The sequence below is a fragment of the Pomacea canaliculata genome, linkage group LG14 (genome assembly GCF_003073045.1).
Source record: "Pomacea canaliculata isolate SZHN2017 linkage group LG14, ASM307304v1, whole genome shotgun sequence".
In the NCBI taxonomy this organism is placed as follows: Eukaryota; Metazoa; Mollusca; class Gastropoda; order Architaenioglossa; family Ampullariidae; genus Pomacea; species Pomacea canaliculata.
The window spans coordinates 14697265-14841443 of NC_037603.1; the positions used below are offsets into that span (position 1 = coordinate 14697265).

A 144179-nucleotide genomic window follows, 5' to 3' on the forward strand; every position below is an offset into this window, starting at 1 on the left:
TCGCTCACATTCTCCATAATGGGAAACATTGGCTGAGGGAGAGGGGTTGGGGGATGTGGGGGAATGAGAGTATGGCAAGATGAGGGAATGCAGAAGAGTACTCTTAGCTCCGAGGACGTCTGCTTCCAGAAAATTCTACCAAATACCGAACAGAGCTACAGACGGTGTGGTTAAATCCTTCAAGACACTCGAGCTTAGCCTGCTTGCAAGGGATTTGGGAGCACTTTGGCCCGGGAGCTATCGGAGGAGGAGGATGTCTTAGCATGATGACATTATACATACTTGTACACGATGAGATTAGGATGATGGCATGCTAATATGAATAGCCTAAATGTGGTGACATGCTGACACACACACACACCAACCAAACAAACAAACAAACAAACAAACAAACAAACAAACAAACAAACAAACAACCAACAAACAAACCAACCAACAACCAACCAACCAACCAACCAACCAACCAACAACAACCAAACAACAAACAACAACAACAACAACAACAACAACAACAACAACAACAACAACAACAACAACAACAACAACAACAACAACAACAACAACAACAACAACAACAGGATGATGACAAATAGGTGACAGATTGACTGGCGCTTCTCTCTGTCGGAAAATATTCATTTTTTAAAATGTCTTGCCTTCAACCTAACTCTTTCTCATTTTCAGACCTCCGTTGTCAAAATTGTTTAATTTATTTGTAGCTGTGTTATGTGATTTACGGATGTTTCTACTCGACCGAGACACACTGTACGACAGGCAAGCAAATGATGCGTGAAAACAGACGACATCAAGCAGTGAAACAACAGAAGCAGAAGCCGTTGTCTTTATAACACACATTAATATCGCCTCCATATGCATCAGTAATTCTCAGAAAACTGCATTAACTATATTGAAAGCTTGAAATAAGCAGAAAAAATAAGCACACATTCACGCATTTGTTTTTCTCGTAGCTACGTGTACAGACAAGCGGACACCCTAGCGGTGAGAAGACGATGAGCAGATGGCCCATCCTCACAGAAAGCTCCCCCTTACCCACTAGGTAAGCACAGTCTTTAACACCTCGATCCCCAACGACCGAAGCATCACGAGACCTGTAGCTGTACCCTGCACGTGGGATAATAATTCTCCAGCACAGCTGCCATGCTCCTGAAGACATCTTTAAAGACCTACTGGTGATGTTTCATGCTCAAAAGACTCCTTCCTTATAACTTATTAAAACTTATTAATGTCTCAGCATGAAATGAAAAAAAACACAAAAAAAAACCCAACCCAAAAAAAAAAAACAACCAACCAACAACCAACAACCAACCAAACAACAAAACAACCACACCAACAACAACAAACAAAACAAACAAACAAACAAACAAACAAACAAACAAACAAACAAACAAACAAACAAACAAACAAACAAAAACAACAAACGTTCAAGTCTGTTCAAGTCTCTGGGCCCGAAGCCGTTTGTGACGTCACTACCGGTGGCATCATGGCTGACCACAGGCTTTGCAGAAATTTCAATTCAGTAAAAAGAAGTTACTGACACAAGCCAATCCTGGACTTTGCATAGAAAAAAATGAACTTTTAAAAATTAATTTTTTCTGATATTTTAAAATTTAAAAAAATCTTGCGTGACAGCTACATCTGGAGAAGGCTCGATAGGCAGTGCTGTAAGTAAAGAGAAATAAGAAAACTTAAAGGAAATGGAAACATTTTTCGCATCCACCCTTTTTCTCGAGTTTTTTAGTTCACCATCTTTTCGATAAAATTGCAAAGTTTTAATCGATAGTCTTCTCAGCATCTGTCATTGGCATCTTTATTTGAACGCATGCTGTAGAATGAAACCAAAGAAGTCATCCGACTTAACAGAAAAAAAGTTTACAAACTGTTCGTTAGTTAAGTGCTTGTTCTGTTCCTGTTGGAGAGATTTGCCGAAGCAGAATTTGAAAGGGAAGAAAAGAAGAAGACGAAGGAAGAAGGAAGGTACAAGAAATACAGAACAGAATAGAGAAAACAATAAGGTAGAAAGAAACGAAAGAAAGAATGGAAAGAAAGAGAAATGGACAGAGAGAAATCAACAATGGAAAGAGAAAGTAACAATGGAAATAGGGAAAGAAAGAAACGAAGAAAAAAAAGAAAATAATAAAATCAGGAAATTGAGACAAAAAGAAACGGAACAAAGGTAGGAACAAAAGAAAATAAACGTTGAAACAAGAGAGATCATTAAACAAAAAATGAAGAAAAGGGTCTGATGACAGCGACGACAAATTCAGAGGAGAAGAAGGAAGAGATTTGAAAGTGGTGAGAAGGTTAAGGGAAAGAGCAATGAGAGAAGAATGTCGGAAATGTCATTTGGAGATGAAAGCTGAAAACATGTTGCAAACAAACAATGTTAGGTTGTTTGTGTGTTATTCATCATTTGGATAGAGAATCCTCTTAAACATATTTTTAATCCTGAGTCTTTAGTAACTGTTCTTAATCCTCATACTTTTGGAAGATGTTCCAAATACTTAGATTATAGAAGATGCACGGGATATTTTTAAAAAAGTTCGGACAATCGGTGGTAGCCGAGAATGTCAGTGAAAGTCTTGGTTTGCGAACGAACTTTCGAAGCTTGTCACCTTTAATAATCGTTAACTTCAAAAAATCTGAGAAACACTTTGGTCAAGTGTCTACCCAAGATTTAGTCATAGAAACGAGGGAAGCCTCCTGGCAAAGGACATAAAATAATTTGAAATTGAATAAACATGGTTTATTGCAAAATAAATTAGTGTACGAGTGCTTTCAAGCAAGAGACACACACACTAACCTCCCCCTCCACACGATCGCGCGCGTGCAAACACACACACGAACGGAAAAGGTCGTCTACTCGACTTCAATAGCCCGCAGCAGAAAGACAAATTACATTCCCCGATGGAGGCTTTTACTGGCCACCCACTAGGTACAAATGGGCTCGTTAGCGGCTCCATCCATTCTGCACGCAAGGAGCTTTCAGGTCTGCGCATGACCGGAACTTTGCGTGCGACGTGAGCGACAGGAGGCGCATCGTTAGTGACCAGTGGGTCTGGAGGACTAACCTTGTCTACTCCCCAAGCGGGTGGTTCAAATTGCATTTCTTGGACTCCGGGACAGAGTTTAGACAGCGAATCAAAGCTTGATGGACTTGAGGTAGTGGCACTTGACGAGTTCGTGAAAACCATCTTTTGGTCGTAGCCGGCAAATCCATGTTACAAGATGGAGGAAATTCAGAGTCCCCGAGGAAGCTGCGACAACAGCATCTCTGATTTATCTGTATTTTTCTTTGGGTTGAGGTAATTACAAATTCGGACTAATTTTTCTTTCTGTGTACCTCGTTAGAGGCAAGTTGTGAGTGGATTAGTGTTGACTAGGTCATCGCCCCCTTCTGATGATGACACTTGGTGATTTAATTGTGATCAAGTGTGATTCGATTTAACATTTCTGTTTCAGTGACTTGCAGACAGACTAGAGCAAACGAGAAAACAGTTGGTCAAACTATCCATCAGGTATGTCCATACAGCACAAACACACACTAAACCAAAGTATTTCATTTATAAAGGGCATCAAAAGGTTTCTTATCCTTCTCCTTTCTTCCGCTAATTAATTGCTACTTCCCTACTCCTCTTCCTTTGCAAAATCACGATACTCTCAGTCCTTGTTACTTGGTTCCTCTTTGTATTTTCTGTCTTCTATTTGTCATCAGTATAATTGTTTGATCTTCCATCGTTCCTAATTTATGTTGTTTGTTTGTCTGCTTCTCGTATATTGTCCATGTCTTGTTTTTTCTTCTTACGAGCATGCTCCTTACGAGTGTGAGTATGCGTTACACAAACCTTGCGCTTACTGTTGTTGTTGTTATTATTATTATTATTATTGTTATTATTATTATTATTATTATTATTATTAAGTCAGCAGAACAGAGGATGCAGCAGGGACTAGATACACAAAGCACACGTGTACATGTATGGACGAAAGTGGCATCTCTCTATCTCTCTCTATCTCTCTCTCTCACACATTAACCCCATAATATTTCTATCCAACCGCGACTAAGTCGAAAACCCGCTACGAATTCCAAGAGAATTCTGCTTTATCTGTAGTCAGGAAAAGTCAAGAAGTGAAGGAGAACTCGTCTGTTATTCCTCCTTGCCCCGGCTGTCCTAGCTGCATTGTTCGTTCTCTCGTTTTGCCATGGCAAATTACCGCAAATTGCCCGAGACTGATTTTGTGTTCAGGCGAATGTCAGAGCTCGTTACAAGGGCTATTAAATGATGGCCAAAATCCAGATAATGAAAAGCATGCGAGCCTCGGAACTGTGCAGTGCTCAGCAAAAACAAAAGGGCGACCACCTCGGGTAAGTGTTGGAAGGCGGTGGGTTATCTATCCTGATCGGGTCCACGTTATAAGGCTATGGCGCCATTTGCTGAGCTGTGCATCATTTACTCAGACGAGGAAATCTTTGACTTATCGACTCCAGCAAGAGAAAAGACAAGGTGAATCCTTCGATGCTAATGTGAAAACTTTTTAAAACATTTTTTTTTGTTTACCCTGAGAACCATTCTTCAAAACACAACTGACATATTTCATCCCTTGACTTTATTTCAACCAACTTCTTTAATCTGTTTTTGTTCCGGGTTTTAGCTCTCAAGAGCTTCTGCTAAGACGATGGCTTATTTTCTAAATTTAGCAGTCTTTGTGTGTTTTGGAGTGAAGACTGGCGCCATCTTTTTTCCTCCACTTTACATATCTTTCCTAACTGATGACAACCCCTCCCTGCACACAGTATGAGTTCACGAAACATTGTAGCAATGACTAATTTGAAGAATGCATTATGTTTTTAAAAAGAAATATATAATTTTTATATACAAATATTTCTTTATATAATTTTTCCCCTGACCGACTTTACACTCGTGTTTTGTTCTCAGGGGTTGAAGTGATGTGTTAAAAGCTGGAGTGTCACGAGTTAAAGTGGTTTATGTTTGATGTCAATAGGAACCACCCAGGGAAATCCATGTGGCAGACATTTACGATCACTGGTTTTGGAAATACGATACAAGTGGGATCAGCATGGCGACTAACTTTAATTAGAGCTATTTTGATGATATATGAAAAATAAACGAAAGCGGCACACACACACACACACTCGTTTGTACACACGTGAGCTCGGATACAGATATATATATATACACACACACTACTCACACTATTCTGAAAATGTATGATACTACTTGAAGATTCTGACCCATTGCGTATAAAAAGTAGGTTTGACAATAATTAACCCGAGTTTTAAGCCCTGAGGTGTCTAAAAGAAGTGGTTGGCCAAGTGATCTGGAAGACAGCAGAATGTACAAGTGAAATGGGAACTAAAAAAAAACAAAAAACAACAAAAACCAAAAAACAAAAACGAAAAAAAAACAACAACAACAACAACAACAAAAACCCCAACAAAAAACAGCAAACAAACAAACAAAAAAAAAAAAAAAAAAGAAGAAAAAATTCAATGAAATCTGTCCAGTATCCTGTACATAAAACTCCATCGTCGACACCACAAGAACCGTCATCGGATTGGTCGGACTGCATTGACTTATAAAGAACAGATTGGATGGATAAACACATTTATTTGCATAATTCAGGTTTCACCTCAAAACAACTTGTTTGTCATCCATAAACTGTTGTTTATCAGGTAAAACATATTTTAAAAATTCTTAAACACAAGTCTATCGCTGTGTCCAGAGAACCAGTTGGACATCAAGCTACGAGAGGTGCCAGCCACTCACAATATTATTTCAAACTCCAAATACCCAGCAGTTTCAGATCACGTGATTTTCAGTGTTTAATCTTGATTTTAGGGTCACTCTTTTTCACCAATCTGCAGCTGGCAATCCAGTCCCAATCCACCTGAGGCCGACTGTGTTACAGACACAGAGCGAGGCCAGACTGTGTTAGCAGATAAGTAGCAGGACGGTCTGTCGTTACAAAGACCTTCTGTCTATATTTTAAACTGTTTTGACAACGGAAACGGTTTCAAAATGATTTTCTTGGTGTTCGGTAGCAGGATCACTATTGTATTTCTGTATCTTTTTTTTGAGCTCCAGTTTCATTTACGGTGCTTTTTAAAAGTTAGTGAGCAAAAATTGTTTGTGAACGCCAGAGAAAGTCTCTTGAAAATAATAATCTGGACAGTTTCAAATATTCAAAGTTTTGGAACTCATACTTCCTATTACTATATTTGAATTTCTACCTTAATGATGGCACACATTGGAGCTTCGTACTCCGTCTGTAGCAAATCCTCATCAGTACTGAAAGGGTCAGTGCTGACCAGCAACTCATATTTTTAAATGGTCGACGTAGCAACAGGGTGAAAGGTCATGCTTTGCAGGAAGGTTTCTTCACCCCTGGTGAGTACCATGCTGGGACCGCTTGCAGCTGTCTGCCTGCCTCCGTCCCTGCTCCATCATACTTCCTCTTACAACCTATACTTCATGGTAATTGGCTGAATATTTATCGATTCATATACTGGATCGGGAAATCAAATTAGGTGAAGGAAAAAGATTTCGGGGCCTGAATTTCGCTTGTCAAGTCTCCCTGTCTCCCCGTGTGAGATTGGATTAGGCCTTGGTTCTCGCTTGGACCTAAACACATTTAGCTGAAAGCTTCGATATTGCTAATGCAATGAGGTACGCTTTCGCGTCTGCTTCTGCGTCAGGCTTCGGCTTGCAAGATACTTAGAGTTCTCTTTTCTTTCTGGTAGACGGAACTGGCTTTTGTGTGAATAATGGCGATGCGGAGGGTTTACAAGGCAAATTAGACTTAACTGAAATATCAGCTCACGTCATCAACGTGTCAACAAGAAAATCAAGTCGTCTTCACTTTCTGACCATGAAAAAAAGTAGACTGTTGACTTCAAAGATAATGGAGAACGACATCAAGGACAAAATAGATAAAGTAGACATCAAGGATGAGGGAACCTGACATCAAGAACAATATAGACTGCTGAAATCAAAAGATGCTGACATCGAGGATAACGCGGGTTGACCGCAAGGACAATGTGGAGTGCTGACAAGTCAACAGAGAAATTTTTGACATCAAGGATAATATTTAAGAACTGTCAACACCACTTTGCACTGGCTGGAAAAAATGTTAGCAGGCTTCTCCTTCTAGATGAAAGATTAAGGGAACTCATAGAAATTTTCCAGTTGTTTAAGATGCTTGCTATACAGAGATTAGGTCTCAAAGCCACACAGGGAAGTAAATAGATGAGCTTTGTATACTTTCAGTTTCATGAAAGATTGATGCTGTTCTGACTGAGCATCTTGCTGCGCAGTTCTAGAAGGCTTGTGACAGCATACAGCTTAAACAAAACTGGGGCAAAAATACGTCCCTGTTTCACGCCGTTCGTGATGGCGAATGTTTCGGAGAAGTCATTATTGCAGATGATCTGACCTGTCATGCCATCTTGGAGCAGCTGTATCATCTTTACAAACTTTGGTGGACAGCAATATTTTGCCACCATAACTCAGAGGCCCTTTTCGATGACAGTGTCAAAGGCCTTAGTCAGGTTTATGAAGACGGCATATAAGTCTTCGTTTCGTTAGTACATTTCTCCTGCACCTAGGCGCAACAATATAACCAGCTGTTCATAAACAGTAGTTCGAACTGGAGGAAACAGTACAGAAAAATCGTAAAGCTGATCCTGACATTTTCATCTACTGAATTGCTGACAAAGAAGTAAACCAAAATTAAAACTAACGATGCATGTTACAAGATTTTCTTAAGTTTCCACCACCATTTTTAGTGAATGAAATCACCCACTTGTATTAAAATGTCTGAAGAACACACGCATTTTCTTTATTGTGAGCCGACTAACACAGTAGTATGCATACAAAACCAAGCATCATCCAAGGACAAGCCATGAACACAAGTAAAAGCTTTATCAATAGCTGCGCAACTGTAATGTCAACATAAAGCTTTAAGCGAGAACGTCACGTGACCTGGCAATTTTGCACGGCGTTTAATGTCATCGCTTGCCTCGGAAGAAGCTCGGCATGACCACGCTGGGAAAAATATATTTGCCATCAATCTTCTGCTGTTTTCTGAATGGCCAGGTACCGCTTCGTCATCGCACAGAGCCCCCTGGCGACCAGAGTCGATCAGGAGTGAGAACTCTATTTATTTTTTCGTCTCGTGCGAGGCCTGGCCCTGGAGGCAATTCCATTTTCTCAGTGCCTCGTGTATGTAAGATGAACTTCATCTGCGAGACAAACACAGCGAAACGCAAGAAGGAACTGAAGGCAAATTACACATTGTTTGTTTTAAACTTTGCATGGCTCTGCGCGAAAACGATAAAGTTCCGAGATGAAGGCTAAAACTGAAACCTGTCAAATGTCTTTGTTATGAGAAAACAGAATGAAATTTTGTGACGGATGCGCGCGCGCACAAAAATTATGCCAACACAACACAAGGAACAAGCAGTTCTTTTGAAACTAAAGAAGTAAATATAAAAAGAAATTAAATTGATAGAGACATTAAATAGATAAATAAATACATTTTATAGGGACCTATCGATTCGACTATTTGCTGATTCTACCTCTGCCCTCAGTCGATTCGACCAGTCCATAGTAGATTGGACCACTGGCTATCGTCGATTCATCAGAGCATTAGAAATGCGATGTCTCAACCACAAAAGAAATGGAAGTCAATTTAGTCTTGTTTATCTGCACTGGCTGACCTGTGTTTGTTGATATTTGTCGCTTTCCTCGCATGTGTGTGCGCGTGCGTTTGCGTCGTTAATATAAATCAGTCATCACTCTTTACTTTGTTCCGCGGTAGTTTGAAAGTTTGTCCTCCTTTATATTGGAAAGTAGCTTGCTTGAAGCACATTTCAACACCAGCAATACTGGGTTGTAAACCTGACTTCAAACGATGTAAAAATCGTTATGCTCAGAGTCCAGTCCGCTCACGTATTCGTGTGAACCCGACTTTCTCTTGTTTGTGCGGCTCCCCCTGTTCCTTCTGATCGTTCGTGTGTCCTTTCGACCACGGGTAACTACTATTAATAGTACTTTCTGCAATCGTTGGTCGAATTGACTGCTGGCTTTGGTCGAATGGTCTCTTAGCGGTGGTTAAATTGACTGGTGAGCGGTCGAATCGGTATAGATGGTCGAATCGAACGATGACCAATTAATAAGCAAATAATCGGTTAAATAACAGAAAAAAAGAAAGACACACCTTCAAAAAAACCAAAAAACAAAAAAAAAAAAAAAACAAAAAAAAACCCCCACAAAAAACCACAAACAAACAACAAAAACCAACCAAACAAAAAAAAACAAATTAAAAAAAAACACAAAAAAGCAAAAAAACAAAAAAACAAAAAAGAAAAAAAAAACAACAAAAAACAAAAAACAAACAAACCAACGAACAAAAAACAACAACAAACAAAACAACCACCAACAACAAAACAAAACTCCTAAAAAACCCCAGAGAGTTGGAGCCAAACGAAGGCCATGACCATCAGATGGCCAACGAGTTAAGACAGTGAAGTGTTAGACAAAAGGTCATGTGATCAGTCCTAGAAGCCACGCGCCACCTGTCAAGCATAAATACAGTTTACATCATTAACAAAATATCTTTTTTTCTGACGCCATAGGTTCGTCTTCCAATTTTCCAGGGCTTTTCTTTTTGCGCTTCCTTACTGGTGTCACGATTGTTTGTTTAGCCTTTACGTGCCTATACCACTCAGTCACCGGCAGCACGTGGGCCACGGAAATCATTTCTATAAATTGTTTGATGTTTTTTTTTTAGTTTGACCTTTGAGAGGAAACTAAGGTTCATGGTTCTCCGTTCATCTTTTAGTGCAGACTCAGAACTTTGTTATTGCAGCAGGTCGTAATTGGGGGTGGGAGAGGTAGTCTAAACAGTATTCCTGGAAATAGGAACTGGTATCCTATAGAAGCTCCGGTGGTCTCAACAAAGTTTCTGGAAATAGCAATGGGTACACCTGTAAATTAATACAAGCTGCAACTACAAACAGACAAACATACTTTGAAGTGCAGAAGCATGGAATAAGATTCGACGAATATTCAGGACACACATACAAACGCACGTACGCTAATCATGTTTATACCAGTACTTTTTATGTTTAGTGCAGCAAGGGACTGGATGAGGAGACAGGTAACCGGAGAGCGACCACTCGGCACTTTAACCGGCAGTGACGTCAGTGGGAGATAAAATGGAGCCTCGTGGGGGATGTTGGTTTGCGATGCAGCAGCGCTGGGACACGCGAGGACAGTCTGCGAGACAGGCGAATCAACACCAGGGGGCGCTGGGACGGAAGAGAGCCAGGACCTGTCCTGTGAAGCTGACTTCCCGCCATCAAAATCAAACAGATTGAGTCGTGGACTTGTGAGAACTGCTTGCAACCATCACGCAAGCCGCGGACACTGCACGTGCAAGATAAGGATGGGGCAACTACACACCCACACAGCAACCACACAACACCCACACAATACCCATATAACACCCACATAACACCCACATAACACCCACATAACACCCACACAACAACACATCAACAGTCATACCACATGAACGGATGGATCCTGGCTGTGTCAAAGGTCACGTCTGGGTACAACCCCCCGCACGCCCTTTATTCTATGTGCATATCTAATAAACAAATCAATGAAAAAAATACATAAACAACAAAACCTAAGATTTATAACAGATGCATGCAAAAATTAAGACACATAAAGAAAGAGTGGAAGACAAGTCGGCTGCATGAAACAAAAAATGATGAAAAAAATCTTTCAATGAGGCGAGAATGAAAAAGATATGGAAAGGAAAAAAAATTAAAAAATCCCCAACCACTACTCAAAGAAGAGGAGAAAAAAGAGCGTAGATACCAAGGGAGACATAAAAATACCTAAAATATCAACCATCGAGCATGCAGTGGAAATAAGGAACAAAAATATGAAAACGAAAATAAAATCAGACTTTAAAAATATTATTTTTATCTGGCAAAGTTTAAACTAAAAAAAAAAGTCAGTGACCCAGTTGACGAGAAAGAAAAAAAAATAAATAAAAATTTAGAAATCAGGCAACATGCTCGAAAAGTTGTGTGTAGCTAAAGAAAATCGAGAATTGGTTTAAAAGAAAACATTATTCGTTGAGCCGGCACACACTGCCAGTTAATGTAAGGTTCAGCGAGATGACAAATTATAACAAGACTCCTTCTGATGGCAAGACTAATTCAGGAAAAAGTTTTGAGTGAGAAAATTTAATTTAATAAGCTCAATTACAAAAGTGATACGAACGTCCATGGGATGTAAGACATTTTCCGGATTCCTTCATCCTCACTCAGTCCAAGACTGTGATTCACAACAAGAAGATTTTAAAAGAGTGTGTTATCCACCATGTAATCTTTAAAAATAATTACAAAAACAAAACGAAAGCCACTAGAAAAAGGTTTTCCTGGCACGCTGATAAAAGATAATGACAAAACGAACTTTTTGCCAGCAGAAGAAAATTGAAGTTTATGAAAGAACCCATCCCTCTAGGCAGGAAGGCATGTCTTTTCTTTAAACCTCGAGAAAGATTATAGTGCTTATTATGCTCAGGAGCGGTAAGAACCCTGATTATAGAATAAGGAGTTGGTTTTGAAAAAAAAAAAAATTAAGGCGCCTGTGTCGCTTTTTACCCCTTTCTTAAGTTCGGTCTGTTTTTAAGCCATCTTAGCCCCGATCCTTAAGATTCTCTTATTGAACAAAGGAAAGATATAAAATGAATTTTGGATCGAGGAGGACAGCCAGAGGGATGAAAGACTGTCCGACAGAACCAGCTAGTACGAATGTTCGTAATTTTCGTCCATACATATATCTGGGACCCTTTCCCTCTCGAGTTTTTATAGACTGGTCACATGATGTCTCATGCAGCTGGGCCCAGCGCATCCTATCATGGTCAACGTCGGTTAGTAAAATATTTTTAAAAAATTGAATATGGACGGAAGAATTTTTTTTATGCTTTGTATACATCCTATATACAATCCTGCACTAATTACGGAGGAGAGATATGTGTGTATATGATTGTATAATTTTATTAACATCTTCAAGTGTCTATAAAAAAAATTGTAACAGCTAAATATAGAAGCAATCAAGAGAGAAAAACAATCCTTTCAAACAGAAGATTTGGTGGTCAGAGTTTTAGGGTTTGAAATGTGCTTACACGCAACATGTGTTCCCTGCCTTTAATTGCATCGAGCAGCGCCCTGGGGGTGTCAGGTACGGGTAGGCGGTGCATTTCTCACCTGGAGCATCGGAGGAGTGACAGACGGAGAGCATTAAGCTAATTATTCCCTGTGTAGTTTCCGCTTCTCCTCCCGGTCCCGTCTCATGTTGTCTGATGGGTGCTTCACTACTCAGCTTCACCCTCGTGCAAAGCAGACGCACTCGCAGAAGCCTCCACTTGGAAACAAGAGAATGAGAGAAAGAAAGAAAGAAAGAAAGAAAGAAAGAAAGAAAGAAAGAAAGAAAGAAAGAAAGAAAGAAAAAGAAGAGACAGAGAGAGAGAAGCAGAGAGACAAACAGAGAAACAAAGATAGAAACAAAGATAGAAAGAAAGACAAAGAGAGAGGGTGAAGATATCGGTGTAAGCTAATAATGACGTGGAAGGGATGGGAGAGAAATTAACCGGAAGAACAGCTCAACTCAAAGCTCCGGGGTTATTTGTTGGTTTAACCGTTTGTCTGCCAGTTCGTCATTTTCTTTCTCTCTGTACACGACTGGTTTTCTGTCCTGTTTATTTTCTTCTTTTATACATTCCTTTGCTGCCTGTCTGTCTGCCTAAAGATGACTTTGAGTTTTGTTTCCACCATCAGTCACGCATTTATCGACTCTGCTTTTAACCAATGCGAAAATTTAATTAAAAAAAGATTCTTTGATTTACTGTCTGGGTTTGAAAGGATTACACAGGTACGGTCTGTGGAGTCATTAGTTTCACAGTCAATGGCGGGTACGCACGGTACCCAGAGCTGTGTGGCTGTCTACCTGGCTTCGCTCTCGTGCAGGTGTGTTGCCCATTCCAAGGTTCTGGGACCGAACAGCCTGACAAACACACCTGCAGCCGTCTGTATTTACACAAACTGAAATCAGAGCCAACTTGTTTAATAAGTGATTAAAAAAGATTGGTTTTTGAAACTCAAATAATTGTATAATTAGACACACACACACAGACTAGGAGGGAAGGAGAGAGAGAGAGAGAGCTCAAACTCTTGTTGATCAAGCCTCAATAGTGTTATGTTAGCCCTGACTGCCTTTTAATGGAGCAAACAAAAATAAAGAATTATAATGAAAATAAATTTACATTGTTAGTACTCTACACATTCGCAAAAATACGACAATAACAATATCAATAATAATAGTAATAATAACGATCGTCATTATCATTTAAGCAACAGCTTTAATTCAAATTGTTTCGCCAAATTATTTGTTAGTGAATAAAGTTTAATAAAGTGGCATTATCACAGTTCATGTAGCAATATTAACACATAATCACACATTCAAGTAAGAAGTAAAATCTCAAAGGTATAAAATGTATCTCTGAGAAACAAGTACCGATCTTTTTGTGTACTCATACACACAAATATCACACACTCATGCACTGCACACAAACGCAGACGGTTAGTCAAAAAATAAAATAATAAAATAAATAAAACAAAACAAAATAAAATAAAATAAAATATAAAATAAAATAAAAAAAAGACATTGCCAATCTGTAGCTGGCCTGTCCGCACTGACAGACAAACACGTATATATGCGTTTAATTAATTTTTAATTATGTACACGCATGCGCAGACAAGTATATAGGACGCATGCACGCGTGGAATGGCATGCGCACACGTGCGTTACCGACATCCAGACAAACGTTCTCTCTCCAGGCAATAACACAAGAAGCTTCGAAGAAAGAGACTTTCAGCCAAACTACCCAGGATGCATTGTGCCGAGGCTTTTCTCATCACAGGAAGAACCGATGATAACCGTTATAAACCGCAGGCTACACCAACATAACAAATCAGAGTCTACATCTCGCCGACGCATCACTGATCATTGCCACTTTCACGCACCACAAGCGCTCGTCACGTGAACCAATCACCGGCTGGGGTCAAAAAGATGCTGGGGGTCGGTGGTACGGTACGGTTCCCGAGATTCTCGCGAGAAAGTTTTCCGTTTTTCGTCTCCCTCGCATCCGGTTACTAACCGTACCCGACACTTTCCTCTCCTTGGTGATGAGGATCCAAATTCTTGCCTCGTGGCACTGGGAGTACCTGCAGCACGAGGTCAAAGGTCGTCGAAAAAGATTTCTGCACTTTAGTTGTTACTTTTGTGTGTGTTTGTGTGTGTGGTCCATTTGTCATGCAAAAAAGTCTACTAATTTGCATTAACCACTGAGCTAATATTACAGACATATCCGCTGTTGTTTCAGAAGCAAATGAAGTTTATAAACACCAATCCCCATCTCCCCACAAACCGTGTTCATCTCTGGCTATGAAAGCGAGGCTTTCCCATTGCTGCAGGAGCAATTCTTAAAACTTCTCAAAAACCAAGAAAATCCTCATTGATTCAAAATATTCTCCACAGCCGTTTGTTCCGTTAATTCTCGATGGACAAAACGTTGAGCAGGTTGAGGTCATCAAGTGCCTTCATGTCCACTTCATCTCGAGGCTGTCTTTCCCAGACCACGCTGACTGTTTATGCAAGAAAGCCCCGGGCAGACTGTATTTGCTTAGCAAAGCTGTGTTCGTTTCCCGTCAAGACCAGGACTGAAGATGCTGGAAGTTTGCTTTGTCCAAGCTTTGCCTTGTCACAGTGAGCACAAGGATGTACTGAACACTTATATTCTGTAAAATAACTCATACACAAAATAAACATAACAAAGAACAAATTTGTAATAAAATTAAATAGTTTAATATAGTATAAAAATAACATTTTAAATTATAATTCTTTTACAAATGTTTGATTGAGCAAATAATCCTACTTAGTAGTTTGCATTACAGAGAGGTTAACTTTTTTGCCTTAATGACCTGTATAGGACTGGGTTAGGGTTAGCTATCTCTAGGGTTAGCTATTCTACCTCAAAACTGCAGTAAATACTGGGAGATGCGATGTCGGTTCGTCCACGAATTGCAGAATCCAGGAGGCAAGGGGATGACATCTGGTCTCCATGAACACACAGTCGTTGGGTTGTTTGTAAAGGTGCGGACACACGAGAAGCAAAAAGCGGCTTCGCAAGCTTGGCTTTCGAAGCAGCGCTTTTCCGAGCCCGCTAGCGGGCTGCTTGATAAGCCGGCTTTGGGGGGGCCGCTGGTCACACACACGAACGCTGTTTCGGTCTTAAATTGTTTGTGCCTATATTTAGGCCGTCTCGAGTCCCATAGCTCGCTATGGGAGTTAATTAATTTGAACAAATGAACGGTCTGGTCCTCGCTGAGGTTCGCCAGAGGCCCTGTTGCTTTCACAGCCATGTGGAAACGCGTGGAAAAGTAGAACAGGTTCTAAAGCGCGAAGCGGGCCGCAAGCTAAAGCCAAGCAGGCTTACGAAGCCGCTTTGGGGATAGTTTGCAGTGCTGGTCACACGGCAAGCAGGAAAAGCAGGCTTGCTTCGGAAAAGTTTCGCGCTTTTTGCTTCTCGTGTGTCCGCCGCTTAACCGATATTGCAAGAAAAAGCATCGATGAAAACGCTGATGACTCGTAATGCATGTAATAACAGAGATGATTGTAGAGAAGATAATATAAAAATACACATTAGAAGAATGAGTGCCCGAGGGGAACATAAACACAAACAGAAAAAAAAATCTTTTGTCAAAAAAGACAATTTTTAAGATGATGAACAAATGCAGACAGCGCGCATACACGTGGCAGGGTTAATGCACAGATGCCCGGATCTTGAAAGCTCTCGCTTAAAAAACGAATATATTTGTCATTAAGCTTTGCAGGTGCAATATTTTGTCATGTATAAGCTTTGTAGACGGGGTTATGTGAATACAAATGTAGACAACAGAGTGCACAGGCGGGCCATTCATCCCCTGTCCCTCTCATCCCCTCTCCACAAAATTGCGAGAGTAGTATTCATGCGAACATAATTTGTTCCTTTCTGTAGAGAATGTGCTTGAAAAGAACAAATCAATTGATGAAATTAGAAAGAATTGCTATACCCTGCTAAAGGACAAGCAAAAACAAAGCAAAAACAAAGCAAAAACAAAGCAAAAAAAAAAAAATTTGGAATGATGTATTGGAAAATTTATCCTGTGAAAATATTGCTAATGAAAATGGGCATGGGGATCACAGGAACTATTATTCATAGAAAAAACTGATTTAATTCAACATTTATTTTTAGAATATTCTAGAATCTCCCAGGTACACTAACGTAAATATCAATTTAAAAAGAAAAAAAAAGTAAAATTAATGGTGAAAAGGGTCACAAGCTAGCGAGGATAACAAAGTACACAGCTTATTTAGGAAAAAAATATGCATAAGTAAAATAAAAATAAGAAAGACAATTATCTTGATTGCTATGTCTGAAAAGGATTTTTTTTTCGTAAAAGATTAGGAATTTTTAAAGTTTAGAAAGTTTTAAAAGTGGTTTTAGTGTTCAGCAGATTCAGGTATGAACATTTTACACACAGAATACAAGAAATGGATTAAAGGAGAGAAAAGCATTTAGACAAAAGATGTACTGAGTCAGAGTTTTTTTTCGGAGACAAAAGAAAAATAACTTGAAAAGGTAAAATGTTTTCCTCTGAAAACTGAAATGGCCTCGCGATGAGAAGATATTAGGCTGAAGTAAAGGAAATGGAAAAAATATTCTTTTAGCTCTCTCTCTTTCTCTCTCTCTCCAGGCCCGGTTCTACCTATTAGGCGAACTAGGCAATCGCCTAGGGCGCAGCGACCGAGGGGGGCGGAAAAAATGGCCTGCTTTTTTTTTTTTTTTTTTTTCTTTCATCAATAATTTTAGGGAAAAATGTCATTTTCACAAAATGATATTAGCAGGACACTTTCCTCTGCTTGTAGACTGACCACCACGCTAGTTTCTCAGTACATGTATGACAGGAAAACCCATTATCGCATTATCCCAGGGCGCACCTGCAGTGACCACAGCTAACCGGCAGGCAAGTAGAGGGCGGCAGAGGGGCGGGGAAGGGCGGCGTTGGTGGAAGGCAAAGGTGGAAGGCACCTTTTCCTCTGCTTGTAAGTTGACTTCACCACCGAGTTTCTCAGTTCATGTAGTGATGTAGTACAGCAAAACCCATTATTACAGGGCGCACTTGAAGTGACCAGCTAACCAGCGGGGAAGAAGGGGGCGGAGAATAGACAGCGAAGGGGCGGGTTGGTGGATGGTCAGTGCGGACCCCTAGGATGGAGTGGACCACATTCCACTAATTCCAAGCTCACCTTTCTTTCTTCTATCTTACTATTGAAGAGGTTCCACACTTATGCATTGAAAACACTGCAGCTGAGATCAGGGACAACAACACTGACTTGAGTTTGTTACGTGAGTTTCTCTGTGCTTATGACAACTGTTTTATGCTCAATATTGATTACACTTACGAACTTTCAACCCCAAGGAACTTAGCTAATGTCACCAAGGCGTTCTTAGTTAATAAGAGTATTAAAGTCTTTAGCAGACAAACATCAAGGTAGAGCCATTTGAAGTTTATAGCATATCTATTTACTGACACTGATGGCCTATAGTCTTGTACTTACTGTTGTGACTCATGGTCGTGAATATTTAACTTTCTTATTAATTATTAAATTTCTGTTCAATTGGTGTAGTACGCTTAATTTACTTGTCAAATTGTAATGTTTATTTTTATTATCTAAGAGTGCATCTGTTTGTCTACAGTTTGAATGGCTAGCTTGTTGTTATGCTCCATTGACAGAATATTTGAAATTGGTTATTAAGAGATAATGCGTACTAAGACCTACAGTCTATATACTTCTCTTGTTTTCACCTAACCCTATGCTGGACACCACGCAGTGTTGATCACTGGACTGTGTTTGGGGAGCTGCCCTGACACCATGATTTACAACTTTGCATTGTTAGTGTCCAGAAGACTCTCTCTTGACAGACTCTCTCATTGCCCGCCCACCTGTGAGGTGTGACTTTGGATGGGAACAAAGTAGCTGCTATCAGGGTGGTCTAGAGGCTGGAAGCTGTGATCAGCTTGAGTTTTAGACCACACAGCAAAATAAGACCAGAGCAAGGTGCTACACATTTCTTGTCTCCATCAGTGTGCACTCCATAAAACCTTTTACAGAGTGTTTGAAATCCCCTACTCATAAGTGTAGGTCTGATTTGGGAGGCATGCAAGTATCCATATGTGTTTGATGCTAGCCTGCAATTGAAAAACAGACGTACTCTTTCTTGACAAAAAGTAGTTCTTACTTATAAGTTATTAATCAAATCTGACAGCAAATTCTCGAAAAAGATTTAATTTTAGTAAGCCATTCTTTGACACTTCTGGGTTCTAATGCCTCTGGTCGTAATGAGTTCTTGTAGAAAACCACTTTTCTACTATTTTTAAGCAGCAAACATGTAGACAGTTCGGTTTTACTTGTTAGTTCATCTGTAAGATGAGAAAGAAGAGAACGATTGAAAGCATTTGGAGGTGCTATAGGTGGACAGGCCCACAGGTAGCGATAAATCTGTCACAGTTAATGACCAGTCGGATCAGACTAGAAGACTGGACAAAGAAGGTGGTGCGATGTCACTTGATAGTTGTCCGTGAGAGAAGAAAGAAGAGAGAAAGATTGAAAGGACCTCAGCGGGGTGGTGGAGAAGGGTAGAGATAAATCTCTACCACTGTAAAGAAAGTCAGATCACATTACCAGGGCTGGACAGCCAGAGACTGGGGAAGAGGTAGTTTGAACTTTGAACTTAAAACCCACTGGACGATGTGAAAACCTTTTCTGAGCGGCTGCAGACATCTCGTGCTGCTGTTTGAATTGACTTTGTAATCGTCTGTTTGGGTCCTTGGAGCTATCATCCTTCCACAGCTGAGTCAGTAAAGGTTGTGAACTGCATTTAGCCGTGCCAGACTGAACAGTGCTACTGTCCTACAGCCACTTCATGAGAGTTTGTAAAGATAAGTTCGCATGAATTTTATACACTGTGACATAGCTGTATATATTTTATTAACACGATTTATGTCCTTCATTAATTTCATTTCCTTATTTCTTATAGTGCTTATTTTGATTGTGTGGATGCAACGGGATGCGATATCGGTGGTGTAACTTTATACAAAACTTTTCATTGCACTAACGGGTCCGTGACAGTCTGGTGGTCTTTAGCACATCACAATCGCGTTGAGTTCTGAGACAGACCGCCGCAACCATTACTGGTGATACTTAAGCCTAGCTTTCTTGTTTGAACTGCGTCCATTGAAGACAGATTTAAACAGATTCAGGAGCACAGTGCATTATTTGGATTTCTTTATGATATCCAAAGCATTTCTGAAAAACCAACGAAGGACATTCTACTATCTTGTGAGGTCTTGGCAAAGGCACTAATGCACAGAGACAGCAAAGACATTGAAGTGGAGGAACTCTGTTCTGAATGACAGGTTGTGGCTAGAAGACTTCCCAAGCCTAAAATGAACCCCAAAGAAGTCTTAACATTCATAATCCAACATAAGCTATTTGATATTGTGCCGAATGTTGTAGTGTCTCTCAGAATTTTATTGACCCTTCCAATTTCTGTTGCCAGTGCAGAACGAAGTTTCTCAAAATTAAAATTAATTAAAAACTATATGAGATCAACAATGTTGCAAGAGAGACTGACTGGGCTGGCCACCATGTCTATTGAGCATGACTTTGGCAAATGCACTCAATCTGAAGAACTGATAACTCGTTTTGCTCAACAAAAAAAAGGAAAGTGAGGTTTTAAGCATCAATTTCATGAATAGGACTAAATAAATTGCAAAACAAATGATATAACATGGTTCACTTTTTTGAGGGGGGGGGGCGCAGAATTTTTCTTTCGCCTAGGGCGCAACACAGCCTAGCGCCGGCCCTGTCTCTCTCTCTCACACACACACACACGCACCCGAGTTTCAGAGGCAATAAAATGACAGAAAATGGGGTATTCTGTTTAATACTCCATTAATTATACATCAGTCATACAGTACATTGCTTGGCAATGATTCAACATTTTTCACTGATAACCAGCCTCGTCGTGGTCATTGTTGACAAAACGTTTTGTCAGACCACATGACAAACATGCTGACATTTTTTCCCTCGTCACCCGGTATTGAATAATCGTTTCCCTCCAGCCACCCGACATCCCGAAACAAATGACCAACTTGCTCTCTGTTCTGTTACAACCTTCCTCTCTCTCTCTGACTGTTTTTCCTGTGCATGATTGATGAACAAACATCGGATGCTTGCTTCTCTTTAGGGAATTAAACTCTGGGAACGATGTTTAACACTGTGAGTTCAGCGACTGGTCATAGTAATGGTGCTTAGCAACACTGTTTGGTGCCAGCCAACCTCCTGAAAGGTTTGGCCACCCGGTCCAGCAGCTCAAAGACCATGGAAGACACTCTTGGACCAGGACATCGATTGGGCATTGAATGACAAATCACTATTTCTCCGACAGAGATTTACTCACCCAATATTGTGACTAGCAAACCCACAACCATAGACTGAGTGAGTGAGCTGTGCTCACCTGCCGAACACCATGCTTTCTGGCTCGACAGTGTTAAAAAATAAATGTTTTAGCTAAATGAATCTCTTTGACTATCCACACGTATCTCCATAACTACCCGGCATATTGTGCACCTGGTCTCAAGAGGCTTCTGGGAATTAATTTGAACAACAGGACAAGATGGAGGCTTTTAAAGCGGTTGCTAGGGAAACTGAAATGTCGAGCGCTTGCGTCAGAATTTTATTTACTTTCGGCATTTAATTACTTGGAACTATTTTTTACTTATTTTAATTATTTATAATCTGTCAGTCATGAAGACAGTAGAAATGTCTTGCTAGAAATAGAATGCAAAATTTGGATTAGATAAAAATAATGAACAGAGATGTCACTTTTTAACAAATTAAGGGGAACTTTTAGGCAATTTTTTTAAATTTTCAGATTGAAGAGACTCAAAATTTGATTATTTTCAATCTGTTATTATTTTATTTCATAACTCTGTCTTCTCATTTGTTTTATCAACGATAATCCTCATGTTTGAAAAAATCGCTTACAGCATGATTATTATTTGCTTACACCCACTAACCCGAGGTTACACGATGTGTCTACACATCTACTGACTACACCGTTACTATGGTTACAATCCTTATTAATCTTTGAGGTACATGTTTTGGAGTCCACAGATAAATACGGGTGGAGATGATGAGCTACCATTTACAAGCCACTGATTTCTCCCGCTATAGTGTTTTCTTTATCCCTAGGTGAACTCTGGTTTTGAACCATCATGCCTCTTACATTTGCTTCCCAGAATTCTCTTTTTCGCTCAACTGCTCCGTGAGAAGTTACTTGCTAACTCCAGCAGCTGATTAAACATGAATGGATCCTTCATAGCACCCGCAACACTGACATGAATCTTGCTCATGATTGGCTTTCAGGAAAAATGTTAATGTTTATTTTTCGCAGCTATTTCCAGTTGCTTTTTGTAAAAAAGCTAAATGAGCTTTAAAATGGGGATAGAGTGAAGGTGGTAAGAGCAGTGAAAAGAGAGAGTGTGAGTGAAAGGGAAAGGATGGAAATTGTCTTTTATGCCGAGCTAGGAACTAAGGCAACGCATCCAGGCCTGTAAGCAGATGCCACATTCACAGAAAAACAGGTTGCCTGAGACGAGATGTGAACCCAGGACAACCAATCCTAACTGTATTCATGACAGACGCTAACCGTTGCGTTAATGGACCCCTCGAGAGAGAAACAGAGTGAATGAGTATGTGAGTGAAAATTTGAGAATAGGTGATAAAGTAAGTGAGAGAAAATATTTATAATATTGTGTGTGTGTCATATGTGTATATGTTTAATCTATGAGAGACAGAATGAATGAGAATGAGAGTGAGAAAGAGTGAGAGTAAATCCTCCTCCTCCTCCTCCTCATCATCATCATCATCATCACGACCGTCAACACTCACTTCCCTACACTCTCTACCCCAGCCGCCATTATTCCATCACCGACGACCAGCAGCTACAGAATCACAGACGACTGACTTTCTATCGACCATCCTCACCTGATAACACATACAACACCTCCATCCTCTCGCCCTCCTCCCCGACAACCGCCGACGGCAGCGGCGGTCAACGTGCGTGCGATCATCAGCAAGATTGCACACCTCCACTCTCGCGAGCAGCGCCATCTGGCAGGCAGCAGGACGGACAGGGGAGTGAACCCTTCTCACGACCAACAGTATTGACTCAAGGCGTCCCCATCCACAGCACTTCTCTTCTTCGTCGCAACCAGAGGACGGAGGGAAAAGGGAAGTGGAGCATTGGGAGATGGGGGATTGTGGATGAGGGATGGAGATGGGGGATAGTGGATGAGGGATGGAGGTAGGGGAGGTAATGGAACACGTGCCGTTTCCTTCCCTGTGCTTACCTGCCCCTGAACGATCGTCTTTTCATTTTACGCCAGCCATTCAGTTAAAACAACATCCCGGCAGGTGAGTTTTTATGCCTCCTCTAGGCTGGAGGTACGGTGAAATAGTGTTTTCTTTAGACACGAATACGAATGGAGGGAGAGGAATCGTTTTCAACTGTTTTACCGCTCCTAGAAAAATTCGATTTGGGAGATGTTTGCAGAGCGATGTCGGCTGTCGTACTTGGAGTTTTGATATTTAGGAACTGAGTGAGGAAAGCATGAGTTACAGGTTCGCATTTTGCGATCATTGATGCTATTTTCGTGTTTGGTCACCGTGCCTCTGACAATCTTCATTTCCTTTCTAGAAACGCGATTTTGTGGATTCGTCTGATAATGGCAGACTCCGAGTGATCTTGGTTCCAATCACATGTTTGGTCTGGTGACCTCACTTCCTATGGAAGTTATCCCAGGTGCTACATAAAGTATTGCTGACAGGAATACATCACACCGAGGATACGGTTATACCTGGACTGTATTTCATTTATGACAACACTGGATAATCATACTCATACCTACTCGCTGGCGTCACGTGATTAATGACCACATTACACGAGACGGAAAGAACAACTTCAGAATGCCACTTTGTTAATGGACGGTGGGCTTCTCGCTTGTAAATTTATGTGAAGAATTTTTTTCCATTAATTATTTTTCCCAAAATAAATGAACTACGTTGGAAAGTGTTTCCAGACTAGACATACCATTTTTTCGAATTTTCTTGAATTTGCTGTTTTGGTTTTTCTAGTATGACGGTTGGAGATAAACACAATTATTTCATAATAGTGAAAATAATAAAAATACTACTACTAATAATAATAATGAAAATAATGAAAATGAAAATAATAAAAAAATGATAATAATGATGATGATGATGATAATAATAATAATAAATATAAAAAAGTAAAAAAATATTAATAACAATAAAAAATAATAAAATAATAATAATGAAAAATATGATGATAATGATGATGATAATAATAATAATAATAATAAATAATAATAATAATAATAATAATAATAATAATAATAAATAATAATATAATAATAATAATAATAATAATAATAATCAAAAAATAATAAAATAATAAGAAATAATAATAAAGTATGCTACAGTGAATACGAAGACTCGACTTCCTGAAATGTGTTGGCTCAGATGCTCGGCTCATGCATCCTGTCAAAACAATCAGCCTCAATTACCTGCAGAATCACCAGGGTTTGCTTACTCACCTGCTGCCAAAACACGTGTTTCGCTGCTGATATCTCGGTCGATAGAAAAACATCCCCAGCTACCCCAGATGTTAACATCCACGCCACCTGTAGATGCACAACCTATCTCCATTTCCGTTTGATATGCAATTAATGAGCTGTTCTTGAAACAAGCTACAGTTCCCTGACCACAGTTGCCTTGTTAATTGCTGGCTGGCCCTCGCTAATTGCTGTCATGCGAGCAGGCGTGCAGACCAACGCAGGTAAGTATATTGATGGAAGGTGGGTAAGAAAAAGGTGATTTTGAGTGCGATTTGCAGGTGCAGCACCCGCCATGTTACAAGATATTTTTCTCTAAGTGGGGAGAGGGAGACGATAATGGACTGGGGAGGGAGAGGAGGGGAAGGTATTTGAATGTTTATGAGAAAAATGTGGAAGAAGATCGGAGCGGCTGTGCGTGATGTTTATGATGAAGGCAATGGCTTAGTTACAGCAGCAGGGAATCAAATAACAGAGCCAGCTTTTAAGGCCAGACGAGAGAAAAGGTCGGAAAGAACGATCAGCAGAAAAAAAAAAGAAACTCGAGATGACAGTGTGCATGCTGGGATGGTTTCATATGCATGTATGCAAGTACGTACGTGGTGTATACATGTGTGTGTGTGTGACAATCTACAAAGTGTGTAACTTCAAAAAGCTTCATTTCATAGAAAAATTCTGCTAAACCAATAATTTATTTCTTGTTTACCTCCTGCACTTAAATCACAAGTCATGCAAGCTTCAGAAACAGAAAAACAAACATTAACTAACTACACGATGAAGACTTTTTAAATCCTCCCTTCGCCTTTATGATCCTTATAAAATTAATCAAATATAACACCACGAAATGTAACCCTGTCAGAAATAAATACTCCTTTTGTTTCATTTTAGACACAAATAATTTCATCCTTTAAAAAATTCTGTCTCTTAAAGTCTTTGCTTTGCTTTGAAGTCGCAGTACAGAACGCCTCTTTCATCTCTGTCCTTTTCTTTTTCTTCTTTTTCTTCCGTGCGTTGATTCAGTTAATTTGTTCTGATGTTTCATACAATAAAAGCTGAGGTGGTTGTTATTTTGAAGAAAACCCTCCCACTGTTTGGTAAAGATGCTTTTTGCTGATTACGATGCCAATAACCATGAATTTTAGAAATAAAGATTGTAAACATTTCTGGCAGAAAAATGGAGCGATCGGAGTTTCTGTAGCCACGAGAGTGATCGTCACTGATAATGTGATGTAAATGACTGATGTGTCCAACTGATTGTCGCCATTGGATAACACACCATCAGAGATTATAGTGTCTAAAATAATGGAAGGACAGGAAACCTTTGTACTTGAAATATTTACAAAGTGGAACTGATTCGAAAGACAGTCGAAAAGAAACAACAAAAACCGGATTAATGTTTGGGAAGTTAGTGAAGTGATAATTGCGACAATCTTAGGGGAGATAAATTCTCAAATACTGATGTTTATAGTTTATAAGCGCCGATACAAGGTGTGGAAATCCAGCAACACACACACAGAGACACACACAGAGAGAGAGAGAGAGACACACACACAGACACACCTACGCACACGCGCACACACACATGCACACACAAAAATAAGATATGCTCAGTGTTTACAAAAATATCACATGTTTATTCCCGATTGCCAACGACAATCCAAATGATTTGACAAGCCACAAACTAAGCAAGACACTCACTTCTGGACAAGTGAAATGCAGAATATCTAATAACAATGAGAGATGATTTCCGACAGGGAGAGTAGGAATAGTCAATTGTTTTTATCAAGTAAGTCCTAGCATTTTCTCTCTTATAAAATGTACTGAATATTACAAAAAAAAACCAACTTGAATATAATTTTTTTTCTTGACGAAATTAAGAGAAATGTTTCGAAATGTCTTCAATTTTGAAACCCTCTCCATTCCAAAATTATTTTGAGCAGGAGGCGATTCTTTTCACATTTCTAAACTGAAACGTTGAACTGCAGGGAATTTAAAATATTAGAATGAGAATACAAGAAAATTATAACAGCCGTTTACATTCAAAAATAGGTAGAATGACGAATCAGTTCTGATTAAAGAAGATAGTTGATCACAATTCGCAGAAGTACATTAAAATTCACCAAATAGCAAGACAATGATCTATAAGCACCGCCATGCTCTGTCTTTATTCCTCCTCACGTCCTCCTTCCTTCCACTAATGCAGTAAAAATAGATGAGGACGTATCCAGGTTCTTATACCAACGACCTTTGTCTAGCCACAGCCACATAAACAAATGTACGAGCAGGTGAAAACGATCGGAGGAAAAATAAATCTTACCTGCGCTCACTTTTAGTCTCATCAGTCTTTGCTCGGACTATCTGAATACGTCAGTACTACACTTTCTCTGCCTCCCCGCAGGGTATAAAAATATATGTTCCTCGTGAAGCAGATGTGGAATCTACTATATCATTTTGACAGGTAGAAGTAAGTTGCACGCAGGATGGGAAAAAAGTTATCTTATTGTTCTACATTTTTCTCTGTCCTTTTTTTTCCCCTTAGTAATGCTAGGAATTCAAAGATACAATATAAGCCAATCGCAAATATATTTTTAAATAATAATAATAATAATAATAATAATACACATTATTGACTTTGCAATATATTATTATAAAAATTTTGGCTGAACTTACATCAGTCGCGTGCAATGAAAAAAGCAAGAATGAAAATTTTTTTTTCGAAACCTCTTGTCTAAAGTCCCTTCTTTACTTTTGTACAATTTTTGAGACACATCCTTAAGTCTATTTTTCTTTAAAAAAATCAGTTGGACATACACGTTTCAGACAGTTCCAGACACTGTTGTCTCGTCGAACCTTCACAACAATAACTTGATGGGAATGGAAAGAGTTTTGCTATATTTTTACCTGCAGTACCCTCAATTTCGGACTAACAGAAGGTCCAGAACAAACGGTTGAAAATAATGGAGCAAATGGCAGTAAAGAAGATCACAAGAGCTTCCACACATCACTCGACAACAGGATGACTTTCACACGGTATGGTAGATTGAAATGGTCAACAATCACAAACAATCAGACAAAGCCTGCATCACTTCGGGGATGCACTCTTTCTCAGCCCTGCACTAGCACACAGAGCTCTCCCGCGAAGCATGTATCACAAGTTCCAATGTAAATATTAATCATCATTCAAAGAATCATCTTACTCTATATGTAATAGGACTGGCACTTTAAAAATGTGACAAACAATCGGGGTTTGAAAATACAAAACTTCAGCGTACACAGAGCGGAACATCGTTCTCCAATGAAGCAAATCAAACGCAAGAAAGCAGCAAGAAAATATGTGAAGTCAACGAAAAAAAAAAAAAAAATGAAAAAAAGAGAAATGAAGATAGATTAGTTCCTTTCCTACCAACACAATCTGTATCCTAGAACACACGAAGGACCCAAAGAATTTTTTTTCACTGACAGGCAAGGTAAATCGAAATTGTATTTCTAGAAGCAGCTGATAATGAATGCACCAAGGTAAAATTCTGTAAAATATATCACCCAACAGGACAGCAGCTGTGGACTGGTAAGTGGCACAAAACAAAGAAAAACTCCACTACAAAGAAAAGGAAATCCCACAATTCTGTTCGAAACACTGTACGCACGATATCGAAAAACAAATCTGACATCTATACTGGCTTTTCAAACGATGACATCTCATAACTTTGGTCATTTAATATGAAGCGTTTGGGGGGTTAAAAAAAACCCAGACAACATTTCGATACACAAATCTTTCAAAAACAAAACTGTGTAATTAAAACAGTGAGAATCGGATTTTGTTGCAGGCACGCATGAGCGAACAAACATACATACACATCCACAAGCGCTAGTGATGCTCACGTGCTTGACACTAAGTAGTCGCCAGGTCACACAGGTCACACTCTGCAAGCATTTATGAAGGGATGTTCCTTTGAGATCGCACAAAGAATTCCATGACTGTGGTTATCTGGTGTAACCACTCATCCGAAACTAAGGGATGGATGCTGGCTGGCTCTGCCGGAAGCCTACCAGCCGCCATATTGGAACTCGTAAGGCGATGCTGTCTCAGGATTTGGAATGGCCTGTCGCTGTATTATGGTATTTTTCCGCAATGTTATACTTCATGATGATATTATGAGTGGCAGAATGACTAAATGTTGGCTTCACAAACCTTTAAATGCAGATGCAGGAACAACAATATTCCTTATGTCAGTAGGGAAATAAGACGAGAGATATTTGTCAGAGCAAATAGAAGAAATAAGAAAGAAAAAGGAGGTATCCTAGAATGTCCCACAAATAGCATAAAAAATGGACAGATGGCGCCACCAAACAGAGAGCAGGATGCAACCAATGTCGGTGACAGTGACTGAAATTTTTTAGTCATCTTCAAAAATCGCACGATCTGTGGAAAAACTGCTAAAATTTTTTTCTCTTCATGACAATGCAGTCGCGTGCCTAAGAATCACTAAAATCCGCAGACTGAAACCTTATGAAAAAGAAAATTATTTTTGGCTTTTTGTTTCAAAACTAATTCTTTGAGCAAATTAATTTCGGCCTCTTGTTCACTCCCTTGTCTTACAGTCATTTTTCATCGCTTTCAGTTTATTTCAAATAATAAGTTTTTTTTCTCCCAGGAGCTATCTTTCGTCAAGAAAATAACAATTCTGGCTTAAAATTTCCACCTTTTTGGTAATATATTTCAATAAACTTTAAAGCTGGATAATTTTCGTATGATAACGTAAACAAAAAATTTATAATTTTTAAAAATTTAAATAATAAAGAACGTTAAAAAGCATGTCTAGGTCAGTGAACTGCTCATTGATATACACTGTACGTCTTGAAATTATCTCTGATTTGAGTTCTTACAGGCCCTGTTGTTCTTTTCTTGGGGAAAAAAATTTGACAACAATAAAAAGACAGCAATAAATCTATTTAAGAATATTTATGGTAAAAATTCTTCAAAAATACTTAATTATTTATATCCTGGCTTAAAAAAGACTGTCGAAAAGGGCTTTTGCACGTGACAAACGGAAGGGAGGCACAGGTAGAGTAAAAAAACCAGGTGTATTGCTGAACGGGATTTATTTGGAGAAAATATGTCACAGGCTAAGAGGAGGAATCAGCGCGTGACAATCACGTGACAGGATGAGTGACGTGGATTCACGAGAGTGTGTCGAGCGTTCATCGCGAAAGTAGATCAGTTTTTCAAGATGGAGATACCATTTACCAGTTGTTGGTACAGGGGGGCGAATACTTATATTATCGAAGCACAGGCACATGATGTTGATGATAGGAAAGAAAAAAAAAAATCTTGGATTTTCCACTTAATCAGCCCCACATATTGCAAGTACACAGGATGGCAAAGCTGCATAAGTTTGTGGCAAACCAAGAATATTTCCTTTTTTTTTCAAAATAGTTATTGATAGTTGAGTTTCTTTTTCATAAAAATCTTACGGAATTGATAGAACATTCATGAATTCTTTTCAAGTAAAACAATAAACATTTTAGATCACCCTTCATCTCGCATCTCGTAAACAAACAAAATTAACTCACGGCACGATTCAGGTAAACAAACTTACAAAAAAATGTTGTACAGGAGAAATGGTTTTAAAAAAAACTGGCTGTGACTTCATCAACGATGACAGTCACTGGCGATGTGTATTTTTTCAACATGGAAAGAGACTGTTCGCACTTTCAACCCTGGACACCATCTGGCAGAGCAAACATGGATCGGGAAGTCTTTATTTTTCGGGATTCCATGTTCTCAGGGATGCAAGGTTCGTGACTGAAGTGTATTGGAACGAGACAAGTTTTTTCATTTTCAAAAAACACATTTCAATATACGTCACACTGAGACCACACCAACATGTGCTCGTGTCCGGTGAGCGTGCAGTTGCAGGAGCAAGAGTTTTTTTCTGCTAGGACCAAACAGCAGAAGCATTCATCACATCATCGTCATCATCATCATCATCAATGGTGCGTTTAAATTGTAACATCAATTGACTGGCGCAGCAAGTTATTGTTGGTTTGGATCATTTTGTCGGAAATCCACTCAGCTTTTTGGCATTCATTTTTTTGTTAAGAACTGACCTTTGATTTGACATGCACAGCAGACTGTCCCTGCACGTGCACCTAGTTCCCTGAAAAGCACGTGCGACAAACACACTTCACTGGCACATGCGTAGTGTCCTCGAGACGCACGCTGCGAGACTTTGCGAGACTTTGCGAGACGCAGACCGAGCACAGGGACACGGGCCATCCGACAGGTAAGAAAGACACTCTAGGTGTGTTTCGACAGACAGAAACCACACACATAGGTGGTGCTGGAAACAGCGCGTTCCACGCAACCAAAGGTTTACAACACAAGTGCAGGAGTCAGTCCTGTGGAAATTCGCAGACAGAGAGAGACAGACGCGTGCACTGGAGTTTTGGGACACATTTTTTTTCTGACCAAGCGTCCAGCACTCATGGTTGTCAGTGTTGTTAGTGATGAACATGTCCTCGGTTCTTTGAGGAGTGTTTACGATGATCCAGTTTCATCAATAAGAAGGACCTGTGGAAGTGATTTTCATTGGGTTGGATTTTTGTCCAGGAACACTCCACCGTGATGTCACTTTTGTTTTTCGTCCAAAAGATTACAGGATGGAGTTTAGGAAAGGTCATAAGTCGAGCCTAAAGGTCACGAGGTCACTTTCGACAGATCTTCCGAATTCAAGCACAGTTGTTTCCTTTTTTGCCAAAAGTCAGAGACTCCAGCAGAAGAACAATAATAGAAGCGATAACTCCGTCATCGTAATTTCTGGCTCATGAAGAACACAGTGATAAAAATGATGAAATGAGCCAATTGTTTTGCTAATAAACGCACGCGCACGCATGCACATCAAACACACACACACATCCACACTAATTATTTCATATCTTCTATATCCACTCTATAATTCATACTCATTCTTACATAACATTGGCAGATAGCAACTTTCTCCCTCGTAAATTCAGAGATGATAAGACCTTATATTGCTGGATCTTTTGGCATGCATCTCTCTCTCTCACATCCACGACAGCGCACTCCAAATCCATACTAATGATTGTTCTCTTTTTCCCCCACACGAGTCTGAAGTCACACTGTTCCTTTTGTCCAAAACATTTTTTTCCATTGTAGAGTCTCCATTTAGACAACAAATACTCAGTCCCTTGTCCTAACCTCATTTCCGTGACAAAGTTCTCATAACTAGATCTTGAAAAGGCCAAAGTAGTTTGACTTGGGGTCTCTGGCCACCATGGAGAGGTTGGACACCTTGACGAACACTTCATCGCCTTGACGCAGGTCGAAGATGGCTCCCAGGTAGCTCGTGTACTCCCCGAAGGACTTGTTGGGGCCCCAGCATTTGGTGATAGAGTTCTGGATCAGCTTCTCCTCTCCTCCGTTAGGGTAGATGATGTTGTATCTGTAGAGGTAGTGGGAGAGGCTGGGGGACTCGGTGGTGATGCCCTGGGGGTTGCTGCCGTGCACGCTAAGGTACTCTAGGAAAGAGATCTGACTGTACACGTAATATTTTCCGTTTTCTGGGACAACAATGCGGCCGTGACGATAGGTCACGTGGTTGGTGAAGGCCAGGTCCTCTTCATGGATCCATTTAGCAACTGGAAACTGGCGGCCAGGCACTGGTAAACAGAGAAAGGACATCGAATGTGAGGTACAAACAGCAGAACATGTGACAGGTACAACCTGATGAACAGGTGAGGCATTGGTGTGTAGAATGTATGACAATAGTTTGTATTATTATATTTTTGGATATGACTTTTCTCTCTGTCTCCTATCTTTATTATATTTTAATGAAACATCACTAGTCCTAAACTAATTACAGTGGAACCTCGGTTAGCGAACGCCTCGGATAGCGAATTTTTCGGTTAACGAACAAAAATTTCGCTAAAAATTTGTCTCGGATAGCGAACAAAATTTCGGATAACGAACAAAAATTTCGTTAAAAATTTGTCTCCGATAGCGAACAAAATTTCGGATAACGAACAGCCACGTGAACCACACGTGACCGACCAGCATGCCATCATTCGCGCTCGAGACAGTTACGATCAGTCGTTCCTTACCTGTGCGCATCCTTCTTATTTAGTGATTGTTGTGCTTTATTTTAATAAGACAATCCTCAATCATGGCTCCAAAAAAGATTAAGAGCAATTAATAGTAGTGAGGTAATGGCAAGGACGCGGCCAACAAATGAATTGAAAAAGGAAATGATTTCAAAGTATGAAGGTGGCATGCGTCTGTCGGATATGTGATGTCGTCTTACCGAAGAGTTTTACAAAAAAAGGCAGAAGAAGCAGACACTGGACAAGTTTTTTTCTTCAACCTCAAAGCTACAGAAAAGGGAAGTCACCCCCTATTTTATACTGTCACGTGTGCTCATGGAGAGGGGAATCAAAGCAGTAATTCCACCCCTTCCTCCCCACACCTGTTTCCAACCACGCCGTCAAAACGGCAAGTTTTCTGTTTAAATGCTTTCGTTAATGTTTTTATGTTTATTTAACTCCATTTATATTGCATTATAACTGTTCTCATTAAAACAAATACCTATATATATATATACAGCCTGTAACTTTCAAATAGCGAGTCAACAGGGGCTGGGAACCAATTAAATCTATTTCCTTTATTTCTTATGGAAAAAATTGTTTCGGATAACGAACATTTCGGTTAACGAACAGCTTTCCAGAACGGATTAAGTTCGTTAACCGAGGTTCCACTGTATTGACTTTCTGGTTACAATTTGCAAAGACAATGTGCGTGGAGAGACTAATTTAATTTTAAAAGAAGATTCCATACTGTTTTTCTTTTCGTTTAATTACATGATAGATTACATGACCCATATATATATATAAGACGCTGATAGCATTCGCTTTCTCGTTAAGAGATGAACAAGGGCGTTAACGCATCAAAGGGAGCTCACCTTGGTTCTGATCCTGGCGTTGAGGGTAGCCCATCAGGTGGGCGGCCGGCTTAGACTCGGCGCTGCTCTCGGATGGCGATGTGTGGGGCCGCATCTTGATGTTTCCTGCAAACAAAGGCCAAACAACGGTCAGGATAGACTACAGGGCTACTGCGTTACAAAATCTCAATTAAAGAAAAAAATCCCTAAAATTGTTTGGTATCCAGTCCACGTTTATGTACCTCAAGCGACTGAATACACAAGGCAGTGCAGGGGTATGTTGATATTTAAAACATACTTTTTCACCAACAATAATAAGAAGAAAGAAGGGAAGGGATCGGAGGAAAAAAAAGAAGAAGGAAAACAAAAGAAAGACTCAGTTGTTAGTCTCAACATCGGAGAACGAAACAAAAGAAGGCGGAGGGTAACGCTGGAGAGGGGGCTAGCAATCGTCACAGAGAAGGTGCAGGCTCGGGCTTGCTGGATCACGTGACCCACCCATCCTCTCTCCCTCCATGACACACCGATCGACCTCCCTATCCCCCTTCCACTTCCCCCCTGTACAAGGCTGCTTAACCCTACTTTGCTACGTCCCCGACACGTCAGAACCACGTAGCCGCGGCACGCCGTGCACAGCTAAACGCAAGGGCAGCGCGGTCGGCGACGAAATCCCTGGGTCTGGAACCGCCACTTTTGTCTTCTCACACAATCAGGCCAGAAGGCAGGGATTGTCTGCCCACTGCCCGCCGACAGGGGTTTTTTTCAGCATGGCTTGGCGCTCGGTGCTGCGGTCACATAAATAGATTTGCGAGCGAGGGGCTAAGCGGTGCAAACATCCAGACCATCACGCCAGGCGTGATAAGCTGTATGATGCCCACTTAAAACTTGCTCACCCACTCCCACACCATCCCCCTAATCCTCCAACCTTTGCACGAAAAGATCATCATCATCGTCATCATCATCAACATCCTCCTCCTCCTCTTCCTCCTCCTCATCATCATTGCAACGTGTCGCGGTATTCTGATTGTCAAGAAGCTATAAGAATGTAGTCACGTGGCAGGGTATAGTGTACACTCGGGGTTTACTCCCAGGCAGACGACAAACACCAGATGAGGCCAGGCCAAGAACGTGTCTATTTTCTGTTCATCTTCATGACAGATGGAACTGTGGGTAGCGAGGGCACGCATGAAAAACTAGAGCCACCAGCTTGCCAAAGAAAATATCTAGGTTATTTCTTTTCATACCATCACTGACATCATCAGTGCTCTCGTACACTCATACTCTTTCATTTGATTTATTAGGTGAGTATAGAAAGCAGGGAGGTGCTGAAGAGTAGGGGTTGGAGAATTGGTGTTCTAGCCATCAAAGAAAAAACAGAAATCCGGTAAACATTGCCACACGCAGAGAAAGAATAACAAGTCTTAGATGAGATTTGAACCCAGTCTTCACTGTATTGGTGACAGATATTAACCGTCGGGCCAACAGATCTCCTGGAGGAGCTGAAGAATCAGTTTAGAACCCTAAACCACGTGATAAAAATCTTCGTGGTAGTGCATATTTCAATTTAAGTTTTAATGGTTTACACTGGCAGCCAAGAACTAGACATTCAAACTTATTTTTAATTTTTCAAAGCGCTCGATAAATCTTTTCAGCAGAAAATGCATATTGGTAAACAACTGCGGTTTACAAACAATCCCCAACAAAAGATAATTGCATGAACTGTTTAAAAAGGAATAATTATCTGTTCCTCATTAAAGCGTTGAGGTCAGTTATTGTTTGTCGATTAATACTAATGAGTCTACATATGAGAACGCGACACGTGAGAAAGACCTTTCCCAATAATGACGAGCCACTCATTAAAACTGATGTGCACGTAGCTTAGAGTTCTCTCCCATCTCACTTTCCTTTCAATTTGAAAAAAGACACTCGTTAACCACTTTCCTGCCTAGGGCTGCTGGGAAGAACTCCACTCTGCGAACGGATGTGAAACCTCTAAGGTTTCTTGGTAAAGACGACAACGAAACTGAAGATTCGCAGTTCCGTTTCTGTGCCGGTCGTTAACACAGATCCCAGTGATCTTTCCGCCCCCTCCATCGCATGTTTTTCAAGCTTTAGGAACCCCAGAGGCTATAACGGTTGTCTACATTCATAAAGGCCGTCTGCTTGTACAAGTTGAACGGCTTTTAAAGTTGCTGCTGTTTTGTTGGCTCATGAATTCCAAGTATTTCCATTGAAAACGTCAGGACGCTCCAGACGCCACGTTTATGAAGTCACGTGGGTTTAGATGATTCATCTAAATGAGATTGCACGTGGTGGACTAAGTAAACAAGTCGTGAAGATGGTAGATACTCAACTAGATACTCAAATAAAGCAAACAAAGTCCCTGCATCCTGACATGATTAACCTGTCCCGCAGCATCACGTGATGGGAGGGTTTACAGCACAACGGATGTGTCTATCCTCACAGCCTCCCTAGAGCTCGACACCTAACGCCTTCTGACGACCACAACAATATTTTTCTTCTTCAAATGTTATTGCGACTTCATCGTCCTTAGAGGGGAAAAGAGAATGGTACAATTTTCTTGCCGTTTCTGACGATGTTTTCACACACAATAGCCAACAGCGTTTGGACACTTCCCAGACTCAGAATAATGACTAGTTTGCTTCTGACATCCGGCTATATTGTCGTCAACAACGAAACACAGCGTGTGTCAATGGGATTTCTTTCTCTACAACGCTTGACAAGCCCGGACCAAAGGCTTGACATTAAAGACTTCTAATAGCCTGCCAGATTCCCAGCTGTGCAACACGAGACTGGAAATGTTCGGCAAGCCTCTCAGAACCAGACCGACAGCATGTCTTTGATGCTGCCTCAGGAGCAAGGTTATTTTGGTCTTGGTGTGGGCGCCGAGAGAGGGAAGGAAAAGAAACAAAATGTCTGACTACGTTGTGGTGCACGGGACTGTGACAAAGTGAATTTATATAGCGCTTTACCCCACCATCAAAGGCTTTCTCAAAGTCGTTACAAAATTATGATAATGGTCTCAAAACAAACAGTTCCTTGTGTTATTATGTTAAAATTACATCAGAATATCGATGCACTGACTACATCTCAGTACTACTACTACTACCAAAATATGCATTTCTAGTTTTCTCTTCTTCTTTGACTGTCTTTTGACTTGAAGCTATGATTTGTAGTTATAATCGTATCAGTGGTAATGGAAGTGTTTGCATCCCCCCAAAAAAGACTTTATTCAAAAAGATGTAAATCAAAATGTGAGAAACCGAAAAGAATACTTTCAAAGAAGAAGGCGCAGCTCAGTACAAACATTTCCTAATGACAAAAACAAGAAGTCAGCCCCTTGCTGCACTTTTGAGCGTAGTCTTAAGCGATTCTTAAGCGTCTGAAGTGCTGCAGACATGGAACTTGTTTCGCAGCATGTTCCGTTAACCACCCCTTCTGTTTGAAAAAGCAGTTACTCCGAGTGAGACTGCACAGCCCCATAACACAAAACAATGGAGGTAAGTTTTTGTTTGAGGGAAAAAGAATTCCGGCAAGTACATGACGCCATACTTGATGTCTCAGCCTGCGGGCATCCCTCCATTGCTAGTCTCAGGTGTGAACTTAAGACAGAGAGCTCACATGAGTGCAGCTATTCGTTTCTGTCGCCGAGGCGATAAAGATGAGAGACGATGATGTAAAACTCGTGTCACAAAGACATTTACATCCAGACTTTACGAGAGCCGACTTCTGTTTCAATTCGCGTTTTTGGCAGGGTAACAACAGCCATGCAGGAACGCATGGGAGAGAAAGAAAGATATAAAGAAGAAACGAAGACAAAGAGGTGAAGAGAAAGAGAGAGAGGACATGAACAATGATTTATTGATACATGGAGACAGGCTGTTATCAAAAAAGAGAACCAGAAGGTTAAAGGGAAATGCTAACACCAGTGGATTAAAATTAAGCCTCAAATTTTGAATGTGAAGGTGTGTGTGTGCGCGAGCTTGAGAGAGATATTACTGTTACCGGAGAATAATTGTAAACAGAATATTTTCCGTGTCTTCTTTCTTAACCAACCCAACCGAACCATAATGACCCATCGTCCTATGAGAAAAACATACCAGGCTCCTGGCAGCAAAGGGAAATTACTTCGTGGTGTAAGCACATCAGATTACATAAAAACATGCCACAGAGCTATAAATATATATTGAGAAAAATGTGAATGTCGAGCGTAATAGAATAAAAGTAAATAAATAAGACCGGATTTCAAGGGAGGGAAGTTCTGAGGAGGGCTAGGAAAGGGGAGAGCACAAGAACGTATGAAGACAACAGGTAAAGGTCAGGCAAGGGAGACCATCAGACGCTGTTTAGGAGGCTTTGCCAGACCTCGTGACAAGCAATCGATGAAGAAAACAAGTCAGTTAGTCGTCGTGCGTTCTCTCGTCTGTCATCGCGTGACGTCTCATATTGGAACAGGAGAAGAAAAGAAGTCAGCCTAGATTACATGACCTTTTGACCACTTTGAAGTTTTTTTCTGGAAAATTACAAAAGCGAACAAAACTACCAAGATAGCAGGCTTCCCATTATCATCATCTTCCATAAAAGTACGCAATAAAATGTGTGTGTGTGAGAGAGAGAGATGAAGGTGGGGAGAGAGAATAAGAGAGACAGGAGAGAGGAGAGTTGTCGCTGTCGCACAGCAAGAGATAAAATGACCAAAATAAAATTTCTTAACATCCAGCTCCAAGGTCTGGCTCTGTCATAATTCTCCATATTTATCTGTGCATCAAAAATATTTGATGATGTAGCTCGAGAGTCATTTTTGCATCTTGCTACTCTTACGAGCTTGATAGACCAGAAAGCGAAAAAAGTTTTTAAAAAATAGACTTGCAGATTTTCTTGGCATCTACAAAAATACAGGTTATTTTTTCTTTAATGAGACAGACATACTTTTTGTTCCAAGAGATAATGAGTACTTGTAGTAACATCGGCATCAGACCTAGGTTATTTCGGGATGCTCGAAGACGAGTCGATAGACATTACCAAAAGGTCCCTCCCTTGGCTCTGAAAGGTCTACAAGAGTACTTTTTTATTTTTAAAACCACTAGCTTGACTTTCAAGATAGTATTGAGTAAAATCAGGTTGAATCCTGCTCCGTTCTCAAAATACAAGATGAGGCAGACACCGTGACTCCACAGAATTCTCTGGAAACATCGTATGATCCCAGGTCTTGACAAGGCTCAAGGCAAGCGTGTCCATGAGTATACCTGATATTTTCTGTGAATAATTATTTTAGAAGGCTTGTATCTCGATAAAGCTAGGCTGTCGTTTACAAAAATGTTGTAAAGTAATATTTTGTACTGCACTCAACCCAGTCAATCGAAAACAAAATCTTGCAGTGTTAATCACCAAAGGGTGCAGAGTACACAAACTTTAGGAAAACGTTTTTCGTTTTCTAGTTCTTTTGATGAATAACGGGTCAAAATAGCGAAAAAAGATTTGTCTTTCATGCGTGGTTAAGCTTTTCAAGTCCTGTGAGGTAGTTTTGGCACTTCACGTCTTGGTCTTAAACAGAGGCCATGACCTGGGATAGGGTAGAGAGGATAGACAGAGGAGAAAGAGTTGCAGAAGCTAGAGAACTCCATCCTGGCGATCATGCGGAGAGGAAGCCGAACCCTAACAGAAGCAGCAGTCCGTGACAAGAGTTCAGTTCAGCAGAGTTTAGTCGTGCATTGCCATGCTGCCATCTTGACGTGTACTCAGCATCTTTGGTAGATTCCGTTTGAACGCATCATTACAACCTCGGCAGGGCCTCGCGACGCGGAAGGTTTCGCCGCCTGATGCCGCGCTGCAGCTGCTGCGTTACTCTGTCAGCTCGTTGCAAGATGAAGATGCGTGGAAGACAGCGGGGAGAGCGCAGGGGTGTTGGGGAAAGGGGTGGGGCGGGCTGGGGTGGGTGGGAAGAGCGCCAGGTTGTCAGGCACAGACAGGTGTTGTTCTTGTAAACACGGGCAGTGATAAGAGTCTTTGGTTTCTCCCGCCGCCAGTTCGGGCTGGGGGTGCTCAAACAGGTGAGACAGGTAGACTATGATGACGATATATTAACGTCAATGTGATCTACTTTGTGTATGAATATGTATTTAAGTGTATGTGTGTATGTGCGGGTTTAAGACAGAGGGAATAAATAAGGAGTAAAATCATTTTAGACTCGTAGATAGTAATTGCCGAACCATAAGTGCTGGGCAACTTAAAAAAACAACAAGCAAACCAAAAAAGCAAACAAAAACAAACAAACAAAAAAACCAAAAACCCCTCCCCCCAAAAATCCAAGCAACAGAAAAAAAAAAAAAAAAAAAATAAAAGAAAAAAAAAAGAAGAAAAAAAAACAAACAACAAAAAAGCAACAGAAAATAAAATTTTAAAAACCCAAGAAACCAACCAAAATGCAAACAACAGCAAAAAATAATAAAAAAGACCCAAACAAACGAAGCGCGTTTGTTATGGCTCAGAAAACGTTTGTCATGGTTAATAATAAAAATGGAAAGAAGGAAAAAAAATGGACGCATGATCATGTCAAAAAAAAGAAAAAAAATTGAAAAAAATATGCAGAGCTGTCAGTAACGTTTGCTTCCCCCTACTAGTTCTAAAGAAAGAGAATGTCGAGGAACAGATGGAAGGAAAATTGGGGAAAATAACTGAGGAAACGAATATCCACACACAGAGAGACAAAGCAGGAGCAGAGAAAGCAAACGCGCGCGAGAGAGACCACGTGTGTGCCCGCCAGAAGATGAAAGATTTCCCTCAAATAGAAAGCAAGCAGCCATGGGGTGTACTCGCTGGTTGGTAGCAGATACCACAACTCACTTCTTCATCCGCAACACGATCATACCACTGGCATTTGCACGTGCCCGTCGCCGACGTGGGAGGCTGTGATTCAGACCTCGGTGGAGGTTCAGTTCAAAGACCCTGTAGGGCCAACGAACGTGCCTGCACGCCAGGAAGACATCCACGCTCTTCAGGACGAGATGGCGCGCGAGGCTGGGCCTCACCATGGCAACCACTTGTGGGCAAGTTTCTGCATGGGCAACAATCCACTGAGGTGAAACCTCGCGTCGCCTCTTTTCATGCTTGCTTTCCCAAGGGCACGCAGTTACCATGGGAACCGCGAAAGAGTGGCAAGGTTTGGCATATGTGAACAACATATGAGTTTCTCTTTTTTTTTCTTATATTCTATAAGCAGCGCTGTGTCTGAAGCTGCTTAGTTTTGTATCACACGAAGTCCCATCTCTCTACAGCAGACAAACAAGGGACGGAAAGAAAGATAATATAAGAAATTCTCTGTTCTACAGACGTGGTCCTGCCTCTTCATAAACCACTTGGCCCCGCGGCTGCCAGGTATACACAGGTACACAGCCTCTTGCGAAAAGCTCAACACAAAGGTCCCGCTTGGCGCTTCCTGAACCAAACCCTTCTCTCCTTTTGTGCCTGATAACCTCTCTTTGCCTGCAGGTAAGATGGCATTCTTGTCACAGGTGTGCTACAGAGGTCGAAGCCGTTTTTCTCACCACCGGAAAGCGCGCATCCTGCGGAAGATACAAGCCGTGTTTTGATTGGCTTGTTCTGGATGAACGGAGGCTTGACTTTTTCCCAGCAACACGCTTCCTGTTTCCTTTCCGATGTCTCTCTGAAAACACTGCTCGTCAGCTGCAGTGGAAAGAGTCGAGAATAGTCTTTGAAGATGGTGGCAGGAGGAAGGATAGCGGCAAAATAATGGCAGAGCTGGTTATAAAGAAACAAGCACACAAAACAGGAAACACCATATCTGGAATCTATGGTAATCAGAATATCTTCTAATGGAATCATAGAAGGAGAAAGAGGAATAAGCCAAATAAAAGAAGGTGTAATCTCCTCCAGGTTTTTTTTTCTGCGCACGTTACACACGCAAGGTGTATGTGTCTACATCTTGGTGCGTGTTGAGTCCAAACAATATATTCTCCAGCAATCCTCTATATCTTATTGCGAGATGCACTGTGAATTCAATATATGTGTTTCCAGAAAGATCTATCTATAGACGAAAATGGTGAGAGGAAGAGGCAGAGACTTGAACGAAAAACCTGTAGCAACCAGGGATAAATAATATATAATGTTTATGAAACAGGTCAGTGTTGAGAAGTAATTTTTTTTTACAATATCTGATAGAAAAAGATACACATGTCTTGTTTATGAACACACAGCGACTTTTCCCAGCAAAAAACCCGGCAAAGCTGATAAACTTTTCACATTTCCCCTGCGTAAATGAGACGCCAACCGTCGTGACCTGGGTCAGACTAAAAATAGATCCTTACAAGGACCGCTTTGAATTGGATCACGTGGTACGTGCAAGCTGGAAATCCTGCAGTGAATGGAACTCCCTCAGCCTGAACTTCCTGGAGTCTAGGAATATATTCCAAGCACACAGAGGTCACAGAATAGACGTGGAGTTATCTGATCGTTCTGGGAGTTATCGTCCTTGTTGTTGTGGTGTTTGCAAGACTGTTTCAGCGGTACACACACCTCCCACCAACATGACAAGACACACTTGTGTCTTCTAAAAGCAAAGCCATGTCACAGAAGCCTGATGTTTAGATGATATCGCCAAAGTGCCGGTGTGTGTTTCAATTACACTGCAAACAGAATATCTTTCTGTTTATGACCCCATCTCGCGAAATAATTTTTAAAACTTTGAAACAAGCTTTTTTTTTGTTGGATAATTGACGATAACTATATCTCCTTGTCCAAGAAAATAAGAAGGGTAGAAATTACTGGGGTGACTGGGAGAAGAGTGGACTGAAGAGGTAGAGGAGAAATAAAACATTGTCAACACCATTTATGAAAGGAAAAACTCTTGTTTTATCATTATTGTATAAAGGTTCCTGTGTTGATACACCAGTAACTGTATTTATGGACAAGATTTTGCTAACTGCCACGGTCACCCTAACATGTAGTATGTCAACACAGTCAACATGCAGTGTGTATATGTTTTCCAGCACTTACATATCTTCACATCTACATATGTCAAGTGCCAGCACAAAACTATGTAAATTATCTGTATTTCAAACCGTCCTGAAAATAATCAGCATTACATCTAGCTGTACTTTAAGTAAATAATAATAATAATAATAAAAAAAAATAATAATAAAAATAAAAAAATAAAAAATTTGTAAAGCACGGACTCTCACTTCTAAGAAGTATGCTCTAATAATAAATAAATAAATAATAATAATAATACTTTATGCAGACCATTGGTATGTCAAATTACGCATCAGCTTATCCAAGCAACTGTCTCCAGCCAGTATCATCAATCCCAACAAAATAAAGTCTAAAAATAGACTACACCATAGCAGCTGCAAAATATTTCTGTCTTTCCAAGGACGCATGGAACAAAAAATATCGTCACGATAATGACGCAAAATTAAAAAAAGATAAAAGATAAAAAGGGGTAACGACGTCAAAGGAAAAAATGACGTCATTGGTGTGATTCTTCGTGCACCGGAAGTTCTCGCAATGGGCGTCATTTACTGGAAAGGTCAAGTGTAACGTTCCACGCACACGCAAACAAAAACTAGACAGCGACGCCTTGCCTCTCCCTTCAGGTGTGGGTTGCCGCGACGGAAGTACTTTGTTCTGCGGAGCTGCTGTCCAGTGTGGTTGTCAAGGCAACACGAACACACGTTGTGAATAGACAGCTAAGGTTCGAAGTCCTGGATTCTTTCCGTGAGAAGCGCACAAAAAGCTTGGCTTTCATCCCGGGTGTGGAGTACCCCGGTGTTTCCATGATGTTTATTTTAAGTCTCGGCTGACTGAGCGCTAAAATGTCGCGCGAATAGGATTGTGGGAAAGATAAAGAATATGATAATGATGAAGTGTTTTTTTTTACACGAGGACAACAAGGTTTTGTAATCTTTGAGATCTTAAAAGCACTTGCTTTCACAGCTAAGATGCCTCAATTTAAAGCTATTTCTTGACAGACCTGCTAAAACGTTGACCTATTAAGTATAGATGGGGTCAAAGTACCTTGGAGTTAAATCCTGTTTACACAAATTCCTAAATTTAGCACACGACCGGTACGAAACTCATAAAATTTTCATTAAAGTGGACATGCAAGCTTTCAAGAAAAAATCTGTTAAAATAAGATTAAGTTTATAAACAAATTAAAGTAGCAATTAAACGTAACATGTATTAGTGTCAACAGTGTCCAAACATACTGAGAAGTGTTTACACCCTGGTCTTTTTTGTAGATTGTGATAAGAAATATTTAATTTGTTTTCTTTGGTAAAAAAAGAAGAAACGAAAAGAGATCAAAAAGAGAAAAAAAAAATCAAAAAGAAAAATGAATCGATTCACTGCTCCAGGCTCTCAAGAATCCTCCATATTTAACACCAATCCCGAGACAGCAGACTGGGCTAAACAATCCAAAACACTGCTTGAATCTATTTTCTTAAGTTACTTCCTCTTCATTTCCGTTCCTGACATGATCCACGTGGGGGCTGACGGCCCAGGCTGCTGCACTCCTTCATTCGCTGTAGCAATTTCCGCCGCGGCCTCTCGCCTGGAACTGGTGTGCGGAGTGCGGGGTCACGAGTTTGACGAGCAGTTAAAAAGATACCACAGGGGCGGGTCAGAGGTAATGGGAAGTCTGATGAGGGCAACGCGTGGCGCCAAATAGCCAATGACCATCGACAGGACCTCAGACTGGAAGAAGCGGCCTCGTTAGTTAGCTACGGTCAGGGTTTGCCTCGTCCGGCCTCCATCTTGTAGATGTTGTTACATTTTCTTTTGTTTAAATGTTAGAGGACGACCTCTTTCTTTACCTTCTGCAGTTAAATAGTTCGAGGTTATAAAAAGGACATGCCATGGATTTGCAGAACCTCTGTACCCCTTGACACTCTAAATATTTCAATCATAAGAACTTCTCTGTTACCAAGGAGCAACAATATGTCTGAATATCTCGTAGAAACACTAATACACATTAATACACATTAATACTTTTGTGATGATAACAGAAAAAGTGTCCAAGAATGAGTACGTTCGGTTGAGTCTACATCCAATTCATCTGTAACCCAAGAAACCACAGTTTCTCGCGATATCGGTTCGAGGGTTGAAGGGAAAGAGTGAGGTTCGCGAAACCATTTTATCCCGAAAAAAAAAGATTCAACATGGGGACGGAAGTAAATAATAATCCTTCAGATGTAAGCTTTTGCTAAAAGAAAAAGTTTGAAATGCTAACAGGAAACACCGAGTCGATTTTCTCAAGAAAAGAGCAGATAAACACGGCGAAATAAATAATCTCCCCTTCTTACAGCATCCATCTTTTAGCATCCACTTTAATCAAACACGGGGAAGGGAAGAAGAGGCAAGGAAAAAAAAAGGGGGTAAACCAAACTTACTTGTAGCCAAGCGATCTAATGCCAGTCTTGTGTAAGAAACCTGAATTGCATAACAACAATTGCACACGGACCAGGGTAATTGGCGAAGGGCTCTTCCACCGCTCAAGGGGAAATGACGTAATCATGTTACAGGATTTGCATTACAAACGGCAGCCTTTCTCTCGTTGTCGTCTCGGAGTTCCACGATAAATTCTCGTTTTGGTTTCCCTCGCTAGAAAATTAATCACCGCAGGTTTAGCCAAGAGGTGGGGAAGGGACGCACAAGTGTTGAGCGGAGAGTGTAGTCAGCCATCATGCTTAGCTGCAGAGATGTTTACAAGATGGAAGAATGATGGAGATCATGTGTTGCATTCTCCTAAAAAAATTACATGTGGATTAGAGATACATTATTTGCATATTAGAAACAGACCGATGAAAATATTTGTCTAACTTGTCTAGCAGGGCTATGATTTCTCTCTCCTTTGTCTACTTTCCTGGACAGAGGGTTAAGTTCAAGATATCATACCCCGATAGAATTAAGGGCAATTAATTAACAGTAAGTGGGTTATTATCTACAGATGGCGTGTGAAATAGATAGTCTATGCACCTACCTTTTAACCTTCCACAATTAATCAGATCATCACGGGAATCGAACCACTGACCTGTTTAAAAATCTTTTTACCTTTCTATAGCATTATTCTTAGCAAAAAGGTAACTCCACCAAAGATCCATCATCCACATGGTTGGAAACAGAGCAGGTTTGATCCTGTATAGTCAGAAGACAGTGTTTGAATCCCATCAATACCTCAAACCTTCACAAACAAAATGGCAATGTTGTGTCCCTGCAGTAACTAAATTAACCTGGAAACTTTCGGCACAAATCCTATCTCAGACCGAGACCGTAAAGCTGTGATTACCCTTTAGAACACCACTTTCAGCTATTTATGCATTGCGGACATCGAAGTCAGTAAAGGACCGAGTCTCGACAAGCTAGTAACGCGCGATTAACTCCTTAGGGTCGTAGTTCCACTGCTGTAGTCGTCGTCGAGGTTGAAACCAGTGAAAGTGTCTCGAGATGTGGTCGATGCACAATTGACTATTGAAGGTCGTGGTTTGAGTGATTCATGCACTACAGAAGTCGAAGCCGGTAACAGCAGGGACTCGACATCTAGTTAACGTGCGATTAACTTCTAAAGGGTCCTTCTTCCAGCTCTTCATGGAGGTCAGAGCCAGTAACGGTACAGTCTCTAAAACCGCTCGACGAGAGTCGAACACGCGAAGTGATGACATGGGAGCATAAAACAAACCTCTGTAGACTCCCATTGACCACCACGCCACCACACGCAAAGTCTTCAAAGCTGTTCCCCAAAGACCGACCATCGACTAGACCCAATACTTACAAAAGTAAATTTTTGTGGGGGAGAATAAAATCATGGTGTAATGAATGTTTATGGATCAGGTACCTCTTCCAAAAATCCTTTCTTCCCTCAACCGCCCCGATTCAGGGGAAAGGGAAATAAAAAATAGCTGCAAAAAATATAGTATCTGACAGAATCGCAAAAATCGAACCCCTTTGATTAGCTTCTTCAGTTTCATCGCGACAGGCAACGCTCGTTCGCAGTAACCGTGCTATTCCAGAGGTAATTACCGTGGTCGTTTGCTTGACAGCAATTTCCCGTTAGAATCTCTCGTCATTTTACAAGCGCCATTAACTCCCACGAAAATTGGTTCAATATTTTACTAAACGGCAGGCTGGGCTCTGGCCACCAACTGTCTGACAGCCTCTCTCTCTCTGGCTTCCTCTAGCACAGGCCATGGCAGAAATCTCGGTGGTGGGCACAGAATGGCCTTTGCTCTACCCTCTTGCCGGAAGAGACACAGTGGAGTTCAACCAATGGAAGCTACGCACGACATCGCATTGGAAGCTGCTCGTGGGCGTCGTGCTGGTTAGTATGTTCTCAAATACTTGAGGAAAAAAAAAATTAGGCCTTACGATCGAATAAGAGAAGGTAGAAACAATTGCACAAAAAAGCATCTGCAAATCAAATAACCCGGATGTCGGACTACACAGCAGGAAAGAGAGAAAGTGCAGAACATGATAGAAGCTTCTTTCGTTTACTTAAAAAAACCTGGTAGAGCCAGGAGATTGTGATGAGTTCTAAGAATAATTGTCTTATACCTTATTATTTTTATTATATTATTTTTTTATTATTATAATATATTTATAAGTAAATATATGAATAAACTAATGAACACCAGCTCTCTTTATCTCCTATGTGTATAATAACTATAAGTAATAATAATAATAATAATAATAATAATAATAATAATAATAAAAAAAATATAAGTATAATAACTCAAGTGTCATTCTTACTGAAAGCACATTAATACCACCAAGAACTGTCTGAGAAAACAAAACGTTTTTGTTTATTAACGATGAAGAGAAAAATAAGATGACAGATAAGAAGGGATAGAGTGCGAGATGGATTTTGTGGGAATGGGTGGACAGTCGGTGAGTAAAAGTTGGCGATAAAATAGATATAAGAAAATGATGAAAATGCTCAAAGTTGTGGGGTTTGAGACGATGGAGGAGGACGAGACCTCTCACAGTCCCCAACCACCACCTTTCCTTGGGTCACCATCTTTCTCTCTCTGGCCGTCGACACGAGCGAAGTGAAGAACGATCTGCGACTGGGCTGGAACGTGGCCCGCACGAACCGCAGGGCTTCCATTAGAACGCGCCACTGGAACCGGAACAATAAATACGGGCGGTTGCCGTGGCAACCAGACTTCCCACTTTCCTGTCGCCTATTACTGAGTCCAGAGACCAGGCGGTGGGGGTGGGGGGAGCAGCATTCAAGTTACTCCCTTACCTTTGTAATCTCTGTTGTTTTATTTTTAAAAAAAAAGACGCGATAAAGCACTAGGGGAGGCTATCGGAGTACTGAAGGACGCAGGAGGTGTTCTACCTGTTTACCTGATCTTGGTTGGATGTGGAGGACAAAGGAAAGATGCTGTATCAGTCACGTGCAACACACACACACAAACACATTCACTACACCCACAATCTATGGTCACACATGCAGATATTTTCTAGCAAACAATCACTGATGTGTTAATAAATTATTTTTTAATTTTAGTTTGTTTCAGTGTCAAATAGTTTTGTAAACAAATATTCTCTACTTATTCCTTCTTTCTTTCCAGTGTAAAGTGGCTCTTTCATTATGTAGTCAAAACTCATTCTGTATGCGCAAGAGGAGACTTCATCCCGCCAAGATATGCAGGCCAGGCTCTTGGTATTTAGTCCGCCCCACTGAATCATTTCACCAGCAACGGAGAAGTTGCTGTCAGTGCTATGAAAGACGGCAGTAAATCCACTTCAGAGATCTTTTGCCGAATAAGTTTACCGAAAGACCGCTACAACATTTTCCGATAGAACAGCCACAGTATCGACCTGTCGGCAGGCGAGGCAAAGTGCTTTCTTTCTTTCTTTCTTTTTTTCTTTCTATTTTTCCTTGTCTTGGAACTCAAGAGAACAATTCAACTCGTGTTCAGGCGGGCTTCTCCCTCGTCTTGAGGAACCCATATCCTGGCACGGTCTCCGTCTGCAGGAACCCATATCCTGACGCACTCACCGTCTGGGCCATTCGTCAGCAATCTGTTCGAGGACCCTCATCAGTTCTCACCAGCCGAGCGCAAGAAATACAACTCATTAGGTGTCCACATGGGACTTCATTAAATGAAGGACACACCTTCCTCTGAAGGTTGTAAACATTTTTCTTCTCAGCCACTCGGGAGGGTGGGTCGGATGACATCCTGTGGCAGCTGGTACAATGACTTTGGTAAGGAGACAGATTCCGTTCGTGACTAACAGCTGCAGGTATAATTTATATCTATACAACTATTGTGAGCGAGTGGGGGATGTAAAAGATACCTTAACTCTTAGCCACTCGAAATGTCACTCAGAAACAGCAGCAGTGTGACCTTTATTGTATAAAATATTTTCTTGATATCTTAGGCTCATTGCCAAGTCGTGAGATTGCAATCAAAGCATCTTCATTGATTAGTTGGCTGTTGACCGGCTGTGTGGATGGATACGTACTTTCTTCGTGACTTCTCAATATTAAGAAAATAGTGATTGAAGGGGATGAACTCTGTTTACTGGAAAAATCATCGACGTCCAAGCTCCGTGAACAGAGTTTGTCCCCGAAAAGAGAGTTGAACCCTAGGATCTTAAAATTCTCACTGCACTAATGGCAAGCACTCAAACACTTCGCCAGTGAGGTGTCTAGTTAGTGTAGACAAAGACCTTCATCCCAAGACCTTTAGATGAAAGATGGCTTCTTTGAGGCGATAATGTGATGCTTGTTGTGTAGACAATAGGTGTCTAGAGGTTACTTAGGACCGGTCATCTCTTGCAAGCCTCACCAACCTTTAAGAAATATTTTAGCCACGCCGGTCGCACCTGGTTGAAGCTTCCATTTATTTTCACTTTTTAACACAGGAAAGAGCTTTCTCTTTCTAATTAACACAAGTGTTTCTTCTTGCGATGACCCGTAAATGAACTTAAAAAAAGATGTATGAGAATGTTTAGCGCTCTTGACTTTTTTACTTCGCACTTTTTTAAAGTAATTAACCTAGCTTGTACTATTTCTGCCAAAACCTGTAAAGAAAATTTGTTTATATATGTAGGACTTACATGCTGCTGTCAGTAGTTTATTCAATGTATTTTGTTTAACGTTTTGTCAAACTTTGGGTAACGGTAGTGGTTTGTTGTTGTTTGTTATTATTATTATTGCAATATTTCACATGTGGAAACAAATAGGAAAAAATTCTAAATCTTACTGCCTTAATTTTCAGGGTGGTTTGTAAGCAAGGTAGCCGCTCATATCGTGAAAAAAGCTTTAAAAAATAGAATTTTCCATTCATCCTTTTCGATTCACTTAAGCGCGAACGTGCATCGTCATGCAAAACGCATCTGATGAGAGCAAAAAGCATAAAAATGCTAAAGTTGTTTAAAAAAAAACTAAAATCGCCTTCAACTTTGTTGAATTATCCTTCTAAAATATTGCTCATGATATTAGGGAAGGCTTTTGAAATAAGGAATATTTATTAAACGAGCTTTTTGCCGCAAAGAGAATATGCACAAAAATTATACTTTTCAAAAGCCTCTTTGCTAAAGTCTTTTTTTTTATTTCAAAGTTTAATTTTAAAGTTTTTCCACAGCAAACATCTTTGCAGCAAAGAACGACTAAGTCCTGTGTATAAACATCTTGAAACCGATGAAGCTGAATGGATGCGAAAACTTTGGAAACTAGCAAAATCCTGATGAAAACTACTCACTATGAGGAATGTTAGACCTCAACTGATCACTCATATATGTGAATGCATAGCCCTATAAACGACTTTCTTCTGACTATCGCAGGTCCACAGATACTTTGGCAAACCTTCATGCACTGCAACAGTTGTCACGTGATGCATTGTAAAAATGTTTTCCTTCGCACTATCCGGAAATAGAGCGATTGCAAAGCACCCGTCACATATATTGTCATTAGGAAAATGCAAAGCTAATGCTAAGAACGAAAACAAAATAAGCTGCCCATAAATGAAGGCATTTTCCGAAAAAGCACCAAAGTTTGCAGGCTATAAAAGGATTAGAAAAGTGGTAATGGAGTTTCAGGGATACCTCCATCTTTATTTTAAACCGGAAATCAGCAGCTTTCTGCTAATTCTGACAACTGGGTTGGTTACACTCAGATTCAAAAATATTATTCCATATTTTTATGATTATTTTCTTCCCCTTCCACATAAAAGTTTATAGCCGCTGGCTGTTAGGATCAACAATTTTCGAGGAAACTCACATAAAGTTATGGACAGCCGACACTTACAGTTTATTGTGTGGGACAAATGTAGATAAAATAAATCATAAAGCTAAAACGACAAAAGATTTCTATCGAAGAGTATGTATTTACAAAAAATATTTTCAGCTTAGAGGAAACGGAATGTGTTGGTGAAATGACGACTACCGATTTATATTCCTAAGACAAATAAAATTCTGAATTTGTTCATTTGTTTTTCTTTGAAAACTTGCATCATTTTTTTCAATCTTGAATTTTTTATGTTTAGCTTGGTATTGTTGAAATGCGGGAATCCAGATTACATTATGAGATTTCACTCTATGTACATATCATCATCATGATTGGTTGACCCGAACACGTTTGTTGTCGTCTTTCATCACGTGGTTTCTTGTTTTCGTCAAGGCAAAGTCAAAAGAATAAAACACACTCTAGCTAGTGGAAGGACGAACTATTCCTCAGAGTTCTGGCCTTAATTACGGACTGGTTGTCTGTGTGTAGTCATGCGAAGACCTCACTCTGGCATCGTGACAGATGAAACACGTCCTCGTCGAATTGCGGAGAACCGTCTTCGAGCGAACTGCCGAGTGCATTAAAAGTCGCGCAGAATGAAATCGTCCCCACAGGACAGACAAAAGGGAGAGAGATTGAAAATTTTAACGGGTTTGGCCCAGACGCAATAACTGTAACTGAACTTCAAACGTGATGGCATTGGTCTTCTCTGGAAACGATGACTGGCAGAAAAGCTTCAGACCTGTCAGTGTGCGACATACCTTTTCAGTGCCAAGTGACAAAGCTCAAACGGCATTTGAGATTGATTGTCTGAGAGCTTTTTAACAAATCGATGGAAAGAAATGTAACATTAGAATCCACAGAAATAAAACTAAACAAATCCCTGACTCTAGAGGACATAGGACTAAGCCTGTCTTAAGAATAGAGTAAAATTAAACCCTGACAACAATGGATGACTTAGACAAGGTTCAACCGCAGTCTGTCCGACATTTCCACGAACAACAACGTATAATCCCACCGTCCATCTTTAATTCTTCCCCGATGGACCCAGAAATCTGAAAGATGGAGAAGGGCTCTCTGACGATGTTCTTGGATGTCTCTAACCGAGTGTTTTAGTACAAGGGTGGTGCGAGTCCTAATGTGAGACCCTCCACCCACGTCGTCCCGGAGGTGCTGGAGGTGTGTCGCGGAGGAATTCTGCGAGCGCCCCCCAGGCTCACGTCGGCACCATTGCTTTATTACAGAAAATCAATGGAGGCCTCGCAGCAGCAAGACTCAGACCCTGCCAGTGCCAGTAATCGTCTGCACGGATCGCCTCTCCAATCTGCTAGCAAGAGACTCAACCTTCTGGAATCAGAGAGATGGGCTCTTAAACACCTGCCTAATGGCTTTTTGCCTTCACAGGTTGGCAACGCTTGTGCATATGTGCGTACACGTGTCAGTGAGTGCGTGTGTGTCAGGGGTCACAGGTGTGGGATTCATAACTCACTACCGTACTGCTGTGAAACAATTTTTTTCCAAACTACAAATTAAAGAAGAAGCAGAAAAAAAGAAGACAGTAGGTATTAGCAAAATGAGAAAACCTCCTCTTAAAGCCAATGCTACCCAGAACAGAGAATTTTCTGTTTTTTTTTTTTCTTTAAAATTTATTTGTCTTTTATCTGGATCCTTGCAAAGTTCGTCTCAATTTTTCTTTGTTTTGTCTTGAAATGGAACTGGTCCGACACCGACTGTCTCTCAAGCAGACTTTACCGTGTACGAGCGTTTTGCGTCGGGAAGTCGATTCTAGTCAATAGTTAGTCTGGGAACATCTTCGTCTTCATCATCATCAGTCCCAGCCAATCGGAAAACCAGCTTCTCTCACATGCACGTACAAACAACGAGCGAGTCTATTTTTGTCCCCTTAACCCCGAGGACTGGAAACTATGGCATCCGTTCGACCTCATCTTTTCTCTTCCCACCATCCGCGCGCTTCTTGACAGGAATCATCCTGACCTCCCCAACTCCTTTGCTCCCTCCAGACAGCAGGGGTCACTTCCGCCATTAGCACTATTTTTATTCTTTTTTTTTCTTTATTGTTCAGATAAAAACTCACACCCGAATGGGTCGAATAGAACAAGAACCCTTCACTGTCACGTCTTCATTTTCTGTCCTGATACTAACTCACTAGAAAGACATAGAAACCTTCTGGAAGGCAAGGGAACAGTGGGGATAGTGGATGGGGACATTCCTGTAGGGTGGTGGTAGGGTTGGGAGGATGGAGACAGGGAGGTAGGGATGGTAGGTGGCGCTCGTGCATGCTGCAATCTCTGCTCCTGCTGGTCGCGAACTAATCAGCACTTCAGACTCGCGGGACGCAACCCGCTGCAAACCTCAAGGGACGCGATCAGGTTGTAGGCGCGAGAGGGTGAGACAGGAAATGGGTGAGGTATGGAGGTCAGCCCCTAGATAAGAACCCTTAGGTCCCTGTCCTGCATGTGTCGGGCACACTCGTCTTAAAAGCAACAAACGCGTGCACGAACGGAGAAGTAATCATTGCAAGCATCAGACACATTGTAAAGCTTTCATTACTTTTATAAACAACAATAAGCTCGCCCTACTTGATATATAATGTCTGAAGAAGTTAAATTACGGGAAGAAAACAGTCGGCATTACTTAAAGAAATAAAAACGCCCCCCAAAAAAAAAAAAAAATAAATAAAACAACAGCAAGCAAAAAAAAAATAAAACAAAAAAAAAAACAAAAGCAAAAACAAAAACAAAAAATAATAAACAAAAACAAAAAATAATAAACAAAAATCAAAACAATGAAATAGCAATAACACAAACTACAAAAAAGTAAAAGAAAACAAACTGAACTGGTAAATAACATAATGTAGAATAAATGTAAAAAAAAAAAACCCCGATAGGGTAAAAGTGACATAAAAGCAACACACAAAGAAACATGGGGAAAAGATAATTGTAATCATTTCCTTTGCCGTGATTCAAGAAGAGGAAATGGGTGGAGGAAGACGAAGAAGAATGTCTGTCTATTCGTCTCCAAGTCAGACGCGTAAATGACACGTCAGCGCTAAAGAACAGAAAGTTAAACTGGCGCACCCTGGTCCCCAGACTCTCATCTCGTATTCCGCCAATTTTCACTCCCAACGCAATCTTCTCTCCGGCGGCGCAAGTAAATTTCAAGGCGGCATTGCTTTGAAAAAAGAAGGGCCAAAAAAGTATCTAGGACTCGGAGAGATCTCTCTTGGTCGGTGCCAGAATCAGGCCAGCAGCCTCCCATACTTCAAAAGCCCGGGCAAATGACTTTCCGAACTCGGACTACAGAAAATCACGGAGGATGAGAAGTGTGGCTATTGGTCTTCTAAAAACACGGCTAACAGCGCACAAAGTAGCAATTTCTGATATTTATGTGCGTGAAGGCTCTCCTCAACCTTTCCCCTCCACCCACATTTATTTTCCTCCTTCTCTCGTTCACAGATGAGGATGGGGAGCGTTTCCAGTGAAAGAAGCTGCGATAAAAGTTGTGTCGGGTCAAACAGGTCGAGAATTTACTTTTCGTGGGAATATTCCAACCTTCTGGTAAACCATCCTTAGTTCAGTCTTAAAGTAGAAGCCAGTGCGATACCAAAGTAGGAGAGGTCAAAGGTGACAGATCTGTTGTATGCTACAATGCATGAAAGATATCTTTAAAGTATTTTCTTCGTAAACACCCTCAGGACCAAAAAAGTTCAGAAACTACAAAATTGTGTAAAATGTTCTCATAAATACCTTCCTAAACACTGTTTTCGTCTAACATCCACCATGATAATAGCGATGATGTCGCAGATGAAGTCCAAATTGAAGTAAATAAGCTTGGGTACTTAAGCCCTTTCCTAACTACTTCCTGGATCTTACATCAAATTGCCCCCAGGGTTAGTCAGAAACTGGAGTATTGAGCAAGCAGGCTGTTGAAACCACCGAAATGTAAGGATGAGTGATCTACAAGAGGAACCTATTACACAGCACTTGGCGCACCTTGTGTCTGCTACCAGAGAGGATACAAAAATGTCTTCAGATTGTTCCATTAATTACAAGAGATTATTTTACCCTGCCTACAAGGTTTCTTACTTTGCCGAAACTTGATGGAGTTCGATTTTTGTTGGCATGAGTACATTTTCAGCGATTCTGCGCACGCTACTCTTTTTTTTTGTTTATGATTCGCATTACTTCCATTACCTCGCATTGTTGTCAACTCAAAGCTTTGCTATCAGGAATAAAAGTCCTGATAGCGGTTGTGTGGATGGGGTAAAGATTTTGTCTTGCATAATGATTTATGACAAGTATGCTGTGTGTATAATTTTAAAATGAGAGAGAAAAAAAGAAAAGAAAAAGGATAGACAGAGAGAAGAAAAAGACGTTTTTAGAGATGGGCAAGAGATAGAGAGTAAGGAAGAACGAAAGAGAGAAAAAGAAAGATGAGACACAGATAAAAACAATAAAGAAAAAGTCAAAACAATATAAGAAACAAAAGCAAAAGGTCAACAACAATATAAGAAACAAAAGCAAAAGGTCAACAACAAAATCAAACAGAATTTAATTTTCTGACTCTGGAAACCACTGATATCTTTCATGAATATATTTCTCAAGACTCGTCCACTAAAGCTGACAGAAAACATTAGTTAAGGTGACTCGATTTTCTTTATCAATTCTCCAAGGACGCCAAACAAATTATCCGTTAGAAGGTAAACACCAGGTAATTAATAGCGCAAAGCATGGTGGTTAAAATGCTCCTTCCGTTCCCAACAACCGAAACATGATATTAATATTCTAAGACTTAACTTCTCGTTATTTTTCTGCTAAAAGCTATTAACCATTGTGTGGTAAACATTTGCTTTCTTAATCTCGTGTATCGCATGAAATGATGGACAATGCCCTCTGACCTCAATACCACGTGAGATGCAAGATAACCTTTAACCCTGCTATAGTTCCAGAAAAGGCATCGAGTCTATTCTTGCGCTGATAAATTTATCAACACATGGAGTTCTTGTTTGCATTTTATCAGTCGAAGATACAAGAATTTTCGTGAAATATTTCCCCTGATTACCAAAACCTTATTTTCAGAAAAATACCTTAGCTCGCTCTTATCTCCACATGCTGTCAAAAGAGTATAAACCTGACTAAATTTTTTTTTCTGTTTGGACCTCTCCATCCTATCTCTCTCAAAGGTGATAGATGTACTTCACGAAAACATGTCCACCCGTTCAAATCTACATTCATTAATTTTTTTCTAACCGAAATCATCTTCGGCAACATGTTTCCATCCCCTCCGCTAAATTCCTACATCACCACTTCATTTTATCGGCGTGAGCTTTAATCAACCCTCCTCAAAGAAGTGATTCGACTGCCGCATCCCATAATTCCCGCAGAGCCTGCAGGTGCACAGGAAGTGTCTCGCCGATAGGCACAGCAGCACAAACAACAGATACCTACATCCATGGACATCAAGCACAAAACTGTCTAAAATTATCTCCAGGAAGCCACGAATAGACAGAATACATACATCAACATAGAAATTATCCGAAATATACAAACAGACCAGAAGAAAATATAAATAATTCGGAGTACCAGGACTCAACAGAAAAAAGGAGACAGATACACCAGGTAAGAAAATATTTGAGAACCTCCAAGAATATTTACAGTCTTACCTTTGGCCATCTCCTGTCTGTATCGTTTCTCAATATACTGAAAGAAAAAGGAAGAATAAAAGGTTAAGATTGGAGACCACAGTGAAGAACTCTGTATAAAATATGAGCAAGAAATAGAGATTTTTGTAAACAAAGACAAAAAAGTTTATCTTTGGGATGTAAAGACTAAACTAAAGACATCTTTGGTTGGTTATGACAAAGGACATTCAGGAGCGATAACAGTGATAGGATAATAACTGTTACATACATCTTCGAACATGAACATATTGGACAAAATAATGAAGAAAATAGCTTGACGAAGCAAATACTAAAACAAAGAAACTGGCATTGACAAGAAACCAGTCGAAGTTGAAAAAAGGTCATGGGAAAAGAACGGTTGGGAAAAATGGGAAAAATCTTTTATCATGATGGAGTCTGGAGATATTATATAAACTAATATATTATATACATTATACAGAAAGACGAATCTGACTTTAATTGTTTCTATTTAAAAATCTTTTATCTTTACATATACTTTCAATTTACTTTGATGTAAAAAATTTTTCCATCTGTTGTCTTTCGAAAAAAAAATATTAAGGACTGTTCATGAAAAAGGTAGCAGGACAAAATTGTGTTTAAAATTTTTTTATTGAAATTTTATTGTTTGTTTATAAATAAATAATGATAGTAATGATGATGTTGCAAGTAGCTCAGTGCCGAGGTGAATGAAGCAAAGGGAGAGAATGGAAGCGGGCAGTTTTAGGGCTAAAGGAAATGTGATCGTTTGATTTGACCGCAGAGCCGAGCACGTCAGGGGAAGAGAAGATGGCCCTTTCTCTAAACAGTCAATCTCCCGCCCCAGCAGCCTCTCCCTCCGGCAAGGGGCAACAACTGCAAGCCGAGTGAGCGGAAAATCGTTAGAAGCTTTTCACGTTGCGTCACCGACAAGGGAAGCAACGCGCAGGACGTGAGGCTAAAGAGCGCTTAATCGCTTTCTCTGGTGAGTCGGATCGAAGTCGGAGGCTTTTTCTCCTTTCCCTCCCATCGCTCCCTCCAACCTCTTCTTCTTCTCCTCCCAATCTCGGTCTTTGAATGTAGACAGGGACTGCGGCGCTGTGACAGCTCTGGTGGTCTCCTCTCGCCGGGTACTCGGCGTGGATGGAGCTCTGAGAGTGCCGCACGCCTTGCCAGCTTTTGAAGAAGTGGAGAAAGCATCGGAGAGGAGTCTTACCAGAGGAAAACTTGAGGAGAAGAAGAAAAGATTTCAAAAGAAAGAGAGAACACTGAAGTCGGGGTGGGCGGTAGGGAGAAAATAAAACGAGGACGTAGCAGTCTTCAAAGAGGGTAACAAAGGGAGGCGATACACTCGTTGGGGAGTAAAAGTTAGATAAACTAGCAGACGGGAAATCGGAGAGGATCTTAATCAACAGTTTTGCTGCTGCTGATAATGATGATGCTGAGTTCGTATTCTCCTGTAAAACAGTCTTAATTCCAGACAATGTCTACTCAGTAATGTCTATGCTTCATACCTAACAATATATTCCACGAATCGGATGTTTGATCACCGAAGCGTGTTATAAGAAAAGCTAGACAATTAACTAGATTCCCCTAATTCTATTCAGCAAGGAGAAGTAGAAAGTAAATTAAAACAGATGTATTACCCCCTACATCCATCCTAAGAAATTCAGAGCCAAAGATTTATTTTCCCTCACGTCTTTTAACTCGTCCGTGGTCTGGAAGGTTCGGTCACAGATGTCTACAATTTTGAAAACACCGCAGCTTCGCCAGACAATTTATTGTCCATTTTCCGCTGGAAGACTGATCCAAGAAATAACAGCAAAAAGGTTGATTCGTGCAAAAGCAAAATCCCTGCAGGAATTCCTCTCTAAAATATCCACCGTACCCCTGTTTTATAATAACACATCACTTTACCAGGAAACAGCATTCCCATCTTTCTTTTTCTATTGCCTCTCCTTACCCCCCTAACCACAACCTCTCGTCTATTTTAACTAGCAGTCGCCATTCCAGTGGCAAAGCTCGCTCACGGCATTAAACCGACATTAACGGCTTCAACCGCATCACTCAGCACATCTTAAATGACTGCCAAACGTTTCTTGAAGTCTTTTATGTGCTCACCAGACGCTCAAAATGCCGGTTTGGGCAGTTTTCTGGCAATATTGCGCCAAACTATTTAAGTAGGTGCGAAGATGCACCCAGCCGCGCAAATATACAGATGTGCACTAACGCGCATGTCCGTAGAAGGTGAGAAAGGAAGCATGTCCTCCTCTCCAAGCATGTCCTCCTCTCCTCTCCCAGCCCAGCATCACCTCCGAACTGTTTCTCTTTCAAAAGAAAAATTCTGCTTTCGTGTAACTGCCCTGTTAGAGTTACATAAAACGTGAACTCTCGGCAAACTAGAGACCTCATGCAAGGGGACATCACTGGCCTGCACGCGCCGGGCGGAAGTGGCAATAATGGCCGTCAGCGGCTGGAGACTCGTGCCCGTGTCATGCAGGCCGAGATTAACACGGCCGAGGTCCGTAATCACGCGCTGACAGCCAGCTCTGAAGGCTAACGACTTGTCCACACGAACGTCGTGCGACTGGGGCTAGCCTTATAGCCAGACACTAGGCTGGTGACGACTGGTGGAGGATAAATGAGACCTTGGTGTAGGGTGTGTGTTTGCATGTCACACATCATGGTGGTCAGAGGATATGTTCCTTAAAAATATATTGATGCAAGGGAGGCTAGAAGATTAAGCAAACATGTTCGCGAGAGTGTGAGAGGGGAAGAAGAGAGAGAGAGACAGCCATACAACCTTCAGATTCAAAATTTTTATTTCGATTTCCGGTAGTCGTGTTAACCTCAACAGAAGACGGTTTCTTGACCTCTCTGGGTCTGATGTCATCAGGGGGAATGTACAACGGGTATCCTTTGTGATATTCCCCAAGGCTTTGCTAAAAATAGTCGCAAGTTCCCCTCCTATCCCCAATTCCCACCTTTCCCCCGCCAGAAACAAGAGTTAGTTGCAGCCTGTCCCTCGAGGCCAATAATTTGACAGTTTAGTTCGGAGTTAGCATGGCAACCTCCATGTTTCGGGTTCTTCCGTTGTCATAGAAAAATTGCGACCAGGAATTGGCATCATAGATAACGACAGTGGAAAAGAAAAAGTTACAAGGAAGAATTCACTTTCTCGCTAGAAACATCGTTTGTTTGGCTTTAGAACTTCAGAAACAGAAATATTTCAGTAGCGAGGAGAGTAAGATGGTCAAAGTGGACAAGGAAACAGAAAGATGTTGATGTAGAGAAGGTAAAAACAATTGTGGTATTTGTGTGAAATTTCCACACACCCTTTTACACTTCCAGTGCTCAGACACAGCGACACATCCCGCTGCTCGGTAAGAAAAATTGTTGAAATGTAAGACAACAGCAGGATAATGCAAGGTAGACACAACCCAAGCCACACCCAGGTAAACATTAATCAGGGACATAGTTGATAAATCTCAGAGGTAACAGTATGATGGCGGGTGTGCAGTCTGTGGAGGGATGGAGGAGAGGGGAGATGTGGAAGTCACGCCAAAGTGGAATCAAAATCAATTTTAATTGGAGTAAACATATTCACGACAATACAATAAGGTCACGTGATCTGACTGACATAAAGGCAAGAGAGATGAGGGTTGGGGTTGTCATGTTGTGCTGGGATACCCGCCAAGGTATTGACCATCAAAACAACCTTGATGGTCCAGCCAAACAAAGGTGTTCTCGTCAACAAACACAGAGTAAACAAGCAAACGCAGCGCCCTCTGCCGGCTTACACACAATGTCGACTTAGCGGTTGAGAAAGGAAAAACAACCTCACGAAAATCAAAGGTGAAAATGTTTCTCGGACAGGTACTTGCGCTTTGATCTAGCAGTACGTGCAAATATGAGATACCCGGGATAAACACTACTTGGAAAGCTCTCAGAACTCGGCACCGTCACGGCGCGTGCGTCTTAAATTGTCAAGATGATAATTGGTGTGAGTTGGGAGTAAAGAAAGCTGACATCATGGTAAGTACAAACAGTATACCGTAAACAACCAAGAAAGTTGTCCTCACTACTGCGCAAATGTCAGCCCCTACCCACCCAACAACCCATCCACCCCAATTCTTCCTCTCCACAAAAATGTCGCGGTTCTGAGACTCAAGAAAATCGAAGAAAATGTTGATGTTGCTTGTTTAATAAGCTTAGCACCGTCTGAAAGACAAACGTAGTCTCAGTGTGGAATTATTTCTTTATTTCTTTTTCTTTATGTCTCACCTGCACGTGGACACGCAAACAAACACACAGGATGTAAAACTCAATCCGATTTCAATAGTAAATCGCGAGCTTCATGCTACTTTACGGCGCACGCACAGAAGTGATGTCGGGAGGGAGCCTGGTCTTGGATGGAGAGAAAGAAAGAGAGGATCTGAAGGAAAGGTCAGCAGTGACACTGTGACAGTGCAAGAATCTTGGCGCTTTAGCTTTCAGCATCCTATTGATTTCCTCCGCTCTTCATTGTGAAACACACTCACACACTCACACACGCACGCACACACACACAACCCTTCGTGCCTCAAGACTGAGTCCTAAGCAAGGTTAACCCCTTGACAGCTAGTCTCCAAACCAGCGTAGGTTGTCCATACGGGGTTAAAGACCACGGGTTGGGAAGATGGCTGCCAGACTCCAAGAATTGCAGGCGCGATCGCTCGTGTGGACGCTGGCTTTTCAATCGATTGAAACATTAAAGGCAATGAAACAGCAGACAGGAAGGTCGTAATTTTAGTCCTAGCCTTCTGACTCTCAACGATCAGGGGAGGCAACCACCGTCTGTTTTTTTGAAGTGGGGGATGAAGGGAAAGTAGCAAAACATCATTTCAGAAATCGTTGGGAATTCAAACAACGGACATAACGCCTGGAGGTTTACAAGACTTTCACGCCGATTTCAAATCAGGGTTCAAACTTGCAACCAGACTTGTTATTCAAACTTCAAGAACTTAAAAGCAGCTTTATATCTTTCAAAGAAGAGAGTTACAACAGTATTTGTACATTTTTTTCTTGGCCAACGACACAAAATTGCGCATCCTTACAATCTTCGATTTAGCGGTACCTAGCCACACAATCTACAACCATGAAGATATTTTTTCTATCATCCCTTCCTCACCTGAAAAAATATTTAGTTTTAATGTCGTGTCACATGGATGATAGTTCGAAAGTTGTCTACCCTTGTCTGGCAGTGCCGTCTCATGACATGTTGAGAACTCTTTCTCTCTACATGACATTTACACGTTGTCTCCCTCTGCATGAAGGAAGGAATCGATGCCAACTACCCAAACAATGGCAAATCATTTCTTCCCATCTGGCTGGGTCCACAAAAAAATTGCTCGCAGGTTCATATTTTTTTTCTCTTCAGAGAGCTTTGCGCAAGCAAACAGCATGGGTCCAGCGACGACTGCGAGTGTTCGCCGGTAGAGGGCGCTGGGGTAGGAAGGAGGGGAGAGAATACCGCGGTAATAATGAAGGCAACAGGCTGTCGCCATATGCAAAATATGGCCGCCGATGTTTTTTACTGACAAGGTTTCTTTGTTCACGGAGAATTGGCAGTAAGCAAGGAACGTGACCAACTTCTGCACACGACGGCAACATGCGTATTAACCACGTTAAAAACACGTAGCACAGTTGTAGCTCTTGTTCTTGGTGGTCTAACAGGTGTTCACCAAATTCCAGCACCTAACTGGGGAACCAAGATATTTCTTTTCAACTCTCTTTCATTATCTGACTTACTGTTCTTGATGTACCCTAGTCTGACAACGGTAATAATGAATCGGGTAATATAGACACGTGTGTTTGTATGTGTGCTTGAGCGTGTTTCAATCAATCTGCCTGCAAGTCTGCTGAAGTTAAAAGTTTAGGAATAATAAAAGTTTTCTTTGCCTGAGTCTCCAACACACACATACACGGACACACATTCACACACTAAAGCAAAAAAAAAAAAAAAAAAAATTACACACACACACACACACGCGTACACACCGCCACCCACTTATTCAGAAATATGTGTCCATGACAGTTGTTTATCTTCGATTTTGAAATGATAATGATGTCATTTAAAAATGTAATCGCATCTTTCTTCTATAGAAACCACCCATCCACGCTCTCGTGATCATCAGATGAAAAAAAAATTATGGAAAATGAAAAAATAAAAACATTCAAATGACATTCAAACCCAGATAACTACACATCACATCTAGCTATTTGTTTCTTTGTGAAAATAAGAACCTGCTTGTCAGATTGTAGCATCTTCCTTGTTAAAGGCAGATAAAAAGTCTGTCATCCACAGCATGCAGTTTCTGTCCATCCCTGTCAATAGTTTTATCTCAGAGATTTTTTGCAAATTTGTGCAAAGCTTTACAGAATCTTCAAAATAAAAGATTGTTAGAGACTGTTTTTTTAATTGAAGTGACATCTGACAACTTTTTCAGCAAAGATCGATTTATATTATGCAGCCGTCGAATTACGCAATTAAATAAGACAAAAGCCTTTCGGAGCTCTAGCCTGCTGTTTATTTAAATTCTGTCTTCGTAAGCCGAGGACATCGATTTACCTTCCCGAGGATAAGGCAACCGTCCATCTCTCTGCCACGACCTGCTTCATCTAATTCTCACATTAAAAACTTGATTACTGCATCCAATGTGTGAGACAGGATTGTGGACTTTGTTAAGCCCGTTAGAACTGTCCACCATTTTGTTAAGGTTTCAAATGTCATCTACTCAGAGCCTATTAAAAAGCATAATTTCTGGCAGAAGCCATCAACTGGCGCATTACAGAAGGTTTACTGGAGTAAGGTGGCGGCTATAATATCAAAGCAGCTAAGTGTCGGGAGGAATTCAATGGAGTTTGATTCACATTTATACATTTCCGTTGAATTAACTTGGAATTTTCCCCAAGGACAGAATCTATAATAGCATTTCTCGGTTTCTGATTGGACAATTTGTTGATATCAGATATTACATATTTAATTTCTTGAAATACAGTTGTCCTGGCTTAAATTTTCAACCTGATTTTTTTTAATCTTCTGACAAATCCTCCTCAATATTTTTTTAAAAACTTCTATCATCTCCCAGAAATAGTGGATGTCCACCCCACCCAAACCTACAAACGCTTGTTTTCAATATTCTGCTCTACTAGCCCCTCCTCCGTTAGCACACCCACCGATTCAGAGTGATCTACTCCCATCTCCCCACCTCGAAAAAAATAGGCGTATTTCCCCATCTGTTTATCTGGAGAGATTTGTCCGGAGCCTCTAGAGTCTAGGGTTTCACGCGTTTGCTCATATCACGTGGCTAAAAGCATCCAATCAGAGGTGAGAGAAATCTGGTCCCCGCTCTATGCAATGTTAGCTGGTTTGTGTGCTCGCAATCGCCATCTTTTGATATCCGTTGTGCCGCTGATTGTCGCATGGGACCTGTTTACACTAGAAAAAGTTGTCATCAATGATTTTTTCTGTGTCCTGTCGGCTGGATACCCTCTTTGTACCCGTATGTTCGTGTTTTGGTGTAAGTGGCTTGCACTTGTAGAAATAGGTCAACATCAGACACAGAAAAATAGAAACTGATCACAAATAATCATAAAAATTAACAACCAGCAAGACCGAATTATGGCTGACAATATCACTAAAAGAGAGCATGCAGGGCGATAACTACCTTAGACAGGAAACGCCTGAAGACGTCAAAGGGACGATAACTGAGACAATCTTGCTTCAGGCATACAGCAGACATTTGTCATCCGCATCTCTTATTCATCAGCCCATTAGTCTACTGCCAGACTCCGGCGCCCGTCAGGGCAGAGGCCTTCCCTCTCGCCAACATTACCTCCCCTTGTAACGACATCGGGGTCGGGGCTCGTTGGAGAAAATGTAGTCGCCTGCTTTTGCCACCACCAAAATTCGTGGCGACTGGCAGGATCCAAAATGTGAGCGAACACGGTATCCACCATTTTAACATTCATGAAAACAGTCAGACTGGCTTGGTCACGTGCTCTCACCACATGGCTTCGATTGTCCGCGGATCGAAACCTGTTGTTTCAGCGACCATGTGTCGTCCGAAGTTACCGACCTTCCTGTTTCTGGCTGCTCAGTAATCACCAAGACAGTATTGTTATCTTAATATTGTTTATGCTAAGTTAATTTTTATGTTGATGTATGTTTATGTAGTATGTCTGTTTGATTTATGTTGTAGAAAATTGTTTTCACCCAGAGGTGATTCCTCACAAGAGGACAGGATTATGTGATGGGAGGAAATTCAAAAACCTGTATAAAATCCCCGACCGCAGCAAATATCACACCCTGATATTACATCCGGGTTTTCTGTATCTCCGTTGAGTACCCGCATGCTTATCAAGCCTCTTGAACTTTAATCTTTGACCTCACGTTGGGTGAGGACTTTTTGATTATCAGCTGACCTCAAAGGTCAGCGCCTGATTTTATTTATAGAATCTCGCAAATGCTTTTGGTTCATAGTTGATAACCGTGAGGTAACACACCACTGCTTTACTACGACTCCACTACCTCTTCATCATGAGTACAGCCCCAAGAGAAATAAGAATGGAGTGTTCACTGTGATGATAATAGAAGAGGTCGGCGGGGTGGGGTGGGAGACTGGAGGAAGATAGGAGAGCAAGTAAGTTCAAGTGATGGTGGTGGTGGTTGTATCAGGTCTGATGAAGGAACCTACCATGTAAGAAAGTTGTGACACAAATCATATCATCTTTTTCTTCATCTCCCGACATAACATTTTCAAACAGACAAGACATTCTGGTATTTTCTTCACTCTTTCGGCCTTGCCCTTCTACCTCCAGAAAAAAAACCCCATCAGCCTTAACTTTCTTATGTCGAGGGCAGAAGTTTAAGAACATGTAGAAACCACTCGAAAACAACATTTTAATTATCTTTAATGCGAACCTTGGCAGCGCTACTTCGTAAAAACATATCCGGTGAATACCGACAGATGCCACAAGCACGCGAGCTCTCCTCTTTAAAAAGTCGAACAAGTCATTGCCGACATTTTGAGTGACCTGACCACTGACCTGCTTCCTGCTAAACGTCGATTGGCTCCGCTGAACCACTTCCGTCACACAAAGCAGGGATTTTTCGGGAGAGGCAGAAAATTGAAGCAACTGGGGTTTGTAATTTTGACCGCTCTCATTTTAAAACCCAAATTTACTTGATTAATAGAGGATACATAATTGATGTTCGAATTCCAACCGTGCATCTTCGTGATCGTATTTTCATCGTCTACCAGCTTCATCATTTCGCATCGTCGGTTTTATCGCAGTAGAGCCACTGCAGTGAGCGTAACCTTTGACCCGTGGGTTTTTTTGTGGTGTTGCTGGGTTTTTCTGTCCCAGAACTCTGCAAGTCTCGTCTGGTCTCGCCGATGCGCCAGCTGTCTGCCCCGTTCCATGTAAGTCCTGATGATAGGTGAGCCGCCTCACCTGTTTCTCGTTATCAACAAGTCCTTGGGTAAGCAGATCCCTGCAGCGACACCAGACGCCATGTCTGCGGGGGAAGCATGTAAGCATGCATGCACGTGTGTATGTGCGCGTGCCTGCGTGCTTGCCTTTAGTGCAATCGTACTATCAGATGCATGGACTTATTTATTTCTGGGAACCCGGTAAATACTTATTATTCAACCGCCAGCATTCCACCAAACAGTTTACCTACGACCTTTATGAGAATGTCCGATGCCTTCAGCTAATTTCTTTCTTTTTTTTTATTTTAAACGAAGTTTTGTGGAACTGAGGTAATTATTTCTCATTTATCTTCATCGCGATGGTTGAGACTCGATCATTGACATGACCCCGACGTCACGTGACCCTATCCGAGTCGAAAAGGTCACTGCCGACATTTTGTTGGACCTGACCCTGACCGTATTCTTGGTAATTGTTGATTGGCTTCGTTTAACTAACTGCATCCTCCCAGGCAAATATAATTTGGGGGATATACAGGAGAGCTGTCGTTTGTAACTTTGTTTCTTCCTCCATGTTCATATATAAACGAAAGAAATAAAAGTTGGGGTTTAATGATAGGTTAGTCATGACCTCTCCTTGCACTAATTTTACCGGAAATTTTCATCCTTTTCTCATGTTGAGATGAACAGATGAGTAGATAATATGATAATGATTAAATTAATAGGGCGACACTGAGTGTGGATCAAAAGAAAAGATGGATGTAAAGTATAGTGGGAGGAGAGGGGACGGGAGGAAAAGGAGATGTAGCTGCAGGGCCCACTTCGGACACCGATCACAGGATGCCAGGCGGGGATGCCACACAATGCCAGCCACCCGCATTTCACGTCCACCCAGTTTGCTTCGCTGCCATGCTTCGGGCAAGAAAACGAGAAAGGATGGATGCCAAAGACAACAAAACCGCCATGTCTGGAAAAATCGTTGCCTCGTTACAGCTGCTTCCTCGCCTCGGTTTCATCTCATCACCCGCCATGCTCATGACGTCATCGGCGACTGCTGTTGGCAGTTCCGCACCAAAGCATGCAAGCAAAGGGGCCGAGGAATGGAGCGTTTTATTAGAATCCCGTCAGCGAACAGAAGTCTTCGATCGAGTCGAAGCTTGAAGATCGAGAGAAGACAACCAACTCTCGAGGCTCTGACATTTGCCGGCATGGGGTTCGTCTCTCTTTTGACGTAACGGCACGAGCAGCTGATCGATCGCTGGGAGGTTTCCAAAAGGTTTCAAAACGAGGCTGACACACGGTTCAGAGCGAGGCTGGACAAGCTCTCAGTCCGAGAGCCCGCGAGAATTATTCTTTTTTTTTTTTTTTCTCGGGCGCGAAGACACGAGGGTCTGTTGACGACCTGTCTGGACGTTTTCTCTCTTGCCATTGTGTGATCGACACTCGCGTGAACACTATTCTCTTTCTTTTGGTTGTATAGTTTGTTAGAGGAAGTTTCAAAACAAGTTTGGGAGTTGAACTTTCTTGTGAGTGGTACATTTTAGTAGGTAGTGTATTTGTGTCAGAAGGTACGGTGGTACTTTGACTTCATACAGAGACAAGAGTAACATTTCCCCACCCAAATATTTCGGTATTGCGATTTGGAGGGAAGGTCGCTAGATGGAATAACAAACAGGTTAGGGACTACGGAGGATTCTAAATTCGTCGGTTTTCGTTAAGTAAGAACCGTTTTTCTTAGGAAACACCAGCATTCAGAGAGAAATAAATCTTGAAAAAAGGGTTGGGAATCGTATTACCGCGCGCAGTTAGGAGTCAGCTACCACTGGGAGGAAGAGGTGAGGCCATCGACCGACCTCAATAGTCTTGGCTGGGAAGGTTTGTTCTTCTGCTGTTCGGTTATTCTGCTCTTCCATTCTTTTGCTGTTCTTTTATTTTTCTTTTCTTTATCGTTGGTTCAAATAAGGATTGTTCCATTTCTAATCAACTGAACCCGACCATCAATCAAGTGCTTAGAGATCACTGTCGGGTCTCCGCTGGACTTTGACCAACTGGACCACACCAGCTGTCGACAAACACTCACAACCTCTACAGAAGGTCGTGAAGAAGCCACGTGACAGTAAACACGAGGGTTCCCGTCACGGAATACTGTCATTAATTAATGTCAAACCCTCGTCGTCATCGTCAACCAACCTTCGATTAATTAGTTTCGATATTAAATGTGCTAAAAGCCACTCGGTTATTTTTGTTTGTAAAGGCAGGATTCTTGTTTTCCAATGTTATCAAGCAATGTCCAGACCCTGACTGCACCATTTCATGTTACTTTACCTCGGTTCACCTTTACCACCGCTTTATAAGGACGGTTCCATGGGTAAAACATCACCTGCGGGGTCTGGAAACAGTTGATAACTTCGGAAACAAGATACTTATCCTGGAGGTCCCCATGTTGCCCAGGGGCAAAGACTTACCCTCACTTGATAACTACGGCCTCTGAAGTGAACTATTCCTCTTGGGAATGATGTAAAGTGCTGTCAGAGGGACTAAATGTATTCTCGATGGAACACAGCCGAGCGTAGAGGACCGCTGGAAGGCAAATGTCGACCAAAAGAAATCGAAATCCGTGTAGCGGGGATCAAAAGAGAAATGGTCTGAGTAATTATGAACTAATTTGTCTGCAAGGGCTTCCGGGTCAGACATTTGTAGCTGTATTGATGGCCTGACTGGCTTTAGAGTTGAGTTTCATGAACTACAATTAAGGATTAAATAGGTTTCAAGGAGAGGAGAGGGTCGGTGGCTGGGTATGACGGACAGCAATACAACAATTACTTACATTGTGGAACTAGGTTATGTTTCTGGCACAAAAATGTGGGAGAGGACAGAAAGGGGAGATATAGATATATGGAGACAGAGCTTTAAACGCTGTTTGTTTTGAAGAACGACCGAGAAGAAACACAAGTATATAGTATCACTGTGGGATTAGACAATTCCGAAATAAAATAAAATAAAATAAAAAAAAATAAAATAAAATAAAATAAAATAAAATAAAATAAAATAAAATAAAATAAAATAAAATAAAATAAAAAAAAATAAAATAAAATAAAATAAAATAAAATAAAATAAAATAAAATCGGTGATAAAGTGGGTAAATTGGTGAATAAGAAAAGGTCTGGGTAGTTGAATGGATCATGTTGCGTGCATGTATGTGTGGGAGGTAGATGGATTCCGCTTGCGATGTGATATGTGTGTATATGAAAGAGAAAAAGAGTAACTGAATATTATATCTATGTAAATTTAATAAGCTGATTGTTATATTCAAAGTTAGAACTACAGCATCAATAACTAATAACGTAAACAATTTAAGCGACATTTTCCTCCCTGGAAATTAAAATATGAAATCCCATAACATGAAATTCCTATTTAATGAAAGACGACCCATCATGGTGAAATCTGTTTAAAACACTGAGCTGTAAAGGATTATTTAAATCCCATACCTCAATAAATAAAATAAATTTAAAATTAAAAAATTTGACACATTAAATACATTTCTCAAACAGCATACTACCGTTTGGCACGACATGATGCGTTTGAAAAGTTTAAAAACTCTATTTTGATTGTAAAGATGAATTACCGGGGATCAATGCGGCAACAAATTTAGTAAGAGAAGCCGTCTGAGCACTGCTTTGTTTTATTTTTCTCTTCAGAGTTTAGAATGGCTTGGCGAGGGCAAGCTGCCTGAGCCAAACACATCCAGCACGCAGTCATCAATCACAAGTTCCCCATCTGTTTGTTTGGGGTTTAGTCTGAGCGTTAATCTGCACGTCAGAGCTCGAGTCTTGGGCGTTGAGACACCAACACGCCGAGGGCGATGCTAGGTCTCAAGGGAGAGAAGTCACAAAATCGATCCGTTGCGCATAGTGTGGGGTGAGTGGGCAGGGGAGAGAACTATGAAGAGCCAAAGCGTTGGCTTTCGAGTCTTCGATCGGCGGGGAGAAGTTGAAGCGTTTAACGGTCGGCCAACGATCACTTCATTAGGGTGGAATGTTTGCCCAACCGCGGGTTCGTACACATACTCCGCGGGTTGTGATCCTGGAGTTGTTGCCCTGTCCACACGCTCCTGCATATTGCACGTGTCACGGGCACAAACATATCAAAGACGAATAATTTCGTACAATAGGAGCGCGTGCTTTACTCTTTCTTCTTGCTCACCCACAAAATCACACGGACGGAGAAGAAAGAAGACCTTTTTCGAAACATTAAACATTTGAAGCAACTGCTGCTTTTGTGTTTGCATAGTAATTAATTTTATTTCGGTGCAGCGTCGAGAAACTACCAACAGACATAAATTAAGCCAGCAAAAGTCTTTTACCTCCCTAACACCTGTCAGCAGATGGTAATCACATTGACTCCGGGTATTTTTCTGACCTTTCACGCCGAGGATGTTGGGAAAAGCCACCATTACACTTTCTGGCAGGGAATTCCTTTTTCAGACTTAAAATTACCCTGCCGGTAATCACCGCCTTAAGATGACAAGGGAAGACAATAATTTGAGGGACGTCACTAAGTGAACCCTGGAAAGGTTCCAGGGAGACAAATGTGGCTTCCAGAAGTTAGTCAGACCATCGAGCAGATGCTTCTAAGCACGCAGATGATGAACAATGGCTGAGGTTTAAATTTAGACAAGGAATGTCAGGTTTTTCGAATAATCGACTCGTCAACGTGTCTCAGAAAAGGTCATCAAAACACTTTAGGATGGAATGAAGAGCAAGGAACATTAATATTTCTACATACCGGGGGATAGAGTCAACGGCTGCAGGCGACAAATATAGAAACCACCGATCGAAATATTTATTTTGGAAAACATCTGCCGCTAACATTATTTTCTGTCGGCGACGGAAGTCGTGCGTTGGTGACGTCACCGAGTTCGAGCGCCCCCTGTCTGGACTTGACGAACACGCCCTGTCAGGCCTGATCACGCACATTTGCATGAAAATTACCCACAATTCAAGATAAAGCCAAGTTGTTGCTCTGCATGCGGAGGGTAGCAATGGCCTTTCTACCGAAGCACGCATCCTCCACGATTTATGATTCTCCTGCCTGCCTGTGGTCCTCCCAACTCATTTGCATAGAAATAACCTCACCTCACCTCACTCACCCTACCCACCCTCCGATGTATACTTCTTGTGGAATATATGCATTGTTGGTAGCTATCTCTCAAAGTTCTTTTCTTTGTTTCTGCACAAGAATGATGAGGCGTGTATGTGATAGAGAGAAAGAGAAAAAAAAAAACCAAATGAAGCTAACAATAATTATTTTGTTTTTCAAGAACATGATTAATGAAATGAAAATAAAAGGAGAAATTTAAGAATAAAAAGAGAAAATTAAGTGCATGTCAACCCGTTGAAAACGGAAGCAGGCTTTCTCCATGAGAGAGAAAAACAAGGGGATGGAAGAATAATACGGTAGTGGATGAATATCGCCAGCAAGGCGGGGGGAAAGGTCAGAGTTACTGCCAAATAAATTGGGGCATTTTAATGCCAGGAGGTTTCGTGGCTTCTATTTCCTGCAAAGCGGTGAAGTGGAGAAATAAATATCAATGACAATCTAACTGGTCGACAGATGGATATGACCGTTAACAACGTTGACATCTCGAGAGAATATCTTTATTTTTTTTCTCTCTCCTACGCTCTCCCATGTCTCTCCTACCCCTCCTCTCTCTCCACTCTTCTTACTACTTTCTTTCCCAGGAGAAGCAGCATCGGTCTAGCTCATGTCACCAGCTGCTCCGCGTATTCCTCCCGTTCCTCGCTCCCTTTCTCTGTTTCTAGGATCGGCTTGGACGAGGGTTCCTGTCTACATCAACCTCGGCTGTAGAATTCAGACAGAGACCAGACCCTACGACCACATCCACAGCAAGTACAACACGAAACATCAACGCTTGTGCAACGGCACCTTGGACCTGTCGGAGGGCTTTCAAGTGGGCGTGGTTCCTTGAGAGGCTCCAGAACTGCTAAACAAAAGATGTTGAGACCTCGGTGAAAGTGGAAGACAAGACAGGATATATAATCGATAGGATCCTGTTGAGATGCTGAGGCAGACAAGACTATCTATCTCCATATCCCTGAGTACAATGTGACAATCCGCACCCCCAACTTGACTGTGGGGTATCTCTGACCATTCTTCTCCAAATTTCAACCATCGGGCAATAAACAGTTTACTCCGGTTGATGATAAAACTATAAATACTTATAAAGAAGGGAGTTATAAATGCCTGGAATATTAGCAACAACTTCCTGTTCGAGAGCAGAAACTACCCGACCTTGATTCCACAGAGCAGAATTAGTTATTATGTTCATCACAGATGTGAATGTCGTCTTCGTGTTCTGAAGGCAACCCTTATAAGGACAAGAGGAACACAGCTTCCATTTTCTATAACAACCCAAAAAAAACAACAAAAAAACAAACAAACAAAAAAAAAAACAAACAAACAAACAAACAAACAACAAACAAACAAACAAACAAACAAACAAAAAACTAACAAAAAAAACCCAAAACCAAATTGTGCACTCTGTAATAAAAAGAATTCGTCCATCCTCCATCAAGTGGACCAGCAATTTGTCCTCATTACCGACACCAGGCGCGGAGACCAACGAGCATGGAACTAATCTGGAAGCAGGAGAGGCCGAAGAGTGCGTGGCATTGTGCCTTAAATAGAAAGAAGAAAAAGCTGTTGTTGATTCCACCAGCCCTTCCTTGTTTTTGTTTGTTTTTTTGAGGGAGGGTCAGAGGTCACCAGGTTTCGCCTGTCCGTAATGAACTTAGTGGAATGGTGTTGGCATACTTATATAAGCCAGTGTTTAGAGGGATTGAGAAAGGTAGACAGCTGATGAGGATGTGGGAAGAAGGCACTGAACTGAAATTATGGGATAGACCGGGGGTGGCTCTGCTTGAAGCCAACTAGTATTTATTTTGCAAGGCAAGATGATCTCAGTCCTTTGAATATCCCCCCATTGTAAGTTTGCACTTTTCAAACTGTCAAGCATTCATTTTATTTTCATAAACTATTTCATTTTTTTGAAATTTCAAAACTGAGGAGATTTTTCTATCTGTTTATTATTTTCTTACTACCCTTAGATTTTATTTTTATTTTATTTTTTACAAAATTCATTTATTTCATTCCTTCACCCAATGTTTCCATCATCATCACCATGTCGACAGAATATTACTACTGCGAGGAAATCTTACATATCTTTCACTGTTTTGATAACTGCAGTAGCTAGGTGAAACCTAACAATATTTTACTCTGTATTTATTTTTTATTACTTCCCTTTTTCACACATTCATTGGCGAGGCCTGTACGCGAATTAAACTATCTTCAGTTAAACGGTTTCACTTCTTTCAAGTTTATCAAAGCGAGAAACTTCTTTCAAGTTTATCAAAGGGAAAAGCTGTTCTTTTAAGCTGAACAAAGTGTACAAAAAATTCTTTCAAGTTTATCACAGTAAGTATACGTTGATGTCAGGTGTAGTCAGCTGAAGGCAGGTTGGAGTCTTTTAAAGAATTTCCACTTTCAGAAGCCAGGTACAGAAAAATGAAATGTTCAAACTCCGAGTTGGCCGATATGTCTGTGAGATGTTGCTAAACTCCGGCAGGATCAGAGATGTCAAAATATTGATAAAACATGTTTCCACGATGTAAAGATTTCCAGATGCCTCTCGCCTTCCTTTGAAACAAAAATTACTGGGGTTTAAAAAAAAGAACGGTTTATAACCCTCCTGCTGGGCCCAGGCGTAAACAGGGCGTGTGCATCTGCAGGAACTGAGGTGAAACAAGGGTTGGCCGTTGGCAGACGTGGAAACGGGTACACGGGTGGGTTACTGGTGCTGACAGATCCCACTCTGACGAAAGCCGACAAAGAGCGGAGCGGAGACAGGTGGGCTTGAGTGAGTGAGTGGATGAGTGAGTGGATGAGTGAGTGAGTGGATGAGTGAGTGAGTGGATGAGTGAGTGGATGAGTGAGTGAGTGGATGAGTGAGTGGATGAGTGAGTGGATGAGTGAGTGAGTGGATGAGTGAGTGGATGAGTGAGTGGATGGATGAGTGAGTGAGATGCTTCTGTGTGTGAGAGGGAGAGAGAGAGGAGGTGTAAATGCATTCATGGATGTATGCATTCATGCGTCTGTGTGTGTGTACATTGCTTGCATAGCATAAGTCAGTAAAGTTTGATGGATCATGATAGATACAACAATAAATACTCTCACTCTTCACATTAAAAGACTATATCTGGAAATAACACTTCAAATAAGTCACGCTTGCCTCTATCCATTATTATCTTCTCTCTATCCATCACTGCAAAGTCACGCGCAAGCTCTTAAAAACAAAAAAATTCTTCGAGAAAAATGAGAAAAGAAACTCTCCATCAATGTGTCAAAACACAAATCCCTAATACTCACATCGTGCCACGAGATAAATTTTTTTGTTTCTATTCTTTAAATTAATAATCGATGATGTTGGGTGTGTCTGCCAAGACATGAACATCTTAGCTTCCTTCTGCATCGGTTTCCTTGACAACTGCGTCACACCTCAGGCGTCGTGGTCGTGACTTCTCGTGGTCTAAAAATAGACTGCAGGAACTGTGATTCCAGAAGTAGGTATTGTCGAGAGAGCTGATCAATGACCATCGTGAAAGATCACGAACTTCAGGCTTTGTGTCTGTGTTGGAATTCATTTAACCTTTGCTGACGTCACGACATGAAAATACCCCACGTGACATCAGCAGTCAGGAAAGATAACCCCCCAGATGTAGACAGAGTTATCTATCTTCCTCCTACACCGCCGACGCAGAATGGTTGTGAGGACAGAGCAAGCCCACGAGCCATGACCATATATAGACATCGGCTACGAACGCATGAAGACGACAGCAAGAAGGAAAGAAAAACAAAGACTGATTCCATTGATGCCAGAAAGATCGATGGTCGTGTGAAAGATACTCACACAAGATTCCAAAATAACCACGGTTAGGTCTCATTTGTCCCTCAAGACATTTATTTATACTCTTGTGTCTTTCTATTTATACCTTCTCTCTCTTTCCTTTTTTACTTCTCCGCTTTAAAATTTTTTTTTGTCTGGTCCCGGTTATAGTCAGGTTGTGAAATGAACAGGTAAGGGTGAACAGGTGTGGGTGTATGTGTATCTATGCCTGATCCTACGCATGTCATTCATGGTTTGCGCGTGCCTGTCACGTGGTACACACACATATTGCAATCAATCTATCAATTCTTTGTTTTTCAACTTGCACGCACACACGCACCATTCGTACCTGTGGCTTTTTTTGTCATCTTCAGGTGCAAAAGTGGCTGCAATAGCAGAGATTAGTGCAATATCCGAACTGGTGATGCGGTTGTTTGACAGGAGACTCACGATAGCACTGATTTTGACCGTGATCCCTCAATTAGCACGAGGTGTCAAAGGTCGTGACCCACGGAAAGAGCAGGAATGAGTTGTGATGACAGATGTTACCCAGGCCAGCTATAAATAGCGACATGCTTATGAAGGGATTTACATGACCTTTACTGATTCTCAGGATGAAAACGATTCTGATAACGACGTGTGCGACAACGACGATAAGACAGACAGATGATGGACAACCGCGACACCACGGTGCACGATCTGTCGCACTCTAATTAATTTGATTAACTGCAATTAAAGATACTCACAATTATATTTTTTAAGTGTGAAATGCTTGAAGAACAAGAAATTTTGAGCAACAAAGGTAATACAGATACGTCTAGATAACTCTAGACAACAAAAAGACAACTTCATATTTTCAATAAATATCTCAATTTAAAAAAAAAAAACAATAATCCAGTTAAGTCCCTTTATACATAGGTTTTTCTATGTGTCGATCAACTTTGGATTTTCTCTTATTCAACACGAAGGGACAAATACCTTAAGAACGATTGCCGGTAACTAAAATGGCGGGCAACAACGAAACGAGCGCACGGGACACATTCTCGTCAAGAAAACTCGTGCACAATGTATAGATCGTCAGATGGCGCTGTGCGCGGCTTCCTGCTGACAGCCAGCGTTAAGTGAGTGTGTGTGTCGGGTAGGGGAGGGGAGCGGGGTGTAGGGGAGGCAAACAACACTACTCCCACGTCCCTGTCCCAGGTCTGAAACCAGAGGAACCAGCAACCCTCGCCACCGACTTTTTCGTCGTCAAACATACAGACCACGGTCGGTCGTCGACTTGACTTCCTTTTCCGATCTGCTTGTTGGAGCTTAGAAAACAGTTCGGGGGCGTCGCGATAATTGGCCAGCGGGACGCAGTAACGATTGGATGTGACAGAAACGTCATCAAGCCGTCCCGACCAATGGACTTGTAATTGATTCGCCGCTGCGGTCCTCTGTCAGGTTCGGGCTTTTACTACTCAGAAGATCTTTTCGATTGGATTACGTGCCTCTTTCGTTACAACAGGAATAACAGAGAGACAGGAGAGATAGAGACAGAGACAGAGAGAGAGAGACAGAGAGACAGAGCAAATAAATGCAATGAGAACATAAGATGATGGCTAAAAGCATAAAATAATGAACAAAAATGCATCAAAAAAAAAAAAAAAAAAAAGAAAAAAGAAAAAAAAAAGAAAGAAATGAACAACAAAAATCCTTTGAATCTCTTTGAAGAAAAATGGAATGTCGATATTAATGCTAAGGAGATGTAGCGACAAGGAAGCAATTTATGAATTATTCTTGATTCTGATTGGCTGAGACGTACCAGGTCACCTGAGTAAGCTCTCATATCATCTCCTATTTCGGAAGAGTAGTTAATAAGGACTAACCTCAGATCATCCAATAAATGGATCCAAAGTATTGAGCGAGGTTCCTACCCATCCACCCCTACTCGTTAAAGAATGCCGGGATGTAAGAACTAAGGAAATTGAACGGATAGAAGAAGACCTGGCGTCCCTGACGTTCGATATCGTCAGCACGAGACGCCTACCTGACGTCTGCTGCTCGTCAAGGCTCTGCAACGACACCGCCGCTGGCTGCAGTTGGTGGGCGTAATAGTCTGTGGTGGTGCTGATGATAGTGAAGTATGTCCAGGAGTTTCTATGAGCCACGATGATGATGGAGCATTGATCAAGAGAGGGTGGGCAGGAATGCGAGCTGCACCGGAAGTGCTGATGTATTAAATATTTGACAGACAATCAGACAGGCAGGTGCGACAGAGACTTAAACAACACGTGGGCCTGTCTCCAAATGTCACGTGGTCGTGTTTGTGACGTCGATACCTTGCACCACTCCCCCTGCATGACCGGAGTAGCAGAATTATCTTAAAGTTTGTCTTTCTTTCAATGTGTGGAAAAGGAACTACAACTCTTTCATGCAACCCACTCCAAGGTCTGGAAGTCAGGAGGACGTGGTAGAAGCACGTGACTCGTGAGCTTACCCCTGATTTCAGAAACACCGCCCCTCAGATATCTCCCTCCACCGAGGACCAGGCAGGCCCATCCGTGCTCTTTTGAAACCTTGGCGTTCGATTACGAAAGAAGTTTGCCACACGCATCAGAATGCGCGAGCAGGAATCCGCAACGTGCCTTAATCACGTGACACGACCTGACTATCGACCTCCTCGCCTCATCAGTCGTTTGTCTCGCTAGATATTACAAAGTCAAAACTCCCCCGATACGGTTGGCATCCAAGCAGGTAGGGAAAAAACTTGTTTATGGCTGACCCAAAATAAGACTAAAGGGGTTCGGGGTTCGCTTCCCGGAAATTCCAGGCCATCGGGAGGCAGTAAATAACTGACATAACGAGCTTGAGGGTTTTAGAACAGCAGCGAATGATCAATCTCGGGGTGTGAGTCACGAGGGAAGTTTATGTACCACAAATCGCACATTTTTTGAGACTTTTTAATGGGTGTAAAAATGCGCACAGAGGAAATAAAAAAAAAAAAATAAAAAAGGATGAACACAAAATTAAGCAGAACCAAAGCTCTGAGTCCTGTTCTTAACCTAAAAAATGTCTTGTCTGAACAAATCAGGTTGTCATTTTTTTTACATGAAATTTATCTAAAAACTTGGTCAAAGGTTTGCCCTTAATTTTCCCGTTAAGAAAGGGTTTTAACGAGAATGGAGAAAGTTGAAGACGAAACTACTTCACTAATTAAGATAATTTCTTCTTTGTGGTAGTCTTTACTCTCGTTACAGGACAGAACAAAGCAATATGGTAGATTTGATAGATAAAAAAAAAATCTCCTAAAATGAAGTCGTAAAAACCATCATGAAGAAGGCCGAGAAGGTTCTTGACTTTAGAGTTGTGGGACTTGAGCTAACGAGGGTTTACTCCGAGACTTGCCTCGGCAATAAGCTCCGAGAAAATAGCCCACAAGACAAAGGTAGATCGTAAATCTGTTGGCTAATTCTGGATCGCACACTTTTAAGCTTTTATTTAATTTTTTTTTCGGGGGGAGGTACAGGAGTAAGGGAGCTAATCTGGCACCATCTCTTGGCAAATCATGCTGGTACTGCCTGCCTAATTTCCTTTCTCTCTGGTTCAGAGAATCTGATGAAAGAGGCCATTAAAAAAATAGTTTGAAAAAAGCCACATCGTCATCTGCGCTTGCTGCTTGATATTAGATGTAGCACAGGTGGAGATAATCGCCTGATCTTTTAGCGGTTTTCGTTCCTGATCTCATCACGTTGCTGCACAGAGCCAGTGAGTTCAGCTCAGCGCCAACAGCACTGCGCATGCGTCCAAACATAGCGAGCGGTTCCTCAATTACCGTTGATTGCTGACGACACCCAGTCGTTGGTTCCTTCTAGCATCTTCCACTGGGATGTGCATGTTCATGCAAGGTCTGTCCTGAGACTCCAACACTCCAAAGCTCGAAGCAAAATCTTTGTCACATGACCTCATTCACATGTCAGGAGGACGTCCATGATGGACATGTTCATTACAGAACATGGACCAATGGACAGACAGGCTTGTTAATTGGTTGTCAGAATAGACAAATAATAATAATAAGAAGAAACCAAAAACAAAATCCGAAGAAAAAGAATTTTAAAATGTCTAACCTACCCAGGACCGGCCGAGGGTTTGAGGGAATAAAATTATTTCCCATAAATAACATTTCAGCACAAATCCCAGTGTCTCCATCTGTGTGGTCGATCCTGCTGGCAAAGAAATGGGGGAAGAAAGGAGAAGAGAATAAAAATGGTTCACGGACTGCAGGAGCAAGGGGATGAAATGTAGGAATGAGTGACTTGTGAGTTCAACAATGAAAGTATAACTTAAGAGTTCCGGGTATCTGCCGATGAGTCTCATGCCCGGGTAGACGTTTCCAAGCATCGACTTCTGAACCACTGTACACATCCTCCGCAGCCCCGGGTGCTGTAAATGTCAGGGAGGCATGCAGCAGGCCTGCAGCAGCTGGCAGCACCACTCCAGCACGATGAGTGATGTCGCGCTGGCTGTGCAGATGACTGGTGTTCGGGGGATGCTCGCACCTTGCCGTCGCACAGTCAAGAACCTTTCAAGGTCTCAGACCTAAATAAATCAGCCTCATCCCCCAGCCTCCACACAGACCTCCCTAACACTGGGGGCTTGGTAAACAGGATCCTCCGATCTCATTAGTGACTGACATCTGTAGCACGCGTGTAGCTTCATTAACCTGCTCGCTGACGGCACTCAATGCGCCCTTTGACCTTCTGGCAAGTAGCTGGCTGAATAGAGACCTTGTCTAATATTTTTCAGATATTATCCGAGTCATTCATCAAATTATTTGGTTATTGCGAGGCTTAGCTAGTTTCTCTGATATTTTTACAGTAAAATTTATGTTTTGTTGTCCATCTTCAGAAGCAATGCAGCGAGATTGATTATGTTTTGTCTTTTTTTTTTACCTGAAAGGTGGTTAATCAGTGGTTTTGATGCAGAATGAACAGAAGAGAATATACACAGATAATTCTGAATAAATAATGGTTTTGTTTTTTTAGTCATTGAGGGTACATTGTCAAAAGGTAAGTAAGTCTAAGAGATTTTCTACGACACTGATTCGAGTTTAGTTTTTCTTTTCAAGTGAAGGAGTGAAAAACTATCTGCAAATGCCATCAAAACAATATTAAAATATATTTACTTAAATACCTTATCTTATATTGAGCCGACAGATGTCAGGGAACAGTTTTACAAACTGTAAACCTAAACATCTTTCTACAAATATTTTACAACACTCAACAAATGTTTCCGAAACATCTTTGAGCAAAGGACCATTTCGACTTGTCTTTCACCACCAGAGCTTCTGACACTTGAAAAAATGTCTGGCAGACCTCCAACATGTAAACAGAAGTATGGTGTATTGCTTTCGCAGTCCAAAGAGCGAGAGAGAGGCTCAAAACATGGCGGATGTGACTCGGGAGGGGAGAAGGTAGGGGCAGGGGGGATAACATCTTCCCCCCGATCAGAAAACCGTGGAACAACAGAACATGGCCACGCAATCTACAGATCGTCGACAAAGGCAAAACAAAAGATCGCATATCTGCGTGTCTCTGTGGAGCCATCTTCTTGCCTGGCGGATTCAAGATACGCAACACCAACACACCACGCCAGGGGAAGGAGAGTTATCGGCCCGCATCAGCGGGGGCCAATCGTTTCGCTGGGATTTCTCTGTGGACCCTTCATCGCCATGCCGCGGGATGCTGGCAAAGGCGCGGCCGCGATTTCTGATTGATCCGTAATAGCCTGCTTTGTTCACGTAAGCAGCGCCATGGCAACGGGAGGGTAAACGGGTATGGATAATGACAGGCGAACACGTTTAAAGTTCGGTACAAATGTTTGTCTCACGCGCATCGCGCCCAATGTTTTGTCAGATCAGCTATTGGAAGCTGTCAGCGAAGAGAATTTTTTTTTCTCTTTTCTTCTCCTGTGATTTTTCCAGAATAGGATTTTTTTTTAAAATGACTCCATCATCTTTTGCTTAGGGCTAGGTCTACACATTGCAACAACATATAAGAACAAGGTTCGATTTCAGTTGTGGTAAATATTCTTGCGTTCAAACTGAATGATGACAGTGATTTAAAGAGGAATGAGGGGTACAATCCGCATTTGAAAAAAAAGTAAGATAAAGTATAGAAAGGAATTGCTGCTAGACATTAATTTCAACTGATGGAAGAAAAGAGTAAATTTTATCGTGACAATTCTGGATGTACTTGCCCAACCCATATAAAAAATAAAAATATAAATATTGCTTTTATAACAATAAGTGCTTAAAGTCTTTACCAACCACTTAGCAGTTATATACAAAAGGTGATTGTAGACACCTGACAGGCTTCCACCAGGTAAACGAGTTTTATTCATTTTTTTTTGGAAGTCCGAGCACTGAACGTCAGGTGTCATTAAAGGTTACAAAGTTTTTCATCGACAGGTGTTGGCAAGCATCTACCTTCCTACCGTTCTCGTGTCACCTCCCCCAACCCACCCCATCCCTACCTCGACAGGTGTTGATGACAATAACCGTTAATAATGTCCATGTCACAATGAGATCGACCTTCTCTGGCTGTTCTCTTTATTTCGTCCTTCGCTAAACTGACTCGGAGTTGAACGAGGTTAAAGGTTAAAGGTTGTGGTGATGGTGGTGGTGGTGGTGGTGGGATGCATGACAAGACAGAGTGAAGCCGCTTATCAGACAGTTGCTACAAACTTGATTGTGATTGTGGAGTGTTGACTGTGGAGAAAGGAGAGTGAGGGAAGAAGAATGAAGAAAGAAGAGAGTGCAGCAACTATTTCCCAGGTGCAGGTTATAATGAGACATCAGTCTACGGGGTAGGTGGGCTATTAGCTACACGGGTGGGACAGACAGGTGAGTGCACACTTCCAACCGACTGCTGTTAGCTTTGAGTGGCACTTTCATTTCATGGCAATGAAATAAAAAATTGTTTGAGGATGGGTGGTTGAGGAGACTGAGATAGAGAGAGAGGATCAGTAACGACGCTGGGTTAGTGTTATCCTTCACCTGTGACCTACCTGTCAGGCTAGCAAGTCTACCTTGGGTGACAAAGGTGAAATTGGCTCAGTGTTATCGAGGGAGAGGAGAGGGGGAGTATGTGTGTGGCAGTTGGGGGAGAATGGGTGAAGAGACAGAGAGAGAGAGATGGAAACAGACAATGACAACATCTTTACTTTGGCAGGCTCATGTCCCTTACCCATAAGAAAGAGAAGAAGATAACCTCAGAGCAAACAAATGTAAAGAGATAAAGACAAAAATAAAAAACCAAACAAACAAAAACATACAACACACAAAAAACAAACAAACAAACAATCAAAAAACAAAACAAAACAAAAAACAAAACACACAAAATGGAAAAATAAAAACAAACGTTCATTGTTTTCAGCTCGCTGGTGCAAGCCATCAGATCAAAAGACAAGACCAGGTGTGTACTGACAAGTCTGTGACACCTGTGTTCTTACGTAGGTGTCATTTGTGTGTGTGGTTTTTTTTTTAAATAAGTGTTTGTGTACTCACGAGTTCCAGAAGGCGCAGAAGCTCGGCAGGTCGCTCCACGCAGCAGTTCTGTCCATCCTTGGTGTCGCGGCGCGTGAAGTCGCTCAACATGGCCTCCTCATCAGGACTGGGCCCCAGCCTCACCTCGGAGCACGGCACACACAACTCCTCCCTCTCCAGGATCTTGGCCACCTGCTCGCCCACCTTGGGCTGGTGCGAATGGTGCGTGAGGTCGTAGTACAGCTTGGCATACAGCGAGGCGATGATGGCGATGAGGATGATGCCGACGACCACCACCACGGCCAGTCCGTAGAGGTAACTGGTCAGGCGGGCAACTCGTCGGTGCAGGCGGGTCAGGTCGCAAGGACTGGTCAGAAGGGCGTTCTGGCTGGCTGCGTACGCCGCCTTGCTGTTGGCGTGAGTGAAGGTGTCCGGCAGGTGCTGGACTTGACCACCTGCCATGTTGTTGTTGCTGCTGCCTTTGTACTGCTGGTTGCTGTTGTCGTGCAGCAGGGTTCTGGAGCTGTCAGGATCGGAATCCATCTTCCTGAGGTAGCTGTGGATACTTCTAGAATCAGGTAGATGCTGATGTAGGTGTGGGTACTACTACTGCTGATGTCGGTGTGACTGTCAGTGACGAGGATTTTTACCTTTGTCGATCCTCACACCTGCGAACATACAACATTTTTGTCCTGGTCAAACATACGACAGTCAAACATGCATCGAGAGAAAAAAAAAGGGTGATAACAGAATTATCAATAAAAGATTGTTGTTACTTTCATCTCTTGTTACAAGTGAGCTGCAGAACGAAAGTTGATTAAAGCAACACGTGACTTTCTGACCTCTAACCCTCGCATTGTTGTGAGTGGGCTTATCCTCAGGTCAACAGACAGGTGACATTTAGACTGTAACACATCGTCTGAATTTCACTCGTACATGATATGTAAGATATAAATTCGTCACTGGTGGTATCAGCTGACCCTCCTTGACCAAGCAGTGGTCCCAGAGGTGACGCACACCTGAGATTAAGGTAGATGACACCTTATCGCCAGATGAAACCAACCATGACTTTCATTCTTCCTTAGGAAATATCTTACCACCTATGCTTACATTCAAAATCCACAAGCCAGGCTTTCTCGCAACAACAGGACTTGCAGGTAGCGAAGTCAGGTGTAATCACACCGGTAAAATCGGACAGGTGATCGCACAGGTGTAATCAAGTATAACCCGACAGGTGTGACAAAAATTAAGACACTGCTGACGGCCAGGCATCACGTAAGAAAGGAGCCGTTAAAGAGATCAACAGCAGATGGGTAGAGACCAGACACCCAGGGTGCTGAGAATGAACCATGTGTACATCGTTGGCCCCTGATAGAGATAAGGCCAGCACTCTGGATAAAAATGTGTTGTCTGCCATCATGGAGCATAGGGCTGACACATGTGTTCGCAGCATCTGGGTTATCTGCTGCTGGATGTTTGGGAAAATCCCTCAGCCCCTCCGTATTGCGCATAAAATGTTGTTTTGTCATATGAAAGAAAGAATGTATATGTATGTACTTACTTGCTCTGCGAAGATGACCTGTTTGAGTGCAAGCACCACAGAAGCTGATTAGAATCTTGAAAACAGGTTAACAGTTGAAGGTTTGCTCGTCTACTTTTTTTTATCAAGTCTACACCTCGGAGTCTCCTCACCAAACAGAAGTCTGGGAGGATAAGTAACGAGCTTCCACGTGAGGCACTGCGAGGCTTCCAGTGTCAGCAGAAGGCAGGTCTGGCAGAACACAGAAAAGCCTGTTACTCAAAAGATTACAAGTCCACAACACACGGTTTGCACACAAAGAGAAGCACTGGAACCAAAGCTTGATTCCTTCTTTCTTTCTCTCGCTCTCGTCTGCAAAGGCTGCGCGTGACTCGCTGGTCTTTGACTCAATGACTGGCAGGGCGTCAGCTCGAGGTATATAATTATATACCAGCAACAATCAGGGCCTGGCAGGCACGGGGACTAACAATCCCACTCAACGATCGCTGCTGTTGCTGCTGCTGCTGCTGCTGATGCTAGCTGCACACACAGATCGAGTCCTGCGCGGGGCGCGCACACACGCACGGCTCGCGCGTCACGTCACGTCACGCTAGAGTCAAACGAAGCTCGAGCCACTCTACGACTCGATGTCGCTCGCTCGCGCGCGTCTTGTCCTCGAGTGGAGGAGGGGGACCCCGAGGGTTGGTAGTGGTGGTGGTGGGAGGGGAAGAGCATCAGCTTCTCTCTGTCTCTCAGTAAGGCTGTCTCGTTTCCGGTGACATCACGACACATCGATAAGCATCGAGTCTTCTTCTTCACCGAGGGCGGAGGCTTTTGGGGGGAATCGTCGGTCACAAGACCTGATCTACCGACCTACTACTCCTACGGAAGGAGGCGGAGTAGGAGCGCGTGCCACGGATCCCGCTACGGTGCAGGCGGCGCTGCTACTACAACTACAACACGCACGCTCGCGCGCAAGCCCACAGCCCGGATCGATGTCACGCATGCGCACTTGCAAGCTGGCGTCTTCCACCCGCTTCTTTCTTCTCTCTCCCCTCCATCCCCGGGTTTGTTTTCGATATACGACGCCTAGAAGACACCTCTTCAGGCGGTTGTGTAAACATCGTCGCTAAAGCTTTCATCTCCAGTTTGCGTCGAGGTGTTATCTCTAGCACTGCCCTGACATCTCTCACCTGTCCTCACTCCGAGTGTGAAATGTTGTTTGTTGACAGACGTAAATAAGTGTTTACAGGTCAGCATAGCTCGACTCTGAATATCTATAGGTGTTGGTTGACGACTTTCTACAAACACTCGTTTCTGAGGAGAAGTTTGTAATTTTTCTCTGACCGATTCATTCATTTTTATTATTTTCGTCGGAGGATATACTTGAAAAAATATCGCGTATCATTCGAGTAAAATGTGGGAATGGTACTGAAATTAATTGAATGAATATATCTTTATCCGAAGATAAGACTTCTGTCGTATTTTCTTACTTGATTTTGAAGAAGCAATGCTTTTGCAACCCTGGTCTCGAGACTTTCGGAATACAAACGGATTTCTTTCTCGTCAGCGGACTTTTCTCAACCCTATTGTCTCGAGTATACCTCGAGGTTCCAGTTCCACCGAGGGCTTGAGAAAGAAATGTGTCCCTAAACTGCTAAGACTATTTGCCGCCAGGACAACATGCCACCTCCGGTAGAGGGCTCCACCGGTGTTTGTAAAGAAAACAACGGAGTACAGTACAGCGGCGGAGGCGAGACAAAGGAGGATGTAAGAGGATGATGATAATAGGAGGTGACGCAAACGGCGAGGGAGACCGAACCAAGCTATGCTTCTCGTTTTGGATTTGTTATATTCAAATATGTTAACCGGGATGGGATTGGGTAACGATGCAGTACACACAGACAAGCATGAATATATTGTTTATACTGAAATAAAATATAAAATAAGTACACAAACACACCAACGCGTAGGTAGACATCAATTATGCTTAACTAATAAATGCAAACAAGTAAAAACATACAAAGGCATGCACACACACACACGCATGCAGATAAACACAAAGACACAGGTCAAGGGAGGACGAAGTGCGAAGGAGCCAAACTCCAAGGTAAGCGGATATGTCACGTGACCGGAGGGTCGTGCAGGGGTTACTTACAGGGCATCTGTGCCCTTGTCGCGAAAGACGAACTGAAGAGGAAGAAAGGAGGTATATACGCAATAATTCGAGCTCTGACAAGAGACTTAGTGTCATGGGGTGATGCACCTTGTGAGTCATTTGGGAGTCAAACGATCCTCGACACCTGAGTACGACCTCCACTGATAAACATGCGCACAAGGATTTTACTCACACGTGACACTGAATGGGCCACAATGATAAAAGCGATGAAACCTTAGTGTCAAGACCTTTAAACAGAATTGAGAACAGATTCTGTGCCAAGTAGTGACATACTTTAGAGCGTCTGAAGTTAATAAGGAGTAATGATAATAATCAACAATAATAATAAAGAAAGAAGCCGAGATGGATAGGTGGAGGAGGTGGATGGGGATTCCCCTCCTAGCATCTGCACCGGAAACAGATTCTGATTCTTTGACAGTGTAAGCACTTATGTAGGCAAACAGCGAATGTTTGTTCTCTGTAATCTGTATCTGTGTGGGCTTGGGTTCTGAAAAAAGATAGAGAGAAAAACGGGAAGAAGAGAGAGAGGGAAGATGTATGTAATAATATGTAGGAGAGACGGCTGTGTTTCATGCGGGGGAGATCGACTATAGAAAACCGTTTGTATTTGTAGAATTTTTTTAAAAGTGTGGTCTGGGAGGACTGACTGGCTGGCGCCGAGGTTTCTATCGTCAGTCACATCACCAGACCGTGAGAGCGCGAGCTGCCCACACCTGCCAATCGTTGTGGACATATTTGCTCATCGTTTTGATCGGTCCTGTCTAAACACCTCGCTTTGTCTCTGCAGCCTGATCGGTGTTGGAGGAGAGGCAAAAACACAACGCCTCCTCCGCGCGAATGTTTGTGACACGTTCGCTCTGCCGTGGGTGCAAACATTCGCTTGGCGAGGGTGTAAAAATAGCGAGCGTTCGCGGATACTGTTGGCGAGCGCTCTTCGCGTGCTACTCTGATGGAGGAGAACTTTGAGATGAGGATGAAACGTTTAAACGGCGATTAGGAGATGGTGGGTGGACTTAGGGATGATTAGAGGATGTGACTGGTCAAGGGTTAGTTTCGGAGTTTGAACGTCCAGCGATGTCAGCGCCACTACTACTACAACAAGTCCCGCTACAACAACCACCACCACCACCACCACTATTTACTAGCTTCCTTCCTACCCTCAGGTGACGCGACAGTTAACGTCTGTCACCAATACAGTGAGGGTTGGCTGCCCTGGGTTCGCATCTCGTCGTGGGCTCGATGTTTTTTTTTCTCTGCATGAGTATCATCCAACATTAATTTTCCTTCCTCTGAACTGTCATTTATTTTTTGTTTATAAAAAGCAATGCCCAATCACCAGCCCCACTCCCACCACCAGTTGAGCCCTGAGTCGGGTTATGGAGGTTTCCTCAGTAGTATCTACTGTAGTAAGTCATTAGCAGGCTCCCTGGAGTCAGACATTGGGAGGAAGAAGGGAAGGGGGGTCAAGGATGATGCTGAACCACATCAACATCGATCGTAGTAAAGATGAACGATGGCTGCTTTGTCATGTTGTCTCTCAGTCACTCTACTCACTGTGGGCAGACGGTCGTGTCCTGACTGATGCTCGAAACTCAGTCAACAATCTTTCATCATGTTTGAGATTTGCAGACGATGACAGAATTTTCTGTATTAAAGCTTAATGACCAAGTTAACAGGACTATCACACTTTCCTGTACATAAACATCAGCTTAAATGTTTCCTTTCTTCATTCTTTCATTCGCTGACTTACAATTTTGGTTTGAATCGTTCATTACATTATTAACGATTATCTTAATTACTCACTGTTAACGACTGATTGTGAAAGAAATTCTAATGAATGTTCCATCTCACATTACAGAAGAGTTATAGCCGCCTCCAACAAACTAACAGAACGCAAAGAAGGATGATAAGGTAAGAAAGGAGGAATAAACCCTCGACAGATGGCTGGCTAAGCCATTTTACGTGGTCAGGGAGGGTAAATCCCTGGGTTGTATTTAAATATGATAGTAACAATCGTGAAAGGTCAGGGTGGACCTGAAAAGGATGAAGTCAAATCCGTGGAGCAAGACTTTGCAGTTGAGACATGGCAATAGAAATTGGTGTTGAGAACTCTCAGAAGCAAAGGCAACGATAGAGGACACACACACACACTCACACACAAACTCTTTCTCTCTCTCTCTCTCTCACACACACACTCTTGTGATCCATCAGGATCAGTTCCATGGCTTGTGCCATATTTCTTGATAAAGAACAGAAGGCAGCCTGCAAGAGTTTCAGCCCATCCTCTTGAACACATTATTCTCAATCCCGGCTTACCATATCACCACGAGCTGTATTTCTATTTCCGGTATCAGTATCACCAGGTCAAAGCCTCCCTGACCCCTTCAGAGGCTTGAATATTTAAAATAAAAATCCGGGGTATTGTCTACTTGGAGCGTTTTGCCAGGAAACCAGTTCCAGAGCTTTTCTGGCACCAGGACTTCAAACCACTGGCGACTGCTTCACGACTGGACACTCTAAAGCTTTGAAGATTATCCGAGAGTCTAAAAGATAAATAAATAATTTCAGAACAGAATAAAATATAGAACAAAACCACAGCAGGTCAGTCTTTAGTTTCCCCCCATCATACTAATATACATACTCCATCTATATCACCTCGCGAAGTGTGTGGCCTGGAGATGACAAGGCGATGAAAGGAAGACAACAAAGCAGCGACCATAAAATGCAATGCTCATCCCTGGCTCCTGTAAAAACACATGATACCTGTCACTGTCTATCATCACCACCATCGTTGTTTGTATCAGTTTTTTTTCTCCTTTCTGTACCCCTTTCCACACCCACGCCACCCGAAAGTAACGCCTCCCTCCATTTTGTTGTTGTTTACTCCCACGCGAGAGGTCTGTGCCAGAGAAGTCTCATGTGGTTTGGTTTCTTGCGAATCAAGAACCGATCTGCAAGACAAAAAATGGAGAATAAAAACCGGGTAGGAAAACATCCAATGACAGTCAGAAGAGCTCTCACGTGACTTCCGACGTCAGCGAGACTGAGATCACAGGCCAGTCTACACCCTCGTAAAGTCCGCGGCAACAACACGAGCTGCAATAAGTACATCTTAAGAGCGGAAAGAAAACAAAACGAGGAAAAAAGACAAGCAGGCAACAAACAAAGATGGAAAGCAATCGGCGAGGGAGAAAGGAAAACAAACAAACAAACGAGCACAACACGGCCACAAAGGTAATGATCAAAGCGAAAACTGGATCCGCGAAGCAATCGTATTGAGCCAACATTGACATGTAATATGTATGTGTATGTTTGAGTGTTTGTTTGTGTGTGTTTTGTGATAGATAAGGGAGAAAGGTCTCTTCATGTTCTGAAGATAACATAAACCGTTGTAAACACACCCACCCACACGCGCTCGCACACACTTTCTCCTTCTCTAACTCATTGATACACAATATAAACTGTACAAATATAAGATATTAAATTGACATTTTAAATTAATTAATAACATTACCTCCTTTCTGGATAAATACTCTTCTATTTACAGCCTACATCTCCATTTTAAAACCTACATCACTACATCACAGGTGATGTTTTATAGTTTGAAGACAACAACCGCAGATGACTGAGGGAAGCCATTGCATCATGAACCAACGGACGATCAAAATGGCTTCGTGCAGTCCATGGATGAACACAACGATCGTTATTTGCATCGTCTGTTCGTTGAAGTTTATCTCGGTGATGATATGGATTCGCCCACCCTGGAGCCTTTGTTGTCTATGAGAGCTTTGAACTCCCACCCGAGGGACAGGAGGAATAACATTAGTTTGTGAAGTGTGTCATCTCTCTCTTTCTATCTTTGTGGGTGAGGTTACTTTGCTAGGGATGGTGCAGTGTGCAAGGGGGCGTAACTTGGAAGGAAAGGGCAATAATTTCATTTTACGCACGGTTGGAGGAGCACAGGCTGAAAATTTTGCCTTTTAGTTTAAACTTAAATTTCCAGTGTCAGAGAAGTTATTTTTATTTGATTTTTCGAGATTTTTCCTTGAGATTTTATGTTCGAGGTATTAATAAGTGACATGAAATGATTTTGTGAGCATGATATCTGTCAGAAGTCGGGTATTCACTCTGTTTAATTAATTTACTGATGCCATGTCACAATGCCATACATCATAAGTCACCACGGTAGTGTGCCGAGCGACGATGGAAGAGTTCTTCTAAAAAGAACTAACCTCCTAACAAGATTAATTAATTAGAAAACAAAGACGTCAAAGAAAGAGGTTAAAAAAATTAAAGAAATAAATAAATAAACCGAGAAAGAAAAAAGATTTAAAGAAAACAACTGTACTTGAGTTCATCCAGTGTGTTTATGCTGACAAGTAAACAAACACATAAACAAACAAACGAGCAATATAATCATGATTTTCTTTGTATACAAAGTCAAAGCTGTAGAGTGTGTATGCTGGAAGACATTTCCCTCCGAGAACACAAAAAGTGTGGGGCTCTCTGGTGGAGTTAAGGAGCCATCACGATGGCCAAACACGCAAAAAGCCAGTTGATAGGAGGTTGTAAATACCGGGATTGTGTTACTGATGTCGTCCTCAGTCCTCGGCCAATAGTCTCGTTCTTTAAACACCAATGCCACCCACAACTCCTTGTGTGGGCGGGTGTATGGGAGGACATGTAGACTTTCCAGTCAATAAGGAATGCTTCCATCTGATAAAGATAGAACCCAAGACACGATCGTGGGTGGAGATATCGAGAAGATTAAAAAAAAAAAAAAAAGCAGACACAAAATTTATACTTTCTAGAGAAATCACTATTCATTGTTTTTGCTTACATTTCGTCATTTTCATCTAATCGTTAACATTCTTTTCTCTGTCACCAACCAGCTTGTTTACAAGTAGTAAAGAGCTTCTTTCTTTTCTTTCTTTTGTCATTCTTTCCTTTATTTTGTTCTTGCTTCTTTTCCGTTCTCTCGACAGCTTTTCACGAGGAATGACCTGATTCCATTGACCAGCCGACATATTGTCCTGGTCTGACATTTCCAGACAACGGTTCCAGCGTCAAGTTTCTCTCTAAACAAATGTCTTCTTTCAAATCTCTTCTCCTCATATTCCACCATTTTCTACAGACCCTCCGTATGATCAACAAACACGAGAAGTCACGTGGTAGCTAATTTTGGATTTTGATGCTGCCTTCTCCATAAAGTTCCTTTTAAAAGTTTTGTTTTCAAGTCCGTTTCTGCTTTACACAACCCTGTCTTTCAAGTGTTATTTTTCTCCTGTTATATTCCTTCTCTTCTTGCCTTTATTTGTTTCCATCGTCAAAGATGTTTCCCATTGAGTAGTTTCCGAAAAAAACACAGAACAAACAAAAATACCGAGGACTTAAGGTTTGTCTGTCGTGTGTTTACAAGAGTCTGAGATGTTGAACAAATGTGAGAGAAAGGAACTGCAGTTACAACGGAGATTGTTGATTTGTTCGACCATTACCACGGCTGCAAGTTCGTGAAAAGTTCCGGAAACCATGGTTACGAGAAACTTTAGAGTCGTGACTCGTGACACAAGGAAGTGTTACGAGACTGGGACGTCCAGGAGATGCTTGGGAGTGTCATAGAAATCAGACCATGATGTCCATAGTGTCAGAGAAATCAGACCATGATGCAAAGCATAGTGTCAGAGAAATCAGACCATGATGTCCATAGTGTCAGAGAAATCAGACCATGATGCAAAGCATAGTGTCAGAGAAATCAGACCATGATGTCCATAGTGTCACAGAAATCAGACCATGATGTCCATTGACCTTTTCGTAATGAGGTGCGCGAAAAGATATGCGCAGACGAAAGTATGGACCGCTACTTCCTGTTCAAGTATTTCGAAGATGGTTGAAACGCAAACGTCAAACACCTCCTTAGATTACTGTCGAAAGTTGCAGCGTGTTGCTTATATTTCGTTCGGAAATATCGAGGCATTTAGTTCCAGAGGCTCGGCAAAACGCGACCATGACAGTGGATACATCTATTTTGCCGAGAAATATTTATTCAACGTGCGGGGTAAGTAGAAAAGCCAGGTTGTGAATGTGCGATTGTGATCGCAGCTTATTGTCTGAATGTGCGATTGACTATATTAGTCTTATACAATATAGTTGCAAAAAAATAAGTATATTTTTATATAAATATATTATAACATATACTGAGGTAGATCTTGATGAGAGAGCAAAACAATTTTAAGTAGTGGAGGTGAAAACTTGCATTGTTTACATTTTCGGTAACTGTATCTATCCAGGTATTTACGTGCTTTCTTTTGTTTTTATATGAGGTATATTATTGTTTGTATCTGATCCTGGTATGCTTTTCTGTTTTACTATGCACATTTATTACATTAAAAAAAAAATAGTTGCACCGAATCCATACGACGATGGTTGCCGAGCAACATCTCGGTGCTACAGATCGTACACGAAATCAGGAATTCCCCACACACTTGAAGTTAGTGAGTGACGGATTACATTTTCTTCTCACCAAAGTAAGCTAAAATTATTGTTGAAAAGGCATAGTGAAAATATAAGTTAATAGAGGGGGGAGAGAGAGTATAATAATCATTCTTTTCCCAGTGCAGAATTTTTTGTTTATGTAGTCGTGCAATGAAGTTACATTTATAATAATGATAATCATGAATATTTAGTACACACATACCTCCTACTGATAGAGGAACTAATGACATTTGCAAAGTATCTACACGCAAAAAGAGACATTCAACATTTATTTATTCCTGAAAGGGCGTGCAAAAGATAAATTTCTTTATTTGCATATTCCACAAGAAATGGTTTTAGAGCAGATTGTTCCATTTGGAGTAGAATGAGCAGTAAATATCAAGTGGATACCACTGTGCTTTCAAGACAAATTATTCTTGTTCATCAAGTAATAAATAACATCTTTTAAAATTTAATGTTGTCATGATTATTACAACATTGTAGTCCACAGCATTATTTCCATTTGCCTTAAGCAAGAAGCAGACTTCCATGGTATTAACAAAATATGGAAAATATCGAAGGGGAAGGGCTCATCAACAGAAACTGCACGATAACTTTGTCATAAATATAAATGAATCAGAGGCATTTTCTGAATCAGATTGTCATGTCAGGAGAAATTCCTTCTTTATCAGAAGAAAAAGAAGGACCTTTTCAACTCACTCAAAGTTTGTTTTCCAAATTGTCATGTATTATTTATTATTAGATACACTTTATTTTAAAAGTGGAAAGTACATTCAACATGTGTACAGTCATCTTTATTTATCACATTTTCTTTTATATACTCATAGATACAGTTTATGATGAAACCCTTTTGAGGGAAAGTTTTGGCAACAAACCAAATACCCTTTTGCACTAGAGCACAGTTTTGGCTGTCCTTTTTATGTGACTCATGGATTTAAAAAGTTGCATGTTGATATTAAACAATAATTTTGTAGGATCATCATTAGCATTTATATGGGTAAGGGTGGTGTCATAAACAATGGAGAATGTGTGCCTGCTTTAAAAGAATTTTTTTCTTTTTAATTACTATTGTATATTCTCTTTTAAAGTGGTAGGTATAGCCCAAGATCCACATGTGCAATTATTCTTTATGGAGTTTAATTTTTTTTTTTTTTGCAGATCACTCAGCAAGAATCTTTTCAGATAGAAAGGGACACAAGGCTGCAGTCAAATATTTTTAATGTGTTATAATTTGGAAATCCGGTATAAAACTCTATTTTTCCATCATCTTGTGAAAAACGTTCTAACCCAAAGTTTTCGATTTTTCTGCTGCTCTCCATTTGCAAATGATGTTCTAATTGTTGTATCCTCTCTTGAAGAACTTTTTTACTTTATTCTCTTCTTTTTGCCAAGGAGAGCTGCTCTTCAACAGAAGGGTTGTCTGCTGTTACAGACTCTGCAGCTGCTGTTGCCGGCTCTGTCTCTGCCATTGCAGGCTCTGTTGTGGGCTTAGCATCCCCATTTTTGCTGATAAGAAAAAACATTTTACCACATGAAATGGCTGATTTGGCACAGCTCACTTAACATTGACAGGGATTAACCCCTTTTGCTATTTGAGGGTTTGATGTGACAAAAGGAGGTTAACTGAAAATATGTTTTGACACCTGTCGATAGTCAAAGTGTCTAAATAATAATGACACAATTGATGTTCTTGTTCTTTGTTTATGTTATTAAATATTTTTAGCAATGAAAAAATTAAATTTGATAATAAAAGTCACTTTGCATTTATCTTTTGTATTTCTATATGTGATTTGAACAATGATCTCCACGCACTACACATCTGATCCTATTATGTATACATCTTGAAAATACACGTTCTGATGTAGTGTAACGAGAATAGGTAATAATGAATGGACTGAAAGGACAACAAAATTCTGACAATTGTGGCAAAGTTGTATGCTAAAATAAAAAAAAAGACCCAGAAGGAAAAGCAATTAACAAAGATCTCACAAAGTAAATTAGTAAAATGACACAAATGTTGTGATGCCTGGCCCTAAATGCTCTAAAATGATGCATCACATGAACAGCTTGTGAGAGGAAAGTCAAAGCTGAAAGTTCTCAACTAATTTTATTTCTAACTGAACAGGATCAGAATGTGCTTAAAAGAACCATTACTTCTATCTAAAGTTATGTTTGACCAACTATAATTTGTTGACATTTCTTATGCTCAACACAATATCCTCTATAAAGAAAAAAAATATTACTTAATCATACTCTGTTTTTATTGAGATCATCCACTAATACAATGCAACTAAAGTGAGTTTACCTCTGATTGGTGTTGATATTTGCTAGTGACAGGGGATGGCTAACTGCCAGCTGCTTTCTCTCTTTCCCAAGCTGAAAGTTGTTTAATGTAAACAAGCTTGGTACAGCATCTGGCTTTAGTCTCCTTTGCTTTCCTTTTAAGGGTAAAAGGCGAAAATCTTCTGGCACAAAGTGCCTGCTACACACCTTTGTCCACCTTCCTATCTGAGAAAAAAAAATTAATGAATTGTTATTTTCATAAACATTTACCAAAACACATGTAAGTGCATTGCACTTATGATTTTGCCTTTCTTATAGCAATATGCAGAAGTTCACTTTAACTTAATACAAATAATATTGGTAATATATGTTCACCTTTCTCAGCATTTCAATATAACAGTACTTTAATAATATGTACTCCCTTAGAAAATGTATGTTGGTATGCGCGATAACGTTTTCGGTAATACAAAATAGCTATGCCCATATGCAGTAAGTTAAGATTACGAAAACAACAATTATTCTAAAATGAGAACTTTAAATCTTTAGACTGGCTAACGATGGTTAAAATGGAATGAAGAAAAAGTGATACAGCGAGTGAAGAAAACGATTAATAGTGATTAGAATTCGATCACGCTTACCCGAAAAGAGGGGTCCTTCGTCTCTTCAAATTCTTACAAGCCAAAGCTTCTTCATTTGCTCATCCTTTGAAATTTCATGGAAGGACAATGTTGGACATTTATAGGCCTTAACTGTACATTGAGGTACACAGCAAATTCGATTATCATTTTTATTTGTAAGAGCTCCCATGCTTGAAGAATGCTACGAGTATAAACAGCAGACAGCAAAACCGGAAATAGCCTCACATACTTGCTGGGTGAAGGTCGTAACGTTCTGGGTGAAGGTCGTATGCATGCATAATTCTCCGAAATAGCGGATAGTGTCATAGAAATCAGACCATGATGTCCATAGTGTCACAGAAATCAGACCATGATGTCCATAGTGTCATAGAAATCAGACCATGATGTCCATAGTGTCATAGAAATCAGACCATGATGTCCATAGTGTCATAGAAATCAGACCATGATGTCCATAGTGTCATAGAAATCAGACCATGATGTCCATAGTGTCAGAGAAATCAGACCATGATGTCCATAGTGTCATAGAAATCAGACCATGATGTCCATAGTGTCACAGAAATCAGACCATGATGTCCATAGTGTCATAGAAATCAGACCATGATGTCCATAGTGTCATAGAAATCAGACCATGATGTCCATAGTGTCAGAGAAATCAGACCATGATGCAAAGCATAGTGTCAGAGAAATCAGACCATGATGTCCATAGTGTCACAGAAATCAGACCATGATGCAAAGCATAGTGTCAGAGAAATCAGACCATGATGTCCATAGTGTCAGAGAAATCAGACCATGATGTCCATAGTGTCATAGAAATCAGACCATGATGTCCATAGTGTCACAGAAATCAGACCATGATGTCCATAGTGTCATAGAAATCAGACCATGATGTCCATAGTGTCATAGAAATCAGACCATGATGTCCATAGTGTCACAGAAATCAGACCATGATGTCCATAGTGTCACAAAAATCAGACCATGATGTCCAAAGTGTCATAGAAATCAGACCATGATGTCCATAGTGTCACAAAAATCAGACCATGATGTCCACAGTGTCATAGAAATCAGACCATGATGCAAAGCATGGTGTCACGAGAACCGGACATGCGCAGACACATCGTGGAGACTTGTCACAAGAGTAGGATACAAGACTACCAATCCTGTAACATCTACTACAGAATACATAATTCGATGGTGAATGGTGAAGAAAGAAGGAATAAAAAATGTAATATGAAGATACATCAAGGAAGGAATTGATTTAAATGAATTAAAAGAAATTATTCTTGCCATTAGGGGTAAACACAACATAAAACAGATAGGTCTACTCTTACTTTTTGTTTATCTTTCTTCTCTCTATCTCTCTTCCCTCCAGCTACTCCCTCCTCCATTTATCCTCCTCCATCAGCGTAAATATCACGTGACATTTAAAAGCAAGGTGAAAAGTGGGAATGGGGTATCCTACCATCCAGATCGTTCACCTAAGTTTAACTATGCTCGAGGCAAAGTCCCGTTCAAACAAGAAAACATCGGAGTAACATCCGCGACTTTGGAGTAAACAATTCAATAATCACAAAATTATCTGCGACATCAACCGAAATGACAAAGACATCGTCGCCTTTGATTCTGCAAGCTAGCTCTGCGACTTCCCTATTTTCTCCCGCAGAAGTCTTCTATTATTGGCTCACTTAAGAAAGACGAGGAGCAGCGAGGGTTTGAGTGTTCTTTCTCAATGCATCGTTAAGGAGGGACAAATAATTACAGTCTTACGTAATACGACCAATCGCCGAGCTGCAAATTTGCGTTTACGCCCATAACTTCCGGTGTGTGTCTCCTTCTCTAACGACTTTTTACTTTTTTGTTTTCTGGAGCATCTTCTACCAACGCGAAAATCGATGCCATCTTGGGTTGGTGACGTCATCAGGTGGAGACTACCCGAGACATTGCCGTCTTTGGAGTGTGGGAACCGTCGTCCTCGCAGAATCGCGACTATTTTTGGTCTGGCAGACGAGAGCTTACGTCACGAACAAGGGGAGAAAAGAAAAACTTCCCATAGACCGCCATTAGGGTGACGTCACAACATGAACATCAGATATTTTCTGCTGTAAGATGTTTTGTTTACGACTCTGAAAAGCATCCAGCGATGGTGGTATTTACTGTGCAGTCTACCCGGTGTGTGAAATGCTCGATGCTCTTCGCCATACCAACCTCCCCTCGACATTAAAAAAAAAAAAAACGAATTAGAACATTTTACGAAGCCATTATTTGTTCTAAATATTGAATCCTGCTGAGTAGTTTTTAATCCTGTTGCAATTAATAATTCACGCTCGCACCTTACCTTCTGGTCGGGTGTCATTGATCCACAAGATATTTGTAACTGTAAACAGTTTCCCAGACGAAATACTCGGTTCAGGAAGGCGCTCTCCAGCAAACAAGTTATGAAAAATGTCGTAAAAATATAAAAAGACAAAGAAAACACTCGCCTACACAAATAATAAATAAACATTATTTTATATCTTTCATTGCGCAGTGTATTGAAATAAATGTTTATTTCAGTGAAGAGCAAGGGAATAAATAATGTCGTGAAAACTTTTATGTAAGAAGTATTAAATATTAAAAGTTTTTCTCTTATATTTAGTAACACAAATTGAAATCTGGGTTTAATACCAGGAGGAAGGTGGGAGTGGGAGAGGAGGGAAGAGGCATTGAGATGTCTGGTGACATTCTGGGTGTTGATGAGACATGAAGGAAGCACTAAAGTAGTATAAAGACAGTGTTTACTGTAGAAGGACCTAAGCTCTGGGGTAGCTTTGGTGACGGCATTGACCATCTGTTCTCCCTCGCTTCTTTCCTTTTTAATTGGATTTGTTGTTGTTGTTGTTGTTGTTGTTGTTGTTGTTGTTGTTGTTGCATGAGTATTTTATTCTGTTATTCTGAGAAAAAAAAGATTACAACTATACAAGCTGCAATTGTCAGGCGCACACAGGCTTGCAGATTTGAAGATAGTCTTCCTACCCTTTGCCAACTGGCAATGAAAAACAAAGGATATCAGTCAAATGATGTCCATTGTCACAAAGATAGACCACATAAGCTACAGAGTATTTCTGCATTCTGTTCCCTAAGCACATTATGACATGGGAGTGAAACAGCGTTCTCCTTTTGTCCGGTAAAAATAGTAACGACTGTGCCAAGTCAAGAAACGAACTGAGTGCCTTTAGGTTCAAATGACACAGAGCTAGACTCCGCTAGTCTTTGTATCAGACATAAATGGAGTGTAATGGTCAACCTGTGGATTAGCTCGTTCCTAAATAGGATATCCGTCAGACAGAAACACTAGCCACGACCTCAGCAATATCAAAGCTTTGATATCTTCACTCAGGTGTGACATCTTAATATCTATAAATAGATCACACTTCGTCTCGTGTAATACTTCTCAGGTGACAGAGGGAAAGTGTTATATTGTTATCAAGCATGCACACACACATCCCGGCACGCACACCAACACACAAAAGACTAGACCTGCAATAACAGCCTTGTAACAATACTTCTTTCAAACATTTACTCAAACTTAAGGTGACATGTCAAAAAAAAAAAAACGTCACAAAGGGTTGGGTTGTCCACTCAACTCCCCACTAGTGCAGGTAAGTGTCTTGATACACGTAGGTAAAGCTGAGGACACTACTGCGCAGGTGAGTGCTACCTGTGCAGGGACATCAAGTGCACAGTATGTCGAGATAAGCTCGACTGTCGCCACAGGACGACTTGTCAGGTCTCGTTCATAGACAGGATAGGTATAATAAATCCTTAGCTTTACCTACAAAAGAGCTCTGTCCTCGGGTAGACAGTGTAGGGTCTTTGGGTAGAAGGTCTATCAGGAGTTACCTGCTGTGTTTGACACTCTTCTGGGGCCGAAGCTATGAAGCGAGAGAAAATCATTTTCTCGGGGCAAATGAGGAATTTAAGGAAAAGCGTTTCGTTTCCGAAGTTAGATAAAAGGTGTCCACACCCTGCGGACACTATTTATTTTCTTTCTTCCTTTGCCATAGGTTTTCGACTATGGAGCTAGCAGTAGAATAACATCAGTGGGGTTGGGACCCCGATTTATAATTTCGGAAACAAGAGGATTGTTTTGAATCCTGCCAAAGTCGGAGATTTATCCTGGCTTTGTAACTACGGCCTTTGTACCTGGTCAACCGCGTGACCGTCTTGCTGATGGTTACTGGAGTATACAGGTGTAGGTAATCACTAGACCATAGTGAATACTGACAGGACACTACATGTCATAACGGCGAGACAGGCAGACAGACAGACAGGCAGGCAGACAGACAGACAGACAGACAGACAGACAGACAGACAGACAGACAGACAGGGAGGCAGGCAGACAGACAGACAGACAGACATGGAGACAGGCAGACAAGCAGCGCCTGTGCAAATGTCTCAAGCCATGGGTAAGGACTGTGACCTACCCTTTACAGAGTTTGTAAGAACAACATTGTCTAGTCTGTAACTTATTTTGGGCCAAAGAGTTTATCAATCCTCAACAACAAGTCTTACAAAAGTATCACATGATTTAACGACCCTCAGGACATAATAATCACACTAATGATCACACACACACCTCAACGACCTTACTGGTCGAAACAAAACAATTCATCAACGCTTCCTACACAGTAAGTTGATACAGAACAATACCTAATAATCACACACCCTCCTGCAGTCTCACTGGCAACTTCTCCCTGTCACTCATCTCCTTGTAGACGAGCGCGTTCATCACATCAACGGTCGTTACAACCTTTGTCCAACGCAGCAAACACGTGACCTTTGAACTACGGACTGTTGACGTGGATATGGCGGTACGGGTCGCCGTTGTCGTCTGCTACGTGCTTGAGTGAAGGGCATTTCACAACTACATATATTTTGACTCCTGTTGACGGATTGGATTCCGGAACGAGTCGAGCGGTCCCCGGGTGGTTATTTCTGACTCGCCCTACTTTACCTGTCATCTCGACCTTTAGGGAACGGTAAACAGTTATCACACCATGGCCTGTTGATTACCTAGGGTTTAGTGTACACACAGGCACCAGTATATATGTGAAAAATAAGAGGCAGTCTATTAGTCTGCTTACGAGCCAAACCTCTGATGGAGATATTTGGATGACAAGAGAAAAATAACTTTCAGCCGATCCGAGATAAACAAATAAAACAGAGGAAAGAAAAACTTGAACTAATCATATTGTAGAGACTTTTGTTTGTCTGTTTTTGTGTCTTCCTCTTCATGTGTGTGTGTGGGAATGAGTCTTATCTTTCGTAATAATAAACATATACATCTGCCAAGTCTTTTGCTCTTATGTATTAGCCTTCGGTTGGAATATACTTATAGTGTCGAAAACTGACTTACCTACATGTCTGTTCGGTGTGAACTTGTTCTTACATGTCCCACACACCTTCAAAATGACTGCCTTGGAAGTTACTGTCCAGAACAAACGACACCCGTTATTTTAATTCCACAAACACACCGCTATTCCACTCCGAGCACCTGAAAACTCGAGCACTGACGAGGACCTGGCAGGTTCACATCTGTCAACTGAATGCTACGACCCGGGTGGTGCAAAATTGGCGATGGTCCAAAGGTAAGTATTGTAAACCCACAACAAGTACTCGCTGGTTGGGATTATTTCTATGTGATAACGACTGTCGAGTTCAGGGAATGAAAGAAAGAATGAAATAAAGTAAAGACAAGAAAAAAAGAGAAAGAAAGAAAGGAAGAAAGAAAGTTTCAGACACAGATTAAATCAACCGTAACGAATGAATACATTTTTCTGAATACTATGTTTGTTTTGGAAAGAATGAAGTCGGCTCGTTCTCTCATACACACAAAAGGTCAAAGGACACTGAACTCGCGACCGAAAAATATTCTTTTAAAACGCGGAATACAGACAAGGAGGTACTGTTGAAAGACTGTGCATACAACTTCGAAAATTTATAACGAAAGGTTAAAAGAATTCTGAACAGAATAATTAGAAAGGCGGGTCAAATGTCAAATATCGTTCAACACTCGTGTTCACGGGCTGACGAGTGAACGAGGGTCGTGTCATGCTTTAATGTGAGTGAGTGTGTGGAGTGTGTGCGTGACTGTGGCTGTACCTACGTGTACCGCTGTGCGTGAGTGTGAATATACCTGTGGAAGTGCGAGATACAATTGGAGACACAACAAACCTTCATACTATACCCCTAGCGACTATAACCCTCCCTTTTCTAGACAAACAACTCCTAACTCTCTCTCTCACACACACGCATACAAAGACAGCGAGAGAGTGGAAGTTCGTCTCTCATAGATATACACAGGTGAAGCTATGTCACCGAATTAATTTTTTTTTTTACCTGAGCCCCACCTTGAGTTTACCTGGGCGGCATGTCTGAACATGCGCAACATTATTCAACAGGCGGCTACACGGTCGCGGGTGTGTGTCTACCTGCGCACCTGAAATTCCGGGGTCACAGCAAGGTATTGTGGGCCTGTAGACCAGAGTTTAATGTTACAGGTATTAAAATTAATTACTTTATGCTTTTGTGTTGCTGTGAACTAAAAGTGTTTGAACTGGGAGTGACAACTCTCCAGGGAATATTTAACAACAAATTTTTATTTTAAAAGTAAACAACGTAGAGTGGTTCTCCTGAAAAATTGCTTATGCTTGGAAATAAATATCACTAACTCATTCAAAAATTACAATTGTTGTTGCTGGAGGCACCTGTTCTTTATGTTATTATTTCTCCTTCTTTCTTTCTCTATTCACGTTTTCCTTTCTTGTTTGACATGGTATCACCCGTTTGCTGACTCTTGTGTTTGTTGTTTGCTCGACTGTCGGTCCCTTTGTAGTCTGTCATGCACAGCACACTGAGTTCAACTCTCGTGGGAGCTTATTTTTAAACATTATTATTTTAAACTTCTTACTTATGTAAACTATGTAAGTGAAGTATCCTGGTTGGCGAGGAATATAAAACTTATAAAAAAATTTTTTTCGGTGTGTATAACTGTCGGTGGAGAGCCAACTACAGTAGACACCTTCATCTACAACATGCAATACCTGATATTATATACCTGTCAATACAGGTGAGCTGTACAGGGTGACTGTAGAAAGTAAAATCTGCGATTTGCTTAGTTAACACACCTGTTGTAGGAATAGAACCTGAAATCGTTTGTGCCAGCTGCAGTCCAGCTGCTCAGCCTCGGATGAATTGTCAGAGGAGTGTTTGTGTGATGCTGTAGGTTCGCACATCGATAATATTATTCTTGATGTAAGTTTGTTTGCTATATATATATAATTGTCCTTTGTTAATTGTTTTTATTTGGTCATATTTTTCATGATGACATCTTTTAACGCTGCACCTTGCAACGAACTTTATTCCTACTTTTATTTCTAACTTTTTTGACTAGAGTACCTTTCCATGTTCAAGTTGCCCACTGGGACAAATAAAGATGGTCATTGTCATTATCACTGTCATTATCACTGTCATTATCATTGTCATTGTCATCGTCATTGTCATTGCCATTGTCAAAATAGCTCAAAGTGTTGTTTACACATTTGACTAGTAGCCACTGGTTTCACACAAATAATGGTAAATAAAATGAAACACATCTGTGTAGCAGCGCAAACATATATCTATATAATAATGCAAATGTGAAAATAATATGTAACACCGACACACACACACACTTTACCAGCGTCTACAGCTGTCGCAGTGTTGGTGAGCGCGGACGTAACCCACGTCACCGCACGTGACGAACCTTATGGCGCCTAACTGTTAGATCGATCGCTGAACTCCAACTGTCAATAGATCGATAATTGTATGGCACAGCCTGTGTTTAAAAAGCCGGTTCGGAAATAAAAAACCCAGATTACTTAGTAAGCCAAACAAAGCCTTTACTATGTGTGTGACAATGGCTCTCCCTCCCCGTCTCTGAATAAAGTATTCACGGGTACAGGAGGAGAAGGGGGAGGGTAAGAGTCCTGTCCGTCTGGTATTGCACTTACCTGTAGAACACGACAAACCCCGGTTACTTACCTGTATACAGGAGTCGTGAGGAGAACGGTATGCGTGGCTAAACATCAGGTACACAACAGGTACACAAGAGGTACACAAGAGGTACACAACAGGTCCCTTGAGACTGGAGGTGTAGGCAGGTGTTGTGCCCTGCAGCTGACAATTTTATATCTTCACCAGGTGAGGTCCCGGGCGGGGCGATGCAAGATAATAACTTGCAGGGTCAGAAGAACTTGTGGGCCACTAGACCTGTCATAATCTTACACAGGCTGCGGATGTGTTATCTGTTATGGCGGGGCTTCAAACACTGTATGAGATATGACAGACAGACAGACAGACAGACAGACAGACACAGACAGACAGACAGACAGACAGACAGACAGACAGACAGACAGACAGACCCGGAACCGACACTGATGGGAAAAAAATGCTGATGCAGATGCAACAGGTGGACACAGTATTTTGAGGTGAGCATCGAACAGAGATGCTGCCGATCGTGTCACTGGGCTCTGCTCACTCACCCTCTGACCTTAACTGCCCTCGGCAAGTCGACGGCAAGGGAGGAATAAGTCGCCCCCACCGGCACCACAGAAACAGCCAGGTAAGGGCGAGGTCATAGGTCAGCGCATGCTACAGAGGCTGGCGCTAATCTCAGAGGCAAGGAGGTGCGGCATGCACTAGAGGCACAGAGAGAAAAGGAGGGTAAACTGTGCGTGTGTGTGTATGTGTCTGTGCGTGTGTGTGTGTGTGAGGATCTGAACGAAGAGTGCTGTGTGGTCCAATCTGTTGTGCGTGGTTCGAGTCCGAGCGAAACTTCCGTGTCGGTTCCTGAGTGACTGTTGGTGACAGGTCGATGATCGCTTTCCGGGGAGAGACGGGAGGGATTGGTGACAAAGTTCACTTTGTAATGTAGCCATGACCTTTGACCTAAATACCACGACCTCGTGTTCCTCCCATCCACTCCAACCCTTTCTTAACCTGCGTCTTCTAAACAGAAAGAGAGAGAGAGACTGCATCAATATTCTCTGTCAACCTCTCGTCACACAATTCATCACTGATGGCGGACATGTAACATGTGATTCGTCTTGCCTGACAGTTTTTAAGGATGGAGATTAAGATGGACCTCGCCAGCAAAGCCAACTCCAACTATGATATGAAGGACTTAGAGACAAACAGACTTAACGCCGAGCCACCCAGAAAATTTGTTTATTTCATCTGTCTGATTCTCCTGGATTTTAGCAGCAATTTAAATATATAACTTTCTGCATCATTAACCAGTCTGCTTACATCTGTTTTTCTGTCTTGAATTTGAATTTTATCATGTTCACAACGAAAATTGAGGGGATGAAATAGATTATTATTCTTCCTGACACTCAACTAGAAGGTTTGAAAAGTGAATTACATTAACCTACAAAGAAGCTGCCATGCATATCTTTTTAAATCAGTTGGTTTCTACTGCATGTACACCCACACCCACATCCACACACCCCCACACCCAGTGAGTTGTCATACACCTGTTGCCTCCCTCTTTCCGTTTTACCTGTCGGAGGGACAGCCTCAGGGCGCTAGAACATCATCTCCCCCACTCTGTCCTCTGTCCACCTCCCTCCATTGACAGCAGATCGTTTACTGTTCGGAATGTCATGAGTCTCATCGCTGCTTCCTTGTCATCACTGGCTTCAACTGTCACACCATGTGTTGGGAGCAGTTTCACTGGTCAGTGAAGTCACGTGGCCTGCTACGGTTCACTCACTTGCAATGTTTGTGTTTTACGACATAACCGTCTCGCTTGACTGACCACAGACACGAGGATCAGACACACATTGCTCCAAGGTGTGGGTTACAAGTGACAGATGTAGACTTGTCACTAATACAGTCGAATCTGCTGCTGATGGCGGTTAAAAAGCGGGACACTGAACACAGGAGCAGGTGAATCAGCCAGCGTGATGAACATACACGTCACGCTGTGTAATGAATACACTCCTCAGGCTGTGTGAAAAACAAAAGCAATCGTGAAATGTATTGTATTAAGATAATAAGAATAATTGGATGAAACCCTGAGTATATGTATGGCGTCCAAGTCGGTGACTACTATGCAGTCGTGATATGTGTAATGTGTGCACCTGCGTGTCGTGCTGTGTCTGTAGTGTGCGTGCCTCCCACCGCCGTGTCCGTGACAAACAGTGCGCATTCCGCACTATGTGATTAACATTCGCATCAGCTTGCGTGATAGATCAACTCAACTATCACAGTGTCAACAATCAAAACAAGCGCCTTTCGTAGAGCGAGGAAACCAATCTGAACAGCTGATCCCTTCAGACACCACTACCCTTCTCTCTCCATCCTCCTACCCCCGCGTGCACTCGCTCGTGCTTTCGTGTCGCTTCGGTGCTGCTACATCGCAGGGATTCCTTGGGGAGAGATGCAGATGGAGTTGGTAATCAAACACACGAAGCTGTGAGGACGAGCAAAAAGCTTTCACGTGTAGACTTTTGCCTTCCAACATGAAAAATTTGCTAGAAATTCCAGCAGGTCAGCCCCAGGGGTCATTCTGAGGGATTCGGAGCTCGCTCTGGCGCGTCGTTTCACTTTCTACGGTGCCACCGACATGACCTTTTTGCCGTCGTATGCAGCCTTGATGTGGAGGCTCAGATATACATCTATTTTTTGCACCAACCATCTCTTCCCTTTTATCTGCCAAATAACCAACATTAACTGTCCCACGGTTGTCTGGCATATTGGCGAGTCACATCGCGAGAGCTCGAGAAACATCTGGTTGCACATACACTTGTAATAATGGCCAAAATAATCCAAGAAATACAGCAAACTCTCCCTATACTATGCCACCCTCTATCCCACTCTCGGTATATGCCACTTTTTGCTCGTCCCGACTATAAAATTCAATGTAAAAAAAATTTAACTATGCCACCCCTACTCTCCCTTACTATGCCACTTTTTGTGAACTGTTACAAGAACACAAGTTGTAAAATTCCGCGCAGTGCTCGATTACTAAACGGTATGGTAGTGTGGACCATCGCAGTTAGGTGGGATGGAACCTAGCACGCACACAGGGAGGGTGGAGGCTGGCATAGTGGGGGGGGGGTGGTTGCTAGCCGAGGTGACAGTCACGTGACAGAGGGAAAGGTGTGAGGGAGTCGACTAGCGACAGGATCAGGTGCGCGTATGTGGTTGGGAGGGGTGGGAGATGAAGAGGTGAGGGGAGAATGAGAGGAGACAGCTAGCGAAGCCGACGATTCTTGAGAGCTTTGGACCAGACCTGGGCAAAGGCCTCCTGTTCTCTGACCGGCCCCCCGCCAGTATATATACTATATATATACAGTATTGGGTAAAACTGAGTTAACTATATTAGTCCGGCCCTCTAAAACCATCCCAATGTCTCATGCGTCCCTTGGGAAAATTAATTGCCCACCCCTGCTTTGGACTGACGCGGTAACTTGAGCAAATAAAGCCGTTTTTACGAACCCTCTCTACTATGCCACTCTCCCTACTATTGCCACTTTTGCTCGGTCCCGTACGGTGGCATTAGTAGGGAGATGTTTGACTGTAATAATAATAATAATAATAATAATAATAATAATAATAAAATAATAATAATAATAATAATAAAAAAATAAATAAATAAAATTAATTAATAATAAAATAAAAATAAAAATATACTGTCCTAAAAAGTGAATATTTCTGTCCCCGTTTTGCTGGAAAAACAAACCAAAAATAAACAACAAAACAAAAATAAACAACAAAAACAAAAACAAACAAACCTCGACATTCTAGGAGTGTAGGTTCCTCCAGGAACCGAGGGCGGTAGTCTGACCGTTGCCGATGCCCTCGATGCCTACTGTACCTGAAGACACTTTGCAGATGACTGACAGTTTTATCTCGAGACAAACACACATTAAAAACGCTTTCATGAACACAAATACTTATCTACTAAATCTCACCATTCTTCTGAATACCATAGCGCTGTTTAGTTCAATCCCACTGATGCTAAAAATAGAACTATATATATATATTGTACTATCATACTTATAATCTTTACTGGTACTTCTGTAATAATACTTAACCCCTGGGTATTGACTATCTCGTAAAGAAACAACTCCAGATACCGTAGAACAATTTATTTTAGTCCAGCTGAACCCCATTTAATAAAAAATATAGTAATTCTCTTTAGAAAATTGCTCGGAGTCGGTAGAATTAAAGAAGAAATTCTGTCACCTTGGGACCTTCTCTCACCCGGAATTTTTACCCTCGAATGTTTTTCGCAGCTCGCGAGGTAAAATAGAGAAATGGTTTTAATTAAAAGTGTCCACGAGGGCTGAGCCTAAAGGGGGTGCCACCCCGGCACACGTGTGAGTGACGGCAGTTTGAATATTTCATACCCGAGGCAATAAGGCTAAAGTGTGGTGCACGGGCCCAGCGCCTCCCTGGTCGGCGAGGTTATAATGTCGGGGCGGTCGTGACTTGCCGAGTTATTTATCTTCCAGGAGAGATAATTTATTAATTTTTTAATACTGTTGGCCACTGCATGCATCTGCTTCTGAAGAACTCAAGTCATGAGAGAGATGGAGAGAGAGAGAGAGGGAGAGAGATCGTGTTTCTTTCTTAGCTGGCGGCGTTCACAGTTTTATTAGAGTTCGGAATTGTGGGATGCGATGTGACTTTCTTTTTAATAAAAGAATATTCTGTGAAGATTATCTTTGAAGATAGTTCCTGCTCTTAAGTCTTTGAGTCCTGAAAATTATCATTTGATAGAAAGAGGGTGAAAGCCACATCCTGATTTGTTGAAATGAAACCAGAGATACCTGAGGCGTTGAGTTCTGCACGAATTCTTCCTCCCCTCTCTTCATCATAAAATAATATTGGCTGCGGATCTCGTATCGAAAGCCTACACCTATAATTACTGTGAATTTGTTGCTAAAATTGTCAGGTTACATCACAGACGGAAACAGTTCATTAGCACAATTGCTAGCACGTGTCACGTGACCGCCTATCCGAGTCGCCCATAAACGACTTTACGATTGGAGAGAGGTGAGAGAAAAAAAAAAGAAATGGGAAGACGACACGCAACGAGAGATTTTAAAAAAGTGGATTCAGAGGAAAGAAAAAGACGAGAAAAAAAAAAATAAAAAAATAGATTACTTACAGTTCCATTATCGCTTTCTACTATTTATCTACCATCTCATTACATACAAAGCCATTACCCAGGGAAGAACATCGAACAGTAAAGGAGAAAACCTTCACATAGCCATGGAGAAAATAATAACAGAGTGATGGACAAACCTCACAATCGGAAAAAACTCCTACAGTGACTGTGAAAACCTCCGACAATGAAGGAGAAAAGCTGAAAAATATCCATGGCGGAACAATTACAGGGAAAAGCTCCGACAGCCACACGATGAGGAGGAATAACCACTCAGCAGTAAAGACAACTCTTCAAGCAGCTTTCAATGCCAACAAATTAACTCTGTTTGAGGAGTAATCAAAGAACGAGCCTGCACTTCACCAGAAATTCTTCTAGTTCTTCCTCCACAGCTTCTTATTTACATCCGGGACTTGTGAAGACGTCCTCTCGAGAAATTGGAATGATCTCAAGTGACCTTTTTTTCGCAGGGAAGATTTTATCCAATTATCCTCTCCTTAACTATGAGAGGATAGGTTTAAAGAAATTAGGTCACATATCGATCACAATTTTTAAAATTTGAGTTTGTTTTATTTAAATTATTTTAGAAGCAGCTTGAGAAGTAACATCCGAACTGTTTTTTCAAAGTAGATTATTTTACATCCCAGATTTTGTCAGACAAGTGGATCAAAGGGAATTCTAATGGCTACAGTTTTTTTTAAAATTTTTACCAATATTATCTTTACAATTTGTTTTCCTTACATCAGGAAATTCTGGAATCTGTTAACCGTAATTTCCGAGTTTAAGCGAAACAAAAGACCAGGATGTTTCAAGGATTTGTAACTGTCTGTTTTATCGATAAAACTGTAATAAAATGTGGCAAGTTCGGAATTGCAACAGCGTGAAAGAAATAAATTCGGTTTCAGTTGCTCGATGTTTGAATACTTGCGACAGTTATTTGCATGCTATAAATAAAATATCCTGTAATCTTAAAAAAAACCCAACTCAAACTGGCCCAGAGTACAGGCTCATAACTTGCTCCACTCAAGTGCTGGGTAAGTGTAAGCTACCCCTGGGTTTATTGGTCAGCTGTAAAAACTTGCTCCGCTTGAAATTGTTTTGCACTAACCACGGAAAACTGAATTTTCCAGTCTGTGCGTAAGTGTGTGCACGCGTGCGTATGTATTTAAGAGTGTATGTGTGGGAGCGCCAATTAATTTCTTTAATTGAACAGTTACACAATTAAGAGGAGACTACTTTAAAACAATGATAATCAGAGAACAGGATTAAGAAATTTAATGATAATGACAGAGAAACTTGCAGCAAGTCGTCGACTGAGATTTACTGTGCGTACAGTGAGTCCTCCAACCCTTGCTCAGAGAATGTCTATATATCTATAGTTTGTCTCTTGTTTAAATGAATAGCTCAGTGAACAAAGGCTGGGGATGGGGAGAGAGAGAGATAATCGACACTGTCAGAGAGAGAAAGAGAGCTCAAACTCGGATAATTTATTGACATCTGCTCATTACTGTCATTATCAAAAGAGGAGTTGAATTTAACACACATCCACAAGACTATATCATGGCATTCAGTAGTCATGATGATGATGATGATGATGATGATAATAATAATAATAATAATAATAATAATAAAGAATGATAATTATGGTCACGGTTTGGCATTCAGCTAAGTGTCAAGGGTCAGGGTCTATGGCCTCATTGTGAGTGACAACGAGTCACTTATACAAGTCACCTGATAAGGCCTAACAACAGAAATGGTTGTGAAGCTCAAAGAACAAACAGATTTAGTGGCTTTACGAGGCTAACAGGATCATTCCTAATGAGGAAGAAATGAGAAATCAAACAGAATCCCCTAGGGGGGTGGCGCCACTGTCCTCTCACATGTGACGAGGTCGAGACATATGCCCTCGACGATGCCATGGCTTGTCGACCGTCTTTATACAAGCGACAAACCGAGTGACAAGTGCCAATGTATCTATATGCCTGGAATGACATATTGGTCAAAGGTTGAATAAAAGGAAAATAATGATTAGAAAAAGTTGTTAGGATGATAAAAAACAAAACAAATCCATAAATATAAATAGAACGAGATGCCATGAAAATATTATGGTACAGGGACGTTTAACTTTCAAAATGTTATTTAGACTGTTTTTTTGGAAAACGAGTTGCTGAGCGCACTGGAATAGGTTCATCTTGCGGGGAGTGTGCCAAGGAAACCATGCCAGGACGCAAGGGCAGATTGAAGTAGATATGGCGGTGTTCGGGAAGAGTTCTCGGCAAAGATAAAGTCACTCTCCAGTCATCTTCACATCATTTACACAGAAATTCTTCTCCAGGGCACCCTCGCTGCCACGAATCTGTTAATATTCCCGACACCAGGACAGCTCTCCAGCTTCCCCATCTTCCCTCAACCCTTTCCATAAACAACGTTCGATAGCCCTCCTCCGCTTGTAAAAAAGAGTTATCTTTCTTTTTTTCGGAAGTTACCCCACTTGTTTCACTCTTCAAAAGCATGGCTGGCGTGAACTGAAGGCTGATTTTTTTTCTCTACCACCCTGTTGCTGAATTTAGCATCAGGTCTTGACCCCAATAAGTAACAGGAGTTTTGACTTCCGGGACCTCTGGGGGAAGAGTGCGAGCTAGGGTCGACAACTCCGGTGCATAGCCGCAAGACGTTCATGATCTGAGGCAAGGTTGAGACTAATTACGTCCCCTGACTGTCACTAAACGGTGTGGGCTCTCTCTCGAGTTATCCTCTCCTTCAGTTCCGAGTTCATCCACCGCCAGGATTGTAGTCGCGGAACGCACGTGCGAACACGAGCAAGCGCGCGCACACACACACAAGGTAAAACTAATATTAACTCATTAACTTATTGTTGTGGACAGCAATACCTACCCCACCTGGGGTCTTTGCTGACGTCAACCATGACCCCACGTGCACTTGAGTTCATGTATGTCTGCGCTCGTGTATGTAAGCATGTGTGTGTATGTGTTTGTGTGTGTGTGTGTCTATATACATAAGTGCGAAAGAAGTGTGTAACCAGCTTCCTGTCTGAGCAGAGCCGACAACATGTTTACACCCTCTGGCAGCAAGCTGTTCCATCAGCTCTCGCCACTCCCAGGACTATTTTCCTTGGCCAAACCCTCTCCGCTGATTTCCTCCTCGATATACTCAGAAGATGCTGTACGAGCTGGCGAGACTAACTCCACGAGACGGTTGACCTTTGACTGACATTTTTGACTACCGCATATTTCCCATCTTGTCTTCTCTCCTCTAATTTTTTTATATAGCAAGAGAAAGAACTGGAAACAAAAACGAGTAAGGTTCCCCCCTGAGATATGCATCCGTTCAGAGGCTCTTTACCTTGACGCAGTACTTGATAACCCAATGGTGGATATGAGTAAGATATATATATTGGTTTATTTATATTTATTATATTTTGAACAAATCGAGCAAGAATTGGGACAAGGGTGAACGATGCAACAAACATTTTCTAGATGTAAGCGATTTTGAAATGATAGACAAACGATTTTTAATAAGAAGAAAGTTTGTTTCTTAATAAAAGTATCTGATGTCCTTCATTTTTTTCATTTTTCTTTTAATAAACTTTCCATATCTTCCTCTATCGATTAAAATCCATTTTTTAAAATTTCAGCATTCTGGTTTTTCCACCATATGTTGATTATTGTATTATTACTGTATATTAATATGATATATGAGAAGGTTCAGAAGTTATTTTTGACCTAAAGAAGAAATGAAAAGAAAATGGACACAAGAAAATAGGAAGGATAGGTCAGCGGTCGGGTAGGATTGCAAGAAAAAGCCAGGAAAGAGGAGGACAAAGGCCTTGCTCACACAAAAACATCCTTGGCTATCAGTCTTAATGTCTGTTAGCTGTGTACCTGTTGTTTACCTGGAAACTCAAGAATTTTACCTTTAGGCTCATTCAGTTTGCCGGCCTTACAATACATTTGCAAACATCTCTAATACTGGGAGAAGAGCACCGGTGGAGGAATCCAAGGAACGAAATATCGAGCTTCTGGTAAACTTTCTTCCAGGATATTACAGGGTGGTAGATGGGAGGGCTTTCATATTTACCGATCGTCATAAGCAGGAAATCAGCAGAGTAAGAAGTGCAGCTTTTTAATGATTGGGTCATGTAAAGTATTTAATTTCCAGTGTCTAATTTTCTCAGGACTAGCTTCCTGTCATGCGCAGTGAGTGTAGAGACTGCCACCAGCAAAGCTGGAAGCATAAGTTAATGAGATATATCCATGCACTCCAGTGACATCTCGGTTTTCATTTGTTTCTGAGTCCGAAATAGAATATTGATGTTTGATGGCTTCTACGTCGTAAACACGTTCTTCGGTCACGTGTTATGACAAATATTTTCGCAGACTGAATCATAGGAAAATAAATTGTTTCGAGTGAATATTTAAAGAAAAGTGACAAACAATTTAATTCACCTTTTATCTGTAGATAATAATAAAAGGATAGCAGAGGTAAGAATGTATTCTGCCCTTATTTAATTTCGAAGGACGGTAAAACAAAACAAAAAATATCAAACAAATAGAAACAAGAACTAAATAATCCGATCAAAGCTGTACTTAATTCAATAACAAAAATCCCCAAACAAACGAACAAACAAACAGAAAGAAACACCAAAAATCAATATTAACAAAACAACAACAACAACAAACAAACCAACAACACAAAAAACAAAAACAACAAAAATATTTACATCAGAACAACCCCACCCTACGCCCAAACAACAACAACAACAACAACAACAACAACAACAACAACCACCACCACCACCACCACCACCACCACCACCACCACCACCACCACCACCACCACCTCTTTCCACAAATACGAAAGTAATGTCAGAGAAATCGTTGTAACCCTGGACATGACAAGTACTTTGGGTAAACAATTGTCAAGCAAGAGTTCATCAAGAACAAAACAAAGAATGAAGTTTTTTTTTTTAAAAGACATGCCATCGTCTCGCCGACAACAAAAAAGAGACGAGTTAGACATACCATGAAACCTACAAAGACAGTCAGCGTGCTAGGCATGCCGGGAAGTTCACATCAACATGCAATGAGCCTGGGAAAGTCACGAAAGGTCTCCGCAACATGTCTGCCCTCACGTGCCATTCGAGTCTCGGAAAGTGAGCCAAGTATCAGTAACCACCGGCAAGTTATTATGAGAATTATGAAAGGTTGTTGTGAGATGCTGCAGTCAAATCACGGACATGTCTGGACGGATGGCTGTCTCCTGGTACCAACTGTTCGTTTCTCGCCATGTTGTAGCATGTCAAGACTTGGCGAACCATCTAGAAGTTTAATATCCCGAACTACCATAAAGGTCGACCATCGACTTGCAATCAACTTATTTAGTTACTTTTTATTTGTGTCTCCTTTTGAGGCAAAAGTCATCATTGGCAGAAAGACCTCCATTTCCCAGGATTTAGAGCCAATAAACTGAAAATATAACAGACCTATAGAGCTTGAATTTTTGTATCTTCGTCAACACGAGAAGTCGCATCGTCTACTCTTCTTCTTGATGTTAAAATTAAACCGGAAGTGAAGCTTGACTTTGGCAACAGTTCTAGCTGTAGTAGTGACATTACATGAACCGGAAGTTGCGTACCGTTAAACAGTTCACCAGGACCTGTTAAGTTATCTTCAAAATTATTAAATAATGCAGATAAATACAGGTGAAAGACAGTGAAAATTGTGCGATGTCGTGGCTGTCCACGAAGAGAGCTCATTGCGGTCCACCTTCTAAGTCTGACCGGAAGCGCCGCCATCACGACTTGGACAAGGTGTCAAGTCGCGCGAGTCCCCCGGTGACGTTTGACGTGTTTCCGACTCGAAGTCGAGCTTAATGCCGCCGACCTGAATAAAGGAGATGAGTGAGAGCTGTAGGCCTTCCCTAGGGACCAGGGCATTATCATAGGCCAACACAGCCGAGACGCCGGTCTACAGAGGCCGCTCCTGCCATCCAAATCACCTTCAGACGGCAAGACAACTCACACTGGAACACCACCAGATTAATCTCCCTTTCACTAATGGATGCGCCGCTCCTGTAAATTTACACAAATCTTTAGTCCAAGTGTGTTCAAGCTGCGTGGCGCTCTTGGGTAGCGGCTACTTTCCTTCAGTCCCTCCGAGCAACGGATTCTAGCTGCAGTTTTGAAAATTACTATGGAAACAAGAAAATCTTTTACTGATTGTGTGAATACATCGCTGATGAACCTTGAGCTCCCATTATAATCTGTTTTGCGTGCAAGTCTCTTGTAAGAATTTTGTTTTATCCTCCTTCCCATATTCATTGTTCTATGCTTGTTCGTTCGGTCTTACACTCATCTGGCTGAATATCAGTCCATTTGTCAATCTGAGTGATTGACTGTCACTTTGTCAATCTGAGTGATTGCCTGTCAGTTTGTTATTCTGACTGAACCCCTTCAACCAGCAAATTCCCGTTTTTTTAATTTTTAAAAAAACTTCGGGAACCTTAAACTTTTCACAAAAAAATTGTACTGCTTGTGACTGTTTTTGAATGATCGAGGTCTGTAAAAATAAAAAGTCGCTACATCAGATAGATAAATCGCTTGTCTTAAAATATTTTACAAGTAAGAAAAAAAATCCAAACGACTAAACAAACAACCAAAAAAATTTTTATTAGCATTGATATTCTTAAGACAATCTCAGTACCAGACTTTTTACACGAAACGTATTTTTTGATTTTATAATATAGCACAACCCTTGCACCACCACCACCACCACCACCACCACCACCACCACCACCACCACCACCACCACCACCACCACCACCACCACCACCACCACCACCACCACCACCACCACCACCACCACCACAAATTTTTCGTTGACACAGCATAAGTTTAACTTTTTGAGAGTTCTTCCTCTCTAACTCCTCTCTTCTTCGCCCTCAAGACTGGCGTGGCATCCGCGGGCGACAACTGCGCTGAAGGTGGCGCTCTTAGCAAACATGGCGTCAGTGTCGAAGACGCGAAATCCGGGTGGCTTCGATTTAGCTTTGGCTAATCATGAACGCCTTACAAAGGACACGAAGCTCAATTTCTTTCGCAAGCTGCTTTCTACGGCGGCCTTAACATCGTCTCCTTCTCTCTCTCTTCCTTTTTTTGTGAGCTGGTTTCATCAAGATGAGAAAGCAGCCATCGTCGCATTGATTGATGGTGTGCGAAGCGGCTGCGGCTTTGGAGATGACAGCGAGAGAAGTCGAGCTTTGTTCACATTGTGGTCTGCCTGCCCTGGTGTGGGTGACGGCGGCGACAACTCGATGCTGGAGATTGAAGATATGATCGCATACAATAGATAGATAAACAAGGATGTCGAAATTTCCAACGATGGTAAATCCATGGTAAATAAAATAAAATAAAATAAAATAAAATACAATAAAAAATATATTCTCTTGAAAAAGAATAAAATAAAGGACGAGGATAGGATTATTTGTAGGACATTCGAGGTGCGATTGTTTGTGTGACTTTTTGTCTCTCTTTCTCTGTGTGTTTGTTGTTGTTGTTGTTGATGGGAATGATGATGATGATGATGATGATGAGGAGGAGGAGGAGGAGAATGATGAGGACCACCTTATTTGTACAGTCATTGGGATTATGAGCAGGACAATAAGGTGAAGAGGATGAGGTGGATGATGATGAGGATAATGACGAGGACGATGACGATGATGATGATAATGAGGGCAGAAAACGTATTTTCTATTCAAAAATAGTAAAATAAAGAACGAAGAATAGATTGTATGAACGAAAACTCTGCATGCGATTGCTTGTGTGAGCTCTCTCTCTCCTCTGTATGTGTGGGGATAAAACCTAACAAGAAGAAAAACGGGAAAAGGAAAAACAAAAAGGAAGAAAATGTCGAACACACACACAAACACCAAAAGCTCTAAAAAAAGAAGAAAAAACAAAAAAGCAAAAAAAAAAAAAAAAAAAAAGAATAATAAAATAAAATACAATAAATAAAAACAAAAACAAAAAAAAAACAAAAAAAAAAATAAAAAAAAACAGAAAAAAAAAAAAAAAAAAAAAACAAAAACAGAAAGAAAGAACGAACAGATAGATAAAAAGAGAGAGAGAGGAAGGTGGTGAAAGACATTTCAATGGGTGTGACGAAACACGCAGAGAGTAAAAGTATTTCCAAACATCACGATCTTGCGTAAAGTGTTGACGCCTCCTCGTAAACAAGACAATAATCTTGCGCAATGCCATCTCCTCTTAGCCGGCATTCGCCAAAATTATTTCTGTTCCCACGAACGACATCCAAATGTCAGAACAACACGCATTAAATATCAAGCATATTCTGTCCTGGCTGAAATGAAAAAGCTCTTGTTTCTTATTTTTGTCGGCTGCTTCTCCTACCTGAGTCGGCATCAAAATAACTCACGATCTCTCGGAAATCTTTACGTTTAACTAAATAAAGAACCAGTCTGCCACAGGTAGTGCTGGCGTGATTCTGACGCCCTTCCATTTTGAATGGATCCACGTAAAACACCTGCACGTGGTTGTCAATACGTTACCATGGCGACGGGGCTACGTTACGAACGCTCGTTAAGGGATGACATCTGGCGTCACGGCGATGAATATTCGATGTGTGGGTAATGACATGGGGGGACTCCTTTAGTGGGAGAACCGTCGGGGACTTCTATCTTCGGCCAGGCGCCAGAGTCTGGGTGGAACAGGGTGGCGCGCCAACGGCTCATGCAAATGAATGTGACGTAGTAACCTTCTGGAAAGATCCTTTCCTTGTCGCCAGCCGATGTTTTTTTGTGGAGTTCCGTGACTTCGCATCACGAGGATGAGTGAGCTGGTTGTGTAGAGCACTAGGAGAAGAGGGGATGGCGACTTGGAGACATACTTTACCACAGCAAGATGGGGACTTGTTGTTGCCCCTCCATTGCTTTATGTGTAGTGACAGCATGACAACATGACAAGAGAACTCTAATAACACAACAGAACAGAACAGGACACAACACAACACAACACAGCACAACTCTAAGCATTACACACCACAACAGAATAAAACAAACCTACACTTGGTTCACCATAACAGGATACACAGGACGATTTCACAACACGTAATTGTAAACACATTCAGGCTTTAAATTTATTTAGGTAAATAAGTTTTATAGACAGTTTCCAAAATTAAAAAAAAATCTTTACAACTTTTCAAACGAAACCGTTTCTAAGTAAAACAGAACTGTTTTAGCCGGATATGTCAGCTCCCTAGAAAAAAGCCAGAATATAAACTTCATCCACACTGCGAGCACAAAAAAAGATTTACAACTTTTCGAGTTTTAACTTCAGAGTATTTTAAGTAAGAAGAAAGTTTTAAGCAGGAAATGTCAGATCCCATGGAAAAAAAACAACAAGCTAAATGTCAACTTGTCTTACACGGGGCGAGTAGAATTACTGAATGGGTTTGTTATTAAAATTCACGACCAGTAGAGCAAATAAAGCTGCATGCGTAGCCAGTGTGGTAAGTGAGTCAGTGAGTGGGTGAGTGGGTAGGATATAAAATTGTTGCAGCACAAAACAGTAGAACTTGCTTTAGCACAACAAACGGCCAGAGAGCTTGATGACCATAACACGTTAGCAGAATTCTAAAATTTCTTCTCTATCAAAAAAACACCCTAACAAAAACAAACAACAACAACAACAACCACAACAACCAACAACAACAACCAACAACAACAACAACCAACCAACCAACCAACCAACAACCAACCAACCAACCAACCAACCAACCAACCAACCAACCAACCAACCAACAACAACCAACAACAACAACCAACAACAACACAACCAACAACCAACCAACCAACCAACAACCAACCAACAACCAACCAACCAACCAACCAACCAACCAACCAACCAACCAACCAACAACCAACAACCAACAACAACAACAACAACAACAACAACAACAACAACAACAACAACAACAACAAAACAACAACCAAAACCACCAACCAACCAACCAAACAACAAACAAACCAGCAGAGTCAAGCGCACCTCATCCATCAGTGCAACAAGCATCAGTTCTGGTGCCGGAGGGGTCACGACCCCTGTGACTGCGCTTAAAGACTTATAAAACAAGTGACAGGCCACCGCCAGGACATTAACCACTTCTGGAAGCTGTGTATAAAAACACTAAACGAGCTCGTATCGCCGTTTGTGACGTCAGTGTTATCAGTACATCGAGGTCAGCTACCCATAATGCCTCGCCTTGCTCGTATCACAGCCGTTAGTTCCAGTCTACAGAGCTGGACGTAGATCATCATGATACCAGACTAGTCTCCTGTGTTACAGGCTAGCCAGTGTTCACAAAGAACAGAACCACATGTTATTTTTCGATTTACGATGGAGACTATGTTCTGATAAGCCCCTCCTAATTGGAAAATTAAAATGATTTTAAAACAATTTACTTACCAAACAAGCTTAATGTAGTTGAGATTCTTCGATCAGTCGACAGCGGGCCAAAATCATGTAACAAAAATTATTTTATAAATGATAAATATTTTCTGTCCTTTATTGAATGATATGCCAACGACTTCAAAATTTGAAATTCGGTTTCTTCTGAATGCTTATCAGAAGCCATTGAAAAAAAAAATCAAAGTCGGGGCTAGTGTGTGTGAAAAAGAAAATGAAGAATTATTCCAACAGCTTGCAGGAAACATTTTATACAGTTTCAGCAGAAAGAGTTCCATGAGTGCTCCGAGAAATGTCAGCTATAAAAACTGATGAAGCTTTGACTGTCTGCCACAAAGATTTATCAAATTCCCAACGATCAGAGGCTAGTTCACACAACTCATTCCTAACTTGTAGGTCTTAAGTCTAGTTAGATAATTAATTTTATAAAGAAATACAGTGCAGAGACAGTTTTAGAATGAAAATAGTTTTAATAAGATAAAACTGTATTCCCGTCATCACATTCTGAATATGTAACACATCGAAATATCATACGAGCGATTTTTGAAAAATGTTTTTAAATTTATTCCTTTCTTTTTTTCCGTCTTTATTTATGTTGTCAGCTTGTCTTTCTCTCTTCCCTCCTTTATTTGTTTAAATTTTCGTAAGAACACGTTTGTTAGATCGTAATTCGTCGTGGTGGCAGAAGTGGGAGTTAACAAGGAGAAGAATCTCTCAGCAATAAAACTACTTTGTGTTCCTTTATCGGATCAGGCAATGATTCACTCGTGCGAAAATGCACACCCCTTGATTGAGTGTGATGTGCTTTATGGCTGTGGACCTTCCCCGGTACAGAGAAGAAAATGTTGACATTACTGGCCTCCCAGCCATCGAAAAAACAAAGAATCCCTGGAGCACACTGGAGCATACAGGAACATACTGGAACATACAATAAATAAGTACTGCCAGTGATAGACGAAATACATTAATCTGACTCATAAAATTATTTCTTTAATGTGAAATGAATATATGAATCCATAGCCACATCCAACAACCTTCCATCTCTCTCTCTCACACACAGAGGAAGAGATAAAGAGAAAGAGGAATTACTGTACATCTTCTCAGTCAGACTAACTTCAGTCCTGGTTTCAGTTCCTTCCATGCAGTGAACACATCTCCTTTTTACATTTACTTTGCGCAGGCAGGACCACCAGTCCCATTATTCCTAATGTATGAGAAATAGAGTCATTTCCTCTATAAAGACTAAAATTAAACCAAGGTAGCCGTGCTTCCGGTACGGAATCTCAAAGGGCTTTACCGCTCGGCCCTGCTCCATTTATCACGCTCATGCTTTCGAGACACCGCGGGAATTGGGGTTTCATCCAATTTTGCGTGAAGCCATTGAAATAAATTGTCAATGGCAAACCTTTTTCTTATTCCTTTCGGGCTATTAAACACTAGAAAAAGCCGAGGCAATTGCATCACAGACGCAGCCATGGCGTTCGGAAGAAGAAAGAGGCAACTCCCGAGTTTCTGAGAGTTACCTGCCCTGCTTTTGCCAGTTCCAGGAGGCCATTCGTCGAATAGGAAGCGAAGCATATTAGCGGAAGAGACTCAAGACAGGGCCGTAACTCTCGGCGAAAGTTTGCCAGCGAATGGCAGCCCCCCACTTATGGACATTCTGAGCGTGGCGTCCACATTCTCCAGCTTCCTCAAGTCCTTCGTGCAATGGTGGGTCTAGACAATGTGTGTGGGGGCAGCACTGTCGGTTCTAACACGTTGTTTACAATTGATCTCATCTACTTTCATCTCTGTATCGCTATATCTGTCTGTCCTTATCTCCCTCTTGCCACCCGCTTCCCTGATTCACCACATCGGTTATTCAGTTTGCTTGATGGGACATTCATATTTCACTCTAACCACTCTCTTTTAAATGTATCTTTCTATAGAATTTTCCTTCTTTTAAAGGAAATTTAATCCGCCATATCTCTTCCATTTCTCTGTGCTTGAGGGGGACTGGGTGGCTTATAAAATCTGTTTACACAGCAATGCTTGCCGCAAGGTTGGCCAATACAGTCTCCGAAGTAGCTCCCTGAAACGCACATGTAACTTTGCTCTTCAGCTGAAAATAATAATAAATAAATAATAAAATTTAGTTCAAATAATAAAACTCTCAAGAGAACGAAGAACTTTCTAGAAGCTGCGCTCGAGCTGACTGAGACAAGAACGTGCATCCCAGCATCCTCTGGCTATGACCTGTCAAAGTGAGGTCAATGCCTGCTTCAGATCAATCCTGCAATGGCTATACCATTCGTTTGCTGAAGACTGGCTTTCATGAAGATATCCGAAGAAATGCATTTACGATACTTCCATGGCTCTGGCAACAGAAAGAAAAAAAAAATCCTTCATTTTCCATGAAAAAAATATATGAGCTTGATTCACTAGCGACCCGCATTAGCTCGAGGGTAAAGTTGGTAACTGCTGCAATAATCATGTCACCAGGAGATTTATACCGATGTCTGCTCAGCTAACCGTTTTGTTTCCAGTGACATCACTTGGGATGCGTGGTAAAGCTGCCTCAATCGCAGAATGAGAAAGGTTTGTCTAGGCCCGCCAGCTAACAGCCATAAATAAGCCCTCGGAAACAATCATGAAAAAGCCGGTATAGTCAGTCAGTCATAAATAAGGCAGTAACATTAGTCATAAATAAGCCGTAATAAAGCGGTAGAAGCTGTCATAAATAAGCCAATAGAAAATCAGAAGACGGTAGAAACAGTTACAAATAAGCCAGTAGAAAGTGTAGTAAATAAGCCTGTAAACAATCTGAATCTCAACACCCCGAAACCCAGCATCTCCCCACCGCAATCTTTTTTTTTTTTTAACCGTTGTCACTTTTAGGTTTGAGCCCCATTGTATTCTTGGAGGGAGTCTGGCATCTGCTGGGTAATTGTGGAGTTAGTTATCTGTTATCTCCACATGTCATCCACAAAAAAGGCGGTTGCTTGTGATAAAGTGCCAGGCACAGCCGCCATACTTGTGAAATGAGAGTGCCTCGTGGTCCTTCTCCAGCAGTTTGGGGACCTGACGATAAAACACGGCCACCTGTCTGCTTGCATTTGGCGATATTGCGCATGCGCTAACATTTCTAAACTCCCTGTAACTATAGAAACACAGGAAATCTTCATATCACAAGGGAATCAGAAAGAATGTTAGCCGTGCCTTCGATGAAGCATCCATGAAAGCCAGGATAAACATTTCTCTTAATAGGATTGATTAGAAAATGAATCTGGAATGAACGAGTACAATAATTCTTTATTAACGAGGGGTGGAGAGTGACAATAATTCTTTATTAACGAGGGGGAGAGATCGGGTGGTAAAGTAAACGAAGCATTCTTTTCATATCCATCCCTCGCTCTTTACAGAAATAATAAGTTACTCAAATAAAATAAATTATGACAAAAAAGATGGTGGAGATGGAATATGTACAAAAGTAGTAATAGTTATATTTTAGTCTGTCAATGAAAGGCAAATCCTTAGGCTGCATTTTTGGTTTTAGCAAACTGCTTTAATTGCTCTCATTTAGACACTTGCAAGAGGAATAAGGGAAGTGACACTGAGTCCCATAGGAAGGTGTAGTCAAGAAATGAATAAATATGGAATGTGTACATTTCTGGAGAAAAAGACAAAGAGAAAGACAATGACCTTTATTTGGTAGGCTCGTGCCTCTAACCGTTGGTGGCTGAGTGGGTGGAGGAAACAAGTAAAAGTACAAAATACATAGATACAGTGTCCTTACTTCATCAGAGAGAAAGATGGCGAAAGAGACTGAGAGAGAAAGACGAGATATAGGGGGAAGGGAAAGGAGGGAAAATCGAAAATGAATTGTGAGTCCAGCCTCTAGCTGAACACCGCACAGAATGTATTGCAATTCCTCACAAAGCCCCAAAGGTTTATTTTACTTTACTTTTTATTTCTTTAAAAAAAAAAAAAAAATGCCGACCATGTCGGAAAAACTTTCCCGCAAGAAATGACCGCAGTAAAGGAATCAGGAGCCGTCATCAGAAAGCGAAGAAAGGCAACACACCACTTGATTAACTGCTAGTGACCGCCCTTTTCTCTTCTCTTCTGCCCGGCACGTGCGGCCCGGAGCTGGGTCAACATGGCGCGCGGGCGATTTGATTGCAGAGGCAGATTGAATTGATCAGCCATTGCCGCCTTCCGACTTTGCCATCTATTTTAATTTCGCGCCACTAAGGGCTCTTTTGTCCAGCTTTCCCCTCCAAGGTCCCCCTTGTTGCCTCGACTTTTGATCCCTTTCGGGCACGGCCGTTGACACTATTACTCCAAAGTAGGCCCTACAGGGCAAACCAATACGCCGTCCTCCCTTGCATTTTCATTAGGAAGAAATCACAAAAGCATCTTTAAAAAAAAAAATACAGTCGATGACATTATCCCTGGCCGGGCATAAGTTTCGAGTAAATACGCCCTTTCATGTGACCTGATCGATGTATGCCTATGTTAAGGTGACCAGACGATTCGGGAGCGTGCCGATGATGGTGTCATCACCGACAAAGAGCCTGGAAAAGGAGGTGGGAGGAACCTGTCCTCTGACTTTGCCGAGTAGTGATGCTTTCAACGGCAGATCTGTCCACGCCACTACAATATTCCATTTTTAAAATAAAAAAGAAAAATGGTTTTTAAAATTTAAATATAAATATTCCTACCTTATCTCCCGCTCAGCCAACTTTGTGGATGTTCAGGTGAGGCGCTGTAACAAATTATCGACGATAATCTGACACCTTCGTCGTCTTGCGAGGCTGTTGCTCCGAAACCGTACTTCATAGACCGTGAATCTTCTTGGACATGTGGAGAGCGACAAACCTAAGAGGGACGATGAACTGTGAGTGACGTACTCAACGATGGTAGAGCGGTCATAAGACAGGAAATAGAACTGGAACCTCGTTGCTAGAAGAGAGTGCGAGGAGTGTGTAATCTTCATACTAGGGTTGTATGATTGGATTATGTTGTGATTGATGTAGACCAGCGATGTACCAGCGGCGCCGTGTAATAAGATATCGGACGGCAGGTCATTATCTTTCTGGTCACGTGTCAAACACCGGAGCCCGCGGAGCGACGAAAACTAAATAGGGATCAACAAGAAACCGCCAAAAGACAAAAGCCAAAACCAAAGTCACGGATGCCAGTCAGTGTACAGTAATCAGATTTTTAAATACAAGCGGGACATTGATGGACTTGCCAGACAACGGGGCATTGGGTGTCCCACCCGGACATTTTATGATCAGGCGAGACACGAGGTCAAAAGCGGGACGTCTGGTCACCTTACCATTACTCCAAAGTAGGACCCTAGGGGGCAAACCAATACGCCGTCCTCCCTTGCATGTTCATTAGGAAGAAATCAAAAAAGCATCTTAAAAAAAAAAAATACAATCGATGACATTATCCCTCGCCGGGCATACGTTTCGAGTAAATACATCCCTTTCATGTAACCTGATCGATGTATGCCTATGACCCTATGTTCAGGTGGTTATTTGCGCTTCTGAGATAACTGCCAGCATATATTATATGTCTAAGTGTATGCATCTGCGGGTTGGTTAAATACACGCCTGTGGAGCTGACACGAAATACACGCAGCCTTTTGTATTCATATCAGTTGTATTGTACGATATACCTCTGTGGTACAGACTAGCAACATGCTCAGTCCCAGGTGTGTTACTAATCTGATATCAAAAAAGAAAGCGCCACCAAAATCTTGAGACATACTAAAAATTGGACCTTTTTATGGAATACTGGGTGTTTCAGAAGAGGCCACAGAAAAAGAAATATGCTGTTGCATGTTGAATTTTTGATGTATTCTTTTAAATAGATATGAATGAGGAATTTTGTTCTCATTTGTAACTGTCACTAGGCGCAGTCTGCGGGGCCGGGAGATGGCCGTGTGTTTTGGGGTCTGACTAATGCCACGGACAGATGGGCCTGGCTGATGCCATGAAGAGTTTTTGTAATGTTTTGTTGATTGTATCCTGGAGTATATGAGGAAGACAGCTTCTGACCACAAGAGGCAGTGTTTGATATGTTGAGTAGTGGTGTCGCTCGTCCCCAGAGACAGTGACATTTAGATATAACATCTGTCCCCAAGTGGAGACGTCAGTTGTGTTTGTATTTAAGATATGTTGCGATGGTGAATGATATAATTATATCGATTTATGGAATATTAGTGGCCAGAAACAGTTGATACATTGGAAGCAGTTTTGTGCCGAACTTCCCATTTCAATATTTTTAAGTTGATCATCAAGAAAATGAACTTTCTCTCAGAACTGAGTTTAGAATTAAAGATCATTAATAAGTAATAATAACATATCTTAGATAGTAGTAAGGATTAACTGATGAATGTTTACTATGAATTTCTTTTCAACATTTATTGTGCGTTTTTAGCAGTTAAAGTCATTAACTGTATACAGGCCTACAAAAGAGGTACGTGTTTGTGTAGAAAAGATCAACACGCAAATGTACTTGCGTTTGTGGGAACGCGAATGACTGACATCTTATCCGCCTAAGCTCAGTCAGTATATGTGCTTTCACAGTGCTGAAAGTAATTAAAGTGACACAGACACATAATCTACTCTTGACAGTGGTAATGTTTCTGCTATATGTTTTCTGCCCTATTTCTCCAATCTTCTCTTCCCCTACATCCCAGCTACACAACTTCGTCTGACGACCCTTTCATAACTATTGCTGTCACCAGAACACGCTTCATTAGTATTCGCTTTCTCCCCTTCTCTCTGTCTCGCATACACAGTGCAAACGTATCAGTCCATCACATCGGCATAACAACATGCAACACGCCTCACGTCCTGCTGAAACAGAACACAAGGAGGTCCAGTAGTACAAGGGAAGAAACTCACTTGCACACAGTTTAATTATTTCCCTTTAGCGATTAATTTTTTTTAAAATATTTAAAAATTGCATCGTTTGAGTCGTTAGCACTATTTGCGTAAGGTAGGGTATATGCGGTGTGCTTGTATCTATTTACGTTTAATTGTTTTATTTAATGACTCATCATTCTTTGCAAAACAACTTTATTTTGATTCAGTACCTATAGGCAGTCAAAAAAAAAAAGACTGACACAACCAACCCTTGTTCTAGGCTGTCACTCTTTCATTCCAGCAACCAGAATTGATCTCAAAGAACATAGAAAACAGCGCATAGTTTTCATAATCTTCAAACCTCTCTCGAAACATTTATTTCACTTTCTACACAACACTTAAATAGTTAGGTTTCTCCACTCATCCTGCTCTGTGGAAAGGAAAACTGTTACACTAGTACACAATCACACAGGCAGATTATCCATTGATATTTACAATCATTAACCTGTAGGCTTTACATGTACCAGATAAAAGGTAAATGATTTGAAAAGTGTGATTTCCTTCAGCTCAATATGCATATCTTTTAACGCTATAAGCAATGCAGAAACACCAAAAACCAAAGAAATAGAAATTTATGTATATATTCTCTAATCAAAGCTGTACACTTCTCAAGTGCTTCATCACTATTTTGAGGGCAATTTGTTGGATTTTTAAAACGTTCACTTTTAAACAGGCCACAGCAGATCGGCTTGATTAAGGCAAGAAAAATAACAAAGGCACACAGTAGAAGATAAGGCTAATTATCCTTCTTGAAAGCAGAATCTTCACTGCATCTCTTTTTGTAAAAAAAAATTATTGTTACTTGGCAGCAGAGATAATTCAAACAAGTAAACCAGTTTTAAAAAATCTAGCCATACACAGTGATACTGTCAAACTTTTCAAACACTGCTTAAAAGTGAATGCTACTGTAACTGAGATGTAACTTGGTTATTTGTGGATTTCTACATGTTCATAATAATTACAGTACTTTAATCTGTCTTGCACAGAACAGTGTGCAGACTTTTGAGTAGGAAATAATTATTTCTTCAAATGGTTTTAATGCATGAGGTTCTTTAAACTATTCTCTTTTAAACGTTTAGAAATAACATTTCTAGTAACTGCTGTGTGCATCACTAAGATGTTTGTTTGATGTATATCCACAAACTTTCATTTCTGTATTGTTTTGTCTGGCTTATAAAATAGGAATGGTATTTTAGTGTACAGCTATCATGTGCTATGACTGCTTTTTTTGATATTTTAAATAATTACAAATAAATTTCTGCTAGAATGCTCTTTCAATAAAAATCTAAACAGACAGTTATATTTCCTTCTAAATGAGAGGCCATTATGTTATGTACATACGCACATGGCTCGCTTGAAAGCTTAAATGTAAGACGAGTTTGGTTTTAGGAGACTTGTACAGTTCAAGGCACCTGGGGCTGTACAAGTCATTTGAAAGAGGTGAGGTAAGTCTTAACTTGCCACTTGAAACTGCTTAAAATGTAGCCTTGCAGAGTGTCAAAGGAAGAGTGTTCCAAGCCATATGACCAGTGTAGGCAGAGGCTTGCTGGTCAACAGAGCCGAGCATCATCGATGTGTATAGGCGGATTGCTGTCTGCAAGACCAACGCTTAGCCTCTTGCGAAGTTCTCTGCTGTTAGTCTCGGCGAGCCTACACAAAGAATGTGACTAAACCGGAAGCTTTGTACAAACATGCTCGTTTTAATAGCTAACTGGAAAAAATCGTCTGCCAGCAGTCCAGAAATACTAGTTTGTGAGAGCATGATGCAGAGTGTATCATCTACTGAACAAAACTTGCAAGATGATGTTTGAAGGATGCAACAGCAAGAAAGGTAGTACAGAGTACAGGGATGGAGACATTTATTGCCAAGACAGTCCAGTGTATAAGTGATACTATTGGCGACAGTCCAATTTGAGTTATACTATTGGTGACAGCCAGTGAAGTGAGTAAAGCAGGTGCAATCGGTCACATGCACCAGATAAGCAGCAGCATTCTAGGCATGTTGAAGTGTGAGATATCGCAAGGAGGAGCTGCAGTAATCCAGGCCTAAACAGAAAGTAGACAATTAGCTTGATGGTGATGGCAGTATTCAAATAACGTTGGACAGCAAAGAGACTTCAGAGATGAGAACAAGTTTTTGCCAAAGAGACGCGTGGATAAATGTCTCAGTCACAGCTAAACATTACAGCAAGAGAAAAGACACAACTATATTTCTATATTTTATATCAACTTCATTTCCATAAAAGGATTTCTTGTTTACATTCTTCCACAAAAAAAAAAAATCAAAACAGAATGTAACTTTGGCAAACTAGAATAACAACTGAACTATATTTTTGAAAGCACGAGGCTAAACAGCAAAATTTTCATATGCCTGAATGCAAATTATTAAAACACATTTATACATATATGCTCATGTCATAAGCTAGTTGTGGTAAAAACACAAATGGCAGCTTTAAAAAAAAAACAAGCACTGATTAACATAGCTAGAAATTGAACTCAATTCCTTTAAACTATGTAAGTTCATGACTGCTAAATTATCTTCTTTGCAAGGTCTAGCTAGATTTTTCACTTTTGTAATTAATAATAACCATTTGGCATTCTTCCTGTTTCATGTTAGAGTTGCATGGCACAAAAGAATGATTTACCTGATATGACTAATGCTTGCCCACAGTTATTGGAATAATAAAAAAAGAAACATGAGATATTATAAAAATCAAAGATCAAGTGAATCATAACATTAATTTTTCAGACAAAATCTGGTAATATCAACTCACTCTCTCTCTCACAACACACACACCACATGGATATCACTTTCCACTTTCCTCATCTTCTTTCATCATTTGCTCAATCAGTTTCTTTCTCTCCTCTGCCTGTCTCATTTTCATCAAAACCAAACTCTCATAGTCTCTGGAAGTTACACAGCTTTCGCGTCGGCTAAAAACATTAGGAACTTCAGGTGCGGTAGGAAACGTGGGAACACTGGCTGTCGCCGCCTGATTTTGTGCTGAAAAATCGTCAGCTGGTTTACCTGACAGCCATGTGACAGTCAGAGGGTTTGCCACATTGCCTACCTCTTCTTCTGCCTTAGCAAGCATGGCTGTCACAGTCTCAAATTCAATTATTGCGCTGCCCTTCTTTCTACTCGAGAAGACAACAGCAGCTATTGGTCCATATCTGCTAAACAGCACATGAAGAACATCTTCAGTATATGTTCCAGCACTGTCATCCTTCTTGGAATTCCAGCGAACCTTTATCTTTGGAGAAACAGATATTGTTACTCTTTCATCTTCCTCTACAGCTTCTCCGCTGTGGACTTTTTGAGTCAAAAGCTCCTGCTCTTTCTCAAGGAGTCTGGACCCCTCCTTACGAAGTCTTTCAATCTCTGCTGCAAGATTTTGTTGTGCTTTCTTTTTTATGTCATCAGACTTACGTTGGTCAGCTCGTTGCTCCCTGGCTTCTAAATCTTCTTTTAGTTTTTTCCTTTTGTCGTCAAGTTGTCTGTGTCTTTTTTCCGCCGCCTTTTTCGCTCTTAAAACATTATCATAGGCAGCTTTAGCAGAAGAGTCTGTCAGAACTTCCAACGCTTTTGACAGTTCTTGAAAAAGTTCAATTGCTTTAGGATTATCCGGATTTTTATCTGGATGACACTTCAAAGCTTTCTTCCTATAAGCTTTAATTATTTCTTTTTCTGTGGCCTCTTCCGAAACACCCAGTATTCCATAAAGGTCCATTTTTAGTATGTCTTTACTGGCCATCGTTATTCAGCAATCAGAAATCTTGGAAATGATACCGGCGAGCTCTTTACACAGAGAATCTGAAAACGTGTTATTTCGAGACGAATAAGCGTTTCCTTCGAGAAAAGAGTGTATGTAGGGGAAATAACTCTTGCTGTCGATTAATGATTGTCAAGTTCTTATCGGATGTAACAGATGATAATAGACATCATAACGTGCATATGCATATGTCATAATTCGGTTGTGATGGGACTAAGTTTTTTTTTTAAAGTGCCATATGTGTAGCGCTAACAGGATAGGGAGAGGGGGTGGGGAAGCCCCTACTACCTCCATGAAAAATCATGAATGTTATCTGGAAAAAGATGTAAATTGTAACTAAAATTTCAGTAGCATCTACTGAAGAATGTTTTATCTGAGATAGTTGCTACGGTACTTTTCACTAAATGACTTAATGGACTTACGTTGCTGTAAAAAAAGCAAAAGAAAGAAAAAACACCTTCAGTACTTGAGCCATATTGGCATCAAATTTTTCCATCCTTTTTCAATCATTCTCTATATGTGACGGGAAAACAGCATCTTGATTAAACAAGCAAGTTTCAACTCTAGAAGATTAGAAGGCAATGTACATGTACTGAAATTATTTTCAACTTCTCACACATGATCCATCTTCAGCCAAGAGGGATTAGACAGTTGCTCATGTAAAAAATGAGTTTTTTTCTACTGCACATGAAAAATACATAGTATATACTCTGTATTTGTTTTCATCTTTGGATGAGAAATAAGAGGTTTTAGTGTTGACAACTCTATAGTGTTGAAATCTTCACTAGGACACAAAACTTTTGTAACGAATAATTATAAAGGCACATAAGGCCGAATGAACTCAATCATTCAAAATCAACAAAGTTACAGAAGTCAAATGTATTTTGCATGTTTTATAAAATCAGAATCAGTATTATCATACCTTGTTAAGTCTTTAACATTGCAACAGTGACAATGGTCATAGCACAGTGAAATAACACATTAGATGATATAGGACAAATTCAAAATTAAAGCAAGAAAATATATATACGTTCTTCCACTGCCAGTCTTTCATTGCTATTGCAGCTGATAATTTAAAAATATTTGTCATTTATATCTTTCTGCAGTTTGTGTTTTGATAAATAACAAACTGATGAGCCACTTAATTCTGAATCCACATCTACAACAGATACATGCATATGACCAAACTGAAGGGGGGGGGGAAAAATGGTATGTCTGATCAATAATTACACTTTTATTTCTTAAAGGTGTCATTTTCACACGACAATCTTGTTCAGTTGCTTTTTTATCCTTACAAACATAATGTGAAATAAGTGGTTCAGTGGCTCCTTGGCTTTGTTTAAAAAGAACAAGCTCCAGTTAAGGGTGATGAAGACATTATGGTTAGTGTTTAGGCAACCTATAAACACCGCCACTGTATGTGAATTTTTGCTTCTTGACTGTGCAGTCAAGGAAAGACCTAAGCTCAGCCTGAGGGAACTCCACTGACTCTGGCCCTCGAAGACCAAACATTCCCAGCATGCTGTGAATCCTCTTCAGGAGCAGACATTCCAGGTTCTGAAGCATCCCCATGTTGTATGTCCAGAACATCTGGTATGCCAATTAAAATTAATAATAAAATTAATAAGTAAAATTGTAAAAATAATTGAATATTGGAAGTTCTTAGTGTACTTTACCAAACTAGTGTCACTAACAATAGATTACCAAAATTTTCCCTTCTACTTTTGGATAATGGGTGAAACTGCATATCAAAAAACTTTAAAAAAGTTCTAGCCTTCTGTATACTGAAGTTTTTAATGCAAATGTCAGTTTTATGTAGAGTGGGCAGTAAACATCTCTCAGCTTTGACATACCAGAATTTTCTGCTCATGCTGCTGGGTGCCATAGCAGATTCCATTCCATTTATCGATTTCAAAACTTCAGGACACCTATTTATGCTAAACAAATGAGCAATCCTGTGCAACGCCTTGACAGCAAAAGCTGCAGTACCTGCATCAGCAAAACGATGGCATAAAAACAAGTTGAATATTTGTGTACAGGTCAGGATTTTAGGAGTTAAGGTGGTGTAGCACAAGAGACATAACGCATCAGTTGAGTGTTTAAAGGACACCCAACTTTGAAAATGGAGGAAAATGATCCCTGATTTACTGACATAAACCAGATTCAAAAGGCCAGGCAAAAATTTTTCTCCACGTTTCAACTCAGACTTTCAACATCCCTCTCCAAGAACAGTGTAGCTACCCCTAAGAAAGTTTGTTAGAAATAACAAGGAGATAGGGTTAGGCGTAGTAGGTGTAGGAATTGTAAAGTCCCCAGACGGCATAGTTTTTTCGATGTTTTAAACTTTTATCTCATAAAATGGTCCTAGGGGCACATTTTCACTTTCTTGACTTGAAGGTGCATCTCTAAATGTATTCTGAAGCTAATATATGTATATATCTGACATTAGCTCACATAGAAAATGAGTTTTTGAGACCGTGATTTCCATATCACAAAGAGGAGTTAATGATACATGTGATACATACTGTCCCTAAAGAGAGCCAATTGTGTCACAAGGTGCCTATATAGGGGTTGAATGGTGAGAGACGTTTTGTGAAGGAAATGTTGAGACATAAAAAAAAGAATTAATGGCAAGACAAATGGGGCCTAGAGAATGTAGTGGTGCTCTTTTCAATAAATAATCCTACGTTCTTTTCAGACTTTGAGAATGCTAATATAATTAATGTGATGTGTAATTATGTCCTGGAATATCTACTCCAGCATATGGTTTCATGGATGAAGGTCTTTCTTCACTTTGAACTCTTACCCTTGATATTCCTGCTACATCATATATATATATAGCATTTTACATTTACCTGCTATGGTGTCTCTGCTTTAACATGGCCAGGCTACTGCAGAATCTGTTTTCTGCTTTAAACAGGTGAAGAGCCTGACATAAGGAGACCATGGACTGTGCGTAGCTTCTTCACCCAGCTAGCAGGTCTGTAAAACAGGGCGGCTTTCTCTTAGAATCATTCATTATGTTGAGATACTCAAATAATGGTGGACAGCAAAGAGACTTTAGAAATGAGAGCAATTTTTTGCCAAAGAGATGTGTGGATAAATGTCTCAGTCACTACTAAATAGCAAGAGAGAAGACACAATTATAAATATTTGTCATTTATATCTTTCTGTAATTTGTGTTTTGGTAAATAACAAGCTGATGAGTCACTTAATTCTGCATCCACGTCTAGAACATATATATGCATAAGACCAAACAGAAGGGGAAGAAAATGATACCTCTGATCAGTAATTACACTTTTATTTCATAAAAACCCATGTGATAAACTAGTTGTGATAGCAACAGATAAAGCAGCTAAAATAAAAAAAAATAAAACTAAGCACCGATTAACACAGCTAAAAATTTAACTGAATTTTATTAAACTACATAACTTCAGGACTGCTAAATTATTATCTTCTTTATAAGATCTGTCCATGGATGTGTATCTGTCTGCCAAGACTAACCCCAATCTCAGCCCTAACCTAACCCTATCTCCTACCATGCCTCCACGCCTAACCCTATCTCCAATCGTAACCTAGCCCTGATTCATCCCCCTTATCTATACTCATAACCCTATCCCTAATTCTAGTCCCTTTACCGGTTTGTAAAAAGTCTCATATGGCATCATGAAAATTTTGTGCATAGACGTTCATAGCATAGTTTCAACGACATACTTTAATTCCTTCTGGTACAACCAGAGATATGTATAAATATCTATATGGATATCTGATACAACTTAGAGGGCTTACGATACCACAACATTTTTACAAGCCGGCCAAAAAGGGCTAGAATTAGGGTTCGGGTGAAGATATACATTTATCATGAGAGATCACTCTAACTGGCACATATAGATCTATTGGATATTTTGGCTACTGTTAACTCCTTTTCATTATGCTAATAGGTGCAAAATGTGTAAATCACATTTCCATGAACTTGTATTTGTAGGTAACTTCTTCAAGAAAGCGACCATTGGACAGAATGTCCAAACCTACCTCTGCAAAGCAGCCCAGGATTTCACAGAAAGCTGTAGTCTTGCATGATAATTGTTTTTAAATCATATACAGTATATCTTCTTGCTATTTTTCATTCATTAAGAAAATATTTATAAGATGAGGGTGATATTGTCCAGTACATTATAAGCATCTTTTTTTATACATCTGTTCTTCAACATCAGATATTGCAGTTGAGCCTGCATGCTCTATAACTGTGCCAGATTCTCCTACAAAAGCTGAATTAAAGATGGAAATCACAAATCTTAAAGAAAAACTGAGCAGCCTGATGGAAGAGTGAGACAGTTAAGATATCAGAGTGTGCCTATTGTAAAAATATTGACCAGTTACTTCCTGGGGAAAAAAAAGTTAAATCTCAGTTGATTCGACTTCTGTGGGAAGAGCTAAAAAGCATTGATCTCTGTTGTCCACTTGGTGCGTGTGATCTGAAAGGAAGTGTGATTAATCTATTTATCAATGTTCGCCTTCATTTTTCTCTTAAAAATAGCTCGATCTGTGTCTTTTTTGAAAAAGGAACAAAAAGAAATAGAAAAATGTTGAAGCTACATCATTTGTAGCTTTTAAGCTAAAGTAATTTAAAATTATTTTTGAACAGTGTGAAAGAAAATGTTATAAATCTTTATTTAAAGTACATGTGTGAATGATCCCTTTTGAGTATCTGCTTGCTGTATATCTGCTTGCTGTATATAGCTGTTATATCTTTAAATTGTCCACCAATGTTCTTACAATAAGGGATATGAATGTATATAAATATATACATTATTATTAATAGTAGTATTATGATTTGTTATTAATTATGATTATTATTTGTGTGAGAATTTATTGCTGCATGCTTGTATGTAAATAGAAATCCATGTCTCAGTATGTGAGCAATTAAGTCTTCTGAATGTGGCTTGTTTATATTCATGTGTAAGTCTGTTTTTAACTACTTTTCTCATATTCATAAATTAGATTTTTATGGATTTTTTAAATAAATGCAAATTTGTGCTCATGGATGTGCTGTTTGAATTTATAAAAGTTATCCTTTTTAAATATAGTCAGCTGTCGTACATGTATTAAACTCTCCCAAACTACCCTCGTCTAAGCAATTCTCATGAATAAAAGACACAAAAATCTGTTCTTAGATAAACGTCATTTCATATCGCAAACACCTAAACATTTACTCCAAAGATTAACACTGCTAGCGACGACTTTGTTTAGTAGAGGTTGATAGTAGCAACTGCGCGTAGCATAGTTCGAAGGGAAGCAACTCCGTCACTACTTTTCTTAACAAGGAAGGATAAGGAAGGAGTGCACCCTCTTGCACATCTGTTTTACTTTAGAAATGACGTGGTTTCTAGAGAGAGAGAAATTACGTCATTTATGCGGGTGCTGGTGGGAGCTTAGGCTCGTGGTGGCTGTGAGGCGTGATTGGCTGTGGTGTGTCAGCTGGCATGACTGGCCAACGGAACGCTTGTTGGGAAGAAAGATCTAGAAATGCAAGCTGAGCGTTTCGACTGAAAAAGAAAGATGTGGACGACAAGCTGGGCTTTAGCGCTAAAACTTCTAGGGAGAAGACATCAGGGATTTCCACATCTCAAGTCTTCTCTGGCACATGTCCTTCCTTCAGCTTCAGGCAAACGAACCGCAGAGAAAACGAACATCACCCTAGAAAGTCGTACCGGCGCGTACGGAAGAGCAACTTTGTCCGACCTGATGACAATGTAACGGATCAGTCGCTCTGGGCACCGGGATCGGTGCTGAGTTCCAGTCGAAGATCGTCAGGCCTAATGGCGACCGCTTGAGGTGCACCTTCTTCGTACTCCTCTCGTCGCATACCGATCAACAGAAGACCGAAGTCTCAGAAAAATATTTCTTCTGCGGCGCGACGAGAAAATTTTCCAGACGACGCTAGCCATTGGGCACAACAAAGTCTCGAACCTTCCAATGAGAACGGTACGAGAAGAGTGTTTGTGCAGTATTGTGTGCATGACAGTTAAGGTGAGATCTAGCTCATTATAAGCTATCTGGACACATTAGACGTAGGGGAAACAATTAGGTAAACGGGACGGTCTAGACAACGATCCATTGTTCATACTTTGTAACCGTAACATTTTCTGGGTTGTGTGAATTTCTGGTAATTAATAATTAATGTTCTTTTAATACACTAAATTGCCTCGTGTTTTCATTGGGGTTATGCATGCTTGGGGGCTCGAGCTAATCAAAAGTGTTAATTAATAAGCAATTTAGTGTGGTAGCACGTGGCAAATGTCGACGGAGTTTGGTGGGGGTATCCACGGTGTGTTAGACTGAGTGTCAGATATCATACCCCCTACCAGATCTACGGACTCCGCCCCAAAGTTTACGACAACCAGCATGATGTCATGTCAATACTTTGTCAGTGCTAGGCCAGCTTTCATTATGAAAAAAGCATAAAAAATGTTAATGATCATAGAGTAATTGGTTGACTGTATTTAATTGAAATGTGGACAACAAAGCTAAACACTTTTTGTCTGTGGTCTTTTCCTTCCTCTCACATTAAGTACCCCTGTTCTGCTGGGTGGACAGAGAAAGTTTTCTTTTCACTTAACTAATAAGCCTCAAACTAGTGATATACCGATCTAGATTTGTGCATTAGCAGTAAGGCTACAGAGCAGTTTATCTTGAATTAACACAGCTTGTTTTTGTGGGCTGTTTCACCAGCAAATCTTGTTTAGAGTCAAGAGCAATTATAACCTTCTAAGAATGAAACTTCTAGGCAGACTTTGCCTGTCACTTCTCATCATAATGATTCTTTGGATCATGCTAGACATGACATTCAAATCTTGCTAATATGTATTTTTTGGGGTCTCCTTTCCATCATAGACAATTAGAGCATCCAAGTGGAATGCAAGTTACTTTGACTTATGAGAAAATAGAAGACTGGCAATATAATTCAAATTTTGGGTTACATGTACTTTGCTTGTTATTGTTGAATGGGATTGTTTCATTTGAGAGTGGGTTGAATTTTTGGACATGTAGATAGGTAAGATTGTGTATTTACATAAGACTCAGATAATTACATAATGGTGGGTAGAGTTCTGTTTGTATTGGTATTGGGAATTCATGAGAAGACTGATGAAAAAATTAAAACAATGAAGTCATAACTGACAGTACATTTAGTTCAGAAGGACAGGAAAATATCTTTTGCCTGAAATAACTGTCAAGTTTCAAACTTAGTGCAGTTCTTGTCATAAGAAATCATGCCAAGTCATCTGCTTCATATTGCTGTTCTCTCTCCTAGGAACTCAAAACCAGAAGATCAACTATCTTCTTGTTTCTCGAAAGCTGAGCCAAGTCCTTGTGTCTTTCACAAGGTCATATCAGGTACTTATACAACAGGAACCCTCTCCCTTTTCCTGAAAACCCACTGATGCGATGCAAAAGAAAAAGTATTAGTCTACAAGAGTGAAGTAACTTAAATATGGGCCTTATTTTTTACTTGGAGCAATCTCATGCTTTCATTGAAATGCCAAATTTGTTTTACAGTTGAATAGCTGTTGTACTAGCCTTTGTGTCAGTGTAAATATGTATCTTTTTCAGTTGGGACTCAGCACCATATGTCTTGTGAAAATAAATGGAAGCAAGTCAGATGTTAAGTGGGAGAACCAGCGTGGAAGCCAGGCATTTCTTCCTTTGTGGATATCTTTTTTCTGTTATATTGATTAGCTATTGTTATTATACAGAATCCTCATCATTGTTATTATCATATCTTGAGTAATGCAGTGGTGCCCAACCTGTTTCCGCCCAAGGGCTGCACTGGACATGATATAAAATCATGTGAGCAGAACATGGCGGTTTAGCCAGAATATGACATTAAAAAGGAAATTATGTTTTGTGGCTGGTTAAAATAAAGGCCGGATGTGTTAATGCATGTTAAAGAACAGCTGTATCACTTTAACCCTTGCCTTATTAATGCTATGTCACTTTAATTATTTGACCTTAACCAACATCAGGTGGGACACTTAGAACAAGAGGTGTTATCAGGAAGGGAACTGGAAGTCACCGTTGAACTACAGGGAAAAGAGGGGCAGATCTTATGTGAAAGGTCGGTCTCTCTGACTGCAGACAGTGATGAATCTTCCAGCCAATGGTCTACAGCAGATCTTGCTGTCTTCTTTAGGTACTGGAAAAAATGTAGTGTACTCTCATCTCACAAACTAATTCAAAATACCATATTACTTAGTGGTGTAACATGTAAAACATTCTGGTGTATTTTATACTTGAACACTTGTGTAATTTGTACATGCATGATAACATATGAGAAGAATCAGATTCAAACAGCAGGAGGATCATCTGTTCTATACATGTTGATCTATATCATTATTACACATGTAAAAATTGCTTATTTCCATATGCTAAGAATGCACAGGTCATAAATACGTATTTTAAAATAAGAAAATGGAAAGATTTCACAATTCCAATGTAACAAAGATGTTATCCATGTCATCACAGAGGCTGAAGGGCTAAAACTGATTACAATATTAATTAGCATACTATAATACTATATAACGCCAGGAATACAATCCTAGGAAAAAATATAGCAGACGGAACACTACAATTCAGTTAGTATACATTTATGAATAATTTTGTAGGCTTCTGGAATCCTTTTTGTTTTGATAAAAAAGCGAATTTATTCGTTTCCTCTGCGTTGCAGGTTGAGTTTTAGATGATCGTTTTTTTCTGAAAAAGGTAGAAGAGTTAAGTGAGCGAGTTTTACATGCAGATTTATATTCACGTACTACAACATTCGAATTTTGCAGTTTTATATAGAACTGCATAAACTAACTGTTGAAGAGAGCAAAATATACGATTACTAAGTCAACAGGTGCGTACCTGAAAATTCTGTCTCATGCGCAGTTTCCTGCACACTGCTCTGTGAAGGTGATCTCGTAAATCAATCCAGTCTCTGGGGCTCAGGGTAGCTGTTAAGTTGACCATACTCATAAAAAAGTCTGCCCTATTCGAATAGTCTGTTATTGCAGCAGATTGCGATGTAGCTGCTGGTGTAGCTGATGTTGGTGGTGGTAGGGCTGATGTCGCAGCCTGTACGTTGGGAGTGTATCCGCCGAAGTCGATGGAATTACTGTTGTTTCAATGAGCCCCGTTTGTTCCGTGGGGTCCGTTTCGGTTTCCTTATCTAATTTCTGGATTTTCTGCAAATAATAAAAAAAGACTATTAAACATAATAATGTAGTCATATTTTGGGAATTATTTTAAAATTAACTTAACCTGATCCTAAAGAAAAAATGTTGCATTTGGCTTGTCCTTTACACTGACCAGAAGCCAAGCTTTTTTAAAAAAAAACATTTTACACGTGCATATTTCAATAATTTATGGAAGAGAAGCAGAGTACAAAATAAGACTAACAAAGTAAAACTGTCCCAAAGAAAGAAAAAGCAGCATTAAATGCTTTTCTGAGTAAACAGTACTTTCACGCATGCAAAGTAAACACAGCCGTCAGGTTTTATAGTTTTTTTTTCCCAGGCTGTACATAAAATTAGAAAAAACACAAGGCATACCTTATAAGTATCGCGTATTTTCGCCTTCCTCAAGGCCTTTTTCTTTGCCTTTTTCGCGTAGCCATTTCTTGATGTATTTGAGCCTATAAAGAAAAAAGACAACTTAAGAATTATAAAATATTACATCGGAAACATAGTGTCACCTGCACTCTACAGTGCCTTTCAGATGAGGAAAATAAATCAAATCAAAACACAGACAACAATTAAAATTTTAAAAATAATATAATTTAAAATCCAAAAGAAACACAAACAAATCCAAATTTTCCAACCCACAGTTCGAACACACGTTTCTTCCAATGTCTCAAAAAAATATTCAATCTTCTTACCGACAGTACAGTTCCTCACAAAGTCTCCACTTGAACAGCACAAAGTTTTCACTTCTAACATACACAAATATATCCACGTGAAAAGTAACACAAAGTTCTCACTTCTTGAAGTTATTTTTCAACTCAGCTCAGGTCGGGAACCCAAGGCGGATAAGACGAGTCGATGAACAATCAACCAAAAGTGAAATAAAAACACAAAAGAAAAAAGAAAACCTGGAGAGAAAAACAAAACCAATCTTTAGATAAGTAGCAAATTCAACACTCAACTATTTTAAACCATATTCATAAAATATATGATGATGATGAGGATGATGTCGATTTGTAATGCGCAGGTATCCATTCCGAAGAATGCTCATTGCGCAGAAAAAGAACAAATGAAGAACAAATAACGTGAACAAATATATAAAACACCAGGAAAAGTAAAAAATATAGACAGAAGTGTTTTTGGTGTTTAAGATGGTTTGAAAAAAACAGATGGGTTTTTTTAGTTTTTTGCGGAACGTGGTTGGTGAGGTGATGGTGGAGGTGGTGACGATGGCAGAGCATTCCACGCTTAGGTGTCGCATTTTTGAAGGCCTGGCTCCAGTGCGCTTCTTGTTGGCTGTCTTCCACTGCAGGGAGAACAGAAGCGTGACTGGGAGCCTGAGCGCAGGGTACGCGACGGCTGATAAGGAGGAACTATCTCTTGCAAATAGTCAGGAGCAGTTTTAGACATGCAGGACTGGGCAATGGAAAGTACTTTGTGATCAATGCGCTTGTTCATTGGGAGCCAGTGAAGGCTCTGTAGGATGTGCTCAGTGTAGAGGAATAAATTTTTTTGTAGCTTTTTTTTTATGGTTTTCTTTGGCAACATTTCAATCACGGCGAGTCTTCAAGTGCTGGCATATCGCCTTCGATGTAGTCCTTGTTGGCTGCAGCTTGTTCGGTGGTGTCTACATCTGCAGGGGGCCGATTGTTGGCTGCATGTGGCTGGCCAGGCGGTTTGTTGTTGTCCGCCGAGGGCCGATTGTTGGCTGTAAGCTGCTCATCCCCTTGAGCCAAATTCCGTAGTCTAAAGCGATTCTTGTCCGCTTCAACGCGCCCCTGGTGTATTAGAGTGTATAGGCTGTGAATAAAATCCTCGTCCAGGTGTGTCTTCGCCCGTTTTGAAGTAGCTGCCTGCGGATAGCGGTTACGGAAAAGTAATTTTCCCTCCTCATTCTTCTTAGGCAGGCCTCAAGCTGCGCTGGGGTGAGCCTTCGACTCATTCTGATGCTCAGGTGAGTCACCTCAGGACGAAGACACACAAATATATCACACTCATCAGAAATTTCCTCATTCTTCAACATTAAACAGGCTCACCAAAAATCATCAGAAATACACACTCACTGAAAAATCAACAAAGATACACACTCACCTCAACAGGTTCAATGTCATACAAAGATACAACAAATCTGGTAACTTCCAAGTCGGTTCAGGACTTGTACAATACAAATCTGGTCAGGATTTGTACCCCGGTCTACAGCACCAAGAAGTCCGTTCAAGACTGGTTACAAAACAAAAAACCGTCCGCTCCGGACGCACTGACAACACCAAAGAGACTCCTTCTTTTTCCCCGCTCCCGTCAAGGAGAGGAAAAAAAAACCCAGTCACACCACACACATCCAAAACACTACTACACTCTTTCCTTTGTTCTTCCAACAAAACAACCTATCAACACAAACTTAACACAAAGACCGGCCGGTCATCCCTGTATGGCGCGGCACGCCTCAGGTTGTTGACACTGACAGCCGCAGTAATAGGTGTTTCAACCTCCCACTTCCAATTATTTTTCCCTATCCCCTTCCTAGCTAAAAAAAAAAAAACATAAAAAATAGCACAGCAGGTTTGTGACATGCATAAACTAACTGTTGTCATAAGGATATTCTGGCAGACATTATTTAGACATTTGAAGAGAGCAAAATATACGATTACTAAGTCAACAGGTGGGTACCTGAAAATTCTGTGTCCTGCGCAGCTTTTTGCACACCATCCTGTGAATCTGATCAAGTAGATCGATCCAATCTCTAGGGCTACCTGTTAAATTCACCAGACTAGTGAAAAAGTCAGCCCTATTTGAATAATCCGTAACGGTAGATTATGCAGATGATGCAGCCTGTACAGTAGCGGGTGCGGTGTCCAGTCACTTAATCCCCAGACACTTCATCCCCGACACTTCATCCCCGACACTTCATCCCCTAGACTTTTAATCCCCAGACACTTCATCCCAGACACTTCATCCCGACACTTCATCCCCGACACTCAAGAACAATTTCATATCATATTGTTGAAGAACATTAAATTTACTAGCTTATATGAACTTTAACTAATGTTGTAGATGTTCAAATGACGTTAAAGTTAAAAGCATGATTTGAATTTGAATTTCAATTAAATTTTTCGCTGACTTCATAATTTTTATTGTTAAGGATTTAGTTTAGGGATTAAGTGTCTGGGGATTAAAAGTCTAGGGGATGAAGTGTCGGGGATGAAGTGTCTGGGGATTAAGTGACTGGGAACCAGCGGGTGCATCTGGTTTTGCCGAAGTCGATACGATTACCGCAGTTTGAATGGGCCCAGTTCAATTGGCTCCGTTTCAGTTTCTTTATCGATTTTTTGGATTTTCTGCAAATAATAAAAAAACTATTAAACATAATAATGTAGTCATATTTTGAGAATTATTTTAAAATTAACTTAACCTGATCCTAAAGAAAAAATGTTGCACTCGGCTTGTCTTTTACACTGACAAGCTTTTTTTTATAAAAAAAAACATTTTACACGTGCATATTTCAATAATTTATGGAAGAGAAGCAGAGTACAAAAGAAGACTAACAAAAAGCAACATTAAATGCTTTTCTGAGTAAACAGTACTTCCAAGCATGCAAAGTAAACACAGCCGTCAGGTTTTATAGTTTTTTTTTTCGCAGGCTGTACATAAAATTAGAAGAAACAAGAGGTAAGTACCGCGTTTTTATTCCCTCCAATTTGTCCTCGCCTTTTTGCCATGATCGCCTATTAACAAAAAAGTCAACTTCAAAATTATAAAATATTACATCGGAAACATAGTGACTACATTTATGTATTTCTATGCAAGCATTAACTTTGAAGACAACATTCTGTTTTTAACACCAAACCCAAACACCAAAATGGAAGGAATTTGATTTGATTTGATAAGACTTTATTTGTCCCAGAGGATCGGGCCACAGTGGGTTTTGCAAATGGTGGCCTAGTAGGCCCGACGTGGGTATCCCATCCAAAGCCCACCATAATACCACCCTCTCCCGCACCTTAATACCACCAACAGGTGGTCTGCCCACCACTTAACCACTTACTAACCACCAAAATCCCACCCTTTCACCACCTTAATACCACCAACAGGTGGTCTGCTCACCACTTAACCACTTGCTCACCAACAAAGTCCCACCCTTTCACCACCTTAATACCACCAGCAGGTGGTCTGCCTACCACTACACCACTTTCTAACCACCAAAACCATCAGTCCGTCCTTCACACATCATCATATCAATCTCTGCCACACTTAGAACACCAATACCAAGATTGAAGAAGCAAATGACAATTCAAAATGATTTATTTTTCTAAATCAGGGTGATTTTCTCAGGCTTGTTTGTATTTCTAACTTTTACTTTTGTAACTCAAGTATTGCTAAGGCAACAAGTAACTTAATTTTATCTAAGCCTTTCATGTAATTTGCCTATATAATGTCACATGCAAAAGTATAGTGTGTTCAAGAACCCTGTGCAGCTAATTCTCACTGTATTGGTTCACTAACCGATGCACCACCAGATAGCCTGCTAGGTGAGCCAGAATCTGAAAAATAAATTGCCAACAGAAATAAACTGTTACGTTGAGCAATCAGAGGGATAAGGTTACCGTACTCATGCGATGAACTTAAGATCATTTTTTTCTTGATGTACTATTACTGACAGATTCACTAATGATGCTCTATGATGAATTTCTTACTTTAAACACATGAAAATTCTCATATTTATATCTAGATATTAGCATCATAACCATAAATGACCAAAGGTTTAAGGCCAGACACCTGCCAAACAGAAAATGGGATAGTGCGGATGTCAGCTATTTTGCCCTTGAATGGAGTTCAAAAAATGGTTTTACTGCAATTGTCACGGTATCAGTTGCCATGGAAATAATCCAAAAATTGAGAAAAGAAAGTGAAAGCTTAGGAACTTAATTTTATCTAAGCCTTTCTTGTAATTTGCCTATATAATGGAAAATATAACGCGGGCGCCTATGACGGGAGGGCCGTACTCGTGCATCGTCTAGAGCAGGGGTGGGCAATTAATTTTCCCAAGGGGCCGCATGAGAAATTGGGATGGTTTTAGAGGGCCGGATTAATATCGTTAACTCAGCTTTACCCAATACTGTATATATAGTATATATACTGGCGGGCGGGCCAGCGGGCGGGCCGGTCAGAGACAGGAGGCGGGCTGGCCTTTGCCCAGGTCTGGTCTTTATGTATTTTGTTTTTTGTTTATTCTTTCCCTAATATGACCAATTCTGTCAACCATTTCATGATGACCCACTTCTATATACACAGCGATCTTAGAGGTGGGTGGTGGATTATTCTTTTAAAGAGGAAACTATTAACTGTGAGGGGCAAAAAATCACCTCCAAAACATTTTGGTTGTTTACATTTGTTTATATACTTTGAATTATTTGATTACATATTTAGTGATCCAATTTGCATTAAAGGGCGAGAAGAAGGAAAGAACAAGTGAGTGAGGCAAAAAATTAGCTTTTAATGTATTAACTGTTACAAACTGACCAGTGAATGTGTGTGTGTGGGAGATAGCATATAACATATATATAGTAATGTGTGTGAATATATGTATACTGTGAATATCTCAATACCCTTAAAAGGGTGAAAACAATAAAGATTCTTGAATCAGAAGCTTCAGAAACTGATGATACTCTGAAAAACATGAA

The 144179-nt window shown here is 40.9% G+C and overlaps 2 protein-coding genes and 2 long non-coding RNA genes across 9 annotated transcripts; 2 read left to right on the plus strand and 2 right to left on the minus strand.

The window, feature by feature from the left end:
- Positions 1–25530: 25530 nt before the first annotated feature.
- Positions 25531–100496, minus strand: LOC112555042 (tumor necrosis factor ligand superfamily member 10-like). 4 transcript variants are annotated; one of them, XM_025223183.1, is made up of 6 exons: positions 100284–100496; positions 83342–83551; positions 81802–82448; positions 55827–55863; positions 32893–32997; positions 25531–31597 (listed from the first exon to the last, which is right to left on the minus strand). In XM_025223183.1, exons 3-6 carry the CDS (start codon positions 82321–82323, stop codon positions 31164–31166), a joined length of 1098 nt encoding a protein of 365 aa, XP_025078968.1. In that variant the 5' UTR covers positions 82324–82448; positions 83342–83551; positions 100284–100496; the 3' UTR covers positions 25531–31163. The 4 variants fall into 4 exon arrangements, with proteins under 4 accessions (XP_025078968.1, XP_025078970.1, XP_025078969.1 ...); XM_025223185.1 differs by lacking the exon at positions 83342–83551 and having other exon boundaries at positions 100288–100496; XM_025223184.1 differs by lacking the exon at positions 83342–83551.
- Positions 100497–127721: 27225 nt separating this feature from the next.
- LOC112555724 (dnaJ homolog subfamily C member 17-like) lies at positions 127722–129334 on the minus strand. Its single transcript, XM_025224215.1, has one exon. The coding sequence runs from the start codon at positions 129260–129262 to the stop codon at positions 128315–128317; it is 948 nt and encodes a 315-aa protein (XP_025080000.1). The 5' UTR covers positions 129263–129334; the 3' UTR covers positions 127722–128314.
- Positions 129335–129379: 45 nt separating this feature from the next.
- On the plus strand, positions 129380–133761 carry LOC112555907. Of its 3 annotated transcripts, none has more exons than XR_003097561.1 (4): positions 129380–129456; positions 130728–130873; positions 132201–132260; positions 133266–133761. It is a non-coding gene; the product is annotated as an uncharacterized LOC112555907 (long non-coding RNA). The 3 variants fall into 3 exon arrangements; XR_003097560.1 differs by having other exon boundaries at positions 129387–129939; XR_003097559.1 differs by having other exon boundaries at positions 129387–130873.
- A 737-nt stretch (positions 133762–134498) lies between these two features.
- On the plus strand, positions 134499–137030 carry LOC112555304. Its single transcript, XR_003097438.1, has 3 exons — positions 134499–135265; positions 136593–136675; positions 136892–137030. It is a non-coding gene; the product is annotated as an uncharacterized LOC112555304 (long non-coding RNA).
- The last annotated feature ends 7149 nt before the right edge of the window (positions 137031–144179 follow it).

Coding starts and splice junctions, on each gene's coding strand:
- LOC112555042 (XM_025223185.1), bottom strand. CDS start 82,323: ATGGATTCCGATCCTGACAGCTCCAGAACCCTGCTGCACGACAACAGC. Junction 32,998..55,826: donor CAGACAGGAGATGGCCAAAG/GTAAGACTGTAA, acceptor CTTTGTTTGCAG/GAAACATCAAGATGCGGCCC. Junction 31,598..32,892: donor ACGCCAGGATCAGAACCAAG/GTGAGCTCCCTT, acceptor TCTGTTTACCAG/TGCCTGGCCGCCAGTTTCCA.
- LOC112555724 (XM_025224215.1), bottom strand. CDS start 129,262: ATGGCCAGTAAAGACATACTAAAAATGGACCTTTATGGAATACTGGGT.